General features: G+C 39.3%; 3 protein-coding genes and 1 long non-coding RNA gene across 4 annotated transcripts; 2 read left to right on the forward strand and 2 right to left on the reverse strand.

Annotated features, from left to right (window-relative positions):
• The first annotated feature begins 5,711 nt into the window (after positions 1–5,711).
• LOC124259542 (galectin-4-like) lies at positions 5,712–57,638 on the forward strand. Its single transcript, XM_046693683.1, has 5 exons — positions 5,712–5,964; positions 45,145–45,320; positions 47,591–47,676; positions 50,268–50,463; positions 57,285–57,638. Exons 1-5 carry the CDS (start codon positions 5,868–5,870, stop codon positions 57,399–57,401), a joined length of 672 nt encoding a protein of 223 aa, XP_046549639.1. The 5' UTR covers positions 5,712–5,867; the 3' UTR covers positions 57,402–57,638.
• Positions 57,639–78,618: 20,980 nt separating this feature from the next.
• LOC124259534 lies at positions 78,619–85,152 on the reverse strand. The gene is made up of 3 exons (XR_006893860.1): positions 85,099–85,152; positions 82,570–82,572; positions 78,619–78,664 (listed from the first exon to the last, which is right to left on the reverse strand). It is a non-coding gene; the product is annotated as an uncharacterized LOC124259534 (long non-coding RNA).
• LOC124259533 (fukutin-like) lies at positions 79,065–88,059 on the forward strand. The gene is made up of 6 exons (XM_046693669.1): positions 79,065–79,236; positions 80,811–81,094; positions 81,803–82,052; positions 83,928–84,061; positions 85,799–85,923; positions 87,666–88,059. The coding sequence occupies exons 4-6, from the start codon at positions 83,969–83,971 to the stop codon at positions 87,850–87,852; spliced, it is 405 nt and encodes a 134-aa protein (XP_046549625.1). The 5' UTR covers positions 79,065–79,236; positions 80,811–81,094; positions 81,803–82,052; positions 83,928–83,968; the 3' UTR covers positions 87,853–88,059.
• A 9,942-nt stretch (positions 88,060–98,001) lies between these two features.
• Positions 98,002–103,057, reverse strand: LOC124259528 (NXPE family member 3-like). The gene is made up of 4 exons (XM_046693661.1): positions 102,948–103,057; positions 101,734–102,414; positions 99,658–99,713; positions 98,002–98,762 (listed from the first exon to the last, which is right to left on the reverse strand). The coding sequence occupies exons 1-4, from the start codon at positions 103,055–103,057 to the stop codon at positions 98,002–98,004; spliced, it is 1,608 nt and encodes a 535-aa protein (XP_046549617.1).
• Between the last annotated feature and the right edge of the window lie 10,926 nt (positions 103,058–113,983).

Here is a 113,983-nt window from a genome sequence, read left to right on the forward strand (position 1 = left end):
TCTTTTTTTTTTTACGTATTGCTATCCCGACCGCGTCATACCAAAAGACGTTAAAATATGGCACTTGTTGGTCCTCGCCTGGCGCTCGACATTAACCGGGTACAACAAGGACTGGTCGGCTCAGAGTCAGTATAATGTGTCTGAGTGGGGTATTCATGCTTCACTGCGGCATGGTATCTCAGTGGGCTAGCACTTATGTACCAAACCAGCTTCAGCCTGGGCTAGTACAAGCAGCCGCAACCATACACAAACACATGCATGAACATCGTCATATGAGCGAAATATTCTCAAGCATCGACGTTAAACCCAATTTCACACACACACATCATCATCAATGCTGCCTCCTTTATGTATACTACGGCTTCACTTGTTAACGCTTTTATGAAGACCATGTGTTGTTATTGTGTATTGGCTTCCTAATCACCTATTGTATTGTACAAACATCTCTAACTTGTATATATGCTTTCTTTCATGCTGTTCATCACTTGATTGATAACGGTAAACAAACAGTTGTTCATCATCCATATATGGTTATCCTTCCCTAACTTACCGTTTAGCCACTATGTCGCTTTATATTGTTGTCATTGTTCCATTTAGTATATATACATCTCTCTCTTCATGTATCATTCCTGCTTGACAACGGAACCAGAATTCGTGGTATCGAAATGTCGTAACGAGTTCACATAATAAATAAGCTGTTATCCATAAAGTTTGTTCTATATTCTACATTGATTGGAGGTTATATCCATTTCTCGCCACGATAAACTCGTGTTACAACGGTGGTGCCACTTTGGCCATTGACATTATACACATTCATCCTTTTGCAACCGTCAAATATGACATTATACACATTCATTTATTGAAAAGGGAAGATGCATCTATTTCCATCCTTTTGCAATCGTCAAATATGGCATTATACAGTCATTCATTTAGTGAAAGATGCATATGTTTCCATCCTTGCAATCGTCAAATATGACATTATACAAATTCATTTAGTCAAAAGGGAAGATGTATCTGTTTCCATCCTTTGCAATTGTCAACTATGATATTATGCACATTCATTTTAGTGAAAGGGAAAGATGCATCTATTTCCATCCCTCGCAATCGTCAAATATGACATTATACAAATTCATTTAGTCAAAAGGGAAGATGTATCTGTTTCCATCCTTTGTAAATTGTCAAATATAACATTATGCACATTCATTTTAGTCAAAGGAAGATGCATCTATTTCCATCCTCGCAATCGTCAAATATGACATTATACACATTTATTTAGTGAAAAGGTAAGATGCATGTATTCCCATCCCTTTAAATGGTCAAATATGATATTATGCACATTCAGTTTCGTGAAAAGGGAAGATGGATCTATTTCCATCCTTGGCAATTGTCAAATGTGACTTTATACTCATTCGTTTAGTGAAAGGGAAGATGCATATGTGTCCATCTTTGCAATCGTCAAATATGACATTATACACATTCATTTAGTGAAAGGAAGAAGCATATTTCCATCCCTTGTAATCATCAAACATGACATTTAAGCGCAAATAGTCCCTTTGCGGAGATTTGCGCCATATAAATGCTATCCATTATTATTATTATACACAATCATTTTAGTGAAAGGGGAAGATGCATCTAGTTCCATCCCTTGCAATCATCAAATATGCCATTCTACTCATTCATTTCAGTGGAAGGGAAAATGCTTCTGTTTCCATCCTTTGCAACCGCCAACTGCCAAGCACATGTTGCATGAATGTTTTGATTGTGCGCTTATCTAACAAGGTTTAAGAAATCTTATATGAAATTTTTAAAACAATTCATGACCACTTGATTGTTGCATGCTTAAGTGAAATCAAACTGTTAGACAAAGTTTTAAACCTTTGAATTGATATTTGACTCAGATTTTAGTGATTTTCAACATCAGGTGTATTCTGCTTCATATGGAGTAAAACAAACGACATTTCTTACCACGTATAGCTGCAAACGTGCTGATGCTGCGTGCTACACTCACTCATTCACTGACTGTTCCAGCTTTGTTGTGCAATGCTATTATTATTCCAATAACAAATCATATCCGAAATCACAACGAGCCATCACATTACAATCTATACTGTTCACTAGCTGTATATGTAAAGCCATGAAAAGGGTGGTCAGCAATCCATTTCTCTGGCACCTGGAGACACCGCCTCCTCAGCAATATCCAATGTGGTTTGTGACGAAACAATGCTGAAGTACCATAGACCATTTGGTGCGTCGAGTATCATTAGGTCATGTAGGCATAGCAGGTAACACTTGACAAACTGCTTATTAGTGTTGGGAATTGGTTAAAATCTCATAATTGATGATTGGTTCATTACAACCGATCAATCATCGAAAATAATTGGTTTGCATCATTTATGAAATTTGTTAATGCACATAAAAATAAGGTAAAAACAAGTAGTTCTTTTTGGATTTTTTGGCAAAATTTCACATCTTTAAAGGATGACTAGTATGTTAAGAACATAAATTTCTTGGAATCTTTAAGATAAATTCAATCGTGACTTGAAACGAGCTTGTAGTGCTTACGAAATGTAACAGACAAAACCAACTCTTTGTGAAAAAATATTGTTAATGAAAACAAGTGTTCCAGAATTGTTTGTGTTCGATTATGAGAAATTGTGATCGATTGCTTGGTCGTTTAGTCACTACGACCAATCTTCGATTATTTCAATTAATCGGACCACCATTACTGCTTATATCATATTGTAATTTCAAATCCGCTTTCAAAAAGTTTTGTGTCCAGGTAGGAAGAAATAACTTCACGAATTGAAACCAACAATCGGTTATACCAACCTGGGTTGTAAGTCAAGACGTGATGAGATACTTTTACGATGATGTCGCATTAGCCAGTCGGTTTACTGCTTAAAGTAGATGGAGATGAACTTGCGATGAAGTGTTCACCATTAAGCATATTCTCATTGAACTTTATACTAAAAATGGACTTGTTGAAAAAGCATCAATACATGTGTATTGTCCTCCACTTTCCATGGATAAAGCGACTTGCACATGCAAATCATTGACATTAAGTGGTAGGTGGATTTCCATATTGACAATTTAAATAAAAATGTGCCTTTTGTAACATAATGTATCGGACGTTAAAGAATGCAATAATGACATTTCAACGGCCTGATGTGTTTTTCCATACTGTTAAGAAAGTTTGTAAAACATTCAGTCGTATATAAATTCAAACAACAACGAAGATTTTACAACTTTTAAGAAATAGTGTTACCAACAGCTTGACCCTTCATTTTTGACGTCGAGTATATATTCAGAACACTGGAAAAATCAATCCCTTTGATTGCAAGTCATGGCCCTTCAGTTCCTAGGCTCAAGTAAGTATGTTTATTATGATTCTGTTACGTTCTGTGTTTCATTTCCAAGATAAGTCTTCACAACCTTCACAATCTTTTTAAATCACATCACCTAGGAAAAGATTATTATGTCAACGTCAGATACAATCTTTCCTCCCGCCTTGTGGAAGTGTTGTTTGAGAACTGAAATCTTACACTTACTCACTAATGAATTTGGAAATCCGTGTCATAATCAATTCCCAGAAAACGGGGGCATTTTGGTGTGTACATGTACATATCTAATGTTTGTTACGTTTTTTCCTGATGCCATAAAGCCACGTTGTGTTTACTGTCTCTCTTCGTAAGGCTTTATGTGACTTCTTTTTACACAAAATTCGATTGACATGCTCTCTAAGCACCTACAACATGATGGACATTATTACCCCTGATAACCCAAGCTGAACGTCAAGCGCTAGAACGTTAGTAGCCATATGACTTGTCCCTCCGTGTAGTCATTTTCTGATGGCTGAACAGAGGCAATTGTGAACAAATCCACTTGCCTGAAGTGGTCTGTTACTGAATCAGTTAGTGGGCGTGCGTTGCCATTTCTTGACGCTTGTTCTATTGTTTTATCGAGACTCTACAACAAAATGCTGCCTTCTTTCTCAATGTTAGATGTCCCGTACCTTGTGATTACATCAGAATCATACAATGGAGATATGAAATGATTTCGTCGATTTCATTGATTCTACCATTGTATCTGAACAGAAACGCCATTCCACGACAATACCAGGACTTCTTGAACCAAAATAGCATTATATTCATATTGGAAACAAATTTCAAAGTACTCGTAATTTGTTTCAGTAATAGCATTATACAGTCTGTCTAGATCACATGTACATTTGTCACTAATTTTGTGGATATTAATACATTCTGGCCTGACTAATGGCTTAAAGCCTGTTTGTTAAATAGTTGTTAGTAAGAATGATACACTTGAATGAGAATGACAAATGTGCTGTTGGATATTCTGTTGTATCTGTAATTCGCTTGGGAATTGGGCCCCGTCACTACTTTTACTGAAACGATGTGGATGTTAAGTAGTGTATTATTGTGGAGTTGAAGAAGAAGTTTGAAACAAACATTTAAAATGTATGCCCTCTATACTTATATAGAGGAAAATGTTGGGTGTACCTGGTACCTTCAGACCGGAGTTGTTATGTGCAAAGATGTTTACTGATTCGGAAACAAAAATCTACGACGCGAGAACGGAAGCGCCATTACATCAATAGGTTACATAATGGTCGTGATGAATAATTCTGTTAAAATCGTTGGATTGTTTGCAGTCAATGGGTTCCTTCTGGAAATAACACTACATATTTCACTGTTGCTAAACAACTGTAAATTAAGCATGATGTAATCACTTTTTGTTTTTGTTTTTTTTTTGTTTTTTTATTCCATTTCAAGTCTAACATAAAATACATATGGCAAAGAGGAAACAACTAAATATATATGTACATAGCTTCAGTGATGTTTTGCAAGGTTCTATATGACATATAATGCAGTATTGCAAACATATACACACACGCGCACACATACATATATACATATATGTATACATATGCACATACATACACGCATGTATAGTTGCTATATATAAATATAACATCATGAGATTACAACAATTATATAGATACATAAGATGTCATTAAAGTTTCTGTGGAGGGAATATGAAATTGGAGGTAAGGTTGGAATAGTATGATGTAAATCACTTAGTCCTCTTGGCGATAAGTACAGTGGCTATGTACATTCTGAGGCAGAGTTGACACTGTCAGTCGTTGCTGTGGCTTTTCTCCCGTCTTTGTCACATGATAATCACTATGGTCAAAGAGACGTTCTATGTGCTGACTCTTGTGCTTAAATGTATGCCTCTATACCTCCCACCAGGGCGCATGTTTCATTCATGGACTCGTTAGAGGAGAATGTTGACTATAACCTGGTACCTTCGGATAGGGCATTGTTATGCGCAAATGTACTTATTGATTCGGAACAAAACAGACGACGCGAGAACGGACGCGTCATGACATCGGTAGGGGAACGTATTGGTATTGATGTGATGAAGAATCGATGAATTCAAATGATATAATTTCATGTAATTTGTACTCCAGTGGAATCTCAGTGGAAGTAACACACCACCTTTGTTGATGCTCAAAAAGCCGTGTCTTGTACGTGTGATTGAATCTGGACGATAGGTGCATTGTTCTACGCATATTCTGAGGCAGATTTGACTCTGATGTCAGTCTTTGCTGTGGCTTTCTCCGGTCTTGTATCACATGAGGATGACTATGTACAAAGAGACGTTCTATGTGCTGACTCTTGTGTTTGTGTCAACCGATATCTGTCTTTCCATCATGTGACAGATTTTATTTTCAACGCCATGGCAGTTTGGACGGTCTGTTATTTAATGAAGCCTTTGACTCTGAGAGCGTCGTAGAAGAACGGATATTGTGCGGAGAACGTTGCTACCGTCACTCCCTTTGTAACATGCTGCTGTACAACCCAACGTCCAAACGATGCCGCCTGTACAAGTCGTTCGTCAACACAGGAGGAACAGAGGACACGGGCTGGCAGTACTATGCAGGTAAACTTAAACTTTCAGAAGTGCATCTGTTTGAAAGTAAATTCATTTGAAAATATGTATAATGTATATATGTAATGTATGGAACAATTCAAACATTAATAAGTAAGCCATTTTGACTTCATAACACTTTTGACAACGGACGTTAAGCCAACCAATATATCATTTATATGTATCTAAAACTAAATAGCTTGAAACCATATAAATAAGTAACTGTCCATGAAACGCTGTTATATTCATACGGGCTAGGGTATGGTTACAAGGATTTTAGATGAAGGCTCCTCGCCTTTTAACAAATCGATAGTTGAATCCCAGGTAACGTGTTGATGCCAACGCGGATTCCCACTTCACTGGCATTAAATCTCTGATATCTAGTCCAATCACATGGTTGTAAACAACTATAACAACTATCAGAAGTGGGGTCACAGATTTTGTTGAGTGACTTAGTTTTCACTTAGAGTCTTGAAAACACAAATTATTTATGTTTTGATTGATTATTAATGCATTCTAGAGCTGTAAATATGCCCTTCGCTTCGGGTTGATAAATGGGAGCAGTTATCTGGTAATCTTGATCTGATCCAATGACCTGCATAGATCGATGTTCATGGTGTTAATCACTGGATTGTCTGGTCCAGACACGATTATTTACAGACAGCCGCCATACAGCTTGAATATAGCTGACTGCGACAGTAATAATTGATGGGTCATCTCGAGGACACGGTGGATCCGTGGTGGACCTGAGATAATGTATGCACGAGTATGCATGAATATGTTAATGTAGGCAGGATAGTTGACGAAAGAAAGAATACGTAGACAACTCTAAGCTTGATCCATCAAAGTCCAACACAAGAGGTGTTGCAATACTTTTCAATAATAATATTGATCTCACTATACATAAAACTCTGGAAGATGAAGGTGGAAATTTTATTATTGCAGACATAACTGTAGAAGATAAAATATTTTACCCTCACAAACCTTTATGGAGCAAATATTGATGACCCACTATTTTATGTAAAGCTTTTCGAAAGTTTATCCAATTTTGAGAATGAATCTCTGGTTATGGTAGGAGATTGGAATCTGGTTCTTGATCCTTCCATTGATTTAGAAAATTACAAAAAAAAGTAGTTTTAGACACAATTGCAGCTTATGATCTTGTGGATATTTGGCGTGATTCGAATGATTATCTGAAAAAAATTACATGGTGGAAAAACCATCCAAGACAACAAGCCAGACTGGACTTTTTTTTAATCTCACAAGATTTGCTGAACCTTACGCTTGATTCCGATATTCTACCAGGCTATAAAACGGACCACTCAGCTATTACCTACTCTTTTCAAATACTATTAACCAAGAAAGAGGGCAGGATATTGGAAATTTAATACGTCTTTATTGTTACAACCTGAGTATAGTGAACTTGTTAGATCCATATTAAAGGACACAGTTGAAGAATATTCAGATATTGATGTATATGATGAAAATGCTAATGACCTTAATATAAAACTTAAGATTGATGATAGTATATTTTTAGAAACCTTCCTTATGAATGTTAGGGGAAAATCAATTTCAGTTTCAACCTTTCTAAAAAGGAAAACCATTGATAAAACCACAGAATTAGAAACTAAAATTAAAGACTATGAAGAATCAACAAGAAAGGACTTTCAAACTATAGATGAAAATTTATTATCTGAACTTGCAAAATATAAATTTGAACTACAACAAATTAAAGAAGATGAAATAAGGGGTATACAGCTCAGAAACAGAATTTTATGGTATGAAGAGGGGGAAAAGCCAACCAAGTATTTTTGCAACCTAGAAAATAGAAATTATGTCAGCAAATCAATTAATAAGATTGTCACGGATAACAATGACGAAATTACTGACACTTTTCTATCTTAAATGAAGTAAAAACATTTTACAAACAACTTTACTCTTCTGGCAGGAAATATGAGGATGAAACTTGTTAACAAGATGTGGTAACTCCCACTTTAACTGGCCATCTTAGAAACAAATTAGAAAAAGATATTGACATGGAAGAAATAACATTGGCTGTTAAACATATGAAAAATAACAAAAGCCCTGGTGTAGATGGATTTCCAATAGATTTCTTTAAATATTTTTGGAAAGACCTTAAATATTGGATCTATAGATTTATTAAAGAAATTTTTAATAAGAATCAAATGTCTTTCACAATGAAAAGAGGTGTTATTACATGTATACCCAAGCCAGATAAAAACAGAACCCTTTTAAAAAACTGGAGACTAATAACTTTATTGAATTCACTGTATAAAATAGTAAGTACTTGTATTTCTAATCGGTTAAAAAGAACCCTGTACTCTCTTATACATGAAAATCAGACTGGTTTTATACCTGGTAGAAATATAAGCGAAAACACAAGATTACTCTATGACATTATGTTTGAGACAAAAAGAAGAGACATCCCAGGTTTATTAATTTTGATCGATTTTGGAAAGGCTTTTGATACTGTCTCTAAAGATTTTATAAATTTGGTATTAAAAAGTTTGGGTTTGGTCCCCAAATTATTAGGTGGATAGTGGATAAATATCCTAACCTATAATACAACTTCTTGTGTTATTCAAAATGGACGTCTCTCAGAATTCTTTTCAAATGAACGGGGCTGTAGACAAGGGGATCCGTTATCACGATATCTTTTCCTTTTTGTAGCTGAAATCCTTGGATGCATGATAAGACAAAATGAAAATATCAAAGGTATAGTAATTGATGATACAGAGTATAAATTAGGACAATATGCAGATGATACTGAGTTGTTTTTAGATGGTACAGAAAAATGTCTATATTCTGCTGTTGATGCAATTAATACTTTCTATAGGATGTCAGCACTAAAAATAAATATTGATAAGACTAAAGCTATCTGGATTGGATCTAAAGCAGGTTGTGGTGATAAGCTATGTCAGGATTTGAATATTGAATGGCGAAAAAATGAATTTGTTGTTCTGGGAATTATACTTAATGCTGAACTGAAGGATCTATGGATCATCAATACAAAGAAAAAACTAGAGGAAATTAACAGATTATTGGCAGTGTGGAGAAAAAGACATTTAACATTAATCGGCAAAATCACTGTTATCAAGACACTAGCTATGTCAAAATTAGTTCATATTTTTAGTACTTTACCAAACCCACCCCAAGATTTTGTTACCTCCCTAGATAAAATATTTTTCAAATTCATCTGGACTGACAAAACTGACAAAATTAAGAGAAGTACCTTGAAAAAGATTATATACATGGGGGTTTAAGAATGATCGACATAAAACCTTTATCAATGCCTTGAAACTATCCACTTTGAGACTTTATTTAAGAAAATCATCAATATGTAATCCATGCAATTTTCCATTACATGATATCATGAAATTTGGTGCTAACTTCTATAATATTGCTGATATTCATAATCCATATTGGAAAGATGTTTTAAAAGCATGGAACATGTATTGTACTAACATTACCATAGAGGAAAACAACATTGATGAAATTTTAGCACAGCCATTATGTTTTAATCATAATTTTAAATACCAAAATCATTATATCAGTCATTGGGCAAATAAAGGACTATTAACCATCAAAGACATGTGTGATGAAGAAGGTTTGATGTCTTTGAATCTTTAAAAGTAAATATGCAATAAAAGGGACAGAATTAGATCATAGATATGTTCTAAATAATATACCTGAATCATGGAAAAATACAATAACAAATCACAGGTGTATAAATAACTATGACATGAATCTTAACTCCTATCAAAAGAATTTTATGAAATCATTACAAGGATCAAGATTATTTTATGATATATTGTTATTTAACAATAATAACCCTCATATGTGTCATAAATGGGAGAATGTGTTTGAAGATACTGACTTTGATTGGCCAATGATTTTCAAGTCTTACAGACAAGACATTAATGATGTAAAACTCTTAGAGTTCCAATATAAATTTTTACACGGTATTATCTATACCAAAAAGGAACTTTTAAAAATGAACCTTATCCAGAGCGCCTCATGCAGCTTTTGTAAAGATGAAGATGAAAATTTGTGCCATGTTTACTGGGAATGTAGTGAAACTAAGAAGTTTTGGAAGGATCTTCAAATTTGGATTAACACTTATTTGATACAAAAAGTCAATTTGACAAAATATTTGGTGTATTTTGGCTCCTTAAGTAAAAACTCATTACTTAATCATATAATCATTTCAGCAAAAAGACAGATCTATGTCTCTTCTTTGAAAAACAATATTCCAAAATGCAATAACTTTAAAAGGACTTTAAAAGATATTTTTTCTGTTGAAAGCTTCATTGCCAAAAGGAAGAATAAAATGAAGAAATTTGCTAATAAATGGCATCCATTATTCCCAGTATTTCAAACCTGACCTGTGTATGCAGCAACCGCTTCTTTTGTAAAATCTTGATCTGTTTCCCCTTTTGAAAAATTATCATTGTTTTAGTTATATATTGACTAGTTAGTTAATGGCACTGGTGTAACTTTGGGGAACACATATTATAGGTTGGATATAAGACACAATATACAACACAATAAGCCGGATGTTGCGCAATATATAACACAACACATTGGATGTGACACAAGACACAGCATGACATGTCAGAATAATTGTGGCACTATATACACCACATGTTAGATAAGACATATTTACAATGTATATCAGATAATACATTATGTACAACACGATATATGTACAACACGATAGATTGGCCGTGACACTACAATATGCTATGTCGGGTGTTGCGCTATATACAGTATGATATGTCAGATGTGGCGCTATATACAACGTGGTATGTCAGATATGGCGCCGTATACAACAAAATATGTTGAATGTGACACAATATACAGCTTGATATGTCAGATGTGGTGCTATAAACAATATGATATGTTCATATATGATGCTATTTACAATTTGACATATGGGATGTACACTCTCTCAAAAAAGAAACGCAACCCCTATCTAAATATCTGACATCATTTCTAGAATAAAGATGGGGAATGTAAATTAGAATTTTCTTCAAAATACTATTAATACGTTCCCATCTGATCAGTATAAGCTCCCAAACGGAACCATTGTCACACATGATGACCTTTGTATCCGTGTTATTTGAGAAAGTGCGAAATTGTCATGTACAAAATGCTAAAAGCCTGTTGCACGTGCAAATCGTTGAAAACACAGTTCATGTAGAGGGTTTTAAAAGCACGCGTAGTTTGTAATTTTTCTCTCATAATTTGCTCTGCAAATCAAGTTCGAAAATGCCCCGTTTGAGTACAGCAAATCGAAATATTGCCATTGGTCGCATTGAGGCCGGGGAAAGCTTTGGAACAGTTGCCCGTCATCTAAACGTACACAGAACAACAATCTCACGACTTTGGAATCGTTACACACAGTTCCATGCAATTGAAGATCGTCCCAGGAGCGGTAGACCTAGGATCACCACACCGGCTCAGGATCGCTTTATTCGACTCAGCCACCTACGTAATCGGCATGCCACACCCACCATCACTGCAACACAGGTGCCAGGTTTGAGGAGAGTATCGGCCCAAACCATCAGGAACCGTTTACATGAGGCAAATTTACGTGCAAGAAGACCAGTTGTCGGGCCCGTCTTGAACGCCAACATCGACGCCAACGTCTCAGGTGGTGTACTAACGTAAGGAGATGGACCCTAAGAAACTGGAGAAGAGTCTGGTTTAGTGACGAGTCTCGTTTTCTTCTTCAACGACGTGACGGTAGACAACGTGTCTATAGACGAGCAAATGAACGTTTTGCACCGAACTGCGTTCGACAGGTCGACAGATTTGGAGGAGAAAGCATCATGGTATGGGGAGCCATGTCTTACAACCAACTGTCAGACTTGGTCATCATTCGTGGCAATTTGACGGCACAACGGTACATTGATGACGTCTTACAGCCACATCTTCTGCCGATAATCGACCAACAGAGGGAGTTGTTTCAACATGACAATGCCCGCCCTCATACAGCTCGTGCAACAGTGGCATTCCTACAGAATTCAAACGTCAACGTGATGCCGTGGCCCTCCAGATCGCCAGACATCAATCCTATCGAACATCTGTGGGACCAGCTGGATCGTCGTGTTCGTGCACGTACACCACAACCGCACACGTTGGTTGAACTGGCCGCAGCACTCCAGGAAGAGTGGAGAGCAATCCCCCAGGAAAACATCCGCCGTCTGATTCGTTCTGTTCCGAGGAGGTGCACTGCTGTGATTAGAGCTCGTGGCTCTACAACGAGATACTGAAGACAACGCCCCCTAGCGTAAATTGAGAGTTCGATACTGACCTGCATTAACTGTTACGTTATACCGTGCTGACCTAAGGTTCACCATGTCAAATTTCATGGCATTATCTTTAAAAATTCAAATGTAATAACCAGTTAAAATTGCTATAAACATTACCAAAAAAACCAGGGGTTGCGTTTCTTTTTTGAGAGAGTGTAATACTATATACTTATGATATATCAGATATGACATTATATACAACTTATGATGGAAACCCCCCCCCAAAAAAACCCCAAAACAAAAAACTCCTAATAACAAAACACTTCTAGAAAATTATGCACATATTTATACCATGCATCAAAATACCTCCCAATTCAGTAAGATATATTTTTGTAGGATTTCCCCATGTACTATGACATCATATATATTTGTTGTAAACTCAACCTTTGTTATTGTATACATGTGTAAATGTATGTGAAAATTGTATATATGTTGTATACGGCCTGTGGCCTATAGACAATAAAACGACTTTGACTTGAAAAAAGAAAAGAAAAAAAAAAGTCCAACACAGCTTGTCTTCCCTGCATACACTTTATATCAAATACAGAGCTCCAGATAAGATTCAGCTCATGTGGGTACTGTACCCACTGTATTTTTTTGGAGTAGGTATTATGAATGTTGAGTGGGTATTTCATTTTCCGTAACCCACTGCTTTCAAATATGTGCGTATTTCAGTCATTTTACTCATTTAAGTATTATGTCATTGAGAAAGTTTACTAAGCAGGTATGTTCTGCCTTATGTCATACCTAATCAAAACCAAATTAAATATAATGGAAATGATTTCATAAAAAATCACTCATCCTGTACTGACAGTACAACACTTGTCCTATACTAACAGTACAACTTGATAGCAATCGATGTCTTTTATATTACTCAAGCGATTTTTATAAATATATTCCGTACGCATAGGTTTTAAACTCTTTCCGTATCTAACATTTTAAATGCGTGCGTAATTGGTACGCAACAATTATTTTTTCAATGCGTAATTGGAAATTTTCTATGCGTATTGGGCCTCTGATTTGTAGATTGAAAAATGTAGATTTATAAATATAAAAGCGAAGATAGATTATGTAAATCATGTAAGTTTAATGTCTTAGAAAATTAATACCATTTTTGTTTGTATGTCCTTAACATGATAAACGACGTAGAAAGTACCTTAAAGAATTTTATTATGTCATCCAACAAAAGATAAATTATATTCTTTATTAAACTGCAACAACCATGACATGATTCAGATTGTTGCTGTGTTTATATATCACACTATGAAACTCAGAAAGAATTAATCACCATCGAGCATCGTCTGAACGTCATTATTGTATGAAAACAAATGATCACATCATATATAAAACTGTTCTATATTGCACTAATATATACTTAGTTCCAAAAGAAACGAGACATTCATGTTTGTTTTTGAAATTTCCATTTTTGTCTTATCTACTTTATAATCATCACTAATGTGCATGTTAAATGTTATTTGAAACCAATGTTCGACATTAAACTTCTGAAACAAAACTTTTAACGTCAAATTAGTCGTAACAACTGAATCTAATTATTGAACATTTGTATGGGGAAAAAAACATCAGAAATGCATCACATAAACGCATGCTCTGACTCGTTGTGCACGTGAAGTTAATGATGTGACACTTTCTTCAAGAATAACAACAGAAAGAACGCTTTAAAAGATGCGACGGCAGTTTCTGTTGTGTTCTTTTTCTGAATGGTTCAGAGAACAATATGGCACGTCTGAGCAATGAAGCACGTCTACGTGCTCTTGGGATGATTGATGCTGGTTCCAGCGTTGTCAACGACGCACAACATATACCGACTGATTGAACGCAACAAATCAAAGGAATTTGATTAAAGATCGACCTAGAGACGGAAGGCCACAAGTGATGTCACGCAGTCAAGACCGTTACATCGTAACGTCAGATCTTCGTAACCGTTTTCTGCCAGCTACTGTTACAGCCCTTCAGATAATTGGGATTCATAACAGACCAATTTTAGGAAACACTGTGTCGACGTTTGAGAGCACACCGGCTACACTGTAGGAGACCCTATGTTAGACCGATTTTGACGCCTCGGCACCGTCGTCTACGCTTAGCAGGGTCTCGCCAACATTTGCACTGGAGATATGCACCGTGGCAGAACGTTGTTTTCTCAGACGAGAGTCGTTTTTGTGTCCACGTTGCAGATTGGGAGAGTGAAAATACGGCGTCGACGAAATGACCATTCAGAGACCCATGTGTTCTGGAAGGTGACCGATGGGGTGGGCCATCCCTTATGATGTGGGGTGGAATAAGCTGGGGAAGGCAAGTACCACCTGTAATCTTCCAAAACAACGGTCAAGGTCGTGGAAGGGGTGTAACTGCACGACGCTACATTGACGAAGTCTTAAGGCCTGTTCTCGTCCCGTTCTTTAGACCAAGACCACAGTTGCAGATCCAACACGATACTGCCCGCGCCCACACCGCGCTCATCACAGGATAATTCTTGGCATATCACCACATCCAGACAATGGTCGGGCTACCTCTTTGTGCTTATTTAAGTCCAATGGAACATCTCTTGGACGAGTTGGACCGACGCCAGCATCAAAGTCCAGTTCCTCCACAAAATCGGCGGCAGTTGGAGAACGCTGTGTTGAATGAGTACAATAACATTCCCCGTACTTTCATTCGACGTTTGTTCATGTCTATGGGAAGACGGTGTACTCATGTGATAAACAATAATTGTGATCATATCAGGTACTGATAACATCGAATGTCAGCTTAAGCTTGTAAACATGTCTAATGCAGACTCGTCAAGTTGGACACAATATAAATTTCATCAGATCCTAAATCCACTGTCGTTGCTGTTGTTTTTTTTATCTTTCTTTGGTGCGTTCTGCATAATGCCTATAGTGTCTGGAAACATGGATGTGAGATAACAGTTCTTATTTCAAATGGACGTGTCGCGTTTCGTTTGGAACTAAGTATATATTGTACTATATTCCTGTGTGAATAAAGATTGACTGATTGGATTTTGACTTCATAAAATGATGGCAACGGACATTACACCAACTAGAATATCATTGATAAGTATGTAAAGCTAACTAGTGTGAAACCATATTAATACGTAATTGTTCATGAAACAATACATTATATTCAAACGGCGTCCATACTAGCTTAGGTGTATGTGAAGGCCACAGGCCCATGTCACAAGTTTATACAAGCACAGTGGATTTCTTTTCTTAATGATAAGACCCGTGAAGATCCGGGTTAGAATATTGATCTTCAGTAACCCATGCTTGTCGTAAGAGGCGACTAACGGGATCGGGTGGTCAGGCTCGCTGACTTGGTTGACACATGTCATCGGATCTCAATTGCGCAGATTGATGCTCATGCCGTTGATGACTGGATTGTCTGGTCCAGACTCGATTACTTACAGACTCCAGCCATATAGCTGGAATATTGCTAGATGCGGCGTGAAACTAAACTCTCTCACTCACTCACTCTTAATGATAAATATACTGAAAAATATACACAGCAATATGTTTGCAATTGACAACAGCTGGTTAAATATGTAAAGTAACTGGGTATATATTTGCTTTTAATGTCACTATAATGATCATAAATTAGCAGAACATGGCATTTGTCTGCCAAGATATTTAAGTTACAGTAGGTTTGTTGTAAAAATCCCTTTTAACATAAATCATTGTAAGCTGAACGATACTGTGATAAGGCTTCTTAGTCATATTGATACAGCGTATATATTCTTCAGACATGTTTTCTTTAAACAGGGAATAAGTAAAGGTGCGTGGACTAGTTGGAGTTTGCATGCCAATCTTGTATCAAACGATCTTTGTTTCTTTTTACAAGTAAATTAAATAATTGAGTTTGTTTCCAACTCCCTGCAATCCACAAAGCTAAATAGAACTGTGAGGACCAAGCAAACCTATTAATGATGATGTGGCACGAGTGATTATTGTATTATGTACTTTGATTATGATTCATCATTATGTTGTGATTAGCTTAACATTGTGTAGACAAACTTCCCTTGCGGGACAATAAAGTTTATCTTATCTTATCACGCTCGGCGCTCAAGATTAGGTAACGTTTTGTAAGCTTTTAATGGGTGGCATGAAGAGGGAGAGGAGCTTAAACCAGAAAGCAATACCAGGTTTAAGAGTATCTACCAGTTTCTCCAGGGACAGTTGTATTTGGTGTAGACATTCACAACCCAAAGAATGGTTTACATGCATAAAGTAATACCCTTCCCAAGCAATAGTGTTTATGAAAGCCCTATGATTTAAACATATTTATTTCCAATGAAAGGAACCGGATTGGTAAACAAGCATAAGCTTATATGAATACCACTCCCACTGGAAACAAGTCCACATTTACAAGCTTGGAAAGATGATGTTTCAAAGACATTTCTAATTTTGGAATTATGAGATTTCCAAAAATTTACAATTTTGGAAATGTCCACAAGGGGAGATAACTGGTGGGTGATGGTAAATGATTGTTCTTACACGCTTGTTAATTGATGAGTGAGTCAAGGCAGTTAAGTGTCACCAGTTAACAAGGCCTACTGAGAGATTCGTTAATAGTATGGTATGCACAGGCGGTGAAAGTTGTATTGAATTTGGTTGGTTGCATATTGTTTTGTGTTATGCTGTCGGTTTGTATGTATGTGTGAATGAGGAACCTCACATATTATAACATTGAAAACAGAATAAACTTAACATTATTCCATGGTCAATATTGCAATGTTAGTGAAATGGTGGTATACGGAAGTTTGTTTCACATTTTTTATAATACCTTCTTTTATGCAGATAAAAATATTAAGAAATGAACGAATAATGCCATGCTTCTCTCAGAGTAAGGGAAGATAATTTATATAGTGGTTCTTATCAAATTAGATATTTCTTTATCGTCCGAACAGAATTCACAAATTACGGATGATTCGTGTGTGTGTGTGTGTGTGTGTGTGTGCATGCACTCGTGTATAACATCTAACTTGATAGGTATTAAAATCAGGCCGTTTGTAACCATAATGACTATATTGGTTGGAACACTTGAGGAACAAAAATAATTTCACACTTCAAAAGGAACTGGAACAGTAACATTTTTCATGTTATCATATGAGCTTCAAAACATTGAATGAAATAAATGCTGTATGATGAAATGGATCAGAGAACATTATAATGACATGATGACGACTGACTGACTGACTGAGTTTAGTTTTACGCCGCTTTTAGCAATATTCCAGCAATATCACGGCGGGGACACCAGAAATGGGCTTAACACATTGTGCCCATATGGGGAATCGAACCCGGATCCTCGGCGTGACGAGCCAACGCTTTAACCACTAGACTACCCCACCGCCCCGGCATGATGACGCTTTAACGTCACATGTAATGATAATAAATATATCATCATTATTTTAGTTAACTCATGACCAGACACATCAAACTGGCACCGATATATTTATATCTAATATGTAAAAATTCAGTATTTCTTAGTACCTGAAATAGAAAACACGAATTTGGAATGAGATGTTTTAATCTGAGATCAATCTGTTAGGTAGCAGTTTACTAAAGTAGAACTTAAATCAACTTCAAAAGATGGGTCATTCGCAAACTGAAGCAGATTTCACTTATACTGCAGTAAACTATGGTGTCCTATAATTGCCATCGCGTGGCGCGTAAAAAAAGAACTACGTCGTGGGCGACGTCGCCCACGACGTCGCATAAAAGACGACGTCGCCCACGACGTCGTGTAAGACGTCGTCCACGACGTCGCGCAGAAATACACAAGAGAGATCTACGACAAAAATACAAAATCGATGTCGTGTTTAGAAATTGTTATATTGGAAAATCGGGGAATAACCTTTTGTGGTGCAGTGATACTGCTATTGATCTCTAATCTATGGTGTCCTATAATTGCCATCGCGTGGCGCGTAAAAAAAGAACTACGTCGTGGGCGACGTCGCCCATGACGTCGCATAAAAAGACGACGTCTTGCGCGACGTCGCTTTGTAAAATATATTTTGGCTACAAAAATATCGGGCAACGTCGTGAGCGACGTCGTGAGAGACGTCGTGGGCGACGTCGTGGACGACGTCATGGTCGACGTCGTGAGCGACGTCGTGGGCGACGTCGCGGGCGACGTCTGACTATATCGAGTGGTTATCGGCCTCTGAACGTGGCTGACCAAGGTTACGTCTAAAAGAAGAATCGTTAAACGAAACAGGATTTAAAACGCAAAAATGCTTCAGTCACTCCCAGTAAACATTTCTGTCGACCCGAAAATGTTTTTACACCTTTATCCAATCAAATACCACCCTAGAAGGCCACTGTTCATTGTATGTAAGGCATACCCATCTGCAAATGAAACGATCTCTTCCCCACACTCTAAACATAATCACCGCCACTATTGTTCGGTCCGGCATACCTCGGGCCGTCAAAAGCAGCTTAAACCTCACACATGTATCTTGAATTGCGTTTTAATTCACAGATTAGTATTACATCTACCTATATATCACTTTTCCAGCCCCTTTCTCTCCATTTTCACCCGTAAAGGTCCGGATTAGAAAGTGCCTTCAGTAACCCATGCTTGTCGTAACGGGAGCGGGTGGTCAGACTCGCTGACTTGGTTGACATATGTCATCGGTTCCGAAATGCGCAGATCGATGTTCATGCTGTTGATCACTGGATTGTCTGGTTCATACTCGATTATTTACAGACAGCCGCCATATAGCTGGAATATTGCTGAGTGCGGCGTAAAAACTAAACTCACTCACTCACTCACTCTCTCTTTTCAACATAGCCTCAATCAAAAGTGTTAAGTTTCTGTTGGCCCCACTTGGCCGGAGCTGTCAAAAGCAACTTAAACCTCGCACATGTATCTTGAAGTCTTACAGATGAATCCTAGATTCTGTTTACATCCAATGAATATAGTTATATCTATCTAAATACCACTTTATAGACCCAGTTTTCTTTGTAACATCACAATGTGGCATTTAGGTAGATATAATACTGATCTATGGATTTAAACACATTTCAAGATACATGTGTGAGGTTTAAGTTGCTTTTGACAGCCCGGGCCAAGTCGGGCCGAACAGACTGAACACTTTTGATTGAGGCTATTTTGAGGGTTGGCAGACAAGGGCTTCACTTTAACGGAGCAGTTACCTTTACATGTGGCATTTTGTAACATTTCAATGTGATATGTAGGTAGGTATAATACTAATCTATGGATTTAAGCACAATTAAAGATACACCTTTGAGGTGTTAGGTGCTTTAGACGACTCGAGCCAAGCCGGACCGAACGCTTGTGACACAGTGTGTTTGTTCAGAATATATAGAAATGAAGGCTGCACTTCGAGCAACGTGTTTGCTTAAAATACTACGCTTTGAGACTCTATAAAGAAGTATTTAGGTACTAGTAGATATAATACCATTTTGCCTTTCATGTGTACTAGCAAATTTAAGCATATGCATACGCGCTGGCTATCGGATTTGGGCTGGTGTTGTTTACGGTTTAGAATACAATGAAAACACATAAGAATGTGTGTTTGTGTAAATGTATACTTTCTTTGATCCTTTATAACATATTACAAAAGGTTGTGATTTAGTATATTTCTTTTAACATATATAATCATGTCATAATTTCCCATATAACATGGGGAGCAAATTATTTCGAAGCCATTGAAAATGTCCATGCATCTTATTTTAAAAGATTTCTTACAGAAGGTATATTTGCTTCCAATAAAGCCATACTTGGCGAAACAGGATGCTATAACATGCATATTGAGAGTCAAATGAGAGTTATTAGATACTGGATTAAACTTATAAGAATGCCTGATTATCGCTACCCCTATCAAAGCTGTCAAATATTGTTATCACTGGATAAATGTGGAAAGTATTCATGGGCTTCAGATGTGAGAAATATGTTATTTTCAAGCGAGTTTTCTCATGTTTGATTTAAGCAAAATGTTGGTGATATAAAAATGTTTTGTCAACATTTAAACAACGAATAAAAGATATATATATTCACAGTTGGTATGCATCAGTCAATTCATCGAGTTTTCTTAGTCATTATTCACAATGTAAATCGATGTTCGGACCTGCAAAATATGTCAGTGTTCTTAATGATAAGTCCCTTTTAAGAATTTTGCAAATTTGCAAATTTAAAATCTCTCTTCATGCCTTAAAAATACAACGTTTTAGAAAAGATAATAATATATTGGAAGATTTATCATGTTCTTATTGTTCTTCTGGTAAAACTGAAGACGAACGACACTTATTATTAGTCTGTAAGACTTTCTCTGCCTGCCGAAAGAAGTATTTAAAATGCACTAATGATGCCCCACAAAAGATATTCAATGTACTTAATTCTAATAATGCTGATATTATTAAATCTGTTGCCATTTTCATGAAACATTTGATGTCCATCCGTAAATCACATGTAAAATCATAATTTAATGTCACGTGACCAATAGTTGTAATTGAGTAACTTCAATTGTACACTGGGCCACTGGGCCTTAACTACTGAATAAAGCCTGTGTGACTGTCTGTCTGTCTATCTGTCATTGTCCAGGTACTCCATCAATGTCGGGTGGTTATTTGCAAGCCTGAACTTCAAGGTATCTAGTCGTTCCTCCAAATCTCTGTACTTCTATTTGGGGACAGTCTTTGGCCGGCATTGTACTGAAGCATCTTTGCCTCGTTCAGTCCTTGTTCATCTTCCAGGAACTTGGCCATCTCGAATAGGGTGGGATGTTGTTTTACCACAACCTTCATGAGACGGCCATGCCAATTGCAACCCCGGAGGTTGTTGTTTGTGCGGGGCCGTCAGTATTTTTTGGTACAGTCGAAAGATTCACTTTGACTTCGCTGTGTACAGGTCCGTGGTTGTGGTCTCCAGGTACTTGGGAAATTATGTCGTTCACTGTTAAGACTGATATGCAGTCGTTCTGAATGCATCTCCACGAGATCCATTTTCCCCTTTTCTTCTTGTTCACAATAAACATATAACCATTTACATATATGTATGTTCCACCACGAGAAGTATAAAAGAAACCTATTGTGCATTTTCCATAACTGAATTTGTGGAAATGATGATGAAAACTGTCAATTCCAACATTCTTATAGCTTGCACGTTTATGTAAGAAATTGAATAACTCATTACTAATGAACTGAGTGAACTAAACTCACTCACTAAACCCGCTGGTTCACATGTCAACCCGCTGGTACAAAAGTCATATTTCGTTTCCTGAGTGGAGACATTTTACATTTTGTAGAAAACCAGTGTTTTGATCCTTTAAAACAACACCGTTTTCACAACATCAAGCATCAACTAAATTTGACAGAATTTTTTACTTAAGGTGTTCTGGCGCTTACCTATGGTGTCCTATAATTGCCATCGCGTGGCGCGTAAAAAAAGAACTACGTCGTGGGCGACGTCGCCCACGACGTCGCATAAAAAAGACGACGTCGACCACGACGTCGTGTAAGACGTCGCCCACGACGTCGTGCAGAAATACACAAGAATGATCTACGACAAAAATACAAAATCGACGTCGTCCACGACGTCGAAGGCGACGTCGCCCACGACGTCGCCCAAGGTGTTCTGGCGCTTACCTATGGTGTCCTTATAAATTGCCATCGCGTGGCGCGTAAAAGAACTACGTCGTGGGCGACGTCGCCCACGACGTCGCATAAAAGACGACGTCGACCACGACGTCGTGTAAGACGTCGCCCACGACGTCGTGCAGAAATACACACAAGAACGATCTACGACAAAATACAAAATCGACGTCGTCCACGACGTCGAAGGCGACGTCGCTCACGACGTCGAAGGCGACGTCGCCGCCCACGACGTCGAGGCCGACGTCGTGTTTAGAAATTGTTTTATTGGAAAATCGGGGAATAACCTTTGTGGTGCAGTTGTACTTCTATTGATCTCTAATCACTGATTTCATGTTCAACATTACTACTTTATTTAAGGCAAACCAATCGAGGGGTAAGCGCCAGAATACCTTAAGTAAAAAATTCTGTCAAATTTAGTTGATGCTTGATGTTGTGAAAACGGTGTTGTTTTAAAGGATCAAAACACTGGTTTTCTACAAAATGTAAAATGTCTCCACTCAGGAAACGAAATATGACTTTTGTACCAGCGGGTTGACATGTGAACCAGCGGGTTTAGTGAGTGAGTTTAGTTCACTCCAGTTCATTAGTAATGAGTTATTCAATTTCTTACATAAACGTGCAAGCTATAAGAATGTTGGAATTGACAGTTTTCATCATCATTTCCACAAATTCAGTTATGGAAAATGCACAATAGGTTTCTTTATACTTCTCGTGGTGGAACATACATATATGTAAATGGTTATATGTTTATTGTGAACAAGAAGAAAAGGGGAAAATGGATCTCGTGGAGATGCATTCAGAACGACTGCATATCAGTCTTAACAGTGAACGACATAATTTCCCATTTACCTGGAGACCACAACCACGGACCTGTACACAGCGAAGTCAAAGTGAATCTTTTCGACTGTACCAAAAATACTGACGGCCCCTGCACAAACAACAACCTCCGGGTTGTGAATTGGCATGGCCGTCTCATGAAGGTTGTGGTAAAACAACATCCCACCCTATTCGAGATGGCCAAGTTCCTGGAAGATGAACAAGGACTGAACGAGGCAAAGATGCTTCAGTACAATGCCGGCCAAAGACTGTCCCCAAATAGAAGTACAGATTTGGAGGAACGACTAGATACCTTGAAGTTCAGGGCTTGCAAATAACCACCCGACATTGATGGAGTACCTGGACAATGACAGATAGACAGACAGACAGTCACACAGGCTTTATTCAGTAGTTAAGGCCCAGTGGCCCAGTGTACAATTGAAGTTACTCAATTACAACTATTGGTCACGTGACATTAAATTATGATTTTACATGTGATTTACGGATGGACATCAAATGTTTCATGAAAATGGCAACAGATTTAATAATATCAGCATTATTAGAATTAAGTACATTGAATATCTTTGTGGGGCATCATTAGTGCATTTTAAATACTTCTTTCGGCAGGCAGAGAAAAGTCTTACAGACTAATAATAAGTGTCGTTCGTCTTCAGTTTTACCAGAAGAACAATAAGAACATGATAAATCTTCCAATATATTTATTATCTTTCTAAAACGTTGTATTTTTAAGGCATGAAGAGAGATTTTAAATTTGCAAATTTGCAAAATTTTTTAAAAGGGACTTATCATTAAGAACACTGACATATTTTGCAGGTCCGAACATCGATTTACATTGTGAATAATGACTAAGAAAACTCGATGAATTGACTGATGCGTACCAACTGTGAATATATATATCTTTTATTCGTTGTTTAAATGTTGACAAAACATTTTATATCACCAACATTTTGCTTAAATCAAACATGAGAAAACTCGCTTGAAAATAACATATTTCTCACATCTGAAGCCCATGAATACTTTCCACATTTATCCAGTGATAACAATATTTGACAGCTTTGATAGGGGGTAGCGATAATCAGGCATTCTTATAAGTTTAATCCAGTATCTAATAACTCCTCATTTGACTCTCAATATGCATGTTATAGCATCCTGTTTCGCCAAGTATGGCTTTATTGGAAGCAAATATACCTTCTGTAAGAAATCTTTTAAAATAAGATGCATGGACATTTTCAATGGCTTCGAAATAATTTGCTCCCCATGTTATATGGGAAATTATGACATGATTATATATGTTAAAAGAAATATACTAAATCACAACCTTTTGTAATATGTTATAAAGGATCAAAGAAAGTATACATTTACACAAACACACATTCTTATGTGTTTTCATTGTATTCTAAACCGTAAACAACACCAGCCCAAATCCGATAGCCAGCGCGTATGCATATGCTTAAATTTGCTAGTACACATGAAAGGCAAAATGGTATTATATCTACTAGTACCTAAATACTTCTTTATAGAGTCTCAAAGCGTAGTATTTTAAGCAAACACGTTGCTCGAAGTGCAGCCTTCATTTCTATATATTCTGAACAAACACACTGTGTCACAAGCGTTCGGTCCGGCTTGGCTCGAGTCGTCTAAAGCACCTAACACCTCAAAGGTGTATCTTTAATTGTGCTTAAATCCATAGATTAGTATTATACCTACCTACATATCACATTGAAATGTTACAAAATGCCACATGTAAAGGTAACTGCTCCGTTAAAGTGAAGCCCTTGTTCAATAACTCCAATAGCCTCAATCAAAAGTGTTCAGTTCTGTTGGCTCGACTTGTTTGGTTCAACAGCAACTTAAACCTCACACATGTATCTTGAAATGTGTTTAAATCCATAGATCAGTATTATATCTACCTAAATGCCACATTGTGATGTTACAAAGAAAACTGGGTCTATAAAGTGGTATTTAGATAGATATAACTATATTCATTGGATGTAAACAGAATCTAGGATTCATCTGTGAGACTTCAAGATACATGTGCGAGGTTTAAGTTGCTTTTGACAGCTCCGGCCAAGTGGGGCCAACAGAAACTTAACACTTTGATTGAGGCTATGTTGAAAATAGAGAGTGAGTGAGTGAGTGAGTTTAGTTTTACGCCGCACTCAGCAATATTCCAGCTATATGGCGGCTGTCTGTAAATAATCGAGTATGAACCAGACAATCCAGTGATCAACAGCATGAACATCGATCTGCGCATTTCGGAACCGATGACATATGTCAACCAAGTCAGCGAGTCTGACCACCCGCCCCCCGTTACGACAAGCATGGGTTACTGAAGGCACTTTCTAATCCGGACCTTTACGGGTGAAAAATGGAGAGAGAAGGGGCTGGAAAAGTGATATATAGGTAGATGTAATACTAATCTGTGAATTAAAACGCAATTCAAGATACATGTGTGAGGTTTAAGCTGCTTTGACGGCCCGAGGTATGCCGGACCGAACAATAGTGGCGGTGATTATGTTTAGAGTGTGGGGAAGAGATCGTTTCATTTGCAGATGGGTATGCCTTACATACAATGAACAGTGGCCTTCTAGGGTGGTATTTGATTGATATAGGTGTAAAACATTTTCGGGTCGACAGAAATGTTTATCGGGAGTGACTGAAGCATTTTTGCGTTTTAAATCCTGTTTCGTTTAACGATTCTTCTTTAGACGTAACCTTGGTCAGCCACGTTCAGAGGCCGATAACCACTCGATATAGTCCGACGTCGCCTGCGACGACGACTCACGACGTCGCTCACGACGTCGTCCACGACGTCGCCCGTTATTTTTGTAGCCAAAATATATTTTACAAAGCGACGTCGTCTTTTATGCGACGTCGTGGGCGACGTCGCCCACGACGTACTTCTTTTTACGCGCCACGCGATGGCAATTATAGGACACCATAGGTAAACAGCATGGGGATACATAACGAAACATACCACTTATGTGATAACAACTCCTGTTTATTGCATGCTGGGTATTGTGAGAGTGTACACATGTCGACGAAGCCCTGAGATGGGTATTAGTCTAGAACAATCCCGAATGAAAATAGGGACCTTCTGTCACCCCCACAAGTCAAGATCGACTGTGCATGGCATATCAATCGGAAAAAAGTTTCGATGACTTTGAGACTAGTTTTGATCATGTCTTTGTTGCTTACCGAGTGTGGTGACGTGGGGACTAACCCCGGCCCCAAGTCTAACAGGCAGTCGACGCTCTCGCTAGAAGATACCGGTGCTGTAGGTATTAGTAAGGCCAAATACACTAACGATGATTTAACGATTGCTATAATGGACTTGAAATCTGACCTAAAGACCATTAATGATCATGTAGCAACATTGGATACGAAAGTTGACAAAATGGCGGCACAGGCAAGCGAGCAGAGGGAAGAAATTACCCAGCTCCGTTCTGATAATAAACTCATGTGTGACCAGATAAAGCAGCTAAATGATAGACTTGATGATTATGAGTCCCGTTCAAGGAGAAATAACTTGCTATTCCACGGCATTGAAGAAGAGAAGGGCAAGACTTGGGACAAATCTGAAAATAAAGTCAGGGCTTTTATCAGAGACAATCTGGATATAGCTGAAGCGGACGATATTCTTATCACAATAGCCCATCGTCTACGGAATGGACAACAATATCAACCGATCATCGTCAACTTTGTCCTCACAAGTGACAAGAATAATATTCTGTCTACATCCAGAAGGAAACTACGAGACTGGGAAACCCCGAGACGTGTTACAGAGGATCTCACACAGCGTGCACGAGAAGCTCGCCGATCGCTTGCACCATTGTATTCAGATGCTCTCAAAGCGGGATTGAAACCAAAGATCCGACATGATAAGTTACTCGTCGATGGGAAAGTGTTCATTCATGACAGAGAAAATAATAAGAATGTGTGTATCTCGGGTGGAAACCAACGATCTCATAATTCAAACGGAGCACACACTCAAAACAGAAAGCCACGCCTCTTTGTTTACATCTGACAACGGAAGTGAAGGGGAGAGCACTCCAAGTAGAATCACGCGATCAACAACTTACCGAGACAAATGAGGATTAGGCCATGGCTCGTGTAGTATCCTTAGTTGGAATATCGAAGGATTATACAAACACGTGAGTTCTACGTTTAGTGACTTTAAACAATTCTGCTCTAGATATGACATAATTGGACTTTGTGAGACCTTTGCTAAGATCCGAAGGATTTTGAGACATTACTGTCCGGTTTTCGTTCATACCATTATTGTAGACCAAAGCAAAAGTTGATGGGTCGATACAGTGGTGGTGTCTCTGTGTTCATTAAACAAGAACTTGTAGACTATATTAGAAGAACGTTTGCTCATTTTGAGGATTGTGTGGTCATACTGTTTGAAACATCTAAGCTTGGACTTGATAAAGACACTGTGATGATGTTTGTTTATATCTCACCTGAAACTTCCCCCATATATGCTGATAAGGACATGGACGGAATCCAACGTCTGGAAGAGTATATTGTGACAATTAGCAAAAATATAACCAACACCATATATTAGTGGGAGGGATTTTAATGCAAGAATGGGTAACTTTTTAGATTTTATTCCCAGTGACAAGTTGCAATATATTCACGATAACAGTGAGGATTACCCGTCTGATACTTTTAACATTCCAAGAAATACAAAGGATAACACAAGATACAACAAATATGGTGTTTCACTTGCAGATTTATGTTGTACCCATGGTCTCCATGCACTAAATGGGAGACTATTTGATGATAAACTAGGTAACTTCACTTGTATAACCCATAACGGTGCCAGTGTGGTTGACTATTTCATTTCAAGCACTGACTTATTTCCACACTTTAGCTCTTTCGGTGTGCTTGAGAGGGATGAGTCCAATCATTTCCCCTTACATTGTGCTATTGTCTTTCCTCTGGTGCCAGATCAACCAGCTCCATCAGATAATCAGTCAAATGACACAGAGCAAATGGACCAGGAGAGTTGGACCAAATATTACTGGTCAGAGGATACTAGTAATATATTTATGCTTCATTTCCAGGAGTTATTTTTAGAATATTGTGATGATATTTTTAAGCAGATAGAGGAAAATGTTGAACAGAGTGTGGAATCTATAACATATCTTTATCAAAGAGCAGCAGATCAGTTCAAGAAAACTTATAGAAACCCAGGTACTGGTTCAATGAATATACATCAGCCACCTTGGTGGGATAATGAGTTGGAGGAGTTGAAGCTAAAGAAATACTCAGCCCTGAGATCTCATAGGGCTGTTGGAGGTAGTATTGATACCTACATATATTATAAAAGGCATTTTAAACTCACATTCCACTTAAAGAAAGAAAATTATTTTCAAAGTCAAAGAAAAGACTCAGTGAATCAAGGAATGATCCAAAACAATTTTGGAAAGTGTTAAAATCTTGTAAAATGAATCTTTCAGCTACCCGGGCATATCTGTAGATAAATGATTTAAGTATTTTAATGAACTTTTAAACTGTGTTTCCATTGATGATAATATTGAAGATGTGTGGAGCAAAGTGGATACCGACACTGATATAGAGGATGAACATTTAGCTGTATTAAATGAACCTTTTTCGGAAGAGGAGGTATTTCTAAGCTTGAAAAATATTAAAAATAATAAATCACCAGGACCGGATGGATTAGTCGCAGAGTTCTTTAAAGCTACTAAGAATTACATATCACCTCTATTAACTAAACTCTTTAACAAACTGTATGATAGTTCAATTTTTCCAAAATGTTTGGGGGAAAGCATCATATGCCCTTTGCATAAATCTGGTGATAAAACAGATCCAAACAATTATAGAGGCATTTCATTGATCAACTGCTTGTGCAAGGTTCTAGCCTCAATTGCTGATAATAGACTGAAACAATGGTGTGACAATAATGATACAATTTCAGAGGCACAAGCTGGATTCAGACATGATTATTCAACAACAGACCATATCTTCACCCTTCAAGCTATGGTCACTAAATATCTGTCAAAGCGAAATGGAAGGTTCTATTGCCTTTTATTGACTTTTCCAAGGCATTTGACTCTATTAACCATAAATTACTTTTTATGAGTTTGATAGAAAAGGGGGTAAAGGGAAAATTCCTTAAATTTATTATCAACATGTATTCTACATTGTGCGCTTGTGTAAGAACTGATTCGGGGTTATCACCCTATTTCAAATGTAATATTGGTACCCGCCAAGGATGCACTCTGAGCCCGCAGATTTTTATTATATTCATAAACAAACTTGCTCAAATGCTGGAGGAAGATGGTGGAAGAGGTGTATTCATATCAACTCATATTCCTGATGTATTTTCGCTATTATTTGCCGATGATGTATCAACTGTATCCGACACTGCTTTACAGCTCCAAAAGAAAATTAATATTGTTGAAAAATTCTGTGCAGATGCAGGAATGAAAGTTAATCTGAACAAAACAAAAATTATTGTTTTTAGAAATGGTGGTCCTCTTCGTTCTTATGAGAAATGGTTTTTAAATGGTGAACAAATAGAAGTTGTGAATATGTACAGATATCTTGGGATTGTGTTCACCCCTAAATTGTCATGGACTAAAGCCAAATCCTGTTTAGCAGCTCAAGCAAGCAAAGCTATATTCTCCATCTATAATTACCAGAAACATTTTGGATGTATTAATCACAAGGACATTTTAAGATATTTGACTCCATGATTACACCTATTCTGTGTTATGGATCAGAGATTTGGGGAACCACTTATTGCAGACATATTGAAACTGTACATTTTAAGTTCTGTAAGACTTTTCTCAAAGTCAGCAAGTATACCAACAATAGCATGGTGCTTGGAGAGTGTGGCAGACTCTCACTGCAATACCACTATACCTCTAGATCAATAATGTACTGGTGCAGACTGTTGCAGCTACAACATCATAGACTTCCTTATCAGGCCTACCAAATGCTCAAATCTCTCGATGATAATAATAAATCTACTTGGGCTTCACATATAAGACAAATCCTTTTTCAGTATGGTTTTGGGTTTGTATGGATCTCACAAGAAATTGGCTGCATTAAAACATTTATATCCATCTTCAAGCAGCGATTTTATGACTGCTTCCTTCAAATTGGCGTTCCTCACTTGACTCTTCATCTAAATGTAAATATTATTCACAATTTAAATCTTTACTTAATGTCGAACACTACTTGTCATGTGATCTCCTCCCATATCAAAGGAAAGTTATGGCTATGTTCCGCTGTAACAACTTTAGATTAGCAGTGGAAACCGGCCGCCACACAAATACACCCTATGATCAACGTCTCTGCCTTTACTGCCACTCTGTTGGTTTAAACTATGTTGAAGATGAGCTCCATGTTCTACTCATCTGTGGTAAATATTCTGAAATAAGAAATAAGTGTTTCACAACCCACCAGACCCACCCTCCAACAATTGAAACTTTTGTGCGTTTAATTACTCGCAACGACATAAATTATCTAAAATCATTAACTACATTCCTCTCCACCGTATTAAAACTAAGACATAAATCCACTACTACTATCAATTGACCCTGTACTCCAATCGTCATCCTATATCCAGCATGTATGTATTCTTTATAATTGCACTATGTTGTATTATGGGCCAAGGGCCTACATTACTGAAATAAAATGTCTGTCTGTCTGTCTTACATTGAAATATAAAACACATACAATACATAAAAGGCGTAAGCCACGAGTGGTAACGGAAGACTATATGGACAGATCTTATTTAATCATGTTACAACATGCTACATTTTACATGAATTATAAATAGTTATATTACATCATATTACGAAATGTTACGAAAGATTTCAAAATTTTAAATATACATACAAATTTATTAGTACATTATAAATATATTAAAGATGTGAAAGGAGAGACGCTGAATCAGCAAACTGTCTAACAGTTAACATTCCATTTTGAAACTGGTGCCTCAGTTCTTAAAGACGACGTTCCAGTTATCGGTATTTCTTCTTCGTTGGTTGTCTTTGGCATTCAGGATATTCAATTCAATTCTTTATTACAGAAGTGTAGGCCATCGGCCCATAACTTCCCCATAGGTTTCATTTACATGTCAAACACTTCAGTGTACAGTATAATGGAGCATTGCACCAACGAGGTGTAGGAATAAACTTATGTTCAAGTTGAGCATTAGCCATTTCGAAATCGAATGTACACTTTCATGCTTCTTCTCATTATATATCCCCATGTAATTAAAGGGGAACTGATCCAGAGTGATTAATGTTTCTCGCCAACAGTCTAATCACCAAACCAAACTGCAAGCTGGTCGATATCTGCTCCCTCGACCGTGACGGTCACAGGGACTGGGCTTCTGGCCACTTTTGCAAAATTTCTTCAACCCAAACATTGGGACATTGGTAAGGGTGGATGCTCATCAGATGCTGTTATTTGAGAATACCCCTGGTAGTTCCTGTCTGATTGCAATAAAGTATCCCAGCAGTGTATGCTTTTCGGATTTTCTAATGCATAGATTGCATAGTGACTGATCCAATTTGATCTTATTTCTGTGGTTTTTTTACCTTGATATTTAATCATGCCATGTAAACATATGATGTCTATTACATGTTATATTTATGACAAATGAAACTTTACTTAGGTATAAACAATTTTAACTTCAGTACACATCAAATGCTTATATGTTTTTCTTATGCAACAATGAAGTTCCGTTCGTTTACTCCAAACAGTGTCGGCCAATAAGTTTTTTCAGGGGTCAATTAACATTGCATGCAATTCAGTGATTACTACTCCCTTTGCTGTAACCAGTGTTTGGTGTATAAACCTACACATGTTATTTGTCATCATTCACTTGATGGTCAGTTAATAAATTTATAACAGGCATGATGGTAATACCACTCAGATTACCCGACAAAGGTTCCCATTTCGCATTTCTTGTTCAGCATTATGAATTAAGGTCTGATGTGACAAATGTATTACATGTTATGTAATATGCGCATGGAAGTGCAGCAAGACGAATTATCAGCTGAGATACAAAAACAAACATTGATCAAAGGATTAACCGATAACACGCTGATTGATTAATTGCTTTTATCTTGCACAGCGGATTTGTCAAAAGGTAGTGTATATGTATGTAGATTTACTAATCTATACTGATTACACCAGGTCGTTAAGTACCTGTGTGAAAACAACATCTTTCCTTCAATGGATTAACCGCACAGTCTACTCCCATTTGTGAGAACTCCCAGTTGTGAGACAGTGGGGTAGGTAATTAGCAAAGAAAACACACCTTACTCCCCTATCTGATAGAATGGATTAACCCCAGCTAATTATGGATTAGCTATTTAACTGAATCTTGTGTGGAGGTAACTTAATGAAACTCTAAAAGATAAACTAATTAACCTACTCAGATAAATGGCTTTAACAATTAAACAACACATTGTGTAGGTAACTTCGTGATCATTTGAAAGAGAAATTAATTTACCTACTCAGATTTACGTGTTTGAAAAATGTAGCAATAACTGTTGTAACTATAATTAATCCAAATGTATTTATTAACCTTTGACTGCTCTTTCCGATCACCATTATGGCAGGCCTTCAACAAGTAGAATATCACCAGTTCACGATAAGTTTTTTCAATATTTCAGTATCTAATGAAAACAATAAATGCTCTTCAACGAACAATGTCTTCTGTGTTAATCAACTCACTAATGAACTATGCCTCCTGTGGGTACTCTTCAGCAACAGGGTTGTTCCCACTTTCATCGTAGGGATGGGGAAGCACCACCTGTGTGCACTGAACCATTAATTAATGTATCTCACAACTGGGTGGACACCAACCGCCAGTACGTTGATGGGGGTGTTCCTCTTTTGCCAGTCGAGTAAGTTGTTTATTTAAGGCGTAAGAGGATCACCAGACCATGTTAATTAGCATGAGAATTGGGGGAGGAGATAGGATCGACCAAACCAAGAAAGTCACAAGTGGATTGATTGCTCATTATTGGCTAATTAAATTACTTTTAAAGAATGACGGACATCATGCAATTAGTTGCCATGTGTGCGATCTTGAATGACCAATGAGATTACACACCAATGTGAAAAACACTGAAACGATGTATCCCTTTTTCGCATATTAGACTGTTAAAAGACACTTGGCATTGAACAGGATTCTTTGTCAGCTGCAGATGAATGGCATATTGTTCCTTTATGTGGAGGTAGCATTCAGACATAACATACACTAGGAAGTGTACCTAGGGCGCTGTGTGAAAGATGATTCATGTTGGCTATAAAATGTCTAGATATAACAGTCATGTTATAAATACACTATAAGTATAAAGCAGATCGTATGTCATTACAAGTTTCAAAATGCATACAAATATGATACAATAAAATAATTAGGATACGACAAAAATATAAAGACATATTTATACATTGGCTTCGTTATTTTTTCAGTCCTGACGATTTTTACCACTGGCAGATGATTAAAGAATTCATTTGTTATAATAAAAAATGCAGATGGAAATATTATCGAGTAAAAAAAGATTTCCATTTTTTGTTACAATCTAACTAACTATAAATTGCGCATGCGGGTGGTGCAGCAAAGGTCATGAACCACGAAAATACTGGGATATCATTCCGGGTACTCAGGGAGAAAAAGGATGCAAAAGAAGCTCCGGATAATTTTTCATGATCAGATGTATGAAATGCATTTTTCAATATAGGAGTACTGGATAAGAGTAATTGAATGGAATTATTAGACTATCAGTAATCTTGTGTTTCGTTTTCATATATGCACCACAACATTGCTACTCTTGTGTAAACAGATTAAGTACACAATAAAACAATACTTTTTCAGATCAATACGTCTGTCGGTGATTCTAAGACCATTGCACCATTGCTGTGGTGGGTATCTGCTACGTTTCCCTAAATTATTTCCCACCGTATCAGCGCATATTTTATATCCGTACATATGCTGATACGGCCCCTTTATCTGGAGCCCTCCTGCAAAAGCAACAACCAGTGCGCGGAAATTGTTCTGGATTCGGGCCCAGTTCTCTGAAAGCGATCAGCGCTGGATCGTAACTTGCAATAACATGGACTTTACGATATAGCGCTACGATCTTTGAGGAACGAACCGCCATGTATTTCACAGGAATGTTTTACACGGTCATTCTATGGCGATGTGTCCATCAACCACCCAGCCTGAAACATCGTCATATGAGCCCATAACAGTCACTTCAAAACCGTACCCTTGTCACAGCCCTATAAGATGGGACTGCAAACCTGAGTCGACATTGTCAACTATTGAGAAGTGGTAATACTTTGCATTAGAGAACAGATTGGCTTGCCTGTTTTGGAATTTAATGCTTTTCATAAACTAGAATCTCACGAACTATTTCTCTCCGGAATCATCTGTGATATGAACTTGTGTAGTGATTTCTCTAGAAATTATTTAACGTGATCTAAAATGAATCATGCATTAAACATTTAGTCACCTTTTAGTGTAAATGACCAAATTAATTAGTTACACTATGAAGTTTTTTAAGAAGGAATGCATTTGGGTTGTTTTTGCCTCAGTCCGCCCGTGTGTGGACAACATAACCAATTATCTATTAACAAGTTCATGATATTTCGTGAATACACCAACTGCATAACACCGTCTCTGACCACAAACCAAAACGGGTTGTTCTCTATTCGCCTACATCCAAATTCGCCTACAGTCTTAAAACAACATTTCATGGTCTGTTGACTGTTGACTACGCAATGATAAACCACCCAAATGGTCCATCCCTTGTGACAGGTGTTAATAAGAGGGTACCAATTAGAGAATGTATTCTACTACAATAAACCTATTATTCGCTGACAAGGGTTCACTTTTATGACATGAAATAAACCATGTCCAGTCAGTCAGTGGGTGGGTCCGGTAAACTTTTATTTAATCCATGATGTAACGTCGGTCTATGTAATTTGTGTTTATGCAAACCGAGACAGGTCAAAAACTATTTGGATAATAAGTAAAACATACACTTAAAACGGTACTTTGGAAAATGCTAGCCATACCAAGTGCAAATATAACAGTCTATATCAATTTTTGACACCTAGAACAACAAGGATGCAGATGAGTGAAGTTATACCAGGGATAATCTACAACGTCTGATAGTCTCCCTGGCTATACTAATATATAGAATTGGTTCCTAGTTGATCGCATAGGAGGACGAATTCACTCCTAGGAGGACGAATACACAGTCCATAAACTCATGGGGATCCTTCGGACAATGAGAAACTGAAAGAAGTGGTGTTAAAATCCTTCCTAAATTTCCAAAGAATTCCAAGCCTTGGAAATATCATGTTTTCAATTTTGGATTTTTTTTGGAAATATGATATTTTCAAATTGGAAGTTTTTGAATTTTTTGTGTGTTTTGAGTAAACAATGATGACCCTGACTGAGTTTAGTTTTTTTTTGTGTGTGTCACAGGGATAATCGAACTCCTGGAGGAAGAGTAAACATGTCATGATGAATGTACAATGTGAATGATATGTAAATATTGCAAAAACGAGAAATAACGCCAATCATTGTTAAACAGTATGTGTCATATAAGCAAATTATTTTGGATCAAATCTGCCTGTTCTATTTATAAACGAGTGTACTGAAATTAAAAGTTCTTTGTTTACTATTGAGTAACAGCTTTGGTTTCCCAACAAAATTGATTTTATGTCAAATCCTTTAGTATAAAAATACATAATTTGACCTAGATTGTTTTAAAGAGTACATGCGAAAAAGAAATGAGCAGAGAATTCATAGTTATGGCCACAAGAGCAAGATGATGTTGGAGATATATATCTTTCATATTTGTGTGCATTAAGGTCACTACATTCAAGTCGGAGACGAGAATGTATGACTTGACAAAATCTGCTACCGAAATTTCAGTGAAAATGACTGTAGATATTAGAATCGTTTAAACTTACATTTTTGAATCTCGATAGGCATGGCGATCTCTATGTTCGGATGGTAATGAATTCCATAATTTAACAGTATCTGGGAGAAAGGACCTCGCATAATTTACCGATTTACAGTTTATAGTTTAAAGATTTGAATCATCGCGCAGATTATACCTTACTACATCTATTACTCTAGGCGGAACAAGGTTACTTAGATAACTTGGCGTAGTGTTATTAGCTATTTTGTAAAACATGGTCATTTTATGAAGGTACCGTCTACGACACAACGGGTGACAATTAGTTTCTTTGTACATTTTATGATGGCACCACACACGAGTCTTAGAGCATCAAGATTGAGCTTTTCAAGTATATCTGCTTGCTGAAAGCCCTATATTATGTCCCGTATAATAATAGTTTAAAGTAAACATCGTATGGCAAATCTTTAAAGTAATAGATACTGAAGCTTTCTTGACCTTTCAGCTCGTGACATCATATGTGACTAGAGTCCGCCATATTGCCAGTGTAATACGAGCTCACGGTAATACAAATCGTGTTGTTTCTGTCGTTTTTGGTACGATGGTGTATTGTGTTGTTTGGGGATGCACGGAATCATCGAACAATTGAAACAGCCACAAATTCTTCCGCTTTTCAAATGAAAAGACAGATTTAGGCACGAGAAATGTTCCGATCATTTCGAGTCGGATGCATATAAAAGAGACATGCACACATGGGGTATGTGAATCCAAATATTAGGCTGAAGATGGAAGCAGTATCCACGAAATTCATTTATACCACATCACTCCATGTTACAACTTACTGTTAGTGGTATTTTTAACATAGATTGTCTGATTGTGATGAAATATATATACTATCAAAATCAGTAAGAGATTTCACATATGTTTCTCTATAACGTTCGTTCTAGTCTAGAACCCCAATATTGCTGTCTATCCGCATAATTGCCGACTGTAACGGCAAATGATGAAGTACTTGGTACTTCATTGTTTTACATTTTTTTCGAATTACGCGCTATGGCATCAGATTCCCTATTTGTCTATAGTGTTTGCCGATACGAGAAAGTTGTTCTGTATTCCTATTGGCTGACAAGATGTCATTCTAAGGTTATGACCGAGCATCATAGGAAATATACATTGTCCTGCCTAGTATTATATAATTCACCATTTTTGGGGGAATAACTTATCTGTGTCGCTTATATTGTCTCTGCTCGACCAGGCTGGGATCTTGTATGGAGACTTGATACGTTATTAATGACACCTAGGACCCTTAAGTTCAATCACAGTCGTCAACTCTTTCTCAAGAGGCACCCGTGAAGAGCCACCTCGTGGTGGGTGCTGGGTAACGCTAAGCGCTCTTCGACCCCCCGTTGTGGACCCGGGGGTATATTAGGTCCACCAACCCGTTTGCCGTGGGTTGCGCCCCTGTGTCGGTGGAGGACGGGATTCTGGTGGTTGAGGGCAAGGCTTCCAGGAACAGTGTTCCTTTGCCCAATACGCCACTTCGGCCCTTACATCACCTAGACGGGTGGTAGAACTGGCCCGGTTCTATCAATCTGCTGGTCACGCCAAGCCCTGTGCATTGTATTTTGTCTTGCACACCTTATATCTAATTATTCATTGATTACTTTCTGGACTTGGTAAAAATGTACTTGTACTATTCACTTGTTTAATGTAAACAAATACAAAATTACTTGCCTAGAGTCTAACATGCCATGCTCATGGGCCAATCTGGTAGAGAAATCTTTTAATGTTTCTACTTGAGTATATCCCCCTGGTATCCCTGGTGCCGCCTGTTGGAGACCCACAGGCATTAGGCATCGTCCTTGTTGACGCTCCATGGTGGGTGGGGAGCCAGGAGGATGAAACAAAATCACTACAACCATGGAACCCCCGATGAAAAAACGCTCATATGAGTCAAATGATTTGTGTGATGCAGATAGGCCGCGAACGCCTTCTGTGACTTTTGAAAACTGGCCCAGATTCTTGGTTATCTCAACTCAGGATGGCACTCCACTCAAGTTGAATCCTTTTGCCATTGATAAGGGTATTCAGGGCATCGCTGGTGATGTTGAAGATGCCAAAATATTACGCAGTGGCTGTTTACTTATTAAATGTAGACGACAGAAGCAGGCTGTCAATCTTCTTTCCACCAAGACCCTCGCAAATGTTCATGTTGTGGTTTCCCCACACCGATCCTTGAACAGCTGGTCCTTGAACAGGAAAGTGCGAGATAGTGGTCGTTTACTTGCTGACATGACTGAGGATGACATTTTGGAAGAACTAAAGAGCCAGCATGTTATATCTGTAAAACGTTTTTCTTTCAAACAACATGGTGCGATCATTAAGAGCAACACGTATCTGTTTACCTTTGGTCTTTCCAAAATACCTGACTCAATTAAAGCCGGATATTGTAAAATCAAAGTGGATCTGTACATCCCTAAACCTCTGAGATGCTACAAATGCCAACATTATGGACATGGATCTAGAACGTGCAATAAAGACGTTGCTTGCAATCGTTGTGGCGGTAACTGAATGTAATAAAGATCCTTCATGTGTCAACTGTGGCGGTAATCACGTTTCCTCATGAAAATCAAACATGAAAGGAATGTATCTTTTCAAGATGCGAAGAAGATTGTTCTGGGCGAAGAACAATCCATACACAGTTCCTATTCTGCAGCCGTTACTCGACCAATTTCACAGTCTGTTCCGCACCATGTTCCATGTACATCAATTGGTTGTCAGACCGATTATACATGGACTGAAACCGAAGCTCCTAAGTTAGTTTCAGTCTCTATCAACGCAGCAACAGTTACTGTTGTTGATTCGGTCAATTCACAAACACCTCCCCACGATCTACCATCATCTCAGTCGTCTAGGATCACGCAGTTAGAAACAAATGTAAACCAAATGATAAAAACCAAAACAAACCAATCCCGGAATCGTCCAAACAGCCCCAAAGTGGCAGGAAATCTAAAAGATCTGATAACAAGATCCAGTTGTTCAACAAATACGGTTCACTTGAAGATATGGATGTGTCTGACATCAGTAGTCAGAGAAAACATAGCCCGTCACCCTCCAGGAAAGGGCGGGGCAGATCGCCAATTAATCCTCCTAAAAGGTAATGTCTCCACATATTCTACAGTGGAACTGTAGAGGTCTCCGGAATAATTATAATGATTTACAGCTTTTAATCCAGGGTTTCAGACCATCAGCACTATGTTTACAAGAAACACCTGAAATCTACAGATAAATTTGATTTAAGGAATTATGATTCCTACCATCGTTTTTCTCCAGCTGGTGATAAGGCCACTGGGGGATCTTCTATTCTGGTGAGTCGGGACACGATTCATAGCGCTATTCCACTTAATACCCCTCTTCAAGCCGTTGCTGTTCGCGTGACACTACATGTTGTACTTACTTGTTCACTATATATACCACCATCATCCTCTTTACAGCAATGTGATCTTCAGATGCTCTATGATCAGCTCCCAAAACCTTGCATTATAATGGGAGATTCAAATGGTCATAACCCACTTTGGGGTAGTAACACCACCAATGCAAAGGGAAAGATACTCGAGGATTTCTTCTCAAATAATGATTTATGCATTTTCAATGATGGCTCTGACACATATCTTCATCCTGCAACTGGTTCGTACTCCTCTCTGGATCTATCCGTTGTGGACTCCACGTTATATAACGAATTTGAATGATCGGTCCATGATGACCCTTGTGGAAGTGACCATTTTCCCACTATACTTTCAGCCATAAACCCCAGTGATGCTGCACCATCGTCTAGGTGGAACTTTAACAAGGCAGATTTGTCTATGTTCGAGACCTTATGCCATACCAGATATTAAAACCCGAATTCTTTATAACTGTGTCTGATCCTATTCAGATGTTTTCTGATGAAATAAATATGATTGCTGATGATTGTATTCCCAAGTCCTCTATGGTCCCACACACCCGCAAGCCATGGTTTACTATTGACTGCAAACAAGCTAGAAAGGCTAGGAAAAAGGCAGAAAAATATTTCCGTGGGCACCCAACAGTCCATAACTTAAACCAATTTAAAATTTCAAACGCCAAGGCTCGTCGTACATTTAAACAAAATAAACGACAGTCATGGCGAAATTGTGTTTCTAAAACTAACTCACGAACACCTATTTCTAAGGTATGGAATATGGTGAAGAAGATAAAAGGTAAAGGTTCCAAATGTAGTGTGCACCATCTTAAGGAGGGTGCCTCTTTTTTCACAGAAAAATCTGATATTGCTAACAAATTAGGTGAAACTTTAGCCAAACATTCCTCCTCATCCAATTATTCACCAACTTTTCAGAAATTTAAAAACCAGCAAGAAAAAAAGAAAATTAATTTTAATTCAGTTAATGGGGAGGATTATAATGAAATCTTTTCCATTCATGAGCTCCATACTGCCCTTGGGCAAGCTCATGACACTGCTTAAGGTCCCGATAATATTCATTATCAGCTTCTTAAACATCTACCTGAATCATGTTTAGAAACATTATTAAATATCTTTGACAGTATATGGACTTCTGGTAATTTCCCACCATCATGGCGCAATGCCATAATCATTCCTATTCCTAAACCTGGCCGGGATCATACGGATCCGTCTAATTACAGACCAATTTCTTTAACTAGCTGTGTCTGCAAGACAATGGAACGTATGGTTAATAATCGTCTAGTTTGGTACCTGGAAACCAACAACCTCATCACTGACATTCAATGTGGTTTCCGGAAAAATCGTAGTACCATCGATCATTTGGTACGATTGGAGTCTTTCATAAAAAAATTCCATGCTAAATAAACAACATGCTGTGTCGATTTTTTTCGATCTTGAAAAGGCATATGATACGACATGGAGGTATTGCATTTTGAAACATCTCCATGATTTTGGTTTGAGGGATCGTTTACCCCTTTTTATATCACAATTTTTAGAAGACAGACAATTTCAAGTTCGAGTGGGCTCAACCCTGTCTGACCATTATAATCAGGATCAGGGTGTCCGACAAGGCAGTATTTTGTCTGTCACATTGTTTAGTATTAAGATCAACAGTTTATCCAAGGTTTTAAATGATTCAATTGATGGATCACTTTTTGTGGATGATATTAATATTTCTTGTCATGGTAAGAATATGCATACTATTGAACGGAAAATGCAGTTGTGTTTAAACAAAATATATAAATGGTGTCTTGAAAATGGCTTTAAATGTTCTAAATCAAAAACAAATTGCATACATTTCTGCCGTAAATATAAAGCACATAAAGACCCAGAACTATCTCTAAATAGCACTCCCAATAAGGCTGTAAAAGAGGCCAAGTTCTTGGGTCTGATTTTTTACTCCCATTTAACCTTTCTTCCGCATATTAAATCCCTAAAAACTAAATGCCTGAAGGCACTCGGTTTATTGAAAGTCGTTTCTAATTCAAAGTGGGGAGGGGACCAAACTACCCTCCCACACCTGTATAGATCACTGATTATGGCTTCATCGTATATGGTGGAGCCTGCAAAAGCAACTTAAAACTATTAGATTCTGTCCACCACCAAGGTCTGAGACTTTGTCTTGGATCATTCAGAACATCTCCTGTTGACAGTCTCTACGTCGAGGCAGATGAGCCTTCTCTTACCCAACGCCGTATAAAATTATCATTACAATATATTACCAAACTATATTCTAACGAGTCTAATCGTGCATTTCACTGTATCTGTAAACCTCTTTATGAGGATTTGTACATCAAGAAATCTTTCCTTGTTCCGCCTCTTGGGCTCAGGATTAAGCCATTCATTACTGCTGCCGATATTGAGCTGGAAAATATATCTCCTTCCCGTCTTCTTTCTTCTCCTCCTTGGCAATTTGTGAGGCCACAAGTCGACTTAACACTCACTACATTTGAAAAATAAGAAACTAACGAATTACAATATAAACAAGAATATAATCAATTAAAAAGTAAATGTAATACATATAAATCCTTATTTACAGATGGGTCCAAGGATTGTGGCGCGGTTGCTTGTGCCACTGTCATTGGGTCCAAAACAATATCTTGCAGATTACCCAATGACAGATCCATTTTCACAGCAGAAGCAAAAGCAATACTAACAGCTCATAAATATATTAATAAACACCGTAAATTTAGACAACACATAATCTTTTCCGATTCTCTTTCGTGTCTTCAGGCTATTACAAATCTTCTTGTACACATCTACTTTTATTAGAAATTATTGAATTGTATAATGAGCTTGCTACTGGCCAATGCGACATCGTCTTTTGTTGGTTTCCCAGCCACGTTGGCATTTCTGGGAATATTTGCAGAATATATGTACTAAAATTAAAAAAGTTGTTAAACAAACTGTCATTAAAATTTTGACACTGTTCACTATTTGTTACGAGGGAGGAGTGCAGAGAAAGAGACAGCCAGGTGTTAGAGAAGCACATGCACAAGTGCCGACAAAGCTATTGATTCATTAATCTGTGCTGTGACGTCTCCATCCTTTCTCGCACACCTGGCTGTCCCTTTCTCTGCACTCCTCCCTCGTAACAAATATTTTAATGACAGTTTGTTAAACAACTTTTTTATTTTGAGGAAATAAATTCTGCAAAAGCTTCACAGAGTTGGTCTGACGTTTTGATTATGATCAGTGTTTCATTGAGTATTTTATGTTTATTAGTTTTCGAGTTAGATTGCAATTCATCGGTCCGCTTTTGAGCCAAACGGACTATAGGGTCCATGCAGGAAGCAGATGTACTGTAAGTCCCCATGGTCCCTAGTATGGTCATCTACCTTCAGTCGTTGGCAATCTATAGCCAGTTTTTTATATTGTATTGTCATTTGTAGTTCCAATATTTTAGATTTAGTTGCTAGTTTTATATGGATATCTGTGATACTCTAGTAGTTTTACTGTTCTTCGTCAACAGGTTTTTTAATGTCTTATTTTATTGATCTATAATATAATAATATAATTATAAACTGTTCTCGTCACGACATGGCTGAAGTATTGCCGATGTGACGATAAATATTAACTCACTCACTTCTGTTGGTTACCCAGCCACGTTGGCATTTCTCGGAATACAATGGCCGATTTTGCTGCCAAGGCAGCACTCAACAAATCTGCGAGACCACTTCTTATCCCATACTCTGATTACAAAGCTAGCATTAGAACTTACATCCGTGATCTGATGCAAAAGAAGTGGGACGCCCAAGTAGGTATCAATAAATTACATGCAATACAACCAACTATCGGTTACACCTACAATCCAGATTTGAAGAGGTCATTATGCGACGATGTCGCATTGGCCATACAAGGTACACCCACAAATATTTATTAAAAGGTGAAGATCCTCCGTTTAGTCCCCCTTGTGATGAGAGAGTCACAGTCAAGCATCTCCTGCTTGACTGTGTTGAATTCTCAATCATAAGGGATAAATATTTCAATGTTAAAACTGCTATGATCTTTTTAATACTGTTCATCTTCATTTAATTCTTGTGAAATTGATTTAATTAATGAATTTTGATAAATATATTCTGTAGATAGATGTGTTTTAATGATTGGTAGTTTTGATTAGTAACTTAGATTGTTAGTGGCTGTACCCTCAAGAGGGGTTAAAGTATCGTAAAGTTATTGTCCCCCTGAGAGGGTACGTAAGTCCCAAAACTTTGAAAGTCAATTTAAACTTACCAGGATTTTTAAACGTAGTATTCTTGTTATTTTAATTTTGGCTAACATTTCTTATAATCGCCAACGGCTGAAGGGATGTAGTAAACCCAACTAGGGTCCATGGAGGTAGCAAAGGTAGTGTAAGTCCCCATGGTCCCTGGTATGGTGATCTACCCTCAGTTGTTGGCGATCTATAGCCTATTTTTATATTGTGTTGTCCTCTATAGTAAAAATGTTTTAGATTTAATTGCTATTGCTTTTACATTTATATCTGTGATGTTCTAGTTGTTTTACTGTCCTTTGTTGACAGGATTTTATATCTTTACTAATTGTTAATCTATAACTTGTTTTAGTCACGTTATGGCTGAAATATTGCCAAAGTGACTTTAAATTTTAACTCACTCACTCACTCACTCTTACAAAGCCCATGTATTGCAATAGGTTTCTAAAACTTTAATAAAGAGATAAACGCGTGAGGTTTCAAATGTTTAATTTAGAGAGTATCAATTCGGTCTAACATTCATATAAATTTCAAACACAGTATGTTTATTTCAATTCTACCATTACCAATTTAAAATCTAAATTCTTCGTTCCACGGAAGACACTGCGTAAACAGGCATGGAACGAGAGGCGAAATGAACTCGTCTGTAAAGGGAGTGGTTGGTGCCATTCGTATTTTCTTTAACATTGCAACATAAAATAATATTCGGTCCAAAGAAGACAAACTACTGTTTTGAAATGGCGGACGAGCCAGTGTTTATATTTTAAAAATTGAAGTGACCATAGAGAAAATATTTGAACCCTGCAGAGTCGAAGAATAGATCCTTTCTGATCGACCTGCGAATCAGTGTTGTAAATTACCAAAGACTGTTGATTTTTTGACCGGCGAGTTTCGATCGTGATTTCACGTATGTGCCTTCACTCTGGCATGCGACGAAAGAGTGCCAGTGCTGGCCTAGCGCAATGCTTTGTGCACATGCAACTAACATTGTTTTCATCATTTGGGACAGGATTGTGGCCAAGCATTTTTCGAAGTGTACGAACATAGATAACCAGCAGTGACATTACAGTGACAGCCTTGCGGGGAAGCTGGCAGAGAGCAGAATTCTGGTTGTTCATTAAACTTCTTTGAGTGGATTTTAGAAGTTGGGAAGTACAATATAAAACAAACTGTATCGATAACAACTTCTTTTTATTCGTGAGTGCGAAGTTTCGATACAGATGACAACGGTACAAGAATCTGTATCGAAAAGTCGTACTCACGGTCTGTCACTCGATCCCGTCACCTCAAGCTCGCGGGATCACTAGCCTGGCGCTTTAGCCAGTTCGTCCACCGCGCCCCCTAAATATGATGTGTCAACCAAGTCAGCGATCCTCATCACTGGATCATGTTTGTCGCCTCTTACGGCAAGCATGTGTTGCTGTAGCCGAGAGCCGCGATTCAGGGCCCCGTTCCCCAAAGCGATCGTAGCGCTACGACTCCCATACTTTAACATAGACTTACGACTGTAGTAGCGCTACGATCGCTTTGAGGAACGGGGCCCAGGACTGTGCAGGGTCATGTCTTGACTGTGTAAGACCTCAACGCGGCCCTCAACTCGGGTTGCTGAAGATCTGTTCTTACCAGTCCCAAACGCTCATTGTTATCTGTTTGGTCCAATACAGGCTGGGTATTGAGCGATGTTGACGTTTTGTATTTAGCGTTTAATTTCTCACAAATTCTGTCCATTTATATTCAGCTGAATGCAGCCATGTACGCTTGGAGAATGCCGTGTCGCTGTCAGTTGTAAACCAGACTGTGGACGTTGCCTGTCGAAGTGGGTTCACCTACCTGCTGTCTCCTCCTTTACCCTGCCCTCTTGGCACTGGAGTCCTTGACATAGGAAGGTGTGCTCAGACACTTTGGACTGATCAGGTACGTAGAGGAGTGAGTGAGTGAGTTTTACGCCGCTTTTAGCAAATATTCCAGCAATATCACGACGGGGACACCAGAAATGTGCTTCACACATTGTACCCATCTGGGAAAACGAACTCGGGTCTTCGGTGTGACGAGCAGACGCTTTAACCACTAAGCTACCCCACCGCCCCCGGTACGGAGAGGAGTGAGTGGGTGGGTTAAGATGTATAATCACATCGAAAATATTTCAGCCATATTTTGACTAAAACGAGTCATATATTGATAATAAATTTCGTTCGATTTTAACAAATCTGTTAACATCTGTTAATTTGTTAGAAAATCTGTTAACATCTGTTAATTTGTTAGCAAATCTGTTTACATCTGTTAATTTGTTAGCAAATCTATTAACAAAGGACAGTAACTAGAACATCACAACGAGATAATGAAAACTAGCATGTAACTTGATGAGCAGTTTGAACAAACACATGATAGTGAGATATTCGGTGAGTAAAATAGGTTATTATTGACACATATTGGGATACAAAATACTTGTTATCTTTTCTTGACGATGACATACCAGCCACAGTCGGCTTACTGACGAATGTCGGTTTAAAACAGATTGGGGCGGGACTCTTGATTGTCAGACCTTGACGTGAATGTGGTGTCAGGGATGAAGCGTAGAGACAGGCAGTGTCAGGGATGAAGCGTAGAGACAGGCAGTGTCACGGATGATGGCAGTGTCGGATATGCAGTGTCAGGTATGAAGTGAGTGTAGAGACAGGAAGTAACAGGGATGAAGTGAGTGTAGAGACAGGAAGTGACAGGGATGAAGTGAGTGTAGAGACAGGAAGTGTCAGGGATTAAGTGAGTGAAGAGACAGACAGTGTCAGGGATGAAGTGAGTGTAGAGACAGGAAGTGTCAGGGATGAAGTGAGTGTAGAGACAGGAAGTGTCAGGGATGAAGTGAGTGTAGAGACAGGAAGTGTCAGGGATGAAGCGTAGAGACAGGAAGTGTCAGGGATGAGGGCAGTGTCGGATATGCAGTGTCAGGTATGAAGTGAGTGTAGAGACAGGGAGTAACAGGGATGAAGTGAGTGTAGAGACAGGAAGTGACCGGGATGAAGTGAGTGTAGAGATAGGAAGTGTCAGGGATGAAGTGAGTGTAGAGACAGGCAGTGTCAGGGATGAAGCGTAGAGACAGGAAGTGTCAGGGATGAGGGCAGTGTCGGATATGCAGTGTCAGGTATGAAGTGAATGTAGAGACAGGAAGTAACAGGGATGAAGTGAGTGTAGAGACAGGCAGTGTCAGGGATGAAGTAAGTGTAGAGACAGGCAGTGTCAGGGATGAAGTGAGTGTAGAGACAGGAAGTGGCAGGGATTAAGTGAGTGTAGAGACAGGCAGTGTCAGGGATGAAGTAAGTGTAGAGACAGGAAGTGGCAGGGATGAGGTGAGTGTCGGATATGCAGTGTCAGGGATGAAGTGAGTGTAGAGACAGGAAGTGGCAGGGATGAAGTTAGTGCAGAGACAGGCAGTGTCAGGGATGAAGTGAGTGTAGAGACAGGCAGTGTCAGGGATGAAGTGAGTGTAGAGACAGGCAGTGTCAGGGATGAAGTGAGTGTAGAGACAGGCAGTGTCAGGGATGAGGTGAGTGTAGAGACAGGAAGTGTCAGGGATGAAGTGAGTGTAGAGACAGGAAGTGTCAGGGATGAAGGGAGTGTAGAGACAGGAAGTGTCAGGGATGAGGTGAGTGTAGAGACAGGCAGTGTCAGGGATGAAGTGAGTGTAGAGACAGGAAGTAACAGGGATGACGTGAGTGTAGAGACAGGCAGTGTCAGGGAAGAAGTGAGTGTATTGGGTCAGTGTCCGATCACCCTTTGAATAGTAACCGATTTGTCGGATTGGAGTCGGGAGAGCGTTGGAAGTGTCAGATTAGTGTCAGGTCACCCTTGAATTACAATCCGACCACAGTCGGATCAGTCGGACGCCGCTGATGGTTATGGTGGACAGACATCAGGCCGCTACCAGTCTTTCATCCGATTAACCCGATCAATGTTGGATCTCTTTCGGATTTTACGGTAAACAGGGACCCCCCAAAAAGATGTCGGGTGAATTTTCATCGGGAACTCATCCGAACGCTGAAATTTTTGGCAAAATTGGGATCAGTTCGGCTTCAGATGAGGTTCCGATGGTCAGTGGAATGGGGGTGTTAAACAATACAAACAAACCAACAAAAAATACTGATGCGACATAATATCTTACTCACACGGTATGTTTTTCTTGTTGACAGGTGACTCCATTTGTTACTGATCTGCCTGCACCGTTATCCACTGGGGCGGAGATAAGAGTGAGAGGTTCTGGTGATGGAGGGAGCAGGTAAGTTTTCGAAAGTTGTCAATTGAATTGAATTGAATTCAAAATTTATTCCGACAAACCACCATTGGTGGTACAGGAACAGTACAATAAAGTAATAACATACATGATGAGTTGTTATGATCACTTGGTAACAGTGAATATATCAGTGTTTATCTTTGTATAGTGTTATTGGTAATTCTTATAAATCTTGAAATATTCTTAACAAGTGAATAATCAGCTAACGTAAACAATTGTTTTACAAGATTCGGCCATTTACTGTAATAAGAGGGACATACTGGGATCTTTTGTTGTCAAATAACGAGCATTTAAATAGATAGTGGAATTCGTCGGTTATCGCCGGTGAATTACAAATATTTACAATTTCTGTTTATTCCTGGTATATTATTCCCATTGGTAGGTGATGGTTCGATGTCCGAAATGACATAATGGGCCGAGAGATGTAGACAGGAAATAGAAAGGTACTTTTCAAACGACGGCAGATCTTTGAACAATTTATAATAATTACCCTTTGAACTTATATGAATATATCTTCCCTCCATTTCTGTATAAAATGATCTTTAAGAGTTGATGCAACCATTGACACTAACCACTGTATACAAACACAATTAGGGTTATCAAATACATAAGTTAAGCCACAACTGCTTAAAATACTTTTTATGTGAGATATCCATACGTTCTTATTACGGAGATTAAGAAAATTGTCTAGTTTGAAAAGTTGAAGGACACGCGATGATAACCTATACGGGGAAGATTCTGTTTCTAAATTATACCAAAATGTGATCATCCGTTTAGCTGTTGTAATGTTCAAAGGGAAGCGACCCAGTTCGCCATGAACCATGAAGTTAGGGGTTGATAATCGTAATCCTGCAGCAAACTTGAGAATTTAAGATGAAACATTTCAACATTTACAGTAGTTTCATACCCGCACGTTTCCTTGCCATATAAGGCAATGGGTAGTATTAAAATATCGAACAGATTAATTACAGTATCACGTGCCAAATTGAAGTTTCTTGATTTCTCCAGTTATGCAAACATGGCTTTCTTAGAACTAGACAATAACTCATTGATTGCGAAATTAAATCTCCTATTTAGGTGAAGGTTGATGCCAAGATACGTATAATTATGTACAATTTCAATTGGTTTAGAGTCAAACTGAAAAGATAGCTTAGATTTATTACCGACACCCACTCCAAATATAATAATCTTAGTTTTTGCTATGTTAACACGAAGGTTCCATGTATCACAATATGTTTTAAATACATCAAGGGAATTCACTAGTTCTCTCTGGGTTTCGCCTAGAAGTATCGCATCATCTGCATAAAGCAAAATAATGAATTTGATACACTTGTACACAAAATCATCATACACACAACTGACGTCGACGCCCTTACAACCTTTGTTCTCAAGAAAAACATCCAAATCATTGAGAAAAATCGAAAATAATAACGGTGAGAGATTTTCCCATTGTCGAACACCAGAATAACTAAAGAAGAAATTGGAAATTTGGTTGTCAACCATTACACAAGATTTTATATTACTATATATACTTTGAATTGACTTGAAGAATCTCTCCTCTATGTTGTATGATAACATTTTGTGCCAAAGACCTAATCTCCATACACGATCGAACGCTTTTGTAAAATCGATAAAAGCACAACAAAGTTTTCGTTTGCAGGTTTTGAGATACTGGTTTAACATATATAAAAAAATGAATATATTATCAAGCGTTGACATGTTTTCTCGAAAGCCAGCCTGTGATGGGCTAAGAAATAACTTTCCTAAACAACTAAGAATTGTAATGGGCCGGTAAGAGTTCGGTCAGATCTGTATCGATGCTGTGGACTTTCATTCTGGTTCATAGCGAGTCATGAGGTTTCATTTTCAATACATACAAAAGCGAGACGGACATTGTAGCTTTACATATTTAGGACTAATAGCGAAACGAAGTTTCAATATATTACAAGCTATATTCATGAACAACCAATTCAGTCATCAAATGATAAATTACAATAGAATAGTACAGTGAAAAGATATTGAACCATTCACAGATGATGACTGCGGATCTTTAACACAACCTGTACATACTTCACATGATATTGTTCTTGAATAACAATGCCTGTCAAGGTAACTCAGTGTTAACAAAACTTCAAAAGGTTTTAGGGATGCGGTATGACTGGAATTTAAGAAGCTGAGTATACTTCCGCACATCGCTGTCTCATGTTTAGGTTCAAGGATACCAAATCTCAAATTATGAAAACCCCACATAGATTAACATTTGAGGTCTCAGATTAAATCACAAAACTTACAGGGGAGTTATTTGTAAAATCTTTAAGATTAATTTTTGTAATTGTTTTTTCTTTGTGAAACCAACAATAATTATGGGGTTTAGTGTAGCGAAGCTCGTGAACCAACCTTGTAAGAAAAACAAATTCCCATGCGCAAAAGGTCTGAACTGGCGGACCGAGCCACATATTACGAACTTGTATGTGTAACGGGTTTGACCACCCGATCCTGTTAGTCGCCTCTTAAGACAAGCTGGATGGCTGATGTCCAAATCTAAACCGGAATTCCACGGATCTTTACTTTTACAGTACAGGCATTCTCTTACAAGGGACTGAGGCTGGTAACACTGTGTTCCTTCTGGCCATCCGCTGGTCAAGACTTGACGCAATCTTCAATACAGAATCTTCTGGCTCCTGGGGGTCTGAAATTGGGCCATCCGGCTTCATCTTTTCTCCAAACGTGGTGTTCGATGCCCTCGTGCGAATAACAACAACCAAGTTCATGGTAGGTGAACTGTTCTTTATGACTACAAATAAACAGGCTATAAAACAAGTTGCCAAACAAATTAGAACGGTTTCTCGTTATACAGTTTTCCCGGAAATTATTGAGAAAATCTTTGTTTGCTAATACTGATAGATAATAGAATATTAAAACAGGCGTTACATTTTGTTGTGAGGTACTCAGTATGGGAGGCAACTCTTGTAGGCTTAAGAATGAAGCTTACTACATCATGAGTTATCCCCACTTGTGCAGCAGACGGCTTCCTATTGACAAAGGAAAAGAAAGGAAAGCTGGTTCTAAATAATTTTGAATAGGTAGTGGCTAATGCAAAAACGTTAGCTGGTAGACATTAAATTCCTCTGTCTACAGTACACAGAAGTTTGAAGAATATTCAGTCAGGAGTTGGGATTGAGCATAAGACATGGGCAGGGAGTCCAAGGAAGTTCAGTACTACGGATCGCCGACAACGTGGTGAGATAGTGAGTAGGGGAAAATTGAAAAGCGTTGAGAATATCACAACTGGGATGATTAACAGAGGAAGTCCTCAGGTATGTAATGGATCCCTTACACAAGAATTATAAAGATTGCATCACCATTGATGAAAGATGCACAAAAAGACAGACGTTTAAACTGGTGTAGGGCTCGCGAACATCACGACTGGGATAATGATTTCTTTTCTGATGAGTGTGTGGGTGAGTTTACGCCTCAATCAGCGCTATTCCAGCTATATGGCGGTGGTCTGTAAATAATCGAGTCTGGACCAGACAATCCAGTGATCAACAGCATAGGCATCGATCTGCGCAATTGAGAACCGATGACATGTGTCAACCAAGTCAGCGAGCCTGACCACCCGATCCCGTTAGTCGCCTCTTACGTCAAGCATGGGTTACTGAAGATCGATATTCTAACCCGGACCTTCACGGGTATCTTTTTCTGATGAAAGTTTGTTCCGGACTGTGTGAAAGTATGGACAGGAGATACCGTCAAACATATCTACCAACGCCCAAAACATAGCCCGAAATTTCACATGTGGGATGGCATATCATCACGTGGAGTGACGCTGTTGTGTATTTTCACTGGAAATTTGACATCTTAAATGGTCACCTCTTCCAACTGCCTACAGCTTCGAGCCGATCTGTTGATAATGAGAATGGGTAGAAAAGGACATATTTACAAATGTTGAAGCAATCAGAATTGTGCTATGTGGTTATCCTGAGATCTTTCTGTTTATTTATGAGTGTATGAAGATAATTGGATTTTCCAGCATGATAACGACCCAAACACACTGCAGGCTATACAAAACAGTGGTTGTCGGACGAAAATGTTCAAGTTTTAGACTGGCCCAGCTACAGCCAATATATTAACCCTATTAAGAATGTGCGGAGACTACTGATAGACAGAATAAACCAAAAAGGACTTGAGGACATGGAGAAAGAAGTGGTCGAATATTGGGATACGCTGTGACTCGATTTCCTACAAACTTTGATCAGTAGTGTACCTAGGCGCATTCAGTCGTGTATTGCAGGGCAAAGAGGTCTCACAAAGTACTGAAAAGACACTTAGACTGTGACAGAATCATATCTCAACATCTTCATTGAAGTGGGACGTCTTTAGTTTTATATACATGTGTTAGGTATTTGCCGAAACAACTTTCTCAATAATTTCTGGGAATACTATATAGAGGCTATGTTCAAGGTATTGTTCATTAGTTTCAACATCTATATATACTTCCACATTATATAAGCTGCTTTAGCAGGCTAAAGAAGAGACAATGAAGCAACAATCTAATCTGGAGCGGATAAATAACTAGGGTCCCGATCCACAACGCGTTCTTAGCGTTTACTCATCTTCCTTACACGACCGTTTTGTGGATCGTAACTTTCTGGTTTATCATAGGCTTACAAATGTCGTATCGCTACAACCGTTTTGTGGATCGCGACCGTGATCCACAACGCGTTCTTAGAGTTACGACCTGTCATAACTCTCTGGTTTATCATAGGCTTACGAATGTCGTATCGCTACGACCGTTTTGTGGATCGCGACCGTGAAAATTAACAAATAATAGAGTTACATTTTTTTGGCGTTCACCAGCTGGAAAAGGAATGAGTTTTCAAAGCATCGGAACATGTAAACAGTGCCAATCTATTATTGTCAGTGAGGTACACGAATTTCATGACAGAGACTATGAATTGCCCAAGTTCGATTTTTGGTCGAAGCCTCAGTTAATGAGTGCAATTTGGTGTCCGACTTTGAGAGCGTGGGGTCAGATACCGAATGGTACTCAAACAAATACAAGTACACGCATCTGTCCTTTTCCACGAAAGCGCAGGCCAAAATATCACACGTTAAATAATACTTAAGTGTGCACTTTTAAGCTGCTCATTGAAACCCACTTGTTCCGCTCAGCATTCCACAAGACCCTCAGGATTATGCGTATATATGTGCATTGAGTTGGTTTTAACTTTGTCATTGCGCCAGTGAGCACCCGCCGATGGAGGCTGGGCGCTTTAACAATCAACTATGTTTTACATATTAAAGGTAGTAACCAGCAGAGATGGTCATCCTGGCAGTCAGGAAATTCAATGATACAAATCTTTGACTTTATCAAAAAGGACACGATCAGGTTTAGAAACGAAACATACAACTTTATGGATGACAACTTCTTATGACGCCATGGACATGGTCAGGGTCGTACCATGGATGGACCTCAGAGTCAAAGCCACAGGCATGGCGGAGACGGTAGTAGAAGCAACGAGCCATGCCATCATGTCGTTTAAGATATGCTGTTTGTGCCAAAGACGGGCATCCACTGACAAGGTGTTGGACGGTCTCTGTAAATTCACTGCACAATCAACAAATATTTTCTTTAATAATCACATTTTGGCCATTGCGAGTGGGAAGTGACTGGTCCTGAGCAGCAATAAGGAAGCCCTTAGTTTCACATTTAAGACCAGCCGACTACATCCAGGCGAAAAAGTCGGTTGCATTACTGTTCTGTTCCACAAACTGCATGTACACACGATTCAATGGTTTCTCAGAAAGCCTCTCCACAAATGACCGACTCTGGGCAGACTTGGTGAAGAACTTCACCTGGTTTACTACCATCACTGTACCGTACAGCAGTACATCGCCATCAACAAAATCACCCTCAAATTTCAGATTCTGTCCAACAGCCTTGGCACGCTTAAAATAGCTGTGCAATTCCTTGCTTTTATCACGAGTCTTGACATGCATCACCAGAGGATCAAATAAATATGTGCAAAGTACACCACGAGGGTGGTGGGCTTGGTTATCAGACATGACCCTTCTGGGTCAGGCTATCAAGACCCTGAACTCAGGATCTTGTTTAGTCTAATCAACTACTCCAAAGGAATAGGAGAGGACTGGCACAGCAAAAGTATTGGTAGCTTTGGCCTTGTTTCGAGTATTTAGCTCTGAGCTCAAGATTTTCTTTAAGCGAGATTTATACTCAGCCCGAAGTTTGTCTTTAATCTGGGCATTCTAGAGCTTGTCTCGAACTTGCATTCCAAGATAGGTGTAGGCCGGATCTTCCACAAGATGTCCAATAACTCCTCCTCCCTGTAACTTGACTAATCCACCATTAACTACCTTGCCACGTTTCAAATGAAGAGTATTACATTTGTCGAGTCCAAAAGTCATGCCAATATCATTAGAAAAGTACTCCACAAGGAGAACCTGTTCTTACAAATTGGTATCTCCTTTGGCAAGGAGCTCGATGTCATCCGTGTAAGGAACATGAGTAAACGGTGTTGGGATGTGTCTGCTGAGGAGGTTGTGGATGATAACCCTCCTCCCTATTGAGCAGAAAGCTCAAATGATTTAAAGACAGACACAAAAGCAAAGGACAGAACGAATGCCCCTGGAATCTTCCCCTTCTGATTGAAATAGATTCCCAAGTCTGCACCTGCCCTTGCTGGAACATCTCTAGTTATTATTATGTTTCACAGATTGAAGATTATATGCAGCAGAGAGGGTTCGGGTGATCCTGGCACAGTCAGGCTGGTAAGGCTCATCATTAGCTTAGGGCCCTTGCCCTCTTTACACGCAGCCCAGACAGCGAATGGGACTTCTCCCAGGAACCTCTGGCTAGTCGAACCCACCAGAAATATGTAGACTCCCCAACACTGCATCACTGCAGTCTTCAATCACTTGAAGAAGGGGCAAGAAGTAGCCCAGAAACGTCGTGTTATACAATAAAGAAGAAGTTGCCATCCATATACTCGTTTTCTGTATTCTTCTGCATTTCTTGATTCGTCCAGTCAACTACTCCAAAGGAATAGGAGAGGACTGGCACAGCAAAAGTATTGGTGGCTTTGACCTTGTTACGAGCATTTAGCTCTGAGCTCCAGATTTTCTTTAAACGAGATTTGTACTCGGCCCGAAGTTTTTTTTGAATTTGGGCATTCAGGAGCTGGTCTCGAACTTGCATTCCAAGATAGGTTTAGGCCTGATCTTCCACAAGATGCTCAATAACTCATCCCCCTTGTAACTTGACCGATCCATCATTAACTACCTTGCCACGCTTCAAATAAAGAGTATTACATTTGTCGAGTCCAAATGTCATGCCAATATCATTAGAAAAGGACTCGACAAGGAGAACCTGTTCTTTCAAATTGGAATCTCCTTTGGCAAGGAGTTCGATGTCATCCATGTAAAGGAGATGAGTAAGAGGTGTTGGGGATCTGTGCTGAGGAGGTCCGGGATGGTAACCCTCCTCTCTGTTGAGCAGAAAGCTCAAAGGATTTAGAGACAAACAAAAAAGCAAATGACTAAAGGAATCCCCCTGGAAAATTCCCCTTCTGATTGGAATAGATTCCGAAGTCTGCACCTGCCCTTGCGAGTATATCTCAAGTTGAGTGGACCAGCAACACATTAAAGACTTGAGTAAATCAAGTAGTCGCTCAAGGAGGTCAATACAATGAAGAGACTTCAGAATCCATTCGTGAGGAACAGAGTCGTATGCTTTTTTGTAGTCAATCCAGCACATGGAGAGGTTGCAGTGATATGTTTTAGCCTCTTCCAAAATCATTTATTGTATAAGAAGTTGATCCTTGCACCCGCAACATCCCACTCTCGCCCCCTTCTGCTCTCTGTAAATTATATCATTGGAAGAGCAGTAAGATGACACGAGGTTTGTCAAACACCCTGTGAATATTTTGTATTGTGTATTCAAACATGTGATAGGGCGGAAGTTTTTGGAATCAGTCAAGTGTCCGTTCTTGGGAAGGAGTATTGTGCGAACTTTGCAGAACCATGGAGGAAAATCACCTGTGTCCACAAGAGAATTGAAACAGTGAAGTAATGGTGTTTGGACACAGGGGAACAGTTTCAAATACCGGTTTCGAATGCCATCACGCCCTGGAGCTGTATTAGATTTGGACTTTTTGATGACACTTTTCAGGCAATCTGGTGAGATGTAACAGACAAACGACCTATTTACTTTCTCATGCATTGCATGGTCATAATCACGGACCCATGGTGCCTCAAGGTTACAGTTGCCGGGTATAGACCACAACTGTTTCCAGAACCTTTCATTGGCATCCATGGAAGGCCGTTTATCATGCTCACCATCACCCTATGTTTTCAGTTGCCTGTAGAAGTGTTTTTCATTATTTCTAAAAAGTTTATTTTGTTTGATAATTTATTTTTCTTTTCCCATTTTTTTTTTCTTTCAGTCCAGACTTTAATTTTTGCCTTAAGGGAATCGACGATTTGAAGAAGTACCTTTTCTTTTGTTGTCTTGTACTGCAAATTTAATTTTTTTCCAAATTGTCTTAGTTTCAGGCACAGCTCTATCCAGATTTTTTTTCTCGTTTCCGTTAGTTTTACTTAAAACCGTTTTTTCTTTGGTGTATTGTTCTTAGTATTAGTTGTTTTTTCTTTGGAAACGATGTGAATTTCCTCCAAGGTTCGAGCGGCAGCTTAGTCACAACAATTAACTTCATGTAATGAACAGTGCGATGGAAGTTTCATAGAAATAATGTCATTTAATAAATTAATTTCATGTTTGGGAAAAGATACATTTGTTTGTTGAATTGGCCTCCGTTTTTCTAAAGGTATGTCAAATATTTCATCATAAACAGAATGAAACAACATGTATATATACACTTGGTTTTCGGAAAGATCTGCAACTGAAGAAGAGGAAGAGTGAGCATCCGAAATTTCGGGGCCAATTGGCTCTATGCCAGAAGAGTTTCCATCAGCAAGAGGAAAGAGGTTGACACGGACGTTCATAAGAAGGTTTGGGTCTGCTGCCACTTGAGCATTCTGTTCATGCAAAGGTTCCTGACAGGCACCAGTTGTGGGTTGAACTGGCTCACGGGGCATGAGATTTTTAAGCCGCCGGAATTGATCTCGAAGATTTTGCTCCTTCAGGTAAGCATACATGGGCGTGGCATTGTCCCAATGCAGCTTCAGCGACTTGCCATTGATACGTGGATTATCAGGCCATCCTGTCGCTCTCGCACCCTCAAGTAGTGTGGTTGTAAGGTGGTATGACAAAGATATTCTTGGTCGGGTTCTGTGCCTTCCCCTGGGGCAAGTCCAATCTCCAGAGTGGTTGGTTTCACTACCCGAGGAAGGCTGACTGGGCTGCGGAGTTAAAAGATGGTTTGCTCCTTGTTTTTCGGTAACCCAGTGAAAAAAACAGTTTTGGGGGGTCAGCCCTAACTGGGTGATGTACGTTTGGTTCAGGGAATATAATTCCCTTATCTACGCACACCACGAAGAGGCGTACATCATCAGGCCCAAGTCCAAATTATTATGTTTATTATTTTTATTATCATTATTGCTTTTAATTTCAGATTTTCATCAATGGCAGCAACTTCTATGAAGCCCCAATACGGATTTCTGTGCAGAAGGCCGCCATTCTTCGGGTCAGTTTCAGTCGCATTGACTCAGTGGAAGTGAAATACCCATGAGACATTTTTCTTCTTGTCAGCGAGCCTATTAGCATGATCCAGTCAGTCGCCTCTTACGACGACAAGGGTTACTGAAGATTAATTCTAACCCGGATCTTTCCTGTTGTCTCAAAATAATGAATGATGTTATGCGCATTAACCTATGTTATTACATACCAACAAACAAGAAAGAAATATTATAAGTTGTTCACTGGTACCTCGGGGGGCATGGGTTGATGCACCCTCTATGTTTGTTTATGTTCCCTTCGGGCTCAGGGAACATAAACAAACATCAAGGGTTCATCAACCCATGGGCCCCGAGGGACCAGTGAACAACGTATTTATCTTACCGAACACCTTAATGTAAATTTTGAATTGTTTGAAGCACGGGTAGAAATCTTTTTGTGGCCATCGCTAGATTTTGCTGAAGAAAAACAGATTTAGAGTTATCTCCCTTCCATCGATTTGCGTTCGCAAAACATCGGTAATTTCCGTACATCATATACGTGATTCAATGTAATTCGAGATAAAGAACTACTACCTCGAAGTACCAAATGAGTTGCCATTGACAGCGGGTACATTGAAACGTTACTCGCTTGTAAGCGGGATACATTGAAAATAATAGAAAATAATAGCGCTCAGCCAGTCAGAAAGCGACATTTATGTGTGAGGTAAGATAATACACAATACACAATGAACAGCTGGAATAATATAGTATCTTGGTTTTAGAAAAGCAGAGCTACTTTTATTCGCGTGCTTTTAATCGTAGAATATATTGTTCTTTTACTGTTTGACGTATTTGGTGTACAATTGCCACCGGCTGAAGGGATGGTGTAAATCCTGGTAGGGTCCAAGCAATTAGCAAAAGTACTGTAAGTCCCCATGGTCCCTAGTATGGTGACCTACCTTGAGTTGCTGGCCATCCATAGCCAGTTTTTTTATACTGCAGCGTTTAAAATAAAAATCAAATTTTAGAGACAGATGCTAGTTACAAATTCTTTCTGTGATATTCTTATTGTTATTAATGTCCCTTTTCGACAGGTTTTTATAGTTAACTGTATGTATCGTGAATTCAAGTCACGATACAGCTGCAATCCAGTGATCAACAGCATGAGCATCAATATTGCTTTCATGTAAATCTGACCTCAATCACTTACTATTCATCTGACTTTAACATTCAATGAAGCATTTCTGAAGTTCCCAATGGTCTACCCAGGAAATAAACCCCTAGCTTGTATAGAGATGGAGTTGAACGGGACATATATATGCTCATGTAATATAATTCTCCTTATCACCGCGACAAGGTATATTCCTGCTATCATAACGTCAACATTTGTCAAACACGGGTACGCGAACGCCGCAAACAGTAGATGAATGTAAGCAGATGAAAAGCATTTTAGTGAAAATGGAAATATAACACGAAAGATCATTACTGTGACATTGACGTTATATATACACCACTCGCACAAAACGTTCACCTGAGAAGATCCGAGTTGCTGTTATGCAATCAATGCTTGTTATAAGAAGCCTTTGTTAACCCATACTTGTTATAGGAAGCCTTTGTTAACCCAAGCTTGTTATAGGAAGCCTTTGTTAACCCTTGCTTGTTATAGGAAGCCTCTGTTACCCCATGCCTGTTAAAGGAAGCCTTTGTTAACCCATGCTTGTTATGGGAAGAATTTGTTAACCCATGCTTGTTATGGGAAGCCTTTGTTAACCCATGCTTGTTATAGGAAGCCTTTGTTACCCCATGCTTGTTATAGGAAGCCTTTGTTAACCCATGCTTGTTATGGGAAGAATTTGTTAACCCATGCTTGTTATGGGAAGCCTTTGTTAACCCATGCTTGTTATAGGAAGCCTTTGTTACCCCATGCTTGTTATAGGAAGTCTTTGTTAACCCATGCCTGTTATAGGAAGCCTTTGTTAGCCCATGCTTGTTATAGGAAGCCTTTGTTAACCCATGCCTGTTATAGGAAGAATGTGTTAACCCATGCTTGTTATGGGAAGCCTTTGTTAACCCATGCTTGTTATGGGAAGCCTTTGTTAACCAATTCTTGTCATAGGGAGCCTTTGTTAATCCATGCATGCCTGTTATAGGAAGCCTTTGTTAACCCATGCTTGTTACAGGAAGCCTTTGTTAACCCATGTCAGTCATAGGAAGCCTTTGTTAACCCATGCTTGTTTTAGGAAGCCTTTGTTAACCGATGCTTGTTATGGGAAGCCTCTGTTAACCCTTGTTTGTTATAGGAAGCCTTTGTTACCCCATGCCTGTTATAGGAAGCCTTTGTTACCCCATGCTTGTTATAGGAAGCCTTTGTTAACCCATGCCTGTTATAGGAAGCCTTTGTAAACCAATGCCTGTTATAGGAAGCCTTTGTTAGCCCATGCTTGTTATAAGAAGCCTTTGTTAGCCCATGCTTGTTATAGGAAGCCTTTGTTAACCGATGCTTGTTATGGGAAGTCTTTGTTAACCCATGCCTGTTATAGGAAGCCTTTGTTAACCCATGCCTGTTATAGGAAGCCTTTGTCAGCCCATTCTTGTTATAAGAAGCCTTTGTTAGCCCATACTTGTTATACGAAGCCTTTGTTAACCCATGCTTGTTACAGGAAGCCTTTGTTAACCCATGTCAGTCATAGGAAGCCTTTGTTAACCCATGCTTGTTTTAGGAAGCCTTTGTTAACCGATGCTTGTTATGGGAAGCCTCTGTTAACCCTTGTTTGTTATAGGAAGCCTTTGTTACCCCATGCCTGTTATAGGAAGCCTTTGTTACCCCATGCTTGTTATAGGAAGCCTTTGTTAACCCATGCCTGTTATAGGAAGCCTTTGTAAACCAATGCCTGTTATAGGAAGCCTTTGTTAGCCCATGCTTGTTATAAGAAGCCTTTGTTAGCCCATGCTTGTTATAGGAAGCCTTTGTTAACCGATGCTTGTTATGGGAAGTCTTTGTTAACCCATGCCTGTTATAGGAAGCCTTTGTTAACCCATGCCTGTTATAGGAAGCCTTTGTCAACCCATGCTTGTTATAGGAAGCCTTTGTTAACCCATGCTTGTTATAGGAAGCCTTTGTTAACCCATGCTTGTTATAGGAAGCCTTTGTTTACCCATGCTTGTCGTAAGATGCGACTCACTTGTGGTCAGGCCGGTTGACTTGGTTTCATGTCATTGTGTCCCAGTTTCGTAGATCGAAGCTCTTGATGTCAACCACTGGATTCTGTGGTCTAAATTCGTCTTTACCAGACCCCAGTAAAATCACGCATGTCTGAGTGTGATAAACAACAAACAATCAGTTCTGTTCATGCAAGAACCCACCATACTGTTACTACTTCTTCAGATGACATTGAGATGATCTTTACTTCCTTCAAAGACCGACTCCGTGGTGTAGTGGTTAGAGCGTCCGCCCGGAGAGCGGAAGGTCACGGGTTCAATCCTGGACCGCGTCATACCAAAAGACGTTAAAATATGGTACTTGTTGGTTCCTGCCTGGCGTTCGGCATTAATGGGTACAACAAGGACTGGTCGGCTCGGAGTCAGTATACTGTGTCTGAGTGGGGTATTCATGCTTCACTGCGGCGTGGTATCTCAGTGGGCTAGCACTATAAAACCAAGTCTGGGCTAGTACAAGCAGCCGCACGTACACATACACACGCATGCACGTCGTCATATGAGCGAAATATTCTCAAGCACGACGTTAAACCCAATTTCACCTCACCTCACCTTACCTCCTACAGCCATTTTGGAATATTGGTAACACGGCGGCTGATGCTGATGCAACAGCAGGACTCAACAAATCTGTTGGCATCACTTCTCATCCGCTACACAGGGTGTAAACCAGTCATTAGATGTTACACTAGAGATCGAATAAAAAGAAGAGGGTGGTTATCTTTAGTCTGTTTATATACTGTATTGTCTTCAAACTAATTTTAGATGTACATGATTAGTTTACATGTATACCTGTGGTATTCTTGTTGTTATAAGTGTCTGAAATACTGCCGTTGTGACCATAATTCTTAAGTCACTCACTCCCACAGATGTTGAAGATATATTTATAATAATTTGATATATTATAGTTAAATGTAACATATCGAAACAAAAGGTTAATCCAACATCTGTAGGTAAACCGACAAACATAAAGGATTGTGATTAACAAATGTATTCTAATGATTACCTCTACTACCTTTAGCTGATGGTTCAAAATAGAGTGACACAACAATTGCTGGTGTCCACGTCGTGATATTGCTGGAATACTGCTAAAAGCGGCACAACAATTGCAATGGTGGTAAAGTTATTGTAGTATACATCATAGCAGTAAAGACAGTGATGGTAATGTTCTCACTACTGCTCGCTTTTGAATATAACATACAAGAAGCCTCATGGTTAAAGCGTCCGCTCGTAACGCTGAACTCCCGGGTTTGATTCCCCACATGGGTACAATGTGTGAACCCCATTTCTGGTGTCCCCGTCGTCATATTGCTAAAATAATGCTAAAAGCGGTGCAAAGCCATACCAACATCAACCGTGACCAAGGTTATTACATACATAGTGCATACTACTAACTCATCAATGTGAGTGAGTGAGTGAGTTTAGTTTTACGCCGCACTCAGCAATATTCCAACTATATGGCGGTCTGTAAATAATCGAGTCTGGACCAGCCAATCCAGTGATCAACAGCATGAGCATCGAGCTGCGCAATTGGGAACCGATGACATGTGTCAACCAAGTCAGCGAGCCTGACCACCCGATCCCATTAGTCGCCTCTGTATTGCTATCAACAGCAATAAAGAGGTTGTTAATCCATATATTGTTATCCTTAACTTAACTTACTGCTTAGCCACTTATGTCAGTTATATTGTTGTCACTGTTACATGTTGTATAATTATAGACATCTCCCCCTCTTCATGTATTATTCCTGCTTGACAACGGGACAAGAATCTGTATCGAAACGTCGCACTCAAGAAATAAAGAAGTTGTTATCCATAACGTTTGTTCTATAGTCTACATTGATTGGAGGTTATACCCATTTCTTGCCGCGATGAAGTCGTGTTACAGCGGTGCCACTTTGGACATTGACATTATACACGTCAGTTCTTTGCAATCGTCAAAAATGACATTATACACATTCATTTAGTGAAAGGGAACATGCATCTATTTCCATCCTTCAATCGTCACATATGACATTACACACAAAGTCATTCATTTTAGTGAAAGGGGAAGATGCAGAGAGACACACAATTTATTAAAGTCTCACCTCAATGTTGCAGCCTGTGCTGGTCTAATCAAGGATGACCAAGGCGGCAGGTCGTGAGAAATGTATTTATTTCCTCAGTGTCTCTATGGGCACCTATGGCATGACACTCTGTAACAAAATATTTCTATACACATTACATAAGAAGTTCATAAACATAAACTCATACAACTATTAGTTGATCGTTACTCATAGTTTATCGCATACTAATTGATTATATACTATCCCAAAAAAGAAACGCATAGGCCAGAAATCTGTTGCGAAAATGTTGTATTTTCAAACATGTATAACTCGTCAACAAATATGCTTTAGTGCATGATTTTGTACACCAGTTTAGAAGAAGGTAATGTCTATACAACCAAGTGGATACTTTTAGATAACGGAGACGTTGAGCACGATGGTGACTACGTAGCACGGTCCCGATGTCGGGTCTCCTGGCTCTCAGTCCAGTCTCTCTCAACCTGTTCTGTACAGTTTGACAGGATATCCTCCGAACTCCAGGCACCCTGGCTGCTGTGCTCTCCCCCGTGGCAGTACGATTAGGCAAATGTAGTACCCCGATGTACCGATCTTGGGCTGCAGTGGTGACTCGAGGTCTGCCTGTACGGGGACGGTCATTTGTTATACCTGTGTGGTTGTAACGAGCTGCAAGCTGTGATATCGTGCTCAGACTAACATTCAGACGCCTGGCTACAGATTGGTCATCTCCAGCGTGCATTCTTTCAATGGCGACGTTCCTTGTCGCAGAGTCAAGACGTGGCGTAGTGATTTGGCCTTGAAACTTCTTCAAAACGAATGCCAATTTCCGAAAGTAATCTGGATTTTTATTGCCAGACAGTGTATGCTCGTTGCTGCACAATTTCAACTGGAAGGTGATTTCTGTTACGTTGTGGCGATGCCTTATATAAAAAGCTTTTTGATCCTTGTAAGAAATCTCATCAAAATCATCATTTTCAGGTAAAATCGATTTTCTACTTGTACAATTGTGTAAAATCATGTTATGAACACTTTTGTTACATATTTTGACGATTGTTTGAACATTAATAGATTTTTATAAAAACAAATCGCCTATGCGTTTCATATTTGGGATAGAATATATACATGGAAATTATATTTGCATCAAGGTTAGAAACTATACCAAAGCATATCCTGTGGGTGACACTGAAGTGTAGCCTTCAACCCGTGTCGCCGATGCTTAGAATATTCCGTGGTTCTCGGAAGGTGTAGCCTACAGTATAAATACTATAAATACCAGAACATTGTTGATAGCGCATACACAATGCAGACAACATATACATTATCTAAATATCATTACTTCCATATTTACAATTTCCTGATTATTACACCTTGGACAATAATCATACCGATACAGCTTACAGTATGCACTTAGGTTAAAATAGTACATAATAATTACAAAGAAATATAACACATTCATACATGAACCAATTCATAAATCCCTAACTATTTACAATATCACACATTAGGTTACTTAAAGGTATTTAAAACAATCAATAGACAGTAGACATAGTTTAGTAATCATAACATGTGCATTTATAATGCGCCAAATCCAGAGACAAAGTGTATGCTCATGGCGCTACATAAGAGATTCTGACATTAACATGCTAATAGATCGCGACTAGAAACAATTAGAGTCTATAGAACTGAGTGAAGAGAAATGTTTTGAGACTGTCTTTGAACATTTGGAGAGAAGGGATTCCTTTAAGATAATCTGGGAGTTTATTCCAGAGAGTGGTGGCATTGTAAGTAAATGATCTGTGACCAAATCGTCTCAGACGTGGGGTTGGAACAGAGAAGAGATGTTGTTAGGCAGATCGGAGGATTCTAGATGGATGGAAGACTTGTGTGAGTTCTGACAGGTAGGAAGGTGCTGATTGGTGATAACACTGATAAGCCAGTGCAAGCACTTTATACTGAACACGTGCATCAACAGGTAGCCAGTGCAGTTTCATCAGTATGGGTGTGATGTGCACAGATTTCTTTGATCGTGTAACTATCCTTGCGGCAGAAATCTGAATGCACCGAAGCCTGGTCATCTGGTCTTTGGTGATGTAACATAAAAGACTGTTACAGCAGTCCAGCTTGGATAGCACTAAACTCCTGACAAGCATATGGGCAGTATCAGTAGACAGCAGGTGAGTAATAATTTTAACTAACCTGTGGACTGATCTGTGCAGTTTATGCAGTGCAGGGATTGTGACAAGTGCTGAGAGGTGTTAAGGCTGGTGACAAACATATTCAAAATCATCAATCAAGACAAAGAATCAAGCTTCAGACCTTTGATCAAGACACGAAAACCATTACACTAAAATGGAATAACCTGACTACCCTTAAAACAAGAATGAACTGACCCTATAATCTGATTGAGCTATGAGAGTATTATACCTGAGATGAAGATAGACAGACAACTAATTAAATCACTTATTGTAAACAAGCGGTAGTCTGTTGAACAATCCTATACACCTATATACCATAATAAAACCCGATTGGTACAAATAAACACATATAAAAATGTTTGGTTTTATCCCTGTTACAGGGATATATAAAATAGATATGGTACAAAAGCATATAAGCGTATTATAAAGTGAACCACCTAACATGGGTTATGAGAGACTATAAAATAATAAATTACATCGTGAAATGCAAAACATTTTACAGCGTCTGCGTAGGTCGCAGATTCCCTGGCCTGTAATACTACATGATCACTTCTTATTTGGGTCGACTCCATGCTTACACCTGAGATCTTCTCCTCCACCTCGTCTCGCACTATCTTAATTTCATCATCTACCATCTGTTAAACTTTATCAAGCAGTCTATACACCATAGTCGATCATCTCTTATTTAAGGCATTCAGTTTGAGCACTCACAGCGTCTATCACATCATCAATACTTTTGGAGCTCCGCTCTCCACCCGGCTCCCGCTGAGTGGGTTGGGATCATCGATTGAAAAGTCTACATCATTCAAACCTTATTGTTTCTTGTTGTAGAACTACCGCCTCCGTGGTGTAGTGGTTAGAGCGTCCGCCCGGAGAGCGGAAGGTCGCGGGTTCGATCCCCGACCGCGCCATACCAAAAGACGTTGAAATATGGTACTTGCTGGTCCCTGTCTGGCGCTCGGCATTAATGGGTACAACAAGGACTGGTCGGCTCGGAGTCAGTATAATGTGTCTGAGTGGGGTATTCATGCCTCACTGCGGCATGGTATCTCAGTGGGCTAGCACTATAAAACCAGCTTAAGTCTGGGCTAGTACAAGCAGCCGCACATACACATAAACACGCATGAACGTCGTCATATGATCGAAATATACTCAAGCACGACGTTAAACCCAATTTCACCTCACCTCTTCTGAATCCTTGTCGCGAGTAAGTGATCGCTTTCTCTCCTGTGATGAGCGACGATTCCCCGCGGGAGCCTCCTGAACATCGATTACGGTGACAGCTTGGGCTGCCATCACACTGTTCATGTGTGATATCCATAACGTCGCTTCTGGTGAACAAAATATTGAGATCAAGGAGATTTTGAACACGTAGCTAGCACCAGGAACACACCAGATCGTCAATTTTCTTTTGTTTTGCAACATCATATACCTTAGATTTCGTGGATTTCGTAGATTTCTTAAAATTATCTTCTGGTAAAATCACGCCCACCCTGTTCAAACTCGGGGCAGTGGGGTAGCCTAGCGGTTAAGGCGTTTGCTCATCACGCCGAAGAGGCAGGTTCGATTCTCCACATGAGCACAATGTGTGAAGCCCATTTCAGATGTCCCCGTCGTGATATTGCTGTAATATTGCTAAAAGCGGCGTAAAACTAAACTCACTCACTCACTGTTCAAACTCATGCATGCGCACCCATGCCAACACAACTCCCATGACCTTTGTTCAAGCACTACGGGGTAAGCGAACATGATCATAAGGCAGTCATAGTTACAGACACCATAGCAATGGAATCGGGTATCACTGATTCAAGAAATTTGGATTATTCGTAGACATGAGAAAAGCGAGGAGGACATAATTACCTGACATCGCTTGGACACTGTGGAGCAAATGCTTACCGCAGGGTCATTGATAAAGACGATGCTCATGCTGTTGATCACTGGATTGTCTGGTCCAGACTCAATTATTTACAGACCGCCGCCATATAGCTGGAATATTGCTGAGTGCGGCGTAAAACTAAAGTCACTCACTCACTCATTATTAAGGAAGTCTCCCCTGTGTGTACTGTGATAGAAATGTTACAGAGACAGTGAAACATTATCTGAGTCACCATCATATCAATCCTGAAGTCCCAAAACATTCGAAGTAAATTAAAACGTTCCACTTTTTTAATCGAAGAATACCTGTTCTATTAATGTATGGCTAGATTTGCTAAATTGGTAACGGCTGAAGGGATGGTGTAAATCCAGCTAGGGTCCATGCAGGAAGCAAATGTACTGTAAGTCCCCATGGTCCCTGGTATGGTGATCTACCTTCAGTTCTTAGCAATATATAGTTAAACTGTTTTAGATTTAATTACTAGTTTTAAATTCGTCTCGGTGATAATCTAGTTATTTTATTGCCCTTTGTAGACAGGTTTTTATAGTTTACTATTGGTTGCTATGTATACCAGTTAATTGTTCTCGTCACGATATGGCTGAAATATTGCCGATGTGACGATAAATATTAACTCACTCACTCACAATTATATCAAACTAAATTTGAGAAGTGTCTTACTTTGGAAGGAAATCTCATTCTCTCAATTGCACGTTCAAAGATATTTCATGCTTCAAAATTTGACATACTACACAAAGTTAATGTATGCACATATTCGAATTGACGTTTAAACGTTTTTAATGTGTTTTGTTTCCGATCAGCTTTTTTCGTGGATCGTGTTCTTGCCATTCAGAAGTGAAATAGTGAAAAATAGCGTTTTTGTAATATGCAGAATTTCATTAAGCAGGTTAATTAATAATCTCTTTTGCATTACTTTTGCATTAATAGATCGTAAAAGTCCAAATCACGCTAAACCTCAAATACCATTACTTTCACATTTCGGCATTTTCAACCAATTTTGAAGGGGGGCGTCATTGGCGAATTAATTTCTGTATGGATTTAAGTTAAAGGATATCATACGCACGAAACTCGTATTATCTTTTCACTCAATAGAAAAATTACTCGCATTCTACAGGTAGTACATAAGACGCTATAGTGATAACAAAAATCCTGCACGGGTATTATGTAGGAGTGAGTGAGTGAGTATGGTTTTACGCTGCTTTTAGTAATAGTCCAGCAATATCGCGGCGGGGGACACCAGAAATGGGCTGCACACATTGTGCCCATGTGGGAAATCGAACCCGGGTCTTCGATGTGGTAGCAAACGGTTTAACCACTAGGCTACCCCACCGCCCCAGGTGTGTACAAGTACCGATTGTGTGCCTAGAGTGAGTGAGTGAGTTTAGTTTTACGCCGAACTCAGCAATATTCGAGCCATATGGCGGCGGTCTGGAACACCTAGAACAGCAGCTGGTGCTTGTTAATAGACATTCCAGTTAACTGATTAGTTTATACTGCTTTATGCAGTCCCGAACAGGCTAACTGGAAACGGTCATTTACCATTTCGACAGTAGAATCGTGGACGTGTAAAGGGTGTGCTCGGTTTATGTTACAATGTATTGGATGAAGCGATGTCCTTGGACCTGCAGAAACATCATCATTCGTTCTGTGCTGGTCCTTGGCTTCGTCTGTCTAATCTGTTACCTCACTTCCAGCAAGCATCACATGACGGTAAGTTCTGTGCTGGTCCATGGCTTCGTCAGTCTAATCTGTTACCTCAAGTCCAGCAAGCATCACATGACGGTAAGTTCTGTGCTGTTCCTTGGCTTCGTCAGTCTAATCTGTCACCTCACTTCCAGCAAGCATCACATGACGGTAAGTTCTGTGCTGTTCATGGCTTCGTGGCTTCTGTTTCCTGAGTCCAGCAAGCATCACATGACGGTAACGTCAGTCTAATCTGTCACCTCACTTCCAGCAAGCATCACATGACGGTAAGTTCTGTGCTGGTCCATGGCTTCTTGAGTCTAATCTGTTACCTCAGGTCCTGTGCTGGCAAGCATCACATGACGGTAAGTTCTGTGCTGTTCTTGAGTGTAATCTGGCTTCGCATCAGTCTAATGTTGGTCCTGGTCTAATTTGTCCTGCAAGCATCACATGACGGTAAGTTCTGTGCTGGTCCATGGCTGCTTGAGTCTAATCTGTTACCTCAAGTCCAGCAAGCATCACATGACGGTAAGTTCTGTGCTGGTCCATGGCTTCTTGAGTCTAATCTGTGACCTCAGGTCCAGCAAGCATCACATGACGGTAAGTTCTGTGCTGGTCCATGGCTTCTTGAGTCTAATTTGTTACCTCGTCCTGCAAGCATCACATGACGGTACTTAGTCATAAACGTTCGGGATTTGTCTTTTTGTCATGTTAAAACCTGTAATCATTCATATTCTTTTGAAAACCGTCCATAAACCTATTTAATGTTATCTTGTTTTACAAAATTGTTCTGTAAACATTCAAGGTACCTCTCGTAAATAATCCGTATCATCGTTGGCATTTTGTCGCAAGTTGCATCGGGGATGTCAATATAATCCCTGGGTTGTGTAAACTGAATATCTTTCTCTCTCAATAATGACATTCCTGTCAATAGATATCAACGCATTTTGACCATTAATATCATGGCCATCAGCACAGCCTCATTTGCAGGCCAGCTGCCTATAATGGCAGTTAATGACCATTTGGCCACTGAAGCATGGCATTGTGGATGAGATGCGGGGTACTGTAGGCTCACAGACATCTGTCGCAAATGCGACACGTGACAGTCTGATCAGGATTCGATCCAAAGGGATAAATAGAGAATGCTTTGTGTTAGTCGGGACTTGACCCTCAAACAGTGGCTAGGCAGGCTGGTTTACCATTGCCGCCATAATGCCACCAGGCCGGCAGGGGTGGAAATAACTTTAAAATTGCTCGTGTACTCCGGTACAGTGGCACATGTAAAATCACTTGCCCTGATAATTTTTCCACTATACCGGCCGTTTTCTTGTTGATTTTTTTAAACAAACAACATATTTAACATTGGAAAGTCAACTTGACACCGGTACAGTGTGATGTACAAATTTGCTTGCCCGACAGAAAAAAACACTGGACCCGGACATCGGGCAATGGGTTATTTCCACCCCTGCTGGCCATAACCATAATACCATGTACTTGTCATAATGAATCACGAATACAGTGTTGTGGATCCGCTAATTCTACTTCTGTAATTTAATCCCAATGATGAGTGAGTGAGTTCATGTTTATCGTCACATCGGCAATATTTCAGTCATATTGATTATCATATTAAAAATCAATAAAATGAAACATAGAAAACCTGTTGACGATGAACAGTAAAACTACTATAATATCACAGATATTAAAGTAAAACTATAATGAAGGGCATTTAGAAATGGAATACATAAGAAAAGCAAGATTCATGGATGTCATCTTCTTTATTGTGAATAATACGGAGTATTTGCTTTCTCCTTCATCATCTCCTTCACCTGATGAAGGAGCAAGTATATACTCCCAAACAACGTGTTATTCACAACAAAGAAGTTGACATCCATATATCTTGCTTTTCTTAAAACTTGCATGCTATCTTAAAACGATATTATTAAAAGAACAATACAATATAAACGATATTATTAAGAGAACAATACAATATAAACGATATTATCAAGAGAACAATACAATATAAACGATATTATTAAGAGAACAATACAATATAAACGATATTATTAAGAGAACAATACAATATAAACGATATTATTAAGAGAACAATACAACTACTATTGTATAAACGATATTATTAAGAGAACAATACAGTATAAACGATATTATTAAGAGAACAATACAATATAAATACGGGCTATAAATCGCCAGCAACTGAAGACCCAATAGACAGCCCGGGATACTTATGTCTCATACTACTCGGGAACTTAATGATATTAATAAATAATTTAATACATTTTGGTTTGGAAGGATGACAATGTATGGATAAACATTTTCTTTATCACCGACGTTTCGGTGTAGGTTCTGACACCGTTATCAAGCAAGTGGTGAAGAGAATGGGTGACTTCCTACATGTCCAGCAGTTGGCAAACCGTTAATCCCTACGATGTTTGTTTAGTAGCAGGTACAGTCTCAAAAATGTTTGCCATTGATGCTCCCACAGCAGGTCCCCCTCATTTACTTGATTCAGAACATACACGACCACATCACCCCCAGGTTAAGACAACTGCATTGGCTACCTGTTGCTAGACGCATAAAATTCAAGTTGCTCACCATCATCTACAAGTGCCTGAAGACCAACACTGTTCCATCTTACTTGTCATCTCTTCTTAACAACCATAGACCAACAAGAACTCTTAGATCACAAGATAAAGATCTGCTTATCACCTTTGAATGTGCAGCTCCCATGCTATGGAACAACCTCCCTATGTCGCTGAAATCCGCTCCAAGTCTACAAAATTTTCGAAAACATCTAAAGTCACATCAGAAAAAGATTTAAAGTCACATCTGTTTGAAATGAAATAGACTGGGACTGCACAAGCGCCTGTGAGCAGCCTAGCTGGAACTCGGCGCTATAGAAGTAGAGTATTATGTTTTACAGATTTATATAAAAATGCAGCAGAGAGGGTTCGGTGATCCTGGTAATGCTCATCATCAGCTCAGGGCCCTTGCCCCCTCAGTAGTATAAGGGCCTTTATAGGGTCAAAATCTATTTTTAGAATAGGCCCCTGGTAACAGGTTATATTTAGACCATGACTCATGTCAAGACCTGGTGTGTCTATTTTTAGAATAATATAAAGTCCCCCCGAACAGTCTTCATACACAGTTTCAGACACTACACCTAGTGATTACACATTATACTACCAGTGTTCCTTTTGCAACCCTAGTGACTACAGTTACTGGGTTTAAAGCCATTCTTGGTTTAGACGCTGTACTGTGCGGACGTGTTGCCATTGGTCTGGGATATCATGGATGTGTGTGGACATTACCCATTCGACAAGACACTCGATTGCTGTGCAATCAAGACTGAATGGACTTCATTCCAGAAAAGACTCGATTCGTTTAAAGACTGGCCAGTGCAGATGAAACAGAGTCCTGGTCACATGGCTCAAGCAGGATTTGTGTACTTAATCAGAGGGGACGTTTGCAAGTGTTTTCAATGTGGTCTCATTCTCAAGAACTGGGAAGTAGATGATGATCCCTGTGCCGAACATGAAAAATGGTCTCCAGATTGTCCGTATTTGGCCCTGGTGGGAGTACCTCGGAAAGAGGTGACCCGTTGGGGTAGTCATGTGGATTTGCAACCAAGAGTGTGATGTCAAATGTGTGACTATTGGAAATAAATCAATGTTAAGAGTATGTCTGCCTTGGTTGTCTATGTATAGTATAAATAGAGGTTGACTCAATACTAATCTCACTGAGATCCCAACCGCGATAAGAGTTTGTTTGCTTGAAATAGTATGGCTAGGTACGTGTTGAAGCATTACGAATTTTTAAGGTTCATGCTAATGTTTCAAGACATTGAGGAGATTCGACAAGACATCTTAGAAATGAACAGAGAACAGATTCTTGCCATCAATGGTATTATCAATAGGTTATTAAAGGGAAGATTACCAGTAACTCGATATGAAAGGCGCCGTTTCCTGAGGAAAATGATAGAAATAACTATCTAGTGGTGTTACGAAGATTAGTTCACCCCTGTGGACGACAGACAGTAGGTGGAAGAGGCTTTTTGCCAGTAACATGCCAATCGTAGCATTTGTTTTGAAACCACAGTTTGTCAATGCACTTAGAGATGAGGCCATTCAAAATGCCTGGTTGTTTGACAGAGCATTGGGTTAGTATGTTTGGTACACCCGGTTTAGTTTGTCATAGTAGTGCATCCGAACCATCCTGGCAGCGATGTTGAAAGCTATACCAAGGTCAATGAAGATATCTATATAACAGGCCACAAGGGCTATCTAGCTTCATTTAGCCGTGGACCAGTGACAGTGACGCATCACCTCAGGCCGCTCCCATTTTCATCATGAATAATCCACGATACAAACTCTTCGTACCGGATGCTGAAAAATGGACACGATATTACATGCTCAGGGCTGAAGGGAAAGGAGACCCTTATCATTCTATAACACGTGGAGGAGAAAAATCTGCCATGTTGTCTGTCGATCGATATTTGGAACTGTATGATCCAGAGTGGAAGAAAGACAAACAAAAACCAGAAACCACAGAGCAACCTAAGATTAATTTCGTTACCCCTACTCAACAAGTGGTTGAACAAGCTAAAGCCAGGTTGAAGAGAGAAAGGGGAAAGTGCCATCAATACGGAAAACACAAAGCGAATGAAAACATATTTTTAAATAGAGACGAAAGGCTAAATGTATCATTTGTAGTAGGACTGTTGACGTGTGAACATCATTATGCATCCCTGTCCCATATGCTCCAAACAATATGTTTGGGCTCATGACTTGTCCCGTCATATTCGAACAAAACATCCAAAAGATATCAAGCAGCAGCAGCAGCAGCAGCAGCCGTCACCACCCCTCTCCTCCTCCTCCTCCTCCTCCACAGCAGCAGCAGCAGCAGCAGCAGCAGCAGCAGCAGCAACAACCACATTCATCAGAAAGTATTACCCAGTCATTGGAAGAATGTAGACTGATTCACCCCTTCACCATGATCGTCTCAGGGCCAACCTCCTGTGGGAAAACCTACTTAGTGAAACAGATTCTAGAAAGGATGAACATTAAACCTTATCCTGAACGTATTATATGGCTCTACAAACGATGGCAGCCCTTGTATAATGCCATTCAAACCCATGTTTATCCCTATGTGGAATTTCATCAAGGCATTCCTTCTGATCTCGAAAAGGATGCATTTCTGGACCCCTGTGTGGTGAACGTGGTTATCCTCGATGACTTAATGTCGACTGCCAGCAAAGATCCACGCATTACAGATCTGTTTACGGAAGGAAGTCATCATCGTAATCTCTCAGTGATCGCCTTGAACCAGAATTTGTATTTCAGTAAGGATCCCACACAACGAAGAAACTGTCATTATCTGCTTCTGTTCAACAACCCTATCGATCAACAACCCATCATGACTTTGGCGAGGCAAATGTATCCAGGTAACGCAGACCATTTCATGGAGCCGTTTCAAAGGGCTACCCAGAAGCCTTATGGCTACTTGTTGGTTGATCTAAAACCCCAAACACCTCCCCATAGACGACTTTGTCCCAATGCATTCAGTTTAAAAGGACACCTCCAAGCCAGGACAAATCAGTCCGAGTTAGATGTTCAGCGTGAGCAGACGTGTGAAGAAAACCTCTCAACCATGCCAACTTGTGATGCCTGTGGACTCGTGTTTCAAGATGTGCAAGATTTGCAAAACACAGAAGAAACTGGTGTCCCGAAAAGTCTTCAGTGGGTCCTCCTGGGATACCCCAAGTGAAAAGGCAGTGGGAGGAAGACAACAACTTCTCACCTGTGAAGAGACCACGTCCTCTGGTGGATTGTGACTATTGTGGTCAAGTGTTTAGCACTAACCATAACTTACAAAGACATTTACACGATAAACAATGTCCTGAAATGGAAAATGAGGACGATGATGTTGAATCACTAAGCGATGTCACACACAACAGGAAAAATAAGATGGTTGATCTCGAAGAGCAAGGTATAAGACAAATGTATTCACGCACGCGCGTGAGCTGAATAAAGACTTTTTGGATGAGAAACGACAGCTGTACATAAAAAGAGGTTTAAACGAAGACATGATTCAAGCCAAACTGAACAAATTGATCTGGAGCACGTTTAAAGAGACGTATGCCCGATTTATTACTTATCTGTACCATATGCAGGATGGTCCAAAGACACAAGGAATACTGAAACGAGTAAAAGACACAAATAATATGTATCATGAAGTGATTTCAAAATTGTACCAATATAAGTCTTGGGTCGAAGGCATGACCGAAGATGAAGACATAACATCTGATGAAGAGAGTGAAGGACAGGTGGATGATGCTGAAGGGTAATAAGACAACAGATGTAAAGTAGGCATTTGGGAGAGCTCCTATCCTAATGTCTACTCATTTGAAACGGAGCTAATAAACAATGAAATCTGTATATCTCTCTTGTTTCTTAATGTATTGTACCTCTGGGTTACCCTTCAGTAACCCATGCTTGTCATAAGAGGCGACTAAGGGGATCGAGTGGTCAGGCTCGCTGGTTGACACATGGCACATGGTGTAGAATGACGCTCATGCTGTTGATCACTGGATTGTCTGGGCAATTGTGTACAGACCACCGCCATAGAGCTGATGAGAGTGTACTAAACTCACTGAATGTATTGCTGTAGGATTGACATAAAACAACTGTTGTACAATTCTTGGTTTTTTTATAATACCAATTTCAACCCTATTTCACTGAATCCACGAAAATGTTTAACCTCCTCATACTATTATCAGACATACAAGTTTCAGTTTAATCGTCATTCTTGTTGATTGAATACAAGATAACAACTGTTTCAGTTCATGGTATTGAAGATAACAACTGTTACAGTTCATTGTATTGAATACAACAACAATTTTAATGATCTGTAATGAATATATTTATATATATACATATATATATATAAACGGTTTATAAATACATAAGCTATTACACTAGTGTTGTAAAGCCATTTTTGGTCTACAAAGCCGTTTTGGACATGTAGCCGGTTTGGACATGTAGCCATTTTGAGTCAGAACCGTTTGCGAACCGGTTTGATAGACCCTTTTTGCGATCCAGTTTGACAGAACCGGTTTTAGGCAGGGGCTGTTGGCGCCAAGCTTAAATGCTCTTTGTTCACTGCCATGTGCAGCCGGTATGTTGTGCTGTGCGTGTTTAGGTATTCTGGCGGTTTCATGACCGTTTAAAACAGCACAGTAGGTGTGGAATTTATGTGAAGGATCATTCTCTATTCTAATTTGTGAGTATTTTTGCGTATGAACGTATTGTGTGAATAATGTTGTTGACGACAGTATCGTGAGTACACATGTTAACAATGCGAGTACATGTACATACTAACATTGGTTGTATGCAAGCTATAGTTTAGAAAAAACGATGAATCTAGGGAAAGGTTCTGATTATGATTGGACTGTGTTTATTGTGTTGGGATTTAAAGATTCGTGGCATATGGGAGTCATGTCAACTTTCTATCGGTCGTATCCTGTGTGTGTATCGGGCTGTGTTTATTCATGTGATTGTGTGTGAGGTTTTTTAAAGTAGGCTCATGGCATATGTGAGTCATGTGTAATCAACTTTCTATAGGTTGTATTCTGTATCGGGCTGTATTTATTCATATGATTATGTGGGATTTTAAAGTAAGTTCATGGGATCTACATGGGATACTTTGGTGAGAAGCATGCTGTGTGTGATTTCGCTTTGAGTTTCAACATTTTACTCAGTTTTTTTTCATCGGCGGGCATGGCTAGGACTTTGTTATTTGTTTAAATCTATTTATTTATCATTTTTTTTCAAAATGGCGGCGGGGGACGCGGTCTATGACCTGGTTTCTTCAATGGGCGTGAAGGCCGTCATGCTTCTCGGTTCATTGAACGTAGGGAGAGGCAATGTTATGGTAGAATGAACATGACACACCTCACTCGGAGGCTGTCGCAAATTAAAAGAAAGTATTAACGTGGACACTCGGTAACATGTATTTGAAGTTATTTATTTTTCACTCCATTATACGCTTGTTTTCTTAATCCTCATGCTTGGGTGGGAGAGGGGATTCCCTTCCCGTAAACATAGCTTTGAATGGCTGTAGGTCGGACTTACGGGTGGGCAAATGAGTCATTCATTGTTGGAGTACAGTATGAATCAATCTGTTTCTTCACATGAATGGGTTACTTGTTCCAACCCCCTCTAAACATCACGAATTAGTACCTATGGATGTGTTATTCCCTGATGTCATTCATATGGATATGATGAACAGAGGTAAGTTGACTTCATGTACACTTTATCCCCAACACTCGTTCAATCTGATGATGATGTAAATCTTAATCTGTGTTACGATGTATTCTGTGTTACAAGATATGGACTGAAGGTAGGACGTTGTATACATTTGAATTTCACATTTTTAATAGTTATAGTTAGTCAGACGGGAATTGATACTGCGATAACGGGCGCTCGCTTTGAGATAAAAGAGAAATACACTGGTAGTATAATGTGTAGTCACTCCAGTGTATAATGCAAAGATGTTTTGTAATCCAGTGAGAAATATCCACAATGTGTAATTACTCCACAGATGTGTAGTTGAGAGGCTGAGCTATTGAAAATATAAACCCAGTGAATCACACAGTATACTCCAAGGTTGTTTAGTAATCCAATGAGAAATGCACTCTGGTATATCCACAATGTGTGAAATCACTAGGTGTAGTGGCTGAGCTGTGTATGAGGGCTGTTCAGGGGACTTTATATTATTCTAAAAATAGAAACACCAGATGTTGATATGAGTCATGGTCTAAATATAGACTCTTCTAAAAATAGAAACAGCAGGTGTTGACATGACTCATGGTCTAAATATAACCTGTTACCAGGGGCCTATTCTAAAAATAGATTTTGACCCTATAAAGGCCCTTATACTACTCCCCTCTACACGCAGCCCAGACAGCGAATGGGACTTCTCCCAGGTAAACACTGCCTAGTCGAACCCACCAAGAACTTCCCGGAGAATATGTCGACTCCCCAACACTGCAGCCTTCTGCATTACCCAGAGTGTCAGAAGGGCTGTACTCCCGGTGGAGAACCTGGGCACTCTCCTGATCTTAGATTATCATTACAACAAACACATGTCCAACATTTTACAGACTTTTGATCTGATAATTATGAACATTGCACCATTTATTTTGATGGCATATTTGAAAATAGCTCATGTTACACATAATACACAAATTACACATTCATCTATAAATACAAAATTACATACAAATAGCAATACATTTCACAGCAGACAAGATGAGAAACATCATCATTGTAATCCAACTTAGATTTTTCATGAGCAAGGAGTTGTAAATAATTGAGTCTGGACCAGAAAATCCAGTGATCACCAGCATGAGCATCGTCTTTATCAATGACACTGAGGTAAGCATTTGCTCCACAATGGTCAAGCGATGTCAGTTATGACCTCGCTTTTCTAACGTCGACGAATAATCCAAATTTCTTGAATCAATGATACCCGATTCCATTACCGTAAACCGTGCACCTACTTGAACATTAGCCATAGCTATTTTGAATACTTTAACTCGAAAGATATATACATGTATATATGTTATATCTTACACTGATGAGTGACAGTTCACAAATTTCAAATTAAGTTCACCAATTAATCATCGAACCAATTTCATCAATGTCATCAGTTTAAAAAAAAAAGAAGTTTACCAATTGATCCAGTAATCCAGCACCAAGTGAAAAGTGTTTACTCCAACAAATTGATTCTCTCTAAATGTTACAGATGCTCCCAAATCCCCCTATTGTCCTATTGTCTCCATCCGACTCCGGGGCGGTGGGGTAGCCAAGTGGGTAACGCGTTGGCTCGTCACGCCGAAGACCCGGGTTCGATTCCCCACATGGGTACAATGTGTGAAGCCCATTTCTGGTGTCCCCCGCCGTGATGTTGCTGGAATATTGCTAAAAGCGGCGTAAAACCAAACTCGCTCGCTCCATCCGACTCCTGATGGTCTCTGCTGACAGTCTGCCTCTGAACAACTGTCATCTAATGGAGGTTGTGGTCGAAATCTAGACACGTTTATTCTCAGAAAATACATCTCTGAGAGAAACAAGTAGGACAATGTAAACTAAAAGAAACCCAGAGACTGAGAAAATATGGACCTATGTTTTCAGCTTTTGAATTCTAGGCATCATTTGAAAAGATGGTGTAAATCCAGCTAGGCTCCATGCTAGGAGCAAAAGTATTGTAAGTCTCCATAGCCCCTAGTGTGGTGATCAGCCTTCAGTTGTTGGTAATCTATAACCCGTTTTTATATTGTATTATTGCAGATGGAAATGTTATGGTTATATGATAATTTAAAGTGTAAATCGTTGATACACTAGTTATTTTACTGTCCTTTGCAGACAGGTAAGTATATTGTCTAAGCTTGTTTTAATTCATTTATAAATTTATAAATTTCATAGTCACGATATGGCTGAAATACTGCCGATGTGACTTTCATTTTTAACTCACTCACTCATTCACTCACACATGTCTGAGTGGGTAAGCGTCAGTAGACTACGATACTGCAATAATGGATGCAGAAATTACCGAGTGAAAGACATTGTCACTAGTGTTCCAGTAATTGAGTTTAATCGGTTTGATAGCAGCTGCTCAGGACATTCGTCAACAAGTGCCAACATGAAAACATCCCAATATTTGTCATTGATCCGGCCGTGCTGAGACACCTGGTGTCAGACATTGAATCTGACCGTCGCTGTGCCCTGTGCTCAGTCGGAGATGTCATCTCACTCGGCGTCTATGGACCAAACTGGGAGAAAAAGGTAGGTTAACATTAAAATACAGTCGTTTTCAGATTGGACTCCAGGGCCCTGTTCCTCAAAGCGATCGTAGCGCTACGACTGTCGTAAGTCTATGTTAAAGTATGGGAGTTACGATCATCTTAGTGCTACGACAGTCGTAAGTCTATGTTCAAGTATGGGAGTTACGATCATCTTAGTGCTACGACAGTCGTAAGTCTATGTTAAAGTATGGGAGTTACGATCATCTTAGTGCTACGACAGTCGTAAGTCTGTGTTAAAGTATGGGAGTTACGATCATCTTAGTGCTACGATCGCTTTGTGGAACGGGGCCCAGAACCTTCCTTGCTCATCAAAACCTTATAATGAAGTCACTGTATGTCTTCGAGCGGTGGGGTAGCCTAGTGGTTAAAGCATTCGCGCGTCACGGCGAAGATCCAGGTTCGATATCCACATGACTACAATGTGTGAAGCCCATTTCTGGTGTCCCCCGTCGTGATAAAGCTGGAATATTGCTAAAAACAGCGTAAAACTAAACTCACTCCCGACATGGGTATGATGTGTGAAGCTCATTTCTGGTGTCCCTGGCAAAACGTACATTTAGCAGCAGTGTCTTGTTGGTATATAATTTTAACCTTGATAGCGAGTCATGAACACATGCTCGTGATATAGTCGGAATTGTTCTATCGACATTGCTTTCGGCAGAGATTTCGCATGGATGTGAAAAGAGTTGTTCTAATGTGTACATTGGTATATTGACCTTTGCTGGTGTATTGGTGGTTAACAATTGAGATTGGTGACAAAGGTTATACGATTTGCCATAATCAAGATGTGAGACAGTATAAATTTATAGTCCGAATATATAGTAAGTGAGTTTAGTTTAACGCAGCTTTTAGCAATATTCCAGCATTACCACGGCGGGAGACACCACACATTGTGCCCATGTAGGGAATCGAACCGGGTCCTCGACGTGACGACCACTAGGCTACCCCACCGCCCCTCTAGTCTTCTACCCTTACCCCGGAAATACAGGTACTTGCAGCCTCACAGTTTATTTCAACATGCAGTTGGGGATACTGTCAAAGTTTATCAATCTACGGTTAGTCGTTAGTTAGTTGTTTTCGCCGATTAGTTACATTATTTAAAAGTTGTGAATGAGAATGAGAATATCCTTATTATCTCCGTACATCTCCAAAAGACATATTATTTATCCATCGGTAAAATTGCGTGTTTTCGGTTTTCTTTGGCTTTCCATGATTACAGTTGAAGCGGATGTGCTGCGAAGTTGTTTCGCGCCTTGGTGGTTTAAAAATGTTCGAAAATCTCAAAATAGCACACTGCGCCTCGACGTAAATCCTTTAAGTCGGGCGTAGTAACGCCTAGGCTTAGCCGACGTTGTGCATGACGTGTGAGAGCAGGGCGCTGCTAAGCCCGACGTAGTGTGTTACGCCTGACGTTAGCTACGCACGACATGTGCATACGCCACTGGCATCACCAGTGATACTTTTGTATACTGTTTCTTTACCGTTTGTGGTCTCTTGTACAAACAAGCAAACGCATTAAACTAACGGGATTATATATATTTCTGTTTGTTTCAGGGATCTCTCCTTCGAGATCTCTCCGATGACCAGGACGTGGTAATAAATGAAGTGACCTCTCCCGACCCCCGTTTGCTGTCATTAGAGAGATTAAATGTCCCCAGCATTCCTACACATTACTTCATCCACCAGTCAGGAAACATTCCATTGCATCTGGTGGTGTTCTACAAACGGGGCAATAATTACTGGTGGCACAGTTCGATTGGGAAACAGAGCGCCACGAATAGTCAAGGATTTAAAGGATTAAACATTGCTTTTGGAAAGAGTGCAGGAGCGTATGACAGGTTTGTTCGTTCGTTCGATGCTCGTTCGTTCGTTCGTTTTTCATTACTAACACCAAAGAAATATTTTCAGGAACATTTCTCCAGAACAAACATATTGCAGAGATATACTCCTTTACTATTTCAGTTTGCTCTTCCCTTGGATATGAAATCCTGCACGATGTTAAAGAAACTCATCTCAAAACTCAAAACTGCCAAATACTTTCTCACAACCATCAGTGAGAGATGTATGCTATTGGTGTTGATTATTTTGGCATTGTTTGTTTGTTGTTTTACGCCTTACACAGCAATATTCCAGCTATTTGCTGGAAACCAATTCTAACCCTGGATCGTCACAGATGAAGACTTGCATTGAATAATCATGACTTTCTCTCCTCAAGCATATGGCAAAACTGATTTCACAACATGATTTCACAACATATCTAAAGCAAATGTTTATTTTGTTTGGTTTTGTGAGGATACTTATCGAGGGTAGTTATTCAGTTATGAGTGAGTGAGTTTTAGCAATATTCCAGCAACATCAGAAATGTGCTTCACACATTGTACTCATATGGGCCATCAAACCTGGGTGTTCGGCGTGACGAGCGAACGCTTTAATCCCTGGACTACCCCGCCATCCCTTTCAGTTATCAGGTTATCATTCAGTTATCAGGTTATCATTTATCCATCAAGTAGAACTACAGTGTATGTCGACTCTCCTTTCCAAACTAGATTCGAAGTGCGTCCCGGGATGGTGGACGGCATGTTCATCCACGTCCCTCGTCCAGTAGAGGAGTTCCTTGTCCAGATGCGAAAGGCGAAGTTCATCGAGTGTGACTATCACAGAGCACAAGCATTTCTCAGGGCAAACCCTCAAACAAGCAGTCACATTACACGAAATGGGGCAAAAGTCCTGTTACTAATTAAAGGTCACTGGACCACCTTGGCGTCCGGTTCCGGATCGCCGCTGGCACATTTCTTGGTGAGATCATCTTATATTTATCTTAATTATTTCACGAACCGTGAAGATTCTGGTTAGAATTGGTCTTCAGTAACCGATGCTTGTCGTAAGAGGCGACTAACATAGAGATTATGTATTTAGAGTGAGTGAGTGAGTTTAGTTTTACGCCGCACTCAGCAATATTCCAGCTATATGGCGGCGGCCTGTAAATAATCGAGTCTGGGTCAGACAATCCAGTGATCAACAGCATGAGCATTGATTTGCACAATAGGGAACAGAGGACACGTGTCAACCAAGACAAGCATGGGTTACTGAAGATCAATATTCTAACCTGGACTTTCACGTGTAATGTATTTAGAAGTTACTGATATCTTATGATATCATTAAATGAGTGGAAGACATGTATAATGCGTTTTTGAATATGTATAAATTATTTCAAGATATCTTGAATTGAATCGAATTATATCTAGAATTAATTATTAATACACCTACAATGTACGTACTACCATATATACTCATGCCAATAATGGTTGTCAACCCCCTCCCCAGCCCATCCCAATTGCGTAGATGCTGTTGATCATGATGTCGATCACTGGATTGTCCAGACTCGGTTATTTACAGAGCGCCGATATATAACTGGAATGCTGTTGAGTGCGGCGTAAAACAACAACCGAACCAAACCTTGGCAGACAAGCACTAGCGTAGAATCCTTTGTGAGTTACTCGAAAAGTGGTAGAGAAGCAGAGAGAGCAAGGGCGTGTAATATTTTGATTACTCCTGACATTGCGGATTATATTTATCAATCTTACTGCAATACGACGTTAGTACTGACTGGAGCTACCCGACGACAGAATGGCATCACATAGCAGTCATTAAGACATTTCAGGAACATTGATAATCCAATGGTTTAAAAACTAAACAAAGGAAAGTCTATGTTTAATAGAAGGCCAGATTGCGTGACCGTTTCCGATGTTTAACCTATTGACGCTGAATAGATTTTGACGAGATCAGTCGCACAGTCTGTAACTTTGCTCTGAAAAGCTCGTGTTAATCATTTCGAGTGAGTGAGTTTTGTTTTACGCCGCTTTCGCAATATTTCAGCAATATCACGGCGAGTGACACCAGAAATGGGCTTCACATATTGTATCCATGTGGGGAATAACCATTTCTATGGATAACATAGGAAACACATCCTGGCTGTCTTTCCAACAATGGTAATGTTTTCGACGCTCAGATAGATCAGCAGAGGAGTCGTTTTAATGTGACCGTAACGGGGCACCCTCCGATCTTTGTCAGCTTATCGAAAACTAAGATTTTAATTTGATTTATTATTCATCAACCCAGTGTTAACCCTTTCAACACATTCTCAGTTCCTTGTGTTCACCATTTCAACATATTCTCAATACTCCGCGTTAACCAGTTCAACACATCCTCAGTCCCTTGTGTTCACCATTTCAACACATTCTCAATACTCCGTGTTAACCAGTTCAACACATCCTCAGTCCCTTGTGTTCACCATTTCAACACATTCTCAATACCCCGTTTTAACCAGTTCAACACATCCTCAGTCCCTTGTGTTCACCATTTCAACATTCTTAATACCGTTTTAACCAGTTCAACACATGTCCCTCAATACTCCGTGTTTAATAATTTCAACACATCCTCAACAAACCCGTGTTTAACCATTTCAATACGTGTTAACCAGTTCAACACCTTAACCATTTCAATACTCCTTGTTTCAATACATTCTGACTGTCTCTTTCCACATCTGGTAATCAGCACTCAGATTGGTCAGAAGAAGGACGTTGGGACGTAGCCCGTGATGGGATGTCCTAAAATCTGTTCTGTAGTACTAAGTACTAAGACAACATAAAAGATTGTTTTCTCATTAATCAGGTTGGTATCGCCAGTGTGGTTTCATCCCATATACCAACGATATGGACATTGAGATTCCTATTCAGGATTACAGCGCAAGCATCCTGCCGGCTATTTTGAAGGCAGGGTTTGAACTCGTCCGAGTGGATGGGGAGGTAAGCCTTTGGGATCTTAACATGTGGATTGAAGGTATTCAGGTTTTAACTCTTCTTTGGTGCAGGTGTATTAATACTCCTCTGTAGGGAAAATGACATGCGGATTTATGCAATTGCTGTGCCTTTGCGAGTGTTTATGATGTACTCACTTTTCATGTACACCTGTTACAAGCAACATTTGATGGTTAAGTTCGTGAGACACATTTAGAAGTTGGACAAACATGAATGCATGACACGTTTTATGGATAACAGTTTCTTTTTGTTCTTTATGCGACCTTTCATAACTTATTCTTGTTGGTGAATCGTCACACAGATGCTTATAAGGTACTGTATAAGACCGATTGAACTTCACAAGGGGAATGTTCATTACGACTTGTATTGTCCTTGTTCTCCTTACATGTACATATATACGCTGTGTATTTACATATACACAGGGTACTCGTACACTGTCTATATTCCAGCTTTCATTCATCTGAAGGAGTAAGTGAATACTCCGAAAGGTTGTCTTGATATCCATAAATTTCTCTCCAATATTTCCATTGTCAGATGAGGACAAGCTTTATGGATGAACAAGTTCTTTATTCCACTGTTCATCCATAAAGTTTGTCATTCATCTGCAGGAGTGAGTGAATACTCTGAGACTTGATATCCTGCCACTCAAAGATTTCCATACTCACCTGGAAGCAAAAGTTCCTGGGTATTATTTTCGATCACCACTTGACCTTTTGCCTGAAGACGCTTGATATATTAACAGTTATTTCAAACATGAGATAGGGAGGGATTCAAAACACTTTTCAAGCTGTTCTGAGCTCTTATCCGTTCTAAACTTGATTACGGCTCCATCATTTATACTGGGGCTTGTACAAGCACTTTAAGGTTACTAGGTTCAATCCATCACCTAGGCCGAAGGCCTATTTGTTATTTTATTGTTGATTTTTAATCAGAAATTGAATTGTTAGGAAAATTTTCTCCAACGGCTAAAGTGATGGTGTAAATCCAGAAATGGTCCACGCAGGAAGCAAAGTACCAGCAGTTACCATGGTCTTTAGTATGGTGATCTACCTTCAGTTGTTGGCGATTAATAGTCTGTTACATATTGTATTGTCAATAGTTTTAGAATCTACATGCTAGTATTACAGCTATATCTAATCGATATTCTATTTATTTTACTGTCCTTTTTTATACAGGCGGTGTTTATGTGTCATGAATGAATAACTTGTTTTGTCGCTATATGGCTGATATACTGATGTGACTAGAAATCTTAACTCACTCACGCACTCAAGATATACCTCTGTTTAGCAGGAACACGAAGGTTGTATTGAGATGTTAACATCCTTGATTGAGTTTAGTTTTACGCCGCTTTTAGCAATATGGTCACGGTGTGGACACCAGAAATGAGCTTCACACTTTGCACCCATGTGGGGAATCGAACCTGGGTCTTCGGCGTGACGAATAAACGCTTGAACCACTGGGTTACCCTACCGCCCGATCGCAGAAACGAACGAAGCAATTGTGTTAAATCAGAAAACTCTGAGCACAGATGTAGTTACGTCTCCATCTTGAAACTGGGCACGACGTTTGGCGAAATATAACATCTAGGTTTACTTGAAATATACTTATTCATCTACAATGGTCCATTGTGAAATTGCCATGCAAGGTTCTGTAAAATATTGTTGTTAGGATTGTGCCATGCAAAAGATTTTAAATATCACGTTTTAAAGATCCATTCTGTTCCAGTTATCCGACGGTTACCAGATGGTATTTAGAGCTCACACAATCATGCTTGACGTGTACTTCGTCTACGAGGAGAAGACACATACATGGGCTGGATCAATCCACCAACAAACTGGCGACAAGTACAGGTGAGAGTAGATAATACGCGTTTTTATGTCGCCTTTCACATTAAATACAATCAACAAAACCCTTTCCAAATTGAGTGAGAGAATCTAGTTTTACGCCGCTTTTAGCAATAATCAGTAATATCACGGCTTGGGACACCAGAAATGGGCCTCACACACTGTGCCCATATGGGGAATCGAACGCGTGTCTTCGTCGTGACGAGAGAATGCACCAACCACTAGGCTACCCCACCGCCCTTTTCCATATTGTCATATGGTAGTATTTGTAGACAAAGTAAAACATTGTTGTATTTGTAATGCATTATATCTGTGAAGGCTCCGTAGTCTGACCCAGAGAGTTACAGAAGCTGGAAGCTGTTATTTATATGTTTATCGTCATTATATACACATGTAAAAAACTCCAAAGTGGCGAGAAGTATAGGTGAATGTTAACAATGCGCGTCTTCAAATCATGTATTATAATCTCGTGTGCTTTTACAATCAATATTCATAACATCCACTGGACTCCAAACTGTAATGGTACGACATCTGATATTCACACATCCACTGGACTCCACTGGACTAACTGGTAACTGTAATGTACGACATCTGATATTCACACATCCACTGGACTAACTGTAATGTACGACATCTGATATTCACACATCCACTGGACTAACTGTAATGTACGACATCTGATATTCACACATCCACTGGACTAACTGTAATGTACGACATCTGATATTCACACATCCACTGGACTAACTGTAATGTACGACATCTGATATTCACACATCCACTGGACTAACTGTAATGTACGACATCTGATATTCACACATCCACTGGACTAACTGTAATGTACGACATCTGATATTCAAACATCCACTGGACTAACTGTAATGTACGACATCTGATATTCAATGTACGACATCCACTGGACTAACTGTAATGTACGACATCTGATATTCACACATCCACTGGACTAACTGTAATGTACGACATCTGATATTCACACATCCACTGGACTAACTGTAATGTACGACATCTGATATTCACACATCCACTGGACTAACTGTAATGTACGACATCTGATCACATCCACTGGACTAACTGTAATGTACGACATCTGATATTCACACATCCACTGGACTAACTGTAATGTACGACATCTGATGTACGACATCTGACACATCCACTGGACTAACTGTAATGTACGACATCTGATATTCACACATCCACTGGACTAACTGTAATGTACGACATCTGATATTCACACATCCACTGGACTAACTGTAATGTACGACATCTGATATTCACACATCCACTGGACTAACTGTAATGTACGACATCTGATATTCACACATCCACTGGACTAACTGTAATGTACGACATCTGATATTCACACATCCACTGGACTAACTGTAATGTACGACATCTGATATTCACACATCCACTGGACTAACTGTAATGTACGACATCTGATATTCACACATCCACTGGACTTCCATCCACTGGACTAACTGTAATGTACGACATCTGATATTCACACATCCACTGGACTAACTGTAATGTACGACATCTGATATTCACACATCCACTGGACTAACTGTAATGTACGACATCTGATATTCACACATCCACTGGACTAACTGTAATGTACGACATCTGATATTCACACATCCACTGGACTAACTATAAACATCATTGCAGTATGTTCTACTTCTGTCAATAGTTAGACTTAAATCTAAACAGGAATCTAATTCCAGGTTCGTTCTTCCCAAGTCGGACACATGCTGGACTGACTTCATGGGTTGTCGTGTGCGAATCCCCTGCCCGACTCTGCCCTACATCACTGCCAGTTATGGCGAGAACTGGAACACTTCAGTAAAGCAATGGAACTGGACCCTGAGCGGCAGTAACGTGTACAAGAACGGCATGTGGCCAAATGAATAACTAAAAGTTCGATTCGGGAGGCAGAAACCTATAGAAATTAAAATTATCAACTGTATTGGCAGCTCATCACTGAATAAAGAAAGTGTGTTTTCAGGTTTTGGTGAAAAACTTTGAGGCTGAATATTATTTTAAAGGCCCCTTGTGTAACAATGTACTTTTGTAGCAGTTTATTTCAAATTTGGTTCCATAATATGATGCTATGATATATTTTGTTCGATAAATTTTCAAACCTAATTGCAAGCTTTCTGTACATCACTAAAAACTTGAGGTTGTTGTTCTGAGACGCGATACTAAATTATTACACGCCGAGACGACGCTGTTATACAAGGGCAAGATGCTATTGATAATCAAGCTGAGAAGACAAAAAGACACAATGCTATTACACATCGAGACCTATAAACTGAGGATAAAGCGTTCTCAATGCCATTAAACAGAAACACGATGGTATTACAAGCCAAGACACATTAATATTAACCAAAGACAGGAATGAAATCATTTAACGAATGCTTTTACCTGAAGACGCGAATGCTATTATCCGAAGACACGGCGCTATTATCCGAAGACATGAACAATATCATCCAAAGACACGGCAATATTATCTGAAGACGTGACTGCTATTATCCGAAGACACGGCGCTTTTGTCCGAAAACATGAATCCTATCATCCAAAAAATTGACGCTTTGATCCAAAGACATAACGATATTATCCGAAGACATGAATGCTATTACCCAAAGACATGGCATTATTATCCGAAAACTTTAATGCTATTATCCAAAGCCACGGCGCTATTATCCAAAGACATTAATGTTATTATCCAAAGACACTGCGCTATTATTAAAAAACATGATGCTATCATGCAAAGACACGGCAATATTATCCGAAAACATGAATGCTATTATCCGAACATTTCTTTCTCGAGGTTGTAAGTTGAAAATATAAAATGAATTTCTTATAGTTTGACGTAACTGAAGGCCTCTATACTTGCTGAACTGTTTTGGCCTTGCCATTAATAGGTATTATCATGGAAACGAATAAGGGAACACATGGAAATACAAGTGTTCCTTTATTTTTTCCAGGTTTCTTCACAAGGTATGTATTGCACTGTGAGTAAAATTCTGGAAATAAAGGGAACACTTGTAGTTTCGTGTGCTCCTTTATTCGTTTCTATGGGTATATTTCTGGGTATGTGTGGTAGGCATGTCAGATCTGGTAACTAGTGCTGGTATTGGCATACACCTGCGATACGATACATCACGATACTAAAATTTTAGTCACGACGATATATTGCCAAAGTATTGTGCACTGAAGCTGCGATTCGATACGAATCTCGATCCTATGGTGGCGATACGATACGTATCACGATACTAAAATCTTTAATTCTAACACCAACTATAAAACACCTTAATATCAAAACAAAACCATTTTAAAGTATTTCGTCAAATTCCGCCAGAGTTTTTCAATGTTCATTCGGAAATCAGATAATTAAGTTTATGCACGGACTTCGTGAATGTTAATGAAGTGCGAGCGCTATGTTTGACACAGTTCCTGACGCAAGGATTTCCGAAAAACTTATGAAGGGAAAATAAGTATGCATATATTTTAATCATCAAAAGTAAGACTTTCTTTATAGATATCGCTATTCGGCAATATTTAAAGTAAAACATCGATGTATCGTGACCCATTTGAAGTATCGTATCGGGATATACGACAATGTAAAACTTTGTATCGATCCACTGCATCGGCGGCTCATGGATCGATGCATCGATGCGTATCGATGAATCGTTACACTACTACTGCTAACTGGGTAATACTTCATGAATATTTGGAAAGAAGGTGTTGCTCACAGATCCTATCTCTAAGACACCAACCACGTCCTCCAATGGCTGTACAAACATGTTATCATGTACTGAATAGCTTACATTGCTTACATTCAGGTTGGATGATTACAATTTCCCGCTGTTGGGTACAGCTTATGTCGTGACCAGCTGTTATTGGCGACATATGTTAATGCCCATTGTCTATCAGGGAATATTATCATTGCGAATTATCCACAAATAAACACGCCCTTTAACATATTCACGAATCTATCTCACAATAGATTCACAATTATTTTGGACGCGTAAATATCCCGATGGAATTGGTCTTCAGCAAGGCATGAAATTTAGTGAGAGGTACCTACGGGATCGGGTTGTCTAACTGACCGGCTTGATGCATGCCTTCGTGTCCCATTTGCGAAGATCGATCGATGGTCATGGTGTCAGGCACACAGTTCCTGACTCGATTATTGACACGAAAAAAATAACACGTGTGCGCCGTTAAACAGCAAAGAGACAAGCAGATTTTTAAACACAAATATGTACTAATAACATATGTAGCCATAACAAAGTTAGAGTGAGTGAGTGAGCAATTTAGCTTTACACCGCACTTAGCAATATTCCAGCTATATGGCGGCGGGTTGTAGATAATTGAGTCTGGACCAGACAGGCCAGTGATCAACAGCATGAGCATCGATCTACGCAACTGGCATACGATGACATGTGTCGCCTGTGATGGTTGCTGGAGATCAATTCTAACATGAATCGTCAGTGCTCTTGCTGGAGTACTGATGTATACTGCCCATCAAAAGTTTAGGTGAAATTGGGTTTAACGTCGTGCTTGAGAATATTTCGCTCATATGACGACGTGCATGCGTGTGTGTATGTGTATGTGCGGCTGCTTGTACTAGCCCAGACTTAAGCTGATTTTATAGTGCTAGCCCACCGAGATACCATGCCGCAGTGAAGCATGAATACCCCACACTCAGACACATTATACTGACTCCGAGCCGACCAGTCCTTGTTGTACCCATTAATGCCGAGCGCCAGGCAGGGACCAACAAGTACCATATTTTAACGTCTTTTGGTATGACGTGGTCGGGGATCGAACCCGCGACCTTCCGCTCTCCGGGCGGACGCTCTAACCCCTACACCACGGAGGCGGTCAGACTCACCTAAAGCACTCACTATATGTTATGGATATATATGGTTACATCGACGAAGAATTTCTCCACTAACTTCGGGGAACCAACTGCAAACTTTATGCAGATGAATAGTACGAGGATTTTGCATCAAACTTCTTAAAAACGTGCAAATATCGTTCATGTGAACAGCTGCGTTTTGGTGTATAGTTTTCTTAAGAATTCGCCAATTTTCACTGATTTTCATCATTTACTGAATTCATGACAATAATCTTTTCAACGTTACGAATCTGTTTTACAATACATCAGTTCATGTGTAAACAGAACCTTTAAACAGTAAGGAATATTTTGCCAAATCAGGTTTAGAACAGTTGACTGAAGAAAGTGGCTAGTGAGTCTAAACTTTTGATGGGTAGTATATATTGCTGAGTGAGTTGAAATATAGAATTGCTGGGTTTTTTTCAAAATGTCAGATGCATGATTTCACGTTTCGGCATCCATCGTTGCATGAATAACAACGTATTGTACACGCGTATCATCTGGGTGTAATTTGCAATTTTCAAGAACCTAGAGCCAGAATGTGATTGCAAACAAGCTGCACCTCATTACCCACGAAAATAGGTAACACGTGTGTATTGATGGATACCGTATAATATAGGTTCATTTACCGCTAACTGTATAAATAGCCATTAGCATAGGTACAAAACCATCGTTAGTTCTGCATCGCTGGGTGTTCTAGGTCTAGATAGAAATACGATAGTTTCATTCAGAATCACCTGTTGTTTGATCAACTGGAAACTTGGTATAATCATTTCAAAACACTTTACGATAGGCCCATCTCTACTGAACATGAAACTCAAGTGATGTTACCTACAGCTATCGTGTGAGTGAGTGAGTTTAGTTTGACGCCGCCTTTAGCAATAATCCAGCAATATCACAGCGGAGGAACTCCAGAAATGGGCATCACACCTACAGCTATCGAACTGAGCTATGTTGATCAAACAAATACTAGAATCCCCTACTAGTGAAGACAGAACTGGGGAGGCTGTGAAACGGATGAGGTTAAGCACCCCTAAATATGTTGACCGCTGGCAAAACTATGTTAAAGTTGATGATACTTATGATAATCGTGTTCATGAACTTATTGCCCTGGATTTTTGGTCAAATTGCCCCAGCGTTGGTCAAATTGCCCGAGGGGGGTAGTCAAAATGCCCCCATTTTTTAAAATGATTAAAAGTATGCCATAAATGTATAGTTTTTGTCAACTTTGATATTATATTCTTCAAATATAAGTTATTATGAAGTATGTTATATAATTCTTGTACTTCTTGTACAAAAACATTAATAACATGTACAGTAATTGGTATTACCATGTTTTCTACACAGGGATATTCCTTTTGCCCTCATGAGTTTACTAATGGAACATTTATCAGAAATATTACTTCCTAATAACTTTCATATGAAGAATATAATATGAAAGTTGACCAAAACAATGCATTTACGGCATATATTCAATCATTTTAAATTGGGTCATTTTGACTACCCCCTGGCGCAATTTGACCAAAGTTCCGGGGCATTTTGACCAAATTTGCTGGGTCATTTTGTAACTGGGGCAATTCGACTGGTACCCATTGCAAGTCTACTTGGTGGTAAGTGTCTCCCATACACACCTGGTGGTAAGTATCTCCCATACACTCCTGGTGGTAAGTGTCTCCCATACACACCTGGTGGTAAGTGTCTCCCATACACACCTGGTGGTAAGTGTCTCCCATACACCTGGTGGTGGTAAGTGCATGTCTCCCATGAACACCTGGTGGTAAGTGGTGGTAAGTGTCTCCCATACACAATCCACACCTGGTGGTAAGTGTCTCCCATACACACCTGGTGGTAAAGTGTCTCCATACACACCTGGTGGGCATGTTACCTGCAAACCGACGGATTGTTACACTTCGTGCACGTGCCACATATCGGTATTTACCTGCATGGCTTACAATGTAAGCCGAAACATACAAGGAGAATGCTGAGCGATGTTCCGTGTAATACAATATTTATGAAACAAGTAAATGGTTTGGTATCTTACTCATCCAACATTAGCAAAACAATATCTCAGAATTCAACTTACAGAACAGAGTGCTTTACGCCGTCATAACAGGGGTCCCGCGTATGAATACATTTCATTTATGATTGTCAACAATATGTCTATTTTAATTTGTTTTTAAAGAAATAAACAAGGGGGTATGAAAAAGAGACCAAATGATTTTAACGAACGTATCCTGTTTTTATATTACACGCAACCGAGCAAAGAACATTGAACGTTTTCTTAAATGACCACTCTGGTCATGTGACCGAGTGCAAATAGTTCCGGCATCCCGCGACGTTATTACACAACGTGTAATAACATTGTAGATTTACTAAACAGTGATATCTTAAACGGGTGAGTCAGGTGTTTGAGCTGACCGATCATCACATACATTTGAATCCCAGTTTCAAATGAAGCGTAATCACTTGCCTATGTCAAATGCCGTGTTGATCTTCAGCGATAAAATTGGTTACAGTGAAAATGTACGTCTGGATGTTGTTGTCTACGACTGCCGTGTGTCAGAGTTAGGGTATCCCGGCATTTAGTTATCACGCTGGATCTCTCAAGCTGGCGTCCTTCAAGGCTGGTGGCTTTTTGGGTTTTTTTATATTCTTTTCTTTCGGAAAGAAAATTTTCACGAAGAATGAAGAAGAAAAGAGGTAAATGATCAATTCAGACATGTACAACGGAGGTACATGGTCCTAGTGTACCTGATCATTTCAGACATACAGAACGGAGGTACATGGTCCTAGTGTACCTGATCATTTCAGACATACAGAACGGAGGTACATGGTCCAAGTGTACCTGATCATTTCAGAAATACAGAACGGAGGTACATGGTCCTAGTGTACCTGATCCTTTCAGACAAACAGAACGGAGGTACATGGTCCAAGTGTACCTGATTATTTCAGAAATAAAGAACGGAGGTACATGGTCCAAGTGTATCTGATCATTGCAGAAATAAAGAACGGAGGTACATGGTCCTAGTACATGGTCAAATTGTCATTATTTTTATAAATCAACTATCACAAATGCTGGAGAATGATGGCGGAAGAGGTATTTATATATTTCACAAGCCAAGGGTGTTTATTCTCTCCTATTTGTTGATGATGTCTCATCTGTATCTGACAGTGTTATGCAGCTCCAAAGGGAAATTAATGTCGTTGAAAAGTTTTGTGCAGAATGAAGGTGAACCTGAAAAAGACAAAAATAATGGTATTTCGCAATGGGGGTCCGCTCAGGGATTATGAGAAGTGGTTTTTAAATGGAACACAAATTGAGGTTGTTAATATGTATAGATACTTAGGTATTGTGTTTACTCCAAGATTATCATGGACAAAAGAGAAAACCTGTTTATCGTCTCAAGCGAGGAAGGCCATATTTTCTATCAACAATTATCACAAACGTTTTGGATATATTAACCATCGTGAATTGTTTAATATATTTGACTCTATGATTGCACCAATACTCTGTTACGGATCTGAAATATGGAGAACAAGCTACTGTAAAATTATTGAAACTGTGCACACCAGATTTTGCATGTCATTTCTTAAAGTTAGTAAAACTACCAACAACAACATGGTTCTGGGAGAGTGTGGGAGAGCTCCCCTTCAGTATCAATATATCTTAAGAGCAGTCAAGCACTGGTGCAGACTGATACAGCTTCCACGAAACAGACTTCCTTATCAGGCATATCTAATGATGAAAACTCTCGATGATAATGGTAAAACAACATGGGCTTCTCATATTAGGTTGATATTATTCCAATATAGATTTGATTTCTTATGGATATCTCAAGACATAGGCTGTAATCCACATTCATGGAAATGTTTAAACAGAGATTCTATGACTGCTTCACTCAAAACTGGCACGCATCACTATTTTCGTCACCCAAATGTAAATACTATTCACAATTTAAACCATCTCTAAGCGTCGAACCATATTTAACCAGTGAATTGTTACCAAATCAACGTAAACTAATAACTCAGTTTCGGTGCTGTAACTTCAGACTCGCAGTGGAATGTGGCCGTCATACAAATACCCCGTATAATGAACGTCTCTGCCTCTTTTGTCATGCTGCTGGCCTTGATTACATCGAAGATGAACTCCATATTTTCTTAATATGTCCAAAATATTCCCAACAAAGATCTGATTGCTTTTCAATACAACTGACTCAACCACCAACAATTGAAACCTCCATCCGATTGTTGTCATCGGACAATATACATATTTTAAAATCATTTAGTAAATATCTATCACAAGTTCGCCGTAGAAGGAATGAATAACTGTAAAACAAATCAAAACTAAACTTTACTTAGCTTTACTCAGTATGAATTTACTTTTGCGAAATGTATGTATTATGGGCCTTGGGCCTAAATTACCGAATAAACCTGTCTGTCTGATCATTTTAGACATACAGAACGGAGGTACACGCTCCAAGTGTACCTGATCAATTCAGACATACAGAACGGAGGTACATGGTCCAAGTGTACCTGATCCTTTCAGACATGCAGAACGGAGGTACACGGTCCTGGAGTACCTGAACATTTCATATTGTCAACAAATAGTGAGTGTTTCTGCAGTTTCATTGGTCGAGAAACCTCGTCGAATATAGTTCGATTCCCTGAATTACAATAGCCGAATAACAGACCAATGATACGTAAGAATATGCATTACTATTATTTCCATAATGGAGGCTAACTCTATTTCGTGTTTCAGATTTTTTCCCTTTCCTCTGATGAAATATTTGGAGATGATGCCATTTTGGAGGAGTTCATGAATGATGCAGGTAAGTATTTTATTTGTTTATCTAACCGAACGCGTATATGCTATTTAAAGTAATTATTGAAGAGACGTAAAATCTATATCGTGCAAACACATTTATTCTACAAAGGACAGTGTTGTATGTCTGAGAATTGACAAATAAATAAAATTTAAAGGAATACTTACAATTGTTAAAGACATGAATTTTTATTTGCGAATAGGTTTCGACTTTCTCCAAGAGCCTGACGTAAAATCCAGGTTGACAACTCGATAATTCAGGTTGACAACTCGGCTAACGCTGTCAAAATCCCGGACCCAGCTCTGGCCTCGACGAGCGAGCTTCCATCAGTATCGTCTGGCCTGAGCGGCACCAGCTTTGCAAATGACAAATTATTAAAGGCGACCAACAGAAATACGGTCTGGTGTGTTAAACTGTTCCGTAGTGCGTCCCTACGACATTTTGTAAACAAAGAGAAAGAAATTGATAGTTACCTCCCCTGAATAGTTTACACTGGCGAAACGTCTTTCACAAAATGTGTTTATCCACCATAAATAAATGAAGCATACACATGAACATTCTGCATTGGCGGAAAAATGCGAATTTACATACATTTTAATAGTTAACTTAATGCAACAACCTGTTAATGATTACGTAAATATTTTAGCCCAACATTTAATACACACCTGCAAGGTATACTGTACTGTAGCGTGGATAAATATCTATGATTTTCTAACAAATTTCTTACCTTATAATCTTACCTTTTCTTTAGTCGCAGAGTAGCTCCAAGATAGGGGCCATCCTTCCGACTTAAGAAATTTGATGCTCAAGCACCGAACACCTATCTTCCTAAATCTACGCTGAAGTGAGGAATGGTCGTGGCGAACTGTATTCAAAGTCTACCTTCATCGGCTTGCGGGCGGCCATCAATCCCCATCTGAGTTCTCCTACATTTAAAAGTGCCATCAATATGGTGAATGACAAAGATTTCCATACTGCAAACAATGTTTGTCAGAAAACGAAAATGAGGGCCTAGATAAAACGAAACACCACGCTGTTCAGTCCCCGCGACCGAGCTGGCGATGATCCCTTGTCGGCCTAAAGTATGGTTTGAAATAACTCTTGGTTTCGCCTGTCGGGGCAATGAAAACCAGGCATCACTTCATTGTCTTTTCAGATCTCTGTTGATGACGACGGCTGTGAATATATTGAAATGACACACAAATGACTCACAAAAAATCACCGTGGCAATTTGACAGATTCCATTGAGCCAAACAAAGGGATCTATGCCACTGTCCAGTTTCATTCTTCAAATCGTACAAAGCCCACATGAATCCCAATAATGTATCGTTCTTTCGCCGATATCCGCGATTCTGTTTGGTACACCTCACTGTGCGTTGGCAAAAATTCACTGTCAAAAATGATGAAAAACATCTCCAAGAATGCCAGGTTGCCACACACGTACACAAATCACTGCCTTCGCGCAACTGCCGTCACACTTGCCGGAATCGAAAACAGAGAAATTTGCAAAATTACTGGGCATAAAAATGATCAAAAGTCTAAAATCATACTGCACTGAATCTAGCAGTGTACAGAAGACGTCGTACACGGCCATTTTGCAGGGGTCTGATCGCGAAAACAGAGCAAACAAATGCCAATGCGTCTATTCTCGTGCCGTTGCCACTGTTTCATCATCTAGGCCCTCTTCACACTTGCAAAGTTCTTAAATTGTGTCAGTGATGGGAATGTTTCAAGGCATACACACTTCTACCATAAACGTCAGCTTCGCTAATGAACAGTAGGCCTAACTTGACACGATCAAATCCATGTGGTCATCCTTGATTGGACCAGTCTATGTATGATTACACGAGGTGGTAGCATAAAACGGAATTCTTTTTCATTGTCATTGTAACATTATTCCAGTGGTATTGCAGTAATTGAGATTAACATGAACACATGTAAAATGTTACTCATTAAGCTTGATAAAAAAGAGTGAATACATTTTGTCTTATGTACTATATTGACAGTTATTCATTTGAAACATGGCGTAACCTATCTCCCCCATCATAATAGCAAAACGCTTCTTGTGTCGTTTCCGGTATCTGGGGCGACAGCGAACTAGACCACGAAAAGCTAACCGCATTACGACACACGACCTCGCTACGTCAAACCTTGACTAATGGATGGTCAGGCTCGATGACTTGATTGACACATGCCATCGTGTCGAAAATGCGTAGATCGGTGTTGAAGCCTTTGATCACTGGAATGTCTGGTCCAGACACGATTATTTGCGGCCCGCTGCCATATAGCCTGAATTTTGCTGAGTGCGGCGATAAACAATGAATCAATCAGTTAACAAGCATCATTGAGAAACGAGTTGAATGTTGCTTCAACTGCCCAGGCCACGGGATGAAGTTCACGAGCCTTGGACGCCAAAACGACATCCCATGCATTTATGTAGATAACCTTTGACGATACGTCTCGGAATTCCTCTCTGATAATGGTGTCATAGATGTGACTCCAACCTCCAGCAAGGTTGTCGGGATATGTATAGTAGTGTGGTCCTTTGATACCTACAATAACCTTGGGAGACCTTTGTAACAGCCGTTTTACTGCATTAGCTGTACGTCGAATACTTTCTCTGTACACATGGGGCTGGTGGTTGGTAAAATGGGCATACATATGTATGACAACAAGATCATTAGATCCACTTGGTATTTCATCAACATTGACATACACTGGTCTGGCTGTAGCTCGGGTGGCATCGCCGAAGTATAACGGAAGCTCATGGGGTGTCCAGCTCATTTTGAAGTTGAGGTCTTCCCTCTGACTCCTGCTCTGTCTGTGCCACTGTTCTGTAGTCCAGTTCCCTGTTAAAGACTCCATCTGAAGCCTCTTGAACAGGTGGGAATAGAACTGCCTAAGTGTCGAGTCTCCGAACAGAAGTAGGTTTCGGTTTGAAAGACACTTCGTTAGAGAGTTAACGCTAATTTCCAGTGGTTTTGGCATGATGTACCACTGGCCCTTGTACAGGAATCCTTCTGGAACAAACTTTTTCCACGTGCTGCTGATGGTGTTTCGGTGACGCGTTTGTCTTTCATCGACGATGATGTCTGAAAGAAGATTTACACCCTACGTTGATACTGATTCAAGGATTCACTGTAAAATATTTTCCCGCATTACTAAGATCGCTCGCCATTTCAAGTTTCTTTCAAAATTGCAGCAACAAATAACGGGATAAAACCTGAAAAATCACAAATTCGAAATAGTGAGTGTTTGACGGAAACTTGACGTAATGTGAAGATGATGAATTTGTAAAGTAGAATAGCATAGAAAATCTTCGAAATTTCCAGTAATCAAAGAAACCAGAAACTACGTAAATATGAATAAAGAAAAACAAATAATTAAAGTAACGAGACATTTCCGCTTTGACAATTAATGCCATCAAGTAGGGAACGTGAGCCTTGCAATAACATGCTTCCTCTTAATATATTAAACAGTATCAACGTTCACAGCGAGTTAGAGAGTGTAATGTGTGCATCGTATCTACAATACTACACCCATACAGTGATGACAAATGTTACTCATGATTAAATACCAGTCAAGAAGGGTAAACAAGTGGGTAAGTACCACAGTAGGTAGGTGAAAATCCATCATTAGTCATGCAATAAAACACCACCAGCAACCAAATCCAGACCATCCTCTTGGGAACAAGGGCTCTTACAGTACCTGAATCATGCACCACAACCTTCGCTCAAACTGCCCGAACACCAGTCGATATTTCCTTGAAGTCGACCGGATTTTCGTTGTCTTGCAAGCTTCCTCCCAATATATTGAACAGTATTACCATTCACAGCGAGTGGGAGAGTATAATGTTTACATCGTATATACAATGCTACACCCATACAGTGATGACAAAGGTTACTCATGACTAAATATCAATCGAGAAGAGTTTACGTGGTCTTGTTTTCACTAATAAAAAGAAGAGAGATGAGTGTGAAACTGTACCATGACGTCCAAAAACCTGGATTGTCTTGACATGGAGCGTCTTCTCCGTTCTAGCACTGAAAAGCCAAAAAGAACATTCTGGCAAACGGGTCCTTATATTTCCAGTTGAATATTTGCGTCAGATTGTCCTCTGATGGTTCTTTTGTTGAAAGCAATTACTTTCAGTTATTCGTTAGTGCTTCAAATATCGTACCAAAAATGTGACCTGCCTTATATTCATTGGGCAGGCCAAAAGAGAACAGAAACCTCTTGAAAGCCCTTCAGAGTGGGATGTTTTTTAGCCTCATGTGTCTATTGGTAGAAAGCACAAGCTGAAGAAGAATAGGAAATACACACTTCTGTCCCAACCAAACGTCAAAAGTCTGCCTGGCCTCTATGAAGAGTTTATGAGGGATCCCACTGACACAAATATAAATAAAATACTATAATTGATAAACGGAACTTGGTATCAGTGACATACCATATAATGACACGTATAAGGCCAGGATGTTAATTGGTGTAGACTTCTGTCCCAGACCATGCATCTTTTGACATATCTACCATCAACATATCAGTTTCCCTTTCTTTTACTGGATTAGACACATCCACAAATACGGCCAAAAGGTTTACTTAGGCTTTAGGTGTCACTCAATAACCTCTAAAAGCCCATTCCCTCACACTGATTTACCCACCTCAACTTGAGACAAAGGGTGCCAATGACACCTCATCATCTGTTTCATAACCATATCTATACATGAAGAATCAGACAGACAAACAATTCTCCGAAAGATCGTATGACAATAAAGGTGACATTATGTAGAGCAATATTCTGGCAGCTGAACCCTCACAACCTGTTAGGTACAATCGAGAATGCTCTTTGGACCAAATGCAACATTTCAAAGAGTGTCATGCCTCTCTTGTTTAGAAAGTGTACGATCAAGGTTACAACAATCAAGGCCGCAGCTTTAAAGGCACTATAGCACACCACACTACTCGAAAAATGAATAATGCTTTCCTATCAATAAAACTATCAGCCCTCAGGGAAGCTACCATATAATTTAACATCCCCCGAAATTACGTATTTAGATTGCAATATTGAATTAAAAGTTCGAATGGATTAATGCAACGTTGCATCGACTCTCGCGCCCTCTATCGGCCGAACTTTATTTCAAGCGAACCCCATAGAGTTATGCTCCTTGGAGCGCACAACTTGCGATTGAAACCAGTTCGGCAAACACCGACAACACTGCGTGCGGCAGTTTTCGATGTACCGAGGAATTGTTTACATTCCATATGTGGCAAGTGTTCTCTGTTTGGAAGTTGTTCTCCTCAAAGGTTTCAATTATTGATTTCAGGCAAGTCATAAGGAATAATATCTCTTTTATGGCATCAATAGGAAGCTAAAGTGAGTGGATATACCCCAATATGTGATATAGGCCAAAATATTGTCGAAAAATGTGTGACATTGTGCCTTTAAAGCTATAAAATAGTCTATAGTGACATATGAAGGACATCAGTGACAAGAATTATATCCGACGTAATTCCAGTTTTGACTTGTACAACATGTCCTCGTGTTTTTAGGCGAACATTTGACATGCTTTCCATGTATTTGTGATGGGTGTCAACGGTGTGGCAGAAAGCGTCATATTCTGGCATGAACACCGCGATTCACCTGCGGTGTTGGATTGGGATTCATAAGCAAATGCTCTTTGTGATGGATGTCACCGGTGGCGGAGAATACGTCACCTAGTGGCATCTTTGAACACTGCGGTATACCTGGGGTATAAGATTGGAATTCATAAGGAGATGCTCTTTGTGATGGATGTCACCGGTGGAGGAGAATACGTCACCTTGTGGCATCATTGAACACTGCGGTTCACCTGGGGTATTAGACTGGGGTTCATAAGCAAATGCTCTTCGTGATGTGTGTCACCGGTGGGGGATAATACGTCACCTTGTGGCATCATTGAACACTGCGATTCACCTGGGCTGTTGGATTGGGATTCATAAACATGTGCTCATGGTGAAGTTGGAATCGACTCCATGTGTGGCAGAGATTTCTTATGAATTCGGAAAAATCCAGTCGCTCTTACATACCTCTTATAGAACATTTCCTTGCTTGACGTCTTATCAGAAGGTAGCCTAGCTTTTGTAATCTTCACCCAGTCGGAACACAAGAATCGTTTATCTGGTTTCACGCAGTACCAGGCCAAACCATAATTTTCACTTGTCATGTTACAAACATCTTCTTCAAGGGGATCAGGTGATGGATAACCAATCGTTTCAGTTCTCATCCCATCAAATTCAAACACACAGAAAACCTTCTGAACATCTGTTAAAGGGTTCATTAGCCTCATGTAAGTTGACACTGCCTCACGGCCGCACAGGACAGTAACAGAAATAGTCGCCGTTCCTCTCCACATCGCCCGAAGCATGGCGGTGTAGCTTCCATTCCGATGGTCAATGACGCGTCCAACGGAAGTTGCTCCGAGGGTGGTGTTGTCCATCAGTACCGCTAGTAAATCTCCCCCTCTGTGTAACGGCTGGTTGTAGTCGTCATATAGATGGATTCGGATCCTGAACACTTCTCCCAGTGCGACAGCACGTCTGTCGAGATGCAGTCTTGAGTTTTTCCCCGAGGAAAGACGTCTGACGTCAGAAGTTAACTCATCCTTCTGTAGCTCTTCTATGAACAGTTCACTCTCCAGTTTATTCATCTCATCTCCCTCAATATCTGAATCATGACATGAGTTGAACCCTGGATCCGGCTTGTGGAAACTGGATTGAGGATAAACACAAAACTGATTGATGAATAAAGAAACTCGATCAATAAAATACACAGTAAATAGTCTCTTATTTCACTTCTGTACCAATGATGACAGGACAAATCAATTGTCTCTCTTATCAGATTTTCTGTCTTCTTTGTTTGTTGTCTAACGCCTCACTCGGCAATATTCAGCTGTGTGACACATATTTCGAAATAATACAGTCTGGACCAGACGATCCAGTGATTGACATCATGAGCATCGATCTTGGCCTTTGGGATACGATGACATGCATCAGCCAAGCCAGCCAGACCACCGGGTTAGTCCTCTCTTAAAACAAGTATGGGTTGCTGAAGACAAATTCTTACCTGGTCTTCCGGGTCTTCCAGGTCAATAAAGCAAAAGGTGGACACAATTAAGAATTTCGTTTCCCTGTAGCCCATGTTACGTGTGTGGTACGTCAAATGTGAAAATGTAATTTCACCATCATAGCGTGTGTGGTGTCAATCTAACAACAAAAATATACGATTAATCCGTTACTCTCACCTTTGAAATTTCCTCTCAAACAGAATCGTGAAGCTGACACTACCAATGAAGGTAATGGCGATTCCATAGCATATGTGTGTCCTCGTATGTCTCGTCCGAGATGTGGCCATTGTGCATAGCAACTGTGTGTTTCCTTCATAAACCTTGCTTGGCGTTGAACAGAATGTGATATTCAATTCATGATGTGACCAGTGTGTGACGGAGTGCAATGGGATGTGACGGAAATGGCGTTTGAGCCTGAACAAAATCAATGTTACTTTGTCTTGCAATGACACCTGGCTGATGTATTTACACAGAACCTGTTTATTGTGCACAGGGTGAATGTGTAATAGTATATTGTTTACTAATGTATTTATTTTGTGCTTAACGTCGCACTGCAATATTCCAGCTGTCTACTGTTCAAAGCGCAATGTAATGACAAGGTATGCACGCGATAGCTTTCGAAACTGAAAAATATCATTGTTCCTTTGTCTCACAAGCGGCTAATATGTATGCAGCTAAATATGCTGGGAATGGATAATATTGTTTTTTCAGTGTTGATATACCTTCATACCTAAGCCATGTCAGTTTTGCTTCGTCTAACGTGTTCCGTTACATCTGATAGATGTTGTCCTCTGAACATAGAAGAAGTCATGCTGATATGTGAATATATGAACGAATGTAGTGATTGTACACTTTTTAAAGTGTAGCATGAGACAGCGGTAAAGTCTTCAGATGTTTCAATGTCGCTTTCTCTCACAAGGGCTGTGGTGTGTGGCATATCAGTTTATGTTGTTTGATGTGTGCAGGATGAATACGGTGGTACGTAGTAGGATGTTTGAAGCCTTTGTAAATAGGTTTACAAACAATGTACAAAACAGTTTTTGTTATTTTATACACAAAGATACAACATTCGCTCACACATCCATACAAAAGATATGCAAAAAGTAAATTAATTCGTATTTTCAATGTGTGCTACTGAAAAAGATTTTGATACTGTTTCCATTTGTTATTTGTCCTGAAACCTTGCTTTGCTATAATATCTGATTCTTTCTACGTCGTGGTAATAGTTCGATTCCTTTTTAAAAACGGATAAATGCGGTATTCCATTTGTAAGTTTATATTTATAGATAGGAAATTTAGCTAATAAAATTATCAAGTCAAATATCGCATCACTGTGGAAGGATGCTAAATACCAAATAACACTAGATCACAATGGAATATAATTCTGTTAGCATGTGAACATTTCAGCATAATCCATGGAGAGAGATTCCTCCAAAAAGATTCATTGTCTCTACATCCCCCAAAAAGATATAGTATTGATTCCGGCTCTGCCTTATAAAATGTACATAGATTGCTATTAACAACATTCATCTTGATTAAGTATGTATTGACTGGTATAATTTCTATGTAGTAGCCTGTATTGCATCCATCTTAACTTTGGATCAGATGTAGTTATAAATGCTTTGATTAATATGTTTGACCAGTTCTGTTTTACTAATATTTCCTCTTCCCATTTTTCAATTATCTTTAGATTTTCTTCAGTCTGTGTCATAACTAGTGTTGGGAATTGGTTGAAATCTCACAATTGATGATTGTTTCATTACCAACTGCAGATATGCATAACATGATGCAACTTGCTACTTTAAAGTGATGACTAATATATCATTGAACATAAACTTCCCGGAGTCTTCAAGAAATATTCTAGCACGACATTGTGTGATACTCGATTCTGATTGGCTGAGAGCTCATCAAAACCGTACGTAAATGGCATGTTAAGACCGCTAATTAATGTGACCGATTCACCGCGTATGAATACATTGAACTCGTTGACCCTATTGTTTGTAAACAAACATGTCGGACATCGGCGATTTCTACCCCGGCAGCATCTTTGATGTTTTTGAAGTAAAAAGTGAAAGGTTTCGAAGAAGAATTTCTTTAGCCTAATCCCAGTGAAGAACCTGGAAAATCCGTCAGCAGCGCAAAAGCGGCAGTATTCAAAACCGGGTCCAGATCTACGTGTGTTGACGTCGACAACACACGTCGGCCCACACGTCCTAACCTGACCGCTTCCGTCCCTGCCGTAATACCCAGTCCTTCCGCTTCCACCGTCCACTATCCCACATAAAACGTGGCATGTTAGATCTTTTGGGAATAGTAGGGTGGTTATCAACAATTCCCGTGAATAAAGTTAGCGGCGACTAAACTTAGCGAGTCCACGGCTTGAATTGGGACAAATCGATTGTCATACAGTAGGGGAGATCAATAAAACGCTTGAGAAAAATATAAAAGAATGTACTTGCGCACTGTATAAACTCTATTTTTTACTTATGCATGCTACGTGTTACAAATACAAGCATACTGGTTCCTGAAATAAAGCATTTCTGTTGTTGAAAATGTCTTATTTTGTTCATTACACACCCTGTCCCTCAACGGGACAATTCCAAGCGATTTCCAGGAAAAAGGACCCTTCAAGCTTTGTGTTCTTGCGTGCCAAACAGATCGGTTTTTAAAACGCTTATCAGTCGTGTTAGAACGAAGATAAAGCTACTCTGTTTTCAATTTTGCGGTCCTTTATCGTTGATTTAGGACCGCTAAATGTTTAATTTACAAACCTCACGCTGTCGCGTTCGGGTTTTAAATTACATTTGGCGGTCTTAAATCAACGATAAATGACCGCAAAATTGAAAATAGAGTAGCTTTGTCTTCTAATTCAGTCATGGCTTTTCAGTTAGTAAAGTGAGTTTTCTAAGAATTAAACACGTTTTCAGGCCCTGACACTTCAACGATATGTTCCATTGTCAAGTATTTCAAAGACTAAAACAGTAGTTTCAAAATCGTTTATGTTCGATTATGGAAAAATGTGATCGATTGCTTGGTCGTTTGGTCACTGCGACCGATCCTCGATTATATCAGTTAATCGGAACACCACTAGTCATAACATAATAATATTGTTTCAAACCTCTTTTACACGAAAGCAACTGTGTAATACATACATTCTGTGATCTATCTCCCTCTATAAAATTACCTTTATCGAATTATTTTTGACATATTTAGGGATGAAATTAAGAATGCGAGATCTTAGCTGTGTTTAGGAAATAAAAGTAGAAATTATGTCAATACCTTTATCGAATTTCAATCTTTTTAAATGAATATTGACAGATCTTAATACACCTTTAAAAAGACAAAAACTAATCTCGAAAAAATTATCACAAAACTCTTGAAGAGATTTAAAGTCTCCATCTGCATTCAACAAGCAGCCAATATTAGTAATGTGTTTTTTCATAAAATGTTATGCTAAAAAGGATGTTTTATTGATAGTTATGTTCTTATCATACAGGAGTGGTTCTCGTAGAAACTCTTCATACGTTGCTGGTCTATGGTTACTGCTATATTTAGCAAAATCTGCCATGCTATCTTTCCAACACATATTAGGAGTAACATTTGCTAACATCAGTGGATAACCATTTCCAAAAAGTGTCAAATTGTGAAAAACTGGAACAGTAGAAAGTAGCAGGTGTTCCACTCTTTGTCATAATCATCATTAATCAATTTCCTTATCAATGTCAATTTCAGTGCATCAACATAAGCAAATATATTTATCATTCCTAATCCTCCTTCTACATCAGGTTAGCAAGCAACAGTTCTTTTAATCCTATCTGGCTTGTCCCAAAGGAAGCTAAAAAGAATGCTGTTTAGTTTTTTAAGGAAGTCTCCTGGTGGTTTAGGAAGTGTAAGAAAAAGGAAATTTAGCTTTGAAATTAATAATGACTTAATAATAGCTATTTTCCACAATGTAGTAATAGTTCTTTTTATCCATTGTTTAATTATTTGTTCAATTTCATATATTTTACTAGCAACATTTAGTTTTATCATCTTATCATAGTCAACTGAGAATATAATACCTAGAATTCTAAACGTTTCAGGATTCCAAACAAGGGCCAGATCTGGTCAATATTTAATCAGGCAATGTTTTTTTTAACCTATCCAAACAACCTGTGATTTGTCATAATTAATCCTGAGTCCGGAAATTCTATCAAATAAGTCTAATGTATCAATAACAGTTTCAAATGACTTTTACAACCATCAAGAATGAATTCAGTGTCATCTGCATATTGTGCCATCAATTACTCTATATCATCAACTTTTATGCCATTTATATGTTCATTTTTTTAATAAGAGCAGATAAAATATCAGCACATAACTTCCTTAAGTGGCATTTAGAAGCTGGTATGATGAAGTGGAACACTTTTTATGGATAGACAACTTCTTTGTTGCAGTAGTACTTGCGACGTTCACCTGGTCCGATAAAATCTACCAGCAAACCCATGGTCTACATATGGGATCACCTCTCTCCCCCCTCATTACGGAGATCTACATGACAGAACTCGAAGACAAGGCCCTCCTCACCTCGCCCATCACACCAATATGCTGGTTCCGGAAAGTAGACGACACGTTTCTCAACCCCACCGATGACTCCACCTGCCTTCTGAATCACCTTAATGCCCAACATCCACGCATGAAATTCACAATGGAAGAAGAAACCGACAACAAACTACCATTCCTAGACGTCCAAGTACAAAAAGGCAACAACAAACTCCACACAAGTGTCTAGAGGAAACCAACCCACACGGACCAATATCTTCACTTCTTATCTAATCACCCACTACAAGTCAAGAGAGGTATAATCGCCACCCTAGCCAGAAGAACAAAGAACAACAGCTCAAGAACCCAAGCCCTTGAAGTCGAGTTAGAACACCTTCGCCAACTCTTCATAAACCTTAACAATTATCCAGCTAACCCAGTCAACAGAACCATCAACACCACAGTCAACCGAAAAGACAAACCACCACGTCAACAATCGGCCCCGCTCATCATCAGTATACCATACGTCGATACAATCAGCCTCCATATCCGGAGACTACTTAAGAAGCAAGCCAACACAGATGTTGAGTTCCAGAGAGGCACATCAATTCAGCATATCCTACAAGCCAACAGTAAACCACCTACAAGCAACAAAGAAGACCCTTCGGCGTTGTCTACCACATTCAATGCGACTGTGGTGACTCATACATAGGAGAAACGTGCCGCCCCCTAAACCTACGAATCAAAGAACATCAGACATCTGTAAAGAAAAAGGACTCCAAATCAGCCATTTCCGACCACACCCAAGCCCACCCGAACCATACCATACTTTGGAACAACATCAGCATCCTAGAAGCCAACCGGTCAGATTACAAGATAAGAAAACTCTTAGAGGCAATCAACATCAAACGACTCAACCCGGCAATCAACAGAGATCGAGGTTATTACATCCCCACGGCTTACGATCAACTAATCAAGAATAACCCACCCTTTGTCCACTGGCTTCAATCATTCGTATCACAACAAGCCTCATGTCAACACACTGTACATAAACCTCTTCTGTTGTATAAAACAATACCGGTCATGTATATATTTCTCCTTGTGCAAGTGTTGTGTATCATTTGCTTGATAACGGTGTTAGGATCTACACCGAAACGTCGCAAGTACTACTGCAACCAAGAAGTTGTCTATCCATAAAACGTGTTCCACTTTATCAGCACATAGTAGGAAAATGTAGGGGGATAAAGGGTCTCTTTGTCTGCAGCCACGACAAATTGGTATCCAAGGTGACATATTTCCATTTATAATAAGACTAGATTTAATATCATAATATAGGACTGATACCCACTTTGAAATACTATCACCAAATCCATAAAATTTAAGTGTCTTATTTATAAAGGACCATGATACAGAATCAAATGCCTTCTCAAAATCTATTCTAGTAATGTCATTCCCGGAACATTTTTAGATTCTGTGCAAAATAATAATTCATATATCATACGTATGTTATCTCCAATATATCTGCCAGCCATAAAGCCCGTCTGGTCTTCATCTGTAAGATTAGGGAGAACCTTTTGTAGTCTGTCAGCAATAACTGATGAAAACAGCTTATAGGAGGAATTCAAAAGTGAAATTGGGCGCCAGTTTTTAAAAAGATTTCCTGGCTTATCTCCCTTTGGAATACAAGTTATGATTCCTTGTTTTTGTGTCACAGATAATTCACCAATATTGTAGCTGTAATTCAGAGATCTCCAAGTGAAGCCAAAAGATCTTTAAAAAATCACACGAAAAGCCATCAGAACCTGGACTTTTGTTATTTTCTTATTTTTTAAGTGCTGTAAGGAGTTCTTGTTAAGTTATTGGCCTTCAATCTGATCTGATTCAGTCTTATCAATCTTCTTTACACCTTGTTAAGATAAGAGTGATTCGAGTTCAATATCTGTAACTAAGTGTTCTTGAGATGTTTTGGTAATAACTTGTTGCTTCTTCTATAATATCATCCGTATTGATTAATGCTTTCCCATATTTCGATTCTATTTCTTTCATATTTGTACTTATATGGTTTTTGTTCTCTAGAATACAGAAGCATTTACTTATAGTTTCACATTCATCAATCCATTTAGCCTTGGATCTAATCAAAATCCCATCCAGCTTTTGTTTATGTATTTGCTGCAAGTCGTCTTTTTTAGTCTCCAATTCATCAACTATAGATTCATTAAAATTATTTTCCAATATTTCTATTTCTGAAATTAACTGGCATTCTTTTTGTTATCTCTTTCCTTTTTTCTTGAAAGAAGCATACGATATTGTTTTGCCCCTTGTTTTCATAAGCAGAGTTTCCAGGAATAAATGATCATTAATTAGAAATCGTACACCAGAGTTTAAAACGTCATTAATCTGTGAAAAATTATATATTGGTATAGCATATTCTTTTTTAACTTGTAAAATAATTAGAGATTATTAACCGAGTGTGTTTCCGTATCATTGATATCATATATTAGGAATAAAAATTGTATTATGCGAGCTTTAATTGTATTATGCGAGCCTTTGGAGCATAATACATGTTTTTTATTCCTAATATATAATATTAATGATACGGAAACACACGAGGTTAATAATCTCTTTATCATATAATGTCATTCTTAAAATTACTCTAAAACAAGAAGCAACTTGTACGTGAATTTATTTGAAGAGAATCGAGCATTTGCGTAAGAATACTTATCGGTACACCAGGGTGAAGGTCGTTCATGACGGCGGCATATGGTTGTGATTTGTCGCAAATACAGTGCAAACATAACTCATGCCTAAAATAAAATCTTTCTGTCTTACAAAGAACAACAAAATCGGGCACGGTTTTCTTAGCTGTTTTTTCTATTTTCATTGCGGGTAATCACCTCATCAGTTTCTGATACCTAACGGAATAGATTCGTCGTCCGTATTGTGATCGATAGATCGAAATCCTTGGTTGGTACCTTTCTTATACAATTGCCTTTCAGTGGTGCCTCATAACCCGTACCTTCAATTTGAAAGAAGTACTCCGTTTCATGTTTTCCAAAATCAATTACTGCAGTGACGACTCCAGAACCTCTGTCATCAATTCTTAAGATTTTCAGGTAAGAGAAAAAAGTCTAGCTTGTTTTACTGGTTTAGTATGTGTTTATATTTATTCAGATTGGCATTATTGATTTATGTGATCGATTAATGTATTGATGTATACATATATTGATTACTGATATGATTATTTTTTCTGCTATCCATTAGTCACATAATTATTTACTTCCCACATTCGATTAGGTGTTTTGAGGAAGTGTTATACTTTGTACAACAGAGTTTCAACTGTTATACATTGTACCTCATGGGCGGATCCAGGAATTTTGAAAGGGGGGGTCGGGGGTTAAACCCCCCTGAACCCCCCTTGGCTCCGCCAACGCAAATTTTGTTTTCAATGTGGTCTTAAGTCATTTTCAAATGGGGGGGTTCGAACCCCTGAACCAACACACACACCCCGGTTCCGCCACTCTTACATCCAGAAAGAGGTAGTGGTGTGCTGTGTTTAGACATGTGGTAGATTTAGACAAAATGATCTGAAAAGAGCTACAAGGTCATGATTCCACAACCATCCGTCTTAGAGACTATTGTAGAATGTTCTTTCATCTTTATCTTAGGGGAGCTCACATTTCATCCCAAGCCACACGGAGACCAACATTTAGTGTGATCATTCTTTTTGGGATACTCTGCCTCACTCTCCTACCCAGAGTTCCATGCGGCCAGCCAGCATAGTACCTCTGCCACAGGCCAGCAAAATGTGACGATATTCAGTATCATGTACATATTTCTTAACTCTTTTATTTTTGACGAGTCTACGCATCTAATTAAACATCTTTGATAGAATGGTTTAGTTTCGCTGAGAAAATATCCTAAAACATGTAACACTATTTCGATTTGCGTAGCGATCCTTTGTTTACAGGGCGGTGGGGTAGCCTAGTGGTTAAAGTGTTTGCTCGTCACGCCGAAGACCCGGGTTCGATTCCCCACATGGGTACAATGTGTGAAGCCCATTTCTGGTGTCCCCCGCCGTGATATTGCTGGAATATTGCTAAAAGCGGCGTAAAACCATACTCACTCCTTTGTTTACATAGGTTGTACCGTCATAAATCTTACTGTCGCAGTTGTGGAAGAATATACATGTAACAATGTAAAACATTGTGAAGAGCGCGTCGAAAAGCTTGCGTAAGGCCGGGCTCTTCTTATTATAAATATGCGCGTTTGTTAACAAACAAGAGAAAAGTCCGGTCACGTGATATGCAAATTAGCCTGTGGCAGTGATGTTATGCTAAGTCATCACTGCGCCGGAGTGTGACTCTGCCTACGTTTTTCTTGCTAAAGATGGGCTGATTCCGGAATCATCTGCCTGAGGGAGTATTGGTAGAATCTTCTTGCATCTTCATCTTGTGCATATTCGGGGCGCTGGTCATTGCCCCTCGCCTCACATTTCATGTCAAGCCACGAGAAGACCAGCGTTGTGTGTGATAACTCTTTACCCTGGGATATTCTGCCTTGCCCTCTTTTGCTAGATGGATTATAGTTGCCGAGATGAAACTTACCACCAGTGTCTTTATTGCTGTGATCACTGCTCTTGTATTATACTAGCTTAATTTGTACTTCATCACAAGCCACATGAAGACCAGCGTTGTGTGTGATAACTCTATACCCTTGGATATTCTGCCTTGCCCTCTCTTGATTGATAGGGCGGTGGGGTAGCCTAGTGGTTAAAGCGTTGGCTCGTCACGCCAAAGACCCGGGTTCGATTCCCCACATGGGCACAATGTGTTAAGCCCATTTCTGGTGTCCCCTGCCGTGATATTGCTGGAATATTGCTAAAAGCGGCGTAAAACTAAACTCAGTCAGTCAGTCAGTCTCTTGATTGATGGATTACAGTTGCCGAGATGAAACTTACCACCATTGTTTTTATTGCTGTGACCACTGCTCTCGTATTATACTAGCTTTGCATTTGTACTGCCACATTGGTTTGTACTGTCATAGTGATACCTTTGTATTGATTTGTGAACTTTGGTTTTAGAATACAAGTATTAACACATTACCCTTCCATGAATACACAATTTAGAAACTTGTCTAATTTAAAATATGTTATATTTGCGATTACACTTTCTTAGTAAAGTACAGATTCTAGTACAACTACTTACCCATTCTACTTTACTAACCTATTATATTGCTAAGGTCTAACAACATAATTCTTCATCTATTTTAGGATCTAATACCTAATCACCTACTCAGTTACATGCATGAATGTATTGACTTTTTCGTGACAAGGGATAAATATTATAGTGCCAAAACAGTAAATATTTATTCTCATTTAATATTGGATGATTTAAAAGACAAGGATCTAATTCATGCATTCTGATGTACAAAGTGATATCTTGGGAGTATATGATTATTAACAGAGATTCATTGTGGCTGTGGCTTCAACAGGGACTGAAGTACCGAAACTATTGTCCCCCTTACTGGGTACGTAGGTCCCATTTCATCAAAGTATTTTATATCCACCATCGTTTTACTAGTAGAATATTCGTTGTGTTAATGCTGGCTAAATTTCTCAATAGTCGCCAACATCTGAAGGGATGGTTAGCTCCAGCTGGGGTTCATTCAGTCAGCTAAAGTACTGTACTGACTGACTGAGTTTAGTTTTACGCCGCTTTTAGCAATATTCCAGCAATATCACGGCGGGGGACACCAGAAATGGGCTTAACACATTGTACCCATGTGGGGAATCGAACCCGGGTCTTCTGCGTGACGAGCCAACGCTTTAACCACTAGGCTAGCCCACCGCCCCCTAAAGTACTGTAAGTCCCCATGGTCCCTGGTATGGTGATCTACCTTCAGTTGTTGGTGATCTCCAGCCTGTTTGTTATATTGTATTGTTTTCTGTAATGATACATTGTATTAAAACATGCTGCTTTTACACCAAATCTGTGATGCCTTGGTGTGTTTATTATCCTTTGGCGACAGGTTTATAGTGTATAGATTGTCCTCACGCACTCAGTCCTGTTGATCCGTGAACATCCGGGTTAGAATTGATCTTCAGTCAGCAATGCTTTTCACAAAAGGTGACGAACAGGATCAGGTGGTCAGGCTCGCTGACTTGGTTGACACATGTCATCGTATCCCAGTTGCGTATATCGATGCTCATGCTGTTGCTCACTGGATTGTCTGGTCCAGACTCGATTATTTACAGACCGTCGCCATATAGCTGGAATACGGGTGAGTGTGGCGTAAAACTAAACTCACTCACTCACTCTAGTTACATACTTTGTTGAATGGTGATACTTTTTATAGATAGACAGTTGTATATCCACACAATTATCGTCATTCTAAACTGGACGAAAACAGAAATCATTTCAAAAGGAGTGTTATCACCTATTGAAATATAATCACCCATTCAAGATATCAATAATTAATTAATTAATTAATGACATATGTTTTAAATTGTAAGATATCAAAACCTGAATTACTGATATCATTAAAAACATGAATTTATTTATATCTTCAGTGGGGCGGTGGAGTAGCCTCCTGGTTAAAGCGTTCGCTCGTCACGCCGAAGACCTTGGTTCGATTCCCCACATGGTTGCAAAGTGTTAAGCCCATTTCTGGTGCTCACTCACTCTTTCACTCGC

This window comes from Haliotis rubra, unplaced genomic scaffold (genome assembly GCF_003918875.1).
Source record: "Haliotis rubra isolate DU_JTF1 unplaced genomic scaffold, ASM391887v1 Scf727, whole genome shotgun sequence".
Classification (NCBI taxonomy): Eukaryota; Metazoa; Mollusca; class Gastropoda; order Lepetellida; family Haliotidae; genus Haliotis; species Haliotis rubra.

Excerpts from the sequence above, each read along its gene's own strand:
- LOC124259542 (XM_046693683.1), top strand. The coding sequence starts at position 5,868 with ATGCTGCTGTACAACCCAACGTCCAAACGATGCCGCCTGTACAAGTCG. Across the intron at positions 47,677-50,267 it reads TCTGGTGATGGAGGGAGCAG|TACAGGCATTCTCTTACAAG; the intron begins GTAAGTTTTCGA and ends TTACTTTTACAG. Across the intron at positions 50,464-57,284 it reads TAACAACAACCAAGTTCATG|ATTTTCATCAATGGCAGCAA; the intron begins GTAGGTGAACTG and ends TTTTAATTTCAG.
- LOC124259533 (XM_046693669.1), top strand. The coding sequence starts at position 83,969 with ATGGACATTGAGATTCCTATTCAGGATTACAGCGCAAGCATCCTGCCG. Across the intron at positions 84,062-85,798 it reads TCGTCCGAGTGGATGGGGAG|TTATCCGACGGTTACCAGAT; the intron begins GTAAGCCTTTGG and ends ATTCTGTTCCAG. Across the intron at positions 85,924-87,665 it reads CAAACTGGCGACAAGTACAG|GTTCGTTCTTCCCAAGTCGG; the intron begins GTGAGAGTAGAT and ends ATCTAATTCCAG.
- LOC124259528 (XM_046693661.1), bottom strand. The coding sequence starts at position 103,057 with ATGGCCACATCTCGGACGAGACATACGAGGACACACATATGCTATGGA. Across the intron at positions 99,714-101,733 it reads AAGGAAATGTTCTATAAGAG|TGCTAGAACGGAGAAGACGC; the intron begins GTATGTAAGAGC and ends TTGGCTTTTCAG. Across the intron at positions 98,763-99,657 it reads CCAGGTTTTTGGACGTCATG|ACATCATCGTCGATGAAAGA; the intron begins GTACAGTTTCAC and ends ATCTTCTTTCAG.